A 141,580-nucleotide genomic window follows, 5' to 3' on the forward strand; every position below is an offset into this window, starting at 1 on the left:
AGAAGCCTTTTCTACTCTGGATTTTGGGGCGAGGCCACAGGGACAGAAGTGTCCTGGCTCCGTGGATCTGCCCTGACCTTTCTGCCTTCTCCTGTGGCCAACCCCTGTGTGTCCATGGCTGTCCAGGGAGCACCTGCCTCCTCCCCCAGCTGGGCAGGCAATTTGTGAGAGACATCATTAATAGCAGGACTTTTAAAGGACGTTTTAAATCCCCTCCCAGCGGGTGTTGCTTGGCTGAGGTTCTCTGGCAGAGGCTGAGCCTCCACCTTCCATGGGAACAGCAGGATTTGGGTGTGAGGCTCTTGGCCTGTTGCTGTCACACTTGGGCTCGCACAGAGTTATTCCTGGGACCTCAGACTTCCAAGTTTGTGCACTCTGCCTCACACAGTCTCTGATCTGCAGCTGTGGCAGGCAGGAGAGCCTGGCTCGTTCTCTGTTCTCTGAATTCCCAAGTTTTGGAGATGGGACTTTTCTGCTGGAGCAGACACAAAAGTGATGCACAAATCTCACGCTGTCTGTGACCCAGGTACAGAAAAGTGATGCTGTCCAGCTCACAGTGTAGGTAAAGGCATCAAGCTGAGCTCAGCACTAAATGAAAAATATAAAAATAATCTCTTCAGCTGGTGCAGTCGGGGGGAAGCTGCTGCCCCTGCAGTCTCGCCACTTGGTGCAGCCAGGCACGTGGGTATGCATTGTTTAATAAAACCCCAAAAATTTTTCATTTGACCCTTTGCTGGCAGCACCAAGGCTGGTTTCTGCCTTCCAGCTGTGCATTCCAGGGGAAGCAGGAGCAGCGAGGCCTGGCTGCCATGGAGGGATGCCCAGAGCTCTCCTCTGCTGTCAGATACTCCATGCCAGCTGTACTTGGAAGCTGCTCTTTCCTCACGGATCCTGGCTGGTTCCTGGCTCTTCCCCTTCACGTTTCAGTGGGAGCACAGCTGTGTCTGGGTGGCTGTATGTGCTGGGTCCCCTCAGTGCCTGCTCCGCTCCGGAGCCTGCGGAGCTGCCAGCACCTGGAACTATCCCAGCAGCTCCAACACCCATGGAAGGGTGAGGCCCCTGGAGAGAGATGTGGAGAAACTTTTCTTCCTTTCAGCTGCCAGGATCAGGTCACTGAGGGGTCCCTTTCACCCCTCAGAAAGCAGCTCTGCCACAGCCTGGCTTTTGTTCCAGGTGCACTCGGTTGCTGTGTATCCACAAGTGCCTTTTTTCACAGTGAATATTGCAGAGTATCAGGTGGGTTCTCCCTGCCCTGTGAAGGTGAGCATCACCTGGCAAGGAGCCTCGACTGCCTCCAGCACAGGGGATTGCTGCTGGAATTGGGAAGAGAGTTCGGTGGGGCCACGTTTGGGCACTTCCAGCAGGTTTGGGGTTGGAAGCTGGGCAGGATGGGTGGCTTTGCACCCACTATGGTCTGGGAAATAACTATTTCCCCAGAAGGGATCCATTCTTGATTATCTGGAATTGAGAGAAAAAAAGAAAGTGTCACTTCCAGGATGTCCCATGGAGCTACTTCTGTGCATGCTGGAGAGGTTCAGAGGGCCCATCCCTGTGTGTGCCTAAGCTTGGATGCAGGGCTGGAGGCTCCTTGTCGTGGATCATCAGCTCCTGCTGGCCTGAAGGCTTTTTTTCCCTTGTGCCAAAGGCTTCAGCTCTTCTGAACGTTCCAGCTGTGAGTGCCTCACCCCCTGGGGAATACCTGAAATTTGGAGTGTCTGTGTGGTGAGGCCAGCCCGCTCCCACTGCGTTCCCCGCTCGGTTTCCAGTTGGTGCCGCGGGCTCAGATATTCTGATAATGCTCCTCTGAAACGCTCCTTTTTGTCTGGCTGTAATTAAAGCCAGGATTTGCCCTTTCTGAGTGGCTATTTCGGGAGCTGGAGCTCGGCCTGCGCTGCTGGTGCTTGTGGGCTGCAGATGCCATTGTCCCGGGCAGCCGGGCCCGGCGCGGCGCTGGGGCAGCTCTGGAATCTCTCTCCGCTATTTTTAGTCGGTGGTGAAAAACTGCACTTCCAACACTTCTGAATGGCTGTCAGTGCTTAAATAAATCAAAGGGCAGGTCCTGGCTGCTGCTGAGGAGCGGGGTGAGGAGGTGACCTGGAGCTGCTGCGGGGCTGAGCTGGGAATGGGTGAGGCGGGAGGGGCTGTGAGGGGTCGGACATTGCTGTCCTGCCATAGCCCTGCCATAGCCCCGCCACAGCCACAGCCCCGCCACAGCCCCGCCACAGCCCCGCCACAGCCCCGCCACAGCCACAGCCCTGCCACAGCCCTGCCACAGCCACAGCCCTGCCATAGCCCCGCCACAGCCACAGTCCCGCCACAGCCCTGCCACAGCCACAGCCCTGCCACAGCCACAGCCCCGCCACAGCCACAGCTCCGCCACAGCCCCGCCACAGCCACAGCCCTGCCACAGCCCCGCCACAGCCCTGCCACAGCCACAGCCCTGCCACAGCCACAGCCACAGCCCCGCCACAGCCCTGCCACAGCCCTGCCACAGCCCTGCCACAGCCACAGCCACAGCCCCGCCACAGCCACAGCCACAGCCCTGCCACAGCCCTGCCACAGCCCCGCCACAGCCCCGCCACAGCCCTGCCACAGCCCTGCCACAGCCACAGCCACAGCCACAGCCCCGCCACAGCCCTGCCACAGCCACAGCCACAGCCCCGCCACAGCCACAGCCACAGCCCTGCCACAGCCCTGCCACAGCCCTGCCACAGCCCCGCCACAGCCCTGCCACAGCCCTGCCACAGCCCCGCCACAGCCACAGCCACAGCCCCGCCACAGCCCCGCCACAGCCCTGCCACAGCCCCGCCACAGCCCTGCCACAGCCCTGCCACAGCCCCGCCACAGCCCAGCCACAGCCCTGCCACAGCCCCGCCACAGCCCTGCCACAGCCCTGCCACAGCCACAGCCACAGCCACAGCCACAGCCCTGCCACAGCCCTGCCACAGCCCCGCCACAGCCACAGCCCTGCCACAGCCCTGCCACAGCCACAGCCACAGCCACAGCCCTGCCACAGCCACAGCCACAGCCACAGCCACAGCCACAGCCACAGCCCTGCCACAGCCCTGCCACAGCCCTGCCACAGCCACAGCCACAGCCCTGCCACAGCCCTGCCACAGCCACAGCCACAGCCACAGCCCTGCCACAGCCACAGCCACAGCCCTGCCACAGCCCTGCCACAGCCACAGCCACAGCCCCGCCACAGCCACAGCCACAGCCCCGCCACAGCCCCGCCACAGCCCTGCCACAGCCCTGCCACAGCCCCGCCACAGCCCTGCCACAGCCCTGCCACAGCCACAGCCACAGCCACAGCCCTGCCACAGCCCTGCCACAGCCCCGCCACAGCCACAGCCCTGCCACAGCCCTGCCACAGCCACAGCCACAGCCACAGCCCTGCCACAGCCACAGCCACAGCCCTGCCACAGCCCTGCCACAGCCACAGCCACAGCCACAGCCCTGCCACAGCCACAGCCACAGCCCTGCCACAGCCCTGCCACAGCCACAGCCACAGCCCCGCCACAGCCACAGCCACAGCCACAGCCCCGCCACAGCCCCGCCACAGCCCTGCCACAGCCCTGCCACAGCCCCGCCACAGCCCTGCCACAGCCCTGCCACAGCCACAGCCACAGCCCCGCCACAGCCCTGCCACAGCCCTGCCACAGCCCCGCCACAGCCACCTGCCTGTCCCGTCCGTGCATGTGTCCCACGGTCACTGCTGTGGTGGGGTGGCTCTGGGCTCCTTGCTCATCTCACTGCTCCTTTCGGGGTCAGTTCTCCCCGCTTCCCCCGTGTCCCCAGGTGTCCCCGCCGGCTCTGCCGCAGCTGCAGCCCCGGGGCTGTGCCCTGTGTGCAACTCTGCTCTCCCCAGAGCCACCGCAGGGCCCACCCTGGCCGTGGCAGCTCTTGGGCAGCCGGGACGGGAGGCAGCAGCTGCTGGAGGACACTCTGTAAGTCCAGGTGAGTGAATGTCCCATGTGTCCCATGTCTCCCCTTCCAGCCACCTCCAGAGCTGGGAGACAAAACCAGTTGCTAACTCACAGTTTCTCCTTTTCAGTGCCAGGGCAGGAGTTTCCTGAGGAGCTGCTTCACCTGTTTGGCCACCAGGTTTCCACAGTGGCACAAACCCCTCCTCCCTGGCTAAGGGACCCTCGCAGCTGAGTTTCCCTGCCTGGCTGTTCCCTGCCGTGTGCCTGGAGAGGCCCAGGTGGCTGCTTTGCCACTTTGCTTCCCTGTGCTCGGACTCCAGGACTCACTTGGGATGGGGAACCTTCAAATCAGGCTCCCAGGATCTCCAGTCACCCCCGAGCTGCTCTGCTCCACAGCCTGTGAGGTAAGAGGGGCAGTGGCTCCTGGAAGGACCCTGGTGACCCTGGGCTTGTCTGCGCTGTGCAGCTGCCAGGGAAGCTCGGCCGGCTCCAGGACAGCCCAGCATGGGAGGATGTTGGGAGAAAGGGGACTGGGGACGGTGTCTGTGCCCGTGGACACCGTGGTCACCCGCCCCATTCCCAAACCTGGCAGGCACAGGCCGAGGGGATGTCCTGGCTGTGAGGGTGGTTCCCATCACGTTCACAGGGGCACTGACCTCCTCTCCTCTGGGACTGGCTGCCCCTTTCTGGGACTTCTCTGGGTTTGGGGGCAGAGGGGCTGCTCTGAGCACCCTTGCGTGGGGCCCTGTGCTGTGCTGGGAAGGAGCTGGGCCCCCCGAGCACCAGGGCAGGCTGGCCCTGTGCCCAGGCTGCAGGCAGGAGCTTCACCCGGCCTCACAACCCCCTCTGCTCTTCTCCAGGAGCTGCTTTCAGCCCAGGGTGCTGTAATCCAGTAGAAAGGCTCCTGAAGGCTCCTGTGTGGCTGCCCACGCTGCTCCTGGAAACTCCCAGGAATGCTCAGACGTGGACAGCCATGCGGAACCACTCACCAGCTCAACCCACCAAAGGCTGTTTATCCATTGGATCTGGTAGAACTGTCCTTGTCACATGTGTACCCTCATGGCCAGGCTCTCACATGAGCACTTCCCCCCACGTGCAGCCACATAAAAGCTCCATCACATCTCCTGTCCATCCCTGCTTCTCCAGACTGCACAAACCTGGTCCTGGGCATGAATCCTTTCCAAAGTCTAGGCAGCTGCAGTGTGTGCTAAAAAATAACCTGGCAGTAAACTCCAATGAAAACCAACCAGAGGGCTGGGAGTTTCCCTTTCAGTCCCAACCCAATGGGATGTTTAATCCCTCTCTGCCCACAAAGCCCCTGTGTGAGAATTGCTTTTGTTAATTCTTACAACGGGAGAGCTGAGCTGCTCCACATCCCTCACCGGGTGTTGGGCTGGGTGGAAGTGCTGAAGGGCAAAGCAAGTGTGTCCATGGCTTTATTGTCACCTCCCGATCAATTACTGGCTCCAGGAGGTTGTGTTACCCTTGGCAGGCCACCAGCTGCCCCAATGTCACCTCTCCAGGCTGGGGAGCCCTGCCCTGTGCCACACGTGGGAGCTCCAGTGCTGCTCTCATAGCCAGTGCTGCCCTGGGGGAATCTGCCTCCAACCACTCTGACAACCCTTCTGCCTCATCCCTGGGTCTGTAAATGGAATTAAATGCTGAGGGCTGAGCTCTGCAGTGTATTCGCCAAATAATGCAGTTCCCAGGGCTGTCTGAAGGCGTCTGAAATTTGGGAAATGGATCCCCACCGAGCTGCCAGAGGATTTGAGCAGCTGACTCTCACCGGCCCCACAAGCAAATCCCAGACTGTGTCATTTTGTCACTGTCTGTCTCTTTTGTTTCCATTTTTTTACCTGCCTGCAGCCCTGCTGGATCAGCAGTGGGACCGGGGCTGTGGGTTTGGAGCAGCCTGTCTGGGAGGCACCTGTGGCCAGTCACTCTTATCCTCACCCTGTGGGTGTTCAGCACTCCAAGGCAGCCCTGGAATGAGGGACGAGCTGCTGGGGTGATTTCCATGGGCTATCCAAGGCCTAGAGAAATTGCAGGAAATGGACACAGGTGTAGAAATAGCTCAGTTCATCATCCAGAGAAGATGTAGTGAGACAAATCAAATGGTGTCACCCCTAAGATCCTGCCCCAGATGGGCTGTGGTGGTGCCAGGGCATGCGAGACACAGAGCTGCCTGTATGGGAATGGAGGTGGGGAGGGTCAGGGAGCAGATCCTTGCCTGGGACAAAGAATGGACAGGAAACATGGACTGAACTGATGGCTGAGTTCCAGTGGAGTCAGCCCGGGGGGCATGGGGTGGGTTGGGGCTGCATCCTGGAGCATCCCCAGCTCACTGAAGTGGCCCTGGCCAGGCGGACATGGGGACACAGAGCCCATGGCGACATGGAACTCTCAGCTTCCAGGGCAGTGCCAGTCTTGAGACCACACCACAAGTTTTCCAGGGTTTTTCTAAGCACAGGATGACTTTTGCTTCGATACAGGGAGGCTGAGATGACCCTCAAGGAATCCTTGCCATGTTGCACAACATGGAGATATCTCCAGGTCGGTGGTGCTGGGACTTTCCCTTCCACTTCCCCCTCATCCTCGCAGGAGAACTGGCAGAGCAAGTTCTCTTGGGCTGAAACTGCCCCACCGCCCTGCTGTGCCTCCACCTGAGCGGGCCTCGGGCCTCGTTAGCACTAATTAGCAGCTGTGTCCCTGCTGTGCAGATGTGTGTCACAGATCTGTCACACACCCGGGGAGGAGTGACTGGCACAGCTTTGTCCAAGCAGGGCACACACCCAGAGACTGCTCCTCAAATTCCTGCAGCCAGGTAGGCATGGGAATATTGAATCATGGAATCACTTAGGAAGGAAAAGACTTCCAAGATCAAGTCCAGCCTATCCCCACCTTGTCCCCAGCCCAGAGCACCGAGTGCCACCTCCAGTCCTTCCTTGGACACCTCCGGGGATGGGCACTCCAAACCTCCCTGGGCAGCCCCTGCCAAGGCCTGAGCACCCTTTCCATGGGGAAATTCCTGCTGCTGTCCACCCTGAGCCTGCCCTGGCCCAGCCTGAGGCCGTTCCCTCTCCTCCTGTCCCTGTTCCCTGCGAGCAGAGCCCGACCCCCCCGGCTGCCCCCTCCTGTCAGGGACTTGTGCAGAGCCACAAGGTCCCCCCTGAGCCTCCTTTGCTCCAGCCTGAGCCCCTTTCCCAGCTCCCTCAGCTGCTCCTCCAGGACTGACTCTTTCCCAGTGAGTTTCTATCTCAGAATAAATTTATCAAAACCTGTTTTTTCATTTTATTATGCCTTGGACACATTGCTCAGTCCTCATGAGGCCTTAAGTTGTGAGATGTTCAGAAACAATTTTAATTTACAGATACAGGGATTGATATCCCCTCTCTTGCTTTCCTTGGTGTTCTACACTAAAGCCAAAACATCTTATGTTTATATAATGCTTTCCTTAATTAATTTCTATGTTCTTCTCTTTCTCTCACATCATAGGAATCGCTTTTACCACACCATTAAGAGCAGATTACAGGAACTCCATTTCCATCTGACATCTCTTGCCAGACTGAGACCCATCCTGATGTGCAACATGCATTGGTGTGGTGCAGGAACCCTTGGAGCTGCCAGGATGGCAGCACAGATTTACTCTTTGTACAAATTAATGGAAGAAATTTCCCCCCTTTTTTCTGTTTTTCATTTTCTTCTCATTCCCTCTGCCCTGGGAATTCTTCCCATAGTTAGAACACCAGGCTGTGCTTTGGAAAGCACCAGGAGCATTGTGCTGTCAGCAAATCCCTGCCCTGGGTATATTTAGACTGAGACATGCTGATTTTTTACTTTGGTGTCCTAAACAAATATCTGCTGCCTTGGTTGCTGTCAGGGCCAATGTCTGATCCCAGGGACAGCAGAATGGAGCTGGATTTTGTCCTGCCTTTCTCAGTGGCACCGTTGTGTGGGGGTGTTACGCCGTGGGTATAAGTCCACCCGCGACCCCTTCATTATGGGTTGTGATGGGAAGGTGGGGAGGATCCAGCTCAGCTGCCAGCTGGGGGCCCAGGTTTGACAGGAAAAGGATGCATTTTCCATGGCAATGGAGCGTGTCAGGGTGAGGGGCAGCGCGGGCACAGCCCACGCTGATGTGGGCAATCCCTGTGTGGGTCAGGGCTTTGTGGCCCTGCTTAGAGGGACTTTGGGGCAGTGGCACCTTTGGTGTTGGCTTTGTCCCCACGAATGGAAATGGGGCAGCTTTTGGGGCACATCACATTGTCACCCCCAGGCTGTGAGCAGCAGCAGGTGTTCGATGGGGAAGGAGACTTGCAGCTCTTGCTTTACTTTTTAAATGCTATAAAAAGGGTTTAAACCCCATGACTGGTATTGTTCTAAGCAATTTTGAATGGATGAAGGACATTTCTGCTGACACAAATGTCCTGTGGAACAGGTGAGCTGTCAATAAGAAAGGACTTTGCACCATTTCCATTCCTTCATCCTCCATCTCTTCACCATTTGGCAGAAACTTGAACAGGTAACAGAAAAAGACGCTCAGCAGGAAGCTCCAGGTCCATTTTCATGGCAAGCCCAGTGCTGTGCTGTCACACCACGCTGCTTAGGGCAGTTTTGCTTCCAATTTCCAGTGCCTACGGCTGCATTTGGTCCTTGCTGCGTGGTCAGCAAGCAGCCTGAGTGTCCTTGGTCACCTGCTCTGGATGCTCCCTGTCTCCCTGTGGCAGTGGCACAGGAGGATGGGGCCACACCAGAGTTTGCCAGCAGGATCCAGACCCTAAAGGCTGAAAAAGCTGCTCTTTGCCAAGGGTTGAGGTCAGCTATGTGGAAATGCCACCACCTGGGCCAGGGGTTTCCATGTCTCCTTGCAAACACAGCACATCTCCTTTACAGGCTTTTGTATTCTGCCCTTTCTGTCTTCATCTAACCTGGACAGAAGTTTTCCCTGTCAAGGACCATCAGTTATTTTCTAGATGCTGTGCCTGCTGTCAGTCAGGGAAATTTTGGTAAAAAAATCCCATTTTATCCATGGATGGGGTGGATTTCCATCTCATCTGGGCCGCTGGAGGAGCAGAGCCAGCAGAAACAGGCACAGGCTTCAAAGCACAGATGGGTCAGCCAGACCTAAGGCACAGGTTAGAATTTATTAAATAAAACTGTTTATTAAATAAACAGTACAACACACAGAGCCATCTCGTGAGTCCATGTATCCCAGAATGGTTTGGGCTGGAAGGAACCTTAAAGCCCATCTCATTGCACCGTGCCACGGGCAGGGACACCTCCCACTGTCCCAGGCTATTCCCAGCCCCAATGTCCAACCTGGCCTGGGACACTGCCGGGATCCAGGGGCAGCCGCAGCTGCTCTGGGCACCCTGTGCCAGCCACGGAGGGAGCGGATGGGGGGAGTCTCAAAGGCGCTTCCAGGCTTCCGATCTCCCAGCGTCCATCCAGCACCAAACTCCCGCCTCGGCCTTTCCCAGCCCCCGAGGCCGCCTCGTGCCCGGCACCGCGGGACAGGAGGCTCGGCGGCTCCGGACGCCTCCGCCGTCCCACCGCTTCCCGCTCCCGGCCCCGCTCCCGGCCCCATTCCCGCTCCCGCTCCCGCTCCCGTTCCCCTCACACCGCCCCCCCCGCCCGGCCCGCGCAGCTCCCGGCACGCCCCGCGCGCCGCCCGCGCCCAATGGGCAGCGCGAGGCTCCCCGGGGGCGGGGCCGGGCGCACCGGGGCCCCGCCCTTTCCGCGCGCGCCGTGACGTCGCGGCGGGCGCAGCGCGCGTGCGTTTGCGCGTGCGCGCGGCGGGGGCGGGCGGGCCGCGGCGGGGCCTGGCGGGCGTGGGGCGGCGGCGGCGGCGGCGGCGGGGCCGGGCCGGGCGGGCGGGCGGAGCGGAGCGGCCGCCGCGATGGAGCCCGACTCGGTCATCGAGGACAAGACCATCGAGCTCATGGTGAGTCACCCCCGGCCTGCGCGCACACCCTCCCGCCCCCTCTCGCCCCCCCGGGCTCAGGCCCCGCCGGCGCGCCGGGCCCGCGCCGTCCGGCGCCGCCGCTGCGGGGGCTGTGGCGAGCCCGCGCTCGACCCCGGGCCGGCCGTGCTGCCCCCGCCGTGGGATCCGCTCGCTCCCGCCTCCACCGCGGCCCGCCCGGGGCGCCACGAGCGCCTTCGTTTCATTGAAAATAAATAAATAACAACAATTAACCCCCCGCAGGAGGCAGGGCCGGGCTAGGGGCGCGGAGCGGCGCGGCCGCGCTGCACGAACCGAAAGCGAAATGCCCCAGGCGGGGGGGCTCCGGCTCCAGCCCCGGCCCGGCCAGACCCTCCCGCGGCCCCGGGGGCGGATTAAACCCCGCCGGGGGGCTCGGGGCTCCGGGCCGGGGCAGCACCGGTGCTGCAGCTCCGGTCCAGCACACACGGAATTACCTAATGAGACCTAATTGGTGTATTGGTTATACCCCTTATTAACGCTTACGCCGCTAAATTCGCGTTAGTGGAGAGGCAGCCAGATGGGAGCAGTAGAAAGCGGCTTTTTTTTTTTTTATAATAAGCAAATTAGATCTTTATAGGCAAATATCAGAGGCCCCTCGTTTTTCTGCCTTTAGGCATGAATAAAATTAAGTTAGGAGCTGAGAGAGAATAGTAATCAGTAAATATCTTCTAATTTATTTGTTATAAGCATATTTGCTTTTTCTCCTAAGCTTAATTTGCTCTCACATCCACAATTTAATGCAGTTCTCCAGAACTGAGGGCCAAAATGCAAATAATTTCCCTCTAAGGCACTCTGAAGGTGAGCTGGGTTCAGTGGAGACATTAAATGGGTTTTTTAGCCAGTGGAGTTGTTGCTAAACTACCTGATCCGGAAAATATGAACTTTCTTTAAATGTGCCATCTGGTCTCAAAAAGCAGAAATGAAATGAAAAAGAAAAAGGGGGAACCTACAAAGCCTTTGTGTACCTTTCATTATTTTTACTGATCACTGAGGGCAGGGCCTTAAAAGCCGTTCATGGGGAGCCTCCTCTCCCCGTGCTGTGATCTCGCACTTCCCCTGGGGGACATCAGAGCCATCAGTGCCCTGCAGCAGGGAGGGGAAGGCTGGGGCAGCTCTGCAGGGATCCGGCTGGGGACCAGCCTCCCACAGAGATGCCTCCTAAATTCCTGAGGTGGAAAGTGTGCTCTGGTGGCTTTTTTCCTCCGTGGAACGGAGTCACCAGCACTCAGCTTTGGGTTCTGTGAGGCACTCAAATAGCGTTTGGGGCTGGAAGGTTTGGCTCCCTCAACTTTCCTGCTTGTGTTTTTGCTCTCCCATTTTAGTCTCTCCTCTTTGGGGCCAGGATGTATCAGGAGGAAGCAAGTGGGACTTTTGCTGGTGATTGTTGTCCCTCCACTTGCAGCTGGAGCTGGGAAATGTGCTAATCCATGCAAATATCGGTGCTGTTAGTAGGAGTTTTAGTATGTAGTAGGAGGTTTAAGAAAGAAATTTTTCTCTCTTTCACAAGAAATGGATAAATATAAAAATTTAATAAGATGAACAATTAATTCTGTAGTTTCCAACAGAAAATGGTACTCTGTAAAATGTAGTTAGTAGTTGAATTTATTGTTAACCTTAGTGGAGGCTTGCACAGGATCACTTGTGTTTGAGTGGAAACGTTTCCCTAAAATCATTGAAAATCATTCCTAAATGAAGACGTGGAAGTTTTGCCTTCTGGTGTGGTGCAGAAGGTGAGATTCTCCAGGAGATTTGTTTGACTCCACAGGGCAGAAGCCATTTGGGCCGAGTGCCCCGTCTGGGATTTCTGTGTGATCTGGGAACATGGGAGTGCTTGTGGGAAACATCTCAAACCCAGGGATCATCCCTGCCTGGCAGACTTAGGGGGATGCTGCTCTTTTTTAGGAGTGTTCCAGATTCCTAAAAGCAGGTGTTTGTGCCTCTCCTTGCTAAGAGAGATGGGGTTTGGTGCACTTCTGCTCAATCACTTCCCTCTGCTGCCAGGGATGAATCTGTAGTAAATACAGGAGCAAATGTGTGATGTGAAAGCTCTGAGGAGGAAATCCACCGTAATTCTGACGGCTGATAAACAAGAGATAATGTGTCAACATGTTACTTGCACACAAGTTTCAGAACTGTGTTCTAACCCTCAACTGTGCCTTCCCTGGATAGATCATTTGCATTTATTTAAAGGAAAATCAGTCATGGAAATAATACTGTTCCATTTTTAAGGCCGAAATCTAAGAGAAATATTTTAAGGTTTCAGAGTGACAACTTTGATTTGCTGTGTGAAGTTTTAGCGAGTGTTCCCAAGTCGCTGTGTCTCTCAGGACAGCTGAAGGCTTCCCGTGCCGTGTGCCGGTTCTGTGGATCCTGTTGTTAGTCATTCCCAGGGGGATGAGCAGTGCATTGAGTGATGCCATTCCACGGCTTCCATGTGCGGGTGGTGCCCAGCTGTACAGCTGAGATACTCCGAGCCTGCAGAAGGGTCCCCCCGAGGCCCTGAGGGTAACTGGGACTGACTGGGATGCCCAGGCTGAGGCTCACGGTGTCTGGTGAGATTGTGGCTGGTTCAGTGGTGGGCTCAGGCAGATGCTGGGTGTGAGCAGGCGAGTGAGGAGTGAGGAAGTAATCAGAAGAGATGGAGGGCCAGCCACAGTCACTGAAAGGGCTCTTTCTGCCCCTGGTTTTGGTTTTCTCAGTGAAATTAGATAACTGTGACCTTTTTGCTCTTTTAAAGAACCAACAGCAACACTTTGCCAAGTAAGTTTTGTTACCTACAGATCTGAGATGTGTATAAAATCTGTGTTCAGTTGCATCAACCCTGCGATTTGCATTTCTCTTCAATACCTGCTCAAAGCCTTGTGTTCTTCATTTTCCCAGGAAGCTTCCCTGAACCGTAATTTAGTGTTACCAGCAGCTTTCAAAGTAGGGGGGATTAGCTGCTTAGTTTGTACTGAGGTGGTTGTAACAGAATACATCAGTGTGGCAAATAGTTTGGGGGTCTTTTTTATACATTTATGAGGTGAACTGTGTGCAGCATATGGTGTGGATGGCATAACAAAATAAATCTGCTGCTCCCAGGCTCCTGTACCCACCAGACACATACAGGAGGTGGCTCCTGAGCAGGAATCCAGCTGTGTGTAAATTCTCACACTCACTGAGCTTATGACCCTCATGTTTCACTGTGGCCTTGCTGCCCAAGCTGCTCTCCAAACACAGGTCGCTGTCCTGGCAGTTTAGATTCAGCATTACAGTGCTCTGTGGTTGGAGTGTGAAAAGATTCAGGAAAGGCCATGCCTAGGAATAAAGTGGGCAAGCACTTGTTCACACTGTTATCGTTTGCATCTTGAAATCATGTGTATGGAAATAATCTTCCTAACTCACTGCCTTCAGTGTCTACAATGCCTTTCTCTGGCTCTCATAAAAGTGTCCGGTGTTTAAGTACCTCGGTAAATAATAAATGAAGAACTATAATTGAGTATCTTGCCAAAAATCTTTCTGTTTCTCCTGGCAGGACTTTGATGGGAGGTGGAGGTGTTCAATTCAGAGGTACCAGTGTGAGGAGGAAGTGTTTGACACAGGCCTGCCTGAGTAGCAGCAGCTCCTCCTGTAAATCACTCCAGGGGTACCTGAAGTTCCTTGGGTTACTGCAACTGGAGATGGTTGTGCCCCTAAACTATTTAAAGCTTAAAGTGCAAAATAAATCCCAGTGTTCTGTTTGGAAGCTAAAATACAGCTGCTGTATATGTATCTCAGTAGGGCTATAGTGCTCTGGCTTTTTTCTTCCCTGTCCCAGTCATTGCAAGCCAAGCAGCCAGTTGGATTTGTAGGATATTTTTTCCACATATTCTTAGAGGACTCCTTCAAAGAGTTGACTTTCGTAGTGACAGATACAGGCAATGATCATCTTTGCAGCTGAAACAAAGGAGGTACTGTTCTAGCTGAAATGTGACTGGTTCTTAATTGAAGCCTGGGAGTAGATGGAGTGTTAGTAAGGCATTTGTAAACCTGTGTGTAACCTAGATGTGCTTTCTTCATCAGGATAATGATCTGTTTACTTTGCAGGTATCTTTTTTTTTAATCTTCAGTAGCGAAATGAGCAGAGTTGAGAGCTGCATGTTGGACAGTAAAGCATGCAGGGTTTTATACATGGGGAAGAAGGCAGTGGCTGGAGCAAATAGCTGAAGAGGTGGTGGTTAGATGGATGTGAGGAAGGCACAGCCTTGGGGTGAGCCTTGGGGCAGGGGATATGAGGTCTGTGCTGCTGCCAGGCTCTCAGAGTGACAGTCCTGTTTCAGAGAGTGCCTCGCAGAGGAAGGATGCAAATCTGAAGAGAAAGGATTGCTGTGACTTTGGCAGTGGTGCAGAAAATGGGAAGGAAGAGCTTATGAGCATGAATTAGAGCAAGGCAACTGCACTCAGAACCAGTGGAGTGGTGAAATGAGCAAAGTGGACAAAGGAGTGTGGAAAGCTTTTTCTTTTGGGAAGGCTTAGATGAAACAATGGCCTGATCGGGGAAATGAGATGGCAGAGGGAAGGAGGCTATAAAGATACAGAAGTGTATAAAGGAAAGTTATCTGAGGTTTGTGATGATGGTGGCAGCAGCCATCAGTTTATTCAGGTGACGGAAAGCTGCAGATGTGCCGGTTGTGGGGGAAATTCTGAAATGAAATTGCTTTTGGTTCTTAATAAAAGGAAGTTACCAATTCTTGGGGAGACTAAGCCGCGGTGTTTCACCAGAGGCTCTTTAAATCTCGTTCGAGACTCAGAGATTTCTTTACCTCACGATGCAGTTACATTTTCTAACATGACTAAATTCTCCAACCTCTGCCCAGTGCTGAGCGAGTGAGGTGCAGCAGAGGAAGTTCCCTGCAGCCTGGAATATGTGCAGGGCTCCTCTGTGTGAGCGTGGCCGGGCAGCCTTCAGCTCCACGGGCTGCCCCAGAGCTCTGCCTTGGGGCCGGGAGCTCCTGGAGTAAATCCCTGCCCAGGTGTCCGTGTGGAATGAGATCCCATCTCTGCAGGCAGCTGGTGTGGGTGCAGCTGCCCTCTGAAGTGCTCTGGGGTTGCTGCTTTAAAAGCCCGTCTGCCTTTGCTGCGTGTCAGACGGTGCCGGCTGTGTCCCTCAGGATACAGAGCTTTGAGCACTGCTAAAGATTTGGGTCACTGATGAGTGTTGTGAGCAGCATCGCAGCAAAACAACCTGCCTTGTTACAAGCTGTACCCTCAGAGAGACTTGGGAACGCTCTTTGAAGGATGGATGTACCATTTCATTTCATTTCATTTCATGTTTTCTAAAACACCTCTGCTGCTTGTTAAATCAACTTGCTGTGTGTCTCTTGGTGTGCTGGGTTTATTGCCATGCAGTTTAGAGGTCACTGGTGCTTTGGCATTTCCAGTTGCCCGTCCCTGGGCAGCTCGGAGTGCTCAGGGAGATTGCTGATGGCTTTCAAATGAAATGGATGTTGCAGCAAATGTGCCAATGCGAGAGGAATGATGTGTGGGAGAGAACAAGAGACTGTGCTTATGAGAGGGCTGCTCCGTGACAAGGATTTTTTTTTTTGTTGCAAGGCAGAAAATGAATTGAGGGGAAATGAGAATATTGACTGAGTTGTTTAAATTAATGCTGATGGGTAACAATCCTTTCCTTCCAGCTTTTTTCTTGGGCGACGTCTTCTTTATATGAATGCCACTGTTTATGTTGTTACATAATCTGATTTTGTGGTTTGATTTTTATGGCATCATTATTCACGGAAAATCCACTTTTTCTGGAAAATCCCTTGCTTCCCCAGTTTATTGATGTATTTATGAGCTCAGTGGTGTGACATCTGACAGCCTACTCCGTTTTCCTGTACCACTTCCACTCGTTTCCCAATATGAGTAATGCATGACTGAGAGCAGATAATGCAAAAATAACGCAATGCCATTGGTGTTTTAACAACGAAAAGCACTGGCTCTTTCTGAAAACTTAATTTGCTTCTCATGCAGGCTAAATTAACAACGGGAACGTTTGAAGGCATGTCGTTTCTTTGGTGCTTTGTTAATCCACATCCCTGCAGGACTTGCATCCTTGTACTTCCACCCCAGGAAATTAACAGTTTTGTTTAGGATCAAAGAGTAGTTCAGCTTCCTGGGCCTGTTTGTAGGATGAATACAGATGGAAATTTGTAAGATGTAGGTAGGGACCTACTTGCTAGGAATAGGGAGTGATGTGCTTTCTGGGTAAAATGGTGAAAAAAGCTTTTTGGGTCAACTTTAAGCTGTGGCAACACTACAGAATTTTGGTAGAATTTTCTTATTGACTTAGAGGAAAGAGGATAATCACTCTGTGTGTGTATATAATTATATCTGTATTCAGTGTTGCAAGTTTGTTCTTAGTTTCATTCTATTGAGGAGTTCCTGAGTGTGGAGTTTTGGTACAGAAGTTGTGACAGTGTGCACTGTTTGCCTTTTTGAGAGGTGTGATGTTGTATTTCAGCGCAGTTTGCACGATAGGGCTGTTTTCAAGTCTTCCAACCTTTGCAGTGGAGCCAATTTTTGGTTTTCAGACAAAAATGCCTCAAGCTTTTTGAAAACGTATACTCAGAATTTGCAAAACTTGGTAAGTTCCAGCTTGGACTTGGCAGAGAATCTTGTAGGCAATTCTCTTAGGGCAGGGGAGGACTAGCTAGGGAAACTTGTTATTCAGGCTGTCTGCAGAACACCCGTCCCTCTGGAGACAAAAATCAGACCTGTGCTGTTACACTTGCAAATAATGTTAAGGTTTGGCTTCATGGAGAAGTGCCTCTCCTTCCAGCACCCTGCTGGCTCTGCAGTGACTTAGCAAATCGGTACATTTATATAATTTGATAGCTGGCTTCTTGCTGAGCTATAATGTACTCTGAAAATTCTGAGTCATATGCCTTGACATCTTAGCACTTTCCTTGGCAGCCTTAAAAATCATGCATTGGTCATGGTACTGGGCCTACAGCACTGCTTTGTCCTTGAAATGCTGCCCTAGAATTGACCGGCTTTGCCAGTGGCTGAAAAGCAGGAGATCGCCCCACCATGAAGATGCTGCTTTCTTTGGGGAGCTGTGGGCAGTGAGGGACAGTCCTGTCCTCATGGAGATGGTTTCTTGGCAGAGCTGGGGACAGTGGCAGTTTCTCCACCCTTCTGTGAGTTGCTGGAGCTTGAGACTTGGGGCACAGCAGTGGAGGCTGAGGTTCAGCTCTCTGGAGGGGCTGGAGAGCAGAGGAGAGAGAGGGTGAGAGGTGGTGGTGGCGTGTTCCTCTGGGGATGTTGTAGCATTTTGCTCTCACTGCTGGCAGGGGAAGTTCTGCAGGCCATGGCCAAACTTTTTGAAGATCTTGGTGGAAGTTGGATGTTTTGGTCTCTGTAGGCTGAGCTTTCTGTTGCACGTGTAGCGTGAGTTTTCTGCAGACCCCATCTTCTCTGAGGTGTCACTGTTCCAGCTGCTTTAAATTAGTCACACTCACTGTGCTGCTGACAGGACTGGCTTGGAGGCCTTTTATCTCCCTGCTTAGCAAGAGGTGACTGTTTCTTGTCTCAGGAGTACAATGTCTTACTCTCTTCTGGTTCTAGAGTGTTTTCCAGAGACACAGCAGTACTGAAAATGTACTGAATTCAGTGCTGTTGTTCAGATCAGGAGTGTCTTGACAACTCCATCTTTGTGCTGCAGACATGTAAGGCAAATGAGGTCATTTTGAGCCTGGAAAAAGGGAAATAATCAGTGCAATAAAATGCTTTAGTGGATGTTTATGGCAGACTAGGAGAACTGCATTGAGTTCTGTTGTGCAAACCTGTGTTCCTGGAGCAGGCCTGCGAGGTGTGAGCTGGTGGTTGAAGCTTTAGGACTTGCTTTGTTATTTGCTTTGTAGCTTTTTCTCATCTTCCTTAATCTTGGCAAGGTGAGCTGTACCCCAAAACACTTGTTTGGGTGACCCAGGGTAGGGGAAGGAGCAATTTCTTGTCTGTAAATGCGTTTCTCTGTCTTAGATCCACCAATCCGACGACCCCACTAACGTAGTTGGTCCTGGGCTGGGCAGGTGCCTGGGCTGCCTTGTCTCTAACAGCATTAGCAGTAATTGGGATTTCGTTCAAGAAAGAAGTAGATACACCAAGCTGAAGATGATTGGCTGCTCTCTTTTAACAGACAAGTCTGAGAAGGAAAACCCATTCGAATCCCCTTTCATTCTGGATTGGTGGATCTGAAGCCCAGAAACAAAGTTTCAGGTAAGAAGTCACCCTGTACTATGTCTTGCTGCTTCTGCTTAGATGAGTTTGTCCGCACATTCAGTCTCTTGCTTTAACTGCTTCATGTCCCCCAAGTGTGAGGGCACAGGGAATCAGCTGCTGAGCTTACAGTCAGACAGGGCATGGCCAGGAAATACAGGAGCTGTACTGGAGGGAATTGCCGGTCTGCTGTGAAACACAGGCCTGGGAACACGAGGGGAACTGGTGTGTGCAGGAATGGGCACGGAGCCATTGGCTGCCACATCCTGCTTGTGGAAGCAGAGAGCAGCCTTGCCAGTGACTGCCTTGGGCTCCCCATGGAGTTCAGGGAGGTCACAGCCCTGAGTTCTGTCCCTGTCCTCTGATGGGTCCATCAGAACTGGAGAGAACTTCTCTGGCTGTTCCTAGGACAAATTCCTGTAGCTTTTCCTGCTGAAATGCCGTTTGAAAGTCTGTTGTGGGCAGCACTTGGAGTCAGCATCTTAAATCCTTCCTGAGATGTCAGTGTGAAGGTCTGGCTGCAGCTGTTTTGGGACAGGTGTAGGGCGGGGCTGGCAGGAGGAGCCTCACAGTGATAATAGGTTTATTTCAGAGTAGGGGAGAGTGGTTGTACTTTGAGTCACAATCATCTGAGGTTTGGGAAGCCTGCGAAAGGCTACAACAGGTCATCTTGGAGATGGGTTTGGAAGGTGTTTGTGTGCCTCAGGAAGGCAAGCTGGGTCCCTGGCTGGCAGGAAAATAAAGTTATGTAAGTTCAGTATCGTATCTGGTGTGAATGGGAGAGCTGCACCTCCCAGTGCCCAGCTTTACTGTAAGTTGGTGCCAATGTAGCTGGATTCCTTTGGACAGTAACAGCAGTAATGCTAAGCCTTTGTGTGTTCTCCTTTGTAGGCAGTTACAGCAGTGAATGGTGAGGCCTCAGTATTTACCCTCCTGTAGCAGAAACTCCTGTAGGTGCTGTTGATCTCATGCATTGTTTTAGTTCTGCGTTTGTTTTGCTGGTGTGGTATTTTGTGCCGAAGTTACATTTGAATTCAATTGATAAGTAATTTATAATGAATTACTTGTGCAAAGGGTGCTGTTGTTTCCTGGTTTGATTTTTCAAGTAGTTGAGTTTTATTTGGTTAGGGTGGAGAAATCTGTTTTAGTGTAACTCTCTAAAAGAAACCAGAGGGAGAATCTAAGGGAAATACTTATTAACCTTAGACTGACACATTTCTTGCATTCTCATCTAGTATCAAATTGAATTTGTTCCACACACCCGTCAGACTCACTTTGGAGTTAAAACTGTAAAATAACATCTTTCTGTGGAATATTTGCTGTTCAGGGTGTGCCTTTTTCTAAAATGAGAGAACAGGGAGGCAGAAGTGAACTTGGCCTCTTTAGTGATGAAAACTGAAAAGAGGAAATAATTTAAAATACACTGAGCAGGGAAAAAAAGGGGAAGCATAAATGAGTGCCCCTGCTGATCAAGATCCTCAATGCTATTTAATATTGCTTAACTTTTGGAAACATGCACCAGCCCTACAAAGGCTGCAGTGGAGCTGAGCAGGTTGGAGGCTTTGCTCTTGCCTGTGTTTTGAATGTTACATTTCAGAAAGTACAATGTGAGGCAGCTCTCAGAGCTGTGGCAGTGTTCCTCTGCATCCCCTGCCTGTGCATCCCCTGCCTGGGAATCCACGGTTTGTTCCTGGCAGCCCAGGCTCCACAGGCATCGGAAGTTGTCAAGTGCTTGTACCCTGCCTTGGCCATAGTAGGATTTACTGTTACCTGTGTTAGGCCTCGCCCTTAAAAACTTAATACAGAGGAGTCTGAGACAGCTTTTAACATGTTAGACAAGTTTCAGCCACATTTTTCTACGTGTTTTGACTCCCTGCAAGTTTCTCCTGTGTGATTGGCAATGCTGGGTCTGTGTTTCCCAGTCAGGATGTGCCCTGAGCTGCTGGCTGGAGATGTCTGTAAACCCCTGTCCTGCTGCAGGAGAGCAGAAGAAAGTGTTTGCTTTAGAAATGGCCTTTTCAGTGTAACACAGGGGATGTTAGTGCAGAAAGGTGTATCACACTTAACTGTGGCAGTTGGGGTGAATGTACTTGAAGGAAGCAAGGGCTAATCTAAATGCTGTGTATTTTGGAAAATTTAGGTTATTTCAGTTAATGTTCAGAGTGACTTAGGCAAACATCTGAGGATTTTCTTCCCAGTCCTTTGTATCTTCCTGAAAACGAGGTGCTGCATCTCATGAGTCTTATCCTGATGAATAAATTATAATGGAGTAAGATGGTTATTCTGTTCAAAGAAAGCATTTAATCTTCTCTCCACTGAACCCATATTCCTTTTGTAGCATTGAGTGTGTGTAGCAAACACACACTTTGATCTTCAGGAGCAGAGTGGGACAGCGTTATCCATCAGCCTCCTGTGAATTCAGTGTCCTATCTAGAGCATCGCTGTGGTAATGAGGAGAATTTCTCTGATCAATTCTTTTCCCTTGTCTTGCTTTAAATTTCCCGATTCCTCACTTAGTGTTTTTCCCCAAATGCAAGAACTTAATGCAGGTCTTGAATGGCTGTTGGAGGGTTGTTCCATTGAGCAGTCTTTATTGTGAATGGCCATCATTTGGCTAAATTGATTTTCCTAATGGCACTGTGACTCAGCTATTGGTCCTATATTTTTAGAGTGATCTGATGGCAGTAAAAGAATAATCAAAAAATTTTCACAAGTTAAATGTTTGCCACTCTGTGGATATTTATTTTTGAGAAATTCACTTTTGCATTTGTAGTTCATAGAAGGACAGAAATAAGTGCAAGAGTAAATTACATCTAAAACAACTTTGTTGACCTGGGAGTACAGTTCTGCTAAAGCTGAAGCAGATTGCTGGAATGCACAAGTAAAACTCCACGGAGTGTGGAAATCTGTTGTGTGGATGGTACTCCAACAGCCTTCCAAGTCACCCAGGCCCAGTGAGGTTGCATTTGGCCATGGAAAAGGCGGTGATGTGATGGCACCAATTCCAACAGACTTGTGTGGAGCATGTGAGCACAGGGCACCTCCCAGGGCACAGCCTGGCTGTGGAATGGCAGTAGGAGGAGTCCAGAGTGCTTCTGTTGGTCAGACAGTTGTGTCTGTGCCCCCAGAGCTGTGCAGTGTTGTACCAGAGGTGCAGGGACTGTCCCCTGCCAGCCGGGCTGTCCCTGGGGAACTCGTGTCACTGCTCCCTGCATGTCCCACAGAGTGTTCACACACAGACACTTGGATGTTCTGCTTTCCCACCTATGCACACACTCGGGGCACTCACTCCCAGCCCAGGGATCCACCCCTGCCCTGCTTGGCACTGTTTGAGTAAAGCCCTTACGGGAAAAAGCACCAGGTAAGATCTGGAGGAAATCCCAGTCTGCAAACTGGGAGGGAGTTTGAGTTGGCTGCTGTTCCTGCCGAGTGTAAAATAACACTGAAGGCCTTGAAACAGTGTTACTGCTCATATTTTTTATGTCTTATTGTGGTTAATGCTGATTTTTGAGGAGATCTAAGCTTGACGTTGAGTTGGAGGTGGGAGCATAAGGCTTTCCCAGACTGTCAGACTGCCCTCGAATCCAAGTTGGCTTTTCAGAGCACCCCTTGGGCTGCATTAAACTGAGTCCCCAGCCATGGGAGGAGTTTAAGTAGCACCACTTACCCATAAAATCATCAATATTAAGTGATGATGGAAATAAAGAAATACCAGTTGTGTTGGTCCAGGCCTAAATCGATGTAAACTAACCAGGAAATCACCAATGTTAAGTAGCATGTGAGTTTCTTATAGTTAAAAACCTGAAAAAATTCACAGTGAAGGTTGAAGTTCTTTGGTTGTACCTTTTTTGCCAGTTGAAATATCTGTTTATAGCCTCATGGACATCCAGAGCATGAACTAACCTTACGGAGGAGCTTCCAGCTTTGCTGTCACAAGAAAGCTGGAAAAAGTATTTAGAATTTATAAACTTGAATGATTTTTTAGGTTTTAATGTTCAAGTTAGTTTTGTAATAAACTGCATAAGAAAAAAGGTGTTGCAGGAGGAGTGAATTAATATAATTAGCCATGCTCCTTGGAAAAAAATTGAGTGAATTAGCTCTTTCATTTATTTTACTTTATTTTCCTTTGAAATTCTAAAGAGCCTCTCCTTGCCGGTCTTTTTTGGACTCTGTCTAGAAACTGATTTTCAAAAACAAGGATATTTTTGCCTTATGACCAGAATTTCCCAAGCTGTAAACACACCAATAAATTTGGATTCCTTAAGTTATCTTGTATAAATAAAATGAAAGCGGTGAAAAATTCCGAGGTCATAATTTTAATATTTTATAAAACTTGCAGCATAAATCTGGGTTATGTAAACGTTGTCATTCTTGATTATGACACTGCAATATTGCCATGCCTGGCTTGCAGAGGTGTTCTAATTCCATCAGGAATACAGGCTATAGGCATTTTTTGAGCAGTTTAATGGGCTTTAGAGGATAAACGGGTGATGGTTTTTCTAAGGGATAGAGAAGTGTGAGGATTTCTGTGTGACAGTATCAGATGTGCTGAGAGAAACCATTTCTGGGAATTTTGCACTGCTTTAACCAGACTGTGCTGTAACCTGGGAGAAGTCCAGAGTGAAGGAAAACTTTGGATGGTTCAGGGCCTGAGAGAGTGTTTTTAATACCTCCATCCTAAAAGTTCCCACCTACAAAGTTGGTTTATTGGATGCACACTGCTGTGTGCTTTGCTATTAACATAAGAAGTCCTTTACATCTAAGCCTTAAAGACATTGAAGCATCTTCCCTTGTTACTGGGGATTTACAGGTTTCACTGGGAATGCAGCATTTTGTATAGGCTGCTTAAATTTGAGATTTAAGATTGAAACCTAAAGCTTGAGATGCAATTCCTGGGGTAGACCACCAAAGCAGCTCTTTGTGTATGGAATTAACATCAGTAATCTAATAATAAAATTAGAGTACGACTCTTTCCAAGCACAAAGCATTGAAGAGATCAGAATAAGGGTTTCTGTGTCTGTTCCCTCCTTGCCCTGGAGCTCAGAGCCCCTCTCAGCTCTGCAAACTGGGCCTCCAGGTGATCCACAGCCCTCAGAATGTGAGGCAGTTAAAGCTCTGCATTACTAGTTACCTTATTCCTTAAAATCTGAGTTTCGGTTGGCTTTCCCTTAACCTGTGCAGTTCTGTTCTCTGTGTTCTCATTTAATTCTGTGCCTGTTGGCCACTGGCGTTTTCCCCTTCCCAGACTAGTGCTGCATCTCCCTGGGCTGCTGGCGAAAGCAGGGCCAGTGCGAAGTGAAGGCCTGAGCTGAGGCTCCTGCTATGCCAAGTGGAGTCTTTGGAAACCTGTTAAGCTTTTATTCATGGCAGGGTCAAGCAATAACATGTCAGGGAAGCACACAAATATTTGCACGTTCCTGTTTTGGTGTGAAGTGGGATGCAGTATTGAATTTGTAGTGTTGTGCAATATCAGTGCTGCAGCTGAGTGTCCAGGGAGTTTTATAAACCCTTTCACGCAGGGTTTCGTAATATTGTGAAAAGGTTTTTGTGTGGCTTAACTAACCTTGGCATGGAAATGGCCTCGGTGTCTAATGCATTTTGAATAAAATTTTAAAAAATGTTCTCAAGTTACCCATTTTTCTCTTAAGTGCTTAAAATTCAGTTTATTTAGCTAGAGTAGTTCCTAAAATGCCCACACATAATAACCTCGAAACCAGTGATTTTTAGCTTACAATTTGTGGACACCTGTAGATTCATTATAAACATTGTACTCAGCTTTGTACACCTGAGCTGAACATCTCAGGAGAGGAGTTTGCTGTGCTTTTTGTCAATGACTTTTATTAAGTCATGTGAGCAAAGTGACTTTTTTTTACCAGGCCTAAATATTTAAAAATGTGTTTGGGCTTTAATCAACACCTGAAGCAATACCTTGAATTTTGATGGTTCAGTGTTGCAGACACCCCATGCAGATATTGTCCTAAATAGGAGTAAAGAATGAAACAGATTGGAAAAGAAGTTTCTTGAATCATACACTCTTGTTTTGAAAAACAGACCTATAAAAAGTGTGTATCTTCAGTCAGTGGGTTTTAACAGTACATCCCATCTTTTTTGAAAATATGAAAACCTCTTTTTTTTTTTTTTTTTTTTTTTTTTTTTTTTTTTTTTTTTTTTTTTTTTGGTGCCTTGCTGAAGTTAATGTAGTTCCCCTGTTGTCACTGGTTGACTTGTCTTAGAAGAGTCTTGGGAACTAAATTTCAAGTGTTAGTATGAGGACCTGTCAAATTACTGAAAAGGAATTGCAGATATACTGGATTAATTACTTTATAGCTAAATCCCATTTCTCTAAACTTGAAATAAACTTTAAAAAACTTCTAGTAATTGAAAACTATGGTTTTATTTTGCTATTAAAGAAAGAACAATACAATAAAAAACATAAATATGACTATTTTTACCCCGTCTGTAAGATATATGCTCCCACTCTTCCCATGCCAAGCGCATAGCACAGGACATCCCTATGGAATCAGCACCTTCCTGCTGGGTAAGAGAGGAAATTTCAATGCGTTTTGATGCTGCTAGGGGCATTCTTGTGCTGGTTTTCCTTTAATTTCTCTCCTTAGCGTGGAGAGGAAAAGATGAGTCTGTCTTTTGTTTTATTCGTAAGATATGAAACCAAAAAAAGAGTTTTTATCCCCTTCAGGTGCTCTGGGCTCTCTCCCCCTCCTTGATCCTGGCACAAACTGCTTTCTGTGAGGCTTCACCTCTGGTTATTCCACTTTCAGCTTGGACCTGTGTGGGGCTTTTCTTTTAAAATTTTGATGTTTGTTGTAACTAAATTGGAACCCTGTGTGGAAAATAGTGAAAGCTCAGTCTGTGCCAATTATTGGAGCTGGGTTTATGCACTGCTTCATGCTGAGGAATTGAATCCTTTCCCCTAGCCTTATCTGGTATATGTACTACTCTGTCCTTAAAAGGAACTGGGAGATAGTATTGGGGAGCTACAAAAGTTTTGGAGAGTCTGTCTGCATCAAATTTCTTCAGCTTCAGAAAAGAAACAAAAGGGATCTCCAGACTTTTCCTAGCTTCTTGTGTCAGCAATGGGGAATTTGGTAGTTAAGCTTGGGAGGCAGGTTGAGTAACAAATGTAGCCAGGGGATAATTTGTCTTTAGGATATCTTCAACTATAATTTCAGCATGTCCCCCCAGTTTATTAGGATACCTTGACTAAGCAGAACTTGGTCATGCAGTTTGAACTTAGCTAAGTGTGGTTCCTCTCTAAAACATGCTCGCATTGTCAGGTTGTGTGTCCCAGTGCAGACTGGGACCTCACATTAACACCAGCTTTGCCGTGGGAATGAAGAACCACAATTTGTTTGAGAAAGCTGAGGCAGTGGGGAGTACCAAACCTTAATTCCCAAAGCTCCTCCAGGTGGATCCTAAAGCCTTGCCACCCCAATGGCACCTCCTGGTCTCCTGTGTAGGGGACAGCTGGGCAGGGATTTTGGCCAGGCCTGTTTGCTGGGTGAGGCCTCTGCCTCAGAACGTCTGCCGTGGGCAGCAGTGTGTGGGTGAACTAAAACTCTCCTGCTGCTGGGAGTAAGTTAAAATGTTCAGCTGGCACTAAAGCCACGAGGTTACAGATATGGGGAAAAGGAGCTCAGGCCAGAGGGATGGCTTGTCCTTGTTTGCTGCACAGGCTCTTCAGTGGTTATTTTACCCTTGGCCGCTAACATGTGATGAATGTAGAAGTAACATAGATAAGTACCCACGATAACATACTAATGAGTTGCCTGCCTTGAGTGATTTGTTGTGGCATCTAACTGCTTCTTCTCTTCCTTCCTTTTTGTCACCCTGCAGTGTTCTGTGCCAAGGTCTTTGTGGCTAGGCTGCTCCAACCTGGTAGAGAGCATGTGCGCACTGAGATGCCTGCAGAGCATGCCCAGTGTCAGATGTCTCCAGGTGCCTTTCTTCTTTCTTGTTGTAAATGTTATGCTGTTGAACTTGTGTTAAACTCTCAGGACTCTGTTTAATCAAATTGTTAAGTCTGCTAAATGTTTTTTTGTGCATCCTTTTCTGAAATCTTCTACTTAACTGCATTGTAGGAGTGACTCTTTAAGGGCTTTCTGTGCAGTAGGGCTGGGGGTTGAGCTGTTGTGTTTTATTGCCTGTTTACTGAAGTTGTGATACCAGTAGCATAGTTCTGCATGTTGCCTGCTACGTTTTGCTTTCTCGTTTAACTGAAAAAATAACATAATGAGCTTTGCCATTTCTCTTAAATTTGCAATGAACTGACCAGCCTGTGATATTTGTGTGATTTAATTTAGAAAGGATAAGCTTTTTATTTGCTCCTGAGCGTGGTACTGGGTGTAGCCTTACCGCACGTGTTTTAATGCAGAATAGTGAGCATGGAGTCCTGGGGTCTTTGGGTTGCCCTGTTAACTCAGTTTTTTAACTGTTAAGAAGTGAAGAACAAGGGATGGGGGGGGGGGGGGTGTTGCTCTGCATAGAAAACCACTAAATCCTAAGTTCTCTGTTGTTTTTCTTCTAGTAAGCTGTTGGAGCTGAGCCTGCATAATTTATAGATGGGGAATTGCTGCTTCACTGGTTTGAGAGGGATTGAAAATGATGAAAAGGGAGCTTCTGGGACCAGTTAACAATTTTGAACTCCCAGGGTATTTACCTTGGAGGGAAAATGCTGGACATGTGTAGTAACTGTGTGGCACTTCCTGAAATGTTTCTGAATGTAACATTTTTTAGCAGAACACAAGGATTATTTAACATTAGTCTGTTTTGTAACATAAGAGCATTATTCAGTGATTCAGTCTTTCATGTGTATGAGTACTTAAAAAAAATTGCTTTTTTGTGAATGAAAATGAACAACTGAGTTTTGTGTGTCACTCCATTTGAGGTCAGCCACTGGACAACATCAGTGTCTTACCTTAGAGAGTAACCAGTTATTTCAAAACATCTCTCACCTGCAAAATGTGGCCACTTGAAATCCAGCAAATCTGAATTTCAGAACCAGAAATTCCTTCAAAATTTCTGTTAAAATACAAATCTGTTTTTCCATTTGAATGCTTTGTTTCCAGGTTTGAAATACTATTCAAAGAAAGGACAAAAACTCATGTCCAAGACAAACTCATAGATGGATAATTCAGTTTTATAGAAATGAACAGTCTAATGGCCAAATAATGCTTACAGAACATGCCTACAGTCATGTCAGGGTGGAGTCCCAGAGGTTTGGTGTCTGTCTTGGGAATATTTGCAAGCTCCTTCTAATGTGAGATCTCCCTGCTTCCTTTCCTGGTCCTCAGCATTGACCCTCTCACTGGAAAAAAACCTTTATTTCAGTGGGAATTCTGAATTTCTTTTTCTCCCAGGATCTGTTCTGTCAATGGCCAAAGAGCATCTCAGAAGATGTTAGCGAGTGGTTGTGGTTGGTTTTAAGGTGGCTGGTGATGTTGGGAATGTGGTAGGAAGGGCCAGGGTGGTTTCGAGGCTGCTTCCCCAGCCCTGCTGAGGGTGAGCGGTGGCTGTGGCACAGCTGCTCCTGGGGCTGTTCTGTGCAGAGCCAGGGCTGCCATCCCACCTTGAGAACTATTTCAAGCCAGGAGCAGTTGTGCTGTCACTGGTGTATTTTGTGTGGTTGGGATAGATCTTGCTTTCCTGGAGCGCAGCCTTGGGCAGGGCTGGCTACTGGACCTCCCCAGTGGTTTCCAAAAAGCCTCTTCAGGTCAGGGAGCTCCTTAGCAAGTTCAGGCCCTGCAGGGCAAATTCCTGGTTTGGGAATTGCCCAGACTCCTTAGTGTTAGATCTGAGAACTTGGATTATCCCCGGTTTCTTACAAATCAACTCCACTAGGTGCATAAACTGTGAATTGAATAGGGGAGAGCTCAGCCCAGGCTGGGATTTGGTTAATTGGTGCAGAGTATGTTGTATTACAAACTTCTGTTGGTAATACTGATGACAGGATAAAGTACAAACTAGTTTGTTCATCATTGTGCTGCTTTATAGATGAGATTTGGGGGAACCTGTTGTCACACAGTTATGGTGTCATATAGTTAAAATGCAGGGCCAAGGCAGCTCTCGTGTAAGAATGTGACACTTGGAAAAATTTCTCAGACCTGTTTTGTTTTCAGGAATTGTTACAGCTCCATCAGCTTTCATGAGAGCCCCACTGAAGTACCAGTTAATTTCTGTAAGGCTTTTCTGCTCCGTGTGCTGGTGGGAATTTCACAATCCCAGAACATCTGTAGCCCTATAATAGTAGCACTTAGGTTAACAAATTATGAAGTACATCCCTGCAAAGGCAAGCGCAGTGTTCAGGCAGGTGGAGTTGCTTTGAGGCTGTGGGAGGTCAGGGTGTGGAAGGAAACAGTGCTGAGTGTCCAGCCTGTTGCACTTCAGGAGTGACTGAGGAGGATTCCACCAGGCCTTGGCTCTCTGGTGTTGCTGGGCTTGTGCTTTGCTGCTGGTGCACCCTCCTGATGGATTGTCCAGGGAACAAGAGGGAGGAATGTCCTGAGCAGGAGAGACCTGAGACACCTGTGCTCCAGGGGACAGCACTCTCAGGGACAGGGTGGGATTGTTGGGGTGTTTGCAGGGCCAGGGGTTGGACTTTGATCATCCTTGTGGGTCCCTTCCAGCTCAGGACATTCTATGGTTCTATGAAATATTGTGCCAAAATAAAAGCTTTTTCTTTTTATTAAGGTTTGATTGTTTTTGTAGAGCTGCAACCAGAAGAGGCTTTGAGACTTTTTGAAGTGTCTGTGAAGGATTATTTTTTTTAAAAAAAAGTTCTCCTTTTGGGTGTGTGACTCAGTGATGCCTGAAGGGGAACTTGGAAGCAAAAGTGGCACCAGCTGCTTTCCCCATTTATTATTTCTGGCACCGTGACTTGCCCTTCATTGTTTCCTGAGCTCAAAGCCCACAGAGAAATCAGGTGGGGCAGACACCAGGAGCTCTTGGTTCTGTAGCACACATTTGGTTAGGGTGAAATGGTTAAAAGGAAGTGCAGGGGGGGAAATTCAGAAGCTCTTGGGTGATTCACAGAAGTTACCTGGGAGTTGTATCTGTTGTGTGTGGTGTGTGTAGAGTAACCAGTGAACAGGCCAGAGAGAGGGAAGAGCAGTCTTCAGTGTGGAGCCTTGGACAATCTCTTCAGGAAGCTCTTACTCAGTCCTGGGGCTTTTTCAAACCTTTAGGCTTCAGCAGTCACCTGCCATCCACCTAAAGGAAGAAAGCTCTGCCTTTCTGTGATGTTGTTAACAATCATCAAACCTAACAAGGCTGTTTAAAATCAAGCTGTAGCATTTCAGCTACCATGGATGGGGAGGTGTTCCCGTTCTCAGTGTGGGTGTGTATTCTGTGCTTTTCCTCATGCAGTACAATTCCTTCATAGTGCCTGCAGTTTACTGGAGAAGTATTTGCTTTCTCCTTTCTGTGAGCTGTTGGTGAATGCAGAAGAGAGACAACTAATTTATTAAAAAATACTTATTCCTATTTGTGGTACTTGTGGTTTGCTCTCATCTACTCTGGCTTTTGGTTTAATTGATATTATTAGGAAATAAAGTCCCTGACACTTAACACTTGTTTCTGTTGCATGGATAAACACATACTAAACGCCAGTTCATAATACTTGAAACTGCTACAAGGCCTTAATTTTAACTGCTTAATTATCTTTAATGATGTTTTTGTACATGAACGCACTGGTATCTAATAGCTCCTGTTTTCATTTGCTTTGATACGGATTTCTCTGCAAGATTAAAACCAAAACTCTTGTTTAGGTCTTTAGAGAAACTGGTTCTGTTACCAGTTAAGTGATGCAACCCTGTGGATACAGCACCTTCCATGGCCTCATCCTTGGAGCACTGCAGGGTTTTGAGTGTGTTTTGTGGTGCTGATTTGGGAAGTGGCTCCAGCAGGGCTGCCAGGCAGAGACACGTCCAGGGTTCTGGGCTCTGTGAGTAAACATCTCCAGTGTGGAGTGAACACTGCTCATTAAGCAGCAGAAGATAAGAGCCCAGGCATCACTTTGAATTATTGCATAATGTAGGAGGTGATGAAATAAGTCTTGGGAAATGAATTATTAGAGAGATGTAATGAAATTAACCCAGTAACCAAATACTGCCCCACCAAGTTTCTTCCCTGTCTTCAGTTACACTTTTCTTTCACTTCTTTTTTAAAAGAATCATTTTATCCCTCTTCTAAAACTCTGCTTAGGTTTCCTCATGCTTATTTACGTCCTCCCAAGGTCTTTGGGGTTATTAGAAAAAGTTTTTTCCTACACCTTTCCATCTATTCTTAAAGTTTTCAGCTTAATTGCATATAGTGCCCTGCTCCTCTTTCCCTTTGTGTTCGCACATGGTGTGTGTGGCCTGGAAGCTTTACCAGTGTTCACTGACTGCAGGAACAAGAAATGTCTCACTTCCTGAGCTGCCGGTGGGAGATGTCAGCTCCCTCCTGTGTTCCTCCACAGGCCAGATCTTAAAACTCATGCAGTGGCTTTTTCAGACTTGAGTCTCCCCTGACTCCTCCCAGCCCGTTCTCCCAGTACTCCAGAGGCTGGGGATAGCACCCTTGGCTTTACCTGTCCTTTGTACTTGGCTCCTGCCCAGCAGGATGTCTGGCTCCGTAGGCGCTCCTGGATCTGCATTTTCCTTTTCATGGAGTCCCCATCCCTGGAGGTGGCACTCAGTGCTCTGGGCTGGTGACATGGTGGGCATTGGGCACAGGCTGGACTTGATGGTCTGGGAGGACTTTTTCAGCCTTACTGACCCTGTGATTCTCACAGCACATGTCCTGGAGGTGGACAAGCAGTAGGAATGTGACATTGACTTGGTTCTTGCTGCTGTCATTCCTGCTTATGGTTGACAGGAGTCTATCAATTGATCCTCCATAAGTGGAAGCTGTCTTCACAAAAATGGGGCTCTTAAAATCCATTTCAGTTGGGCAATTTGTAATTTATTACTGTTCTGGAGAACCTATTTGCCAGTGGCAGGTGGAGTTCTGGAGCATCAGGGTGTAGATGTTTATTCCCTGCTCCAGCACTCCCTGCAAAGGCAGTTATTTGTTAGCAGAAGGGAATCTCGGTGCTATCACAGCTGAGCTGGGGCACAAGGAGTCCCCGAAGGGTTTGGGTTGGAAGGACCTTAAAGCCCATCTTGTTCCATACCCCCTGCCATGGGCAGGGACACCTCCCACTGTCCCAGGCTGCTCCAAGCCCCAATGTCCAAGCTGGCCTGGAACACTTGCAGGGATCCAGGGGCAGCCACAGCTGCTCTGGGCACCCTGTGCCAGGGCCTGCCCACCCTAACAGGGAAGAATTTGTTCCGTGTATCTAACATGAATTTCCCTTCTTTCAGTTTAAACACAGAAGTTTCCAGAAGGAAGTGTATCTTTCTATTTATTGATGTTACAATTTAGCATTAACTTGCTTAAGCTTCTGTTTGTTTTTCTTTACTAATTTTGAGCTGCTGTTGATGTTTCTATTCTGATACCAGAAGGAAGCACAACAACAGAAAGTGTAGTTGGAAAAACTTGTAGTTGAAAGCTAAGAACTGAACATGAAAACTTCTTCATCCTCTTTCCCCAGTACAAATTCAGGCACAGACACGATGCAGTTTTCTTGGAACGACAGCGAGTGCCAGAGATGGGCTCTGCTCAAACCTTCTCCTCTAGAGCATGAAATCACAAATGGGAAATGATGAGTGGCCTGTCGCTCTGGAGCCTGCATCCCTTTGGAAATGTTATTCTCTGCAGCTGTTAAAATGAGTTGTCATAACCAGACAACTGCCTTGCTGCTTCTGTTAGGTCTGAAGTCATTTACAAATACCTCTTTGACATGTTTTCTGGGATTTTGCCTCAAAACAGTGGAACTGTTACCATTTCTTTTTGGAAACAGTCCAAGAGATCCATTAAAAAGAAATACAGATTTGATTCCATTTCTTTAAAGGAACAGAATGTTCTCTCCAATATCTGAAATATTTGTGCTTGTCCCTGTGTTTAAACAGACTTTTCAGAGACGGAGCTTTCAGACCGAGGCCAGCAGTGTAGAAGCAGTTAAAGCTACCCGTGGTAGGTCTGGGGGCAGTGTGGGCAGGGGAATGGCCTGGATTCCCCAGTCCCTAAATCCAAGGTAAAAATGGCCAATTTTCCCTCTGGTAATCGGCAGCAGTGCTTTCCAGTGTTGTTCCTTCTGGCTGGAGTCTCCTCTCAGTGAAAAGTAATATCAGTTTGGGGTTTGTTTTCAGCAGTTCCTTGTAATAACTTTTTTTTTTTAGTTCTCAGTGTGGGTGTTACAGCTTTTGAGGCCTGATCCGACAGCTCAGTTTTTGGTAGTTGCACACACTGCAGCTATTTTGCAAAGGGTAGCATTGCATTTTATTCCCCGCGGTGTTCCAGTGCTTGGCCATCCTGGTCATCCCCACCATATCCCAGCCTATTTTCTTTGGAGTGCCCAGACTGGGGTGAGCACTCTGGATGCAGTCTGGGAGGCCCTTACAGTCACAGCAGCTTCTTGTGGTGCTCCCTGATGGTGTGGCTTGGTGCTGGATCCAGGCTCCTGGAGGATGGGGAAATGTGAAATGCAGGGATTGCTTTTGTGAAGCATGATTTATTCTCTGAAGGGAGGGGTTCTGATAAGCACTCCTCTGTTGCCCTTTGTGTATCTGAGTGCTTCTGGCTTTATGACTTTAATTATTAACTGAGCCTGTTCATTCTTAGGGGCAGGAAGAGACTTTCTCTGTATTGGGTCAGTTCCTAGTGTTTGTTTGGAAGTGGAAGTGAGTGGTTACTCACTGGAGCAAATCCCAGGACTGAGCTCTGAGTCGGAGCTCTGCTCTTTACTTTCCTCAGTTGAGGAGTAGAAATGTGTCCCTGGTGTGTGAGAACCAGCAAATGGGGTAAATATCTGTGAGTTTTGGTTCCTCATTTGCCTGGCACATGATGTACATCTGTCACTTGTAGCTGGCTGTGGCTTGTGCTGAGGATTCCAGCTGTATTCCCTGTGGTCAGCAAAAGGGGGGAGCAGCCTGTGAAACCATGTGGCAGGCTGGGGTCTCCTGTGGTGGCCACCCCTGGCTGGCACCATTTGGGCGCTGCCAACCACTGACCTTTCTGCTTGTGGGGAAAGGGTTTTGCTGCTACAAACAACTTGATACACACGAATGCTTATTTTGGACTTTGTTGTTTTCAGTGGTTTTTGGAGAGCACTGAAGGTCATACACTTCATCCTCAGGCTGCCAAGTGTGCTTGAACAGAAGAGTGGCCCTTTTCAGAAGCCTGATCCTCTTGGTGGGCAGTTCTCTCATCTTGGTCTTCTCTTCAGAAGTTGTCAGTATTCAGCAGTTAGTAATTGACTTAATCACTGATCTTTATGAGCGAGATGAGGAGGAAGTGGTGATATGAGTTCCTTCCTCTTGGATATGCCACTAAGCTGCTGCTGCAGGAGGGACTTGAGAACACAGAAAAAGTCATGGGAGCTTAGAGATCCAGTCCTTTCTCCTTTGGGTGCCTTGCTGGCCTGCCTTTTGCTAGTGTTTCTCGCCTGTTCCATGCAGAGATCCCAATCTATGCTCTCCACACTGGGAAGGATATGTCCCTGTGGAGGCAGGTTCTCCATGGTGAATTCATGGATCACCACGAGGTACTGCACCTTGCCTCAGCAAATGCGGTGCCCGTTGCTCAGAGCTGCAACAGTGAGTGTAATGTCAGACATAAATTGTGTCCCTCAGAAAGCTTAACACAGTCCCACTAAGCCTGAGAGATTTCACAAGTGGTGGGCAGGAGCTGTTATTCCTGATGGCTCTTCTGAAGCATCTGCAGAAGGGATGGTGTTAGCCTCAGCCTCGTGTTGATGCTTTCTCAGCCTTCTTTGGAGAGAGAATTTTTTTCTCTGTCTGATCCTGTTACGGTGAAAAGAAATGTGTTAGGAAACGTGCCTTGCTCCCTGCCTGCCTTCTGGCAGTGCCATGCTCATGCTGGCAGGGATGGAGGAGGGAAATCTGACTGAGGAGAGGAGGAGCTGCAAAGGCAGTCTGTTCTGGGTGTATGTGACACAGTCCTCTTCCTTGCAGGTGTTGTCTCTTTCCCATAGAGGAATTTTCTAGGAAGCAGAAATCTATAATCAAGTATTTCCCACCAAGGTTGAAACTCCATTTGTGCAGTGTCTTTGCGCTGCAGGCTCCTCATCAGACCCCCCTGGCAGGAGGGTGGGTCCCTTGTCCGGGGGAATTCAGCTGCTGTTTGGTACCTGTGTTGATGGTTTTGCTGATTCTGATGGTGCCACTCTGAGTCATCATCAAAAGGACACTTATCCTTTCCATGTGACAGACTCCTGGGTGCTTAGCAGGCTGCCCATTCCCAGCTTTCCCTGAGCCTCTGTGATTTGCATCTGATGAGTTGTTTTGTAGGTCTTCAAGACTGACATTTAAGAGTCTTCACAGAGGTGGTTGGTTTCTTGTGGTCCTTTGAAATGGTGGGAGAGTCCAAATGCATCAAGGGAGGCACGAGAGTCAAGGGTAGCACAGCTGGCTACAGCCGCAGCAGGGGATTGAGCAAATTGTACCAGTCCCCATCTGGCAGGGCTGGAGGAAGTGGTACAGCAGAGAAAGAAGGAACTGTAAACTGAGCTTTTTACTCCTCTGTGTAATATTTTTGTGGCAAAATAGTCCTGTTTGGGAAGCCTCCCTGCGGGAAGGCTCAGCTTTCTCTCTGGGACTGTCCCTGTGTTCAGAAGTGAGGGCAGCAGCTTTCCTTCCTCAGTGCCATCCTGCCCAGGCCTGGGGAAAAGGATGCTGCTGGCACTGCCACGGGCGCAGCGCTGGGGCTGGGCTGCACCAGGGGTTGGTGCCAGCTGGCCCTGGCTTTGGTTTGCCGTGCCACAGCTCTGCCACCTTTCTGTCACACAAGAAGCTGTGCTGTGACATCAGGCACTGATGAGTATGGACAGAAAATAATCTTCCAAACGCAGGAACCTGAGACTTGGGGCAACTGTTCCTGTTGTTCTCAAACCCTGTTCTGTAGAGTCTTACAGTGAGGTGCTTTTTGTATTCATCAACTGGATCTTGAAGTTGTGGAGAGAGAAGTGGTGCCGACCTTCCAGGTCAGGAACATTTACCATCCATTATATAAATCATGTGAAATCTAAATTACGCAATTGCACATGCCTTTGAATAGCCAGATAAAATCAGCACTCGAGTGCAGAGTGTCTGCCTAACCCCAGGCAAGGCTGGGTGGATATTTAAAAAAATGATTTGAGTATTTTTTTACATCTTGTATTACTGAAGGCTTTTTGCTTTAGCTGCAGTTAGGCTGCAGCCTTCATGGAGATAAGGTTTTCTCCAGGTTCTGGGTTGCTTGGATATCAGCAGTTCCAAACCCACACTGAACTTGTGCATAAACAAAAGCTTGTGTTCCAGACAATTAGTGAGTGATTAGAATTTCCCGAGCAGTTGTGAAGATTGATACACTTTCATGAGCTCCCAAGTCTGGAGTACAATGCCGTACATCTCTGGAGAAACAGAGGTGAGCTTCGAACAGGACAGGATTCTTCCTTGGGGTAGCTCACTGGTTCTAGGCTTCAGTTCTACTGAATTTTCATTGCAGTGGCTACTTTTTCTGTATTTCTTTTGCGTGCAAATACCTTCTATTTTGCAAAAGATCAATAATTGAGGGTTGCTGCATGTCTAGTATTTCATACTGTTCAGTGGCTTTGAGTAACCTTTGTGTAGCTTTTACTGTAAAAGTTTGTATAAAAGCCTGTTCAAAACCTGCTTAAAGTTTTGCTGATCCTTGGGGAAGAAGAGCAAAACCCAAAGAATGAGAATAAATTCTTGAACAGTCCTGGTGCCAGGGCAAAGCAAGAAGGGATGTAAAAGAAAGTACTGGATGTTTAATTGAAGTAAATAACTGGTTTTGGTTCTCCAGTCCTAATGTCTTAGTATTTAATGGCAATGAATTTGTGGCTGTGGGCTTGTAGTTGTTTGGAGCTCCTTATTTTTTAATTATTCTTCATTTATCTGTGCTTTGCTATGTGCTATTTGTTGTTCAGCCACTTCCTCAGGCTGCAGGTTCATGCCCACTGCTTCTCTTCCTTCAGTTCCATGTTGTTTTCCTTGAGGGTTAGAGGGCTGCAGGGCTTTTCATGGAATGGTTTGGGTGAAAGGGACCTTAGAGCTCATCTTGGTCCGTCCACCCTCTGCCATGGGCAGGGACAACTTCCACAATCCCAGCTTGCTCCAAGCCCTGTCCAGCCTGGCCTTGGACACTGCCAGGGACTTTCTGGACCTCAGGGAAAAACAGAAGCACTGAGCAGTAGTGGATATGAGGAAAAAACAAGATCAATCAGGTTTGGAAAAAATGGCTTTAAGGATTGGGATCTTTCCCTGGCTGCAGTGTCTGAGGCTCTTGAGTGTCCCCTCCCTCTCACAGCTCTTCAAACCCCTCGTGCTGAGGGTTGTGCTTTGGGCTGGCACTTCGAGGTAACTCCCTTTGGTTTGATATGGAAACAGCAGGAGAGATCTGAACCTAAATTCCCTCTGGGAAACCAGGAATAACCTTTGAAGTATTTTAACTTTGCACCAGGCAGCCAAGTTGCAAATGTGTAGTTCATCTTAGCAGAGGCTAATTTATTTTTGATGAATTTGAACTGATCTAATTACTAGCTTAGCCTGAAATTTGCTTCCTAGATGTTACTTATCCTACCTTTAATCTGGAATACTGTTAACACTTATTAATTGTGTGGGGAAGAGTGGTGTTTTCTGCCTTGTTTACCCATGAATGTGGTGCAGAGAAAAATGTCCAACTTTTGGAGCTTTTGGAATTTGATTTTGCCTTGCCCTGGAGTGAGGGTGTCCACACAGCACCTGGGGTTTTTCAAGGATGCTCCATGGGAGATGCAGGGCTGTAGGAGGTGATGGGGCAGGTTCTGGGCTGTGAAACAGCAGTGCTGATGGAGCAGTTGGGTGTTGCAGGGATGCATCAGCTGGCTCTGGAGTGTCTTGGCTGCTCCTGGAGCCCTGGAATTCAGCTGCTGTTCTGTGCTCAACCCTCCGTCAGATGTGCTAATTTGAGCAGTCAGCACTGAAATGCAACTTTAAATAGTTTGTTTTCCTTTTGCAAGTCCTATAAATGATGAGATGAGTGGATCTGAAGAGGTCTCTTTGCATCTGCTCTAAAAGGAAGAAAAGCAATGATAATCTCGAGCCAGTATTTCCCTTCGAGTTTTCTGTTTTGGATGCTTTTTAAATACAGGAAATAAAAGCTAAAGGGGCTCTTTACTAAGCATTGAGACAGTTTCTAAGGTAGTAAATACTACTTAATGTTTTCATTATAACAAAAAAAAAAAACCAAAACAAAAGCTTGACATACATAATCTCCTAACTACCTAACCAAATCCGGTTATTTAGAGTAGCTTCTGATACAGTTGTAGGTGCAGATGTTCTGAACAAGTAACATGGTGTAGTCAAAGCTTTAGAAAGTTAAGCTCTGCTTTTCCTTCAGAACTTTCAGTGAGCTCACGGTGTAAGTAACATAGTTTGAAGTTTCCCATGAGTCTTAGACAGAGGAAAAACTGTTCTACTTTGGGATGGATTAAGATTAAAAGTGCAGATTCCACATAAACGAATTCATGTGGAAAACAGATGAACTGTTAGTGCAAAACCTACTGCTAATGATTGTAGCTGAGAACGTGGGGTAACTTCTCTTAATTTAAAAAATAAATTGAAAAAGCAAACCAACACCTTGCTCCTAATATCTGTACCTTCCTACAGCTAGTTTGTCAGGGCCGTGTTTCTGGTTTAAACATTTTGCTGTTAAAAAAAGTTATTCACAGGCAGAAAGGATTTCTCTTTTGAGGTATTTGGCCTCTAGAGTAGTGAAAGGTAATTGAGAAATGTTTTAGGCAAGTGACTGCAACTGTTAGCAGTGGTATCAGTAATAAGCTCAATGACTGCTTTGATACACAGTTTGAGTACTGAGGTTTTGCTGCTCTGGCAGGAATGTGGGGTGGGATTCCTGCACACATCCGTGTCTGCCAAGGAAGGCTGAGTGACTGGACAGTGAAAGGCATGAACCTGAAAAACAAACACCACTTGTAGGCCGAAGGTGGAATTAAAGCTCCTCTTGGGCTGGGCAGGGGCTGCAGAGTGCAGGGGTGGGAAAAGGAAGCCAGTTTTCATCTGAGTGAGCCTCAGGTGAGGCTTTGCAGGGAGCCTTGCTGGCTCCTCTTGCTGCTGGCTGCTCTCGCACCAGCTGGGGGAGTATTACGATTATTATTAGTAGTAGTGTTTTATTGACTGAAAATTTCCCCCTGGCAGCTCAAGCTCAGCACTGGGCACCTTAACATAGCCCCCAGCCCTGGCCTGGCTGAAGTGCCAAGTGCTTTTGCCATTTCTCCTGCATCCGCGGTGCTCTCTGTTTGAGGGGCAGGTGGACAGAGAGTGGTTTCTGTCTATTTGGGCTCTGGTTTTCCATCCAGCACAGGCGTTTGCACCATGTGCAAGTGTTGCGAGCCGGTGCTGGAGTGGTGCAGGGATGAGTCATCAAATTGCTACAATTACACAATTCGCTACTCATTGTCCTTGTAAATACAACGTGTTTTTATAGGATGGATACAGGCAGGTTTGGGTTACCGACTTTCTTTACTCCAGACACTCAGAACATTAAATGAGAGTTTAGGGTGTCTTTGGGACAGTTGTGCAACGAAGGTGCTATTAGATGTCATCCTGCAGTACCTGTTGAGGTAAGGCTGCCCTTAGGAACTAACCAGTTACTGCATATTTAAAACCCAACAAAACCAAACAAACCCCCACTGGATGTCTCTTGGGATTGCAGTAATTACGTTGTTTTTCTGGTGACATCAGCTTGCTGTGTGGAAATGGAGGCATGCTGGAAAATAGCTCTGAACTTGGACAGAAGGGGAATTGGTTTGTTTCTTACGACGACCTAAATTGAACTAACAGTCAGTGAATATTTTTGATGTAAATCTTTCTAAGAGCGTGTAATACATTATTGCAGAAGTTCTAAAAGCCACAGAGTGATTTTGATATTACAGTTTTCCATCAGCTGTAGTCCTTCACAGGCTGGGGTAAGGATTAAAGTCCTGCCCTGCCAGGCAGGCTCAGGCTGCACTTTGGGCACATTTATATATATATATATATGTACAAGAGATCAGCAGCTAATTTATAATGTGTTTAAGGTGAGGACTGATACTCTAGAAACAAAGTTAAAATAGTGGTACTAATTGCCAATCATCAAGGCATTGGTGATTAAGCAGAATGACCTGGTTAGTAACTGCTTGTAGTCTTTGGAACCTGCAAAAATAACTGTTCTGGAACATTTAGGTGAGGAGTGGCTGGAGATTTTCCTTCTCTTAACAGAGACAAGAGCAAGCAGTTTTAGTTTTGGGGAATTTATTGCTCTGGCCAAAACCTCCTGCAGAACAAACCCTTGAGACGTGTCAAACTGGGTATGGAAGAGCATTTGGTATCTTTTAAAAACTTCCCATCTATAACTTGTGGTCAAACTTTGGAGTTTGTTTGTAGCAGCTTGAAACACAAACTGGGGCACTGTGGTGCTGAATTCAGCATGTCTTCTAAACTTTCTGGTGGTTAGTCAGAGGCCAAATAAAAATTGATGCCCTATTTTCAGTATGAGGGGTTTTTTTCTAATTTTGCCGTCAGCTGTTGGCTCTTGGTAGACTCTTTAAATATTTTGAGTATATTTTTTGTTTGAACTTCCAGCAATAGCTGCACTAAAATAAAACCTGGCAACTGAGAGAGCAGCAAGCTAGGTAAGAATTGAAGCATGTTCAGCTTAATTCGTGCAGATCCCCAGTGCTTACATAAATAGTTCAGTTTAAGCTGAAACAAGCAGTTACTAATATAGACATCAAATATAGACATGGCCATGGTCAGTGGAGTGAACTTTTATGTTTGGTGGACAACCAGCTGTCCCTGGAGGCCAAGGAGCCCGGTGGGATTCTGGAGGCAGCAGGCAGAGCATTCCCAGCAGGTCAGGGAGGGATCCTGCCCCTGTGCCCAGCCCTTGGGGGCACCCCTGGGGTGCCGTGCCCAGCTCTGGCTCCTCAGCCCAGCAGGGCCAGGGAGCTCCTGGAGCGGGGCCGGCGGAGGCTGCGCAGCTGAGGAAGGGCCTGGAGCAGCTCCGTGCCCAGCACAGGCTGAGGGAGCCGGGGCTGCTCAGCCTCGAGAGGAGCCCCAGCTGAGAGGGGCCCTCAGCCCTGGGTGTCCCTGGCTGCAGGGAGGGCTCAGGGCAGGGCCCGGGCTCTGCTCCGGGGCCCGGCAGCGGCCCCAGAGCACCGGGCAGGGCCTGAGCGCAGCAATTCCCCCGCCCAGGAGGCAGAACTGCTGCCCTGGGCAGGGCCCGGCCCCGAGCAGATTGTGCAGAGAGGCTGTGCAGTGTCCCTCGCTGGGGATATTGCAGAGCTGTGTGGGCACACTGCTGTGCCCTGGGCTCTGCCATGGCCCTGCTGGGGCAGGGAGGTGCTGCCGGCTGAGCCCCTGTGGGCCCTTCAGCCTCACCCACTCTGGGGTTCTGGGAGTCATCCTGGGATTCATACGGAATCTCAGACTGGAGGGGATCCATAAAGATTGTCCAGTCCACCTTCTTGCTCCTCACAGGACTGCTGAAAACTAAATCAAGTTTAACTTGATGAACCTCAGAGTTTTGCTTTTCCAAGTGGCTGTGGACAGTGGATTAAGTTTGTCTAATATCAGCTATTTTCAGAAACTCTTTTTGTGGACAATCATGTGACTGTGGGCTCTATTTTCTGCTTTTCTGAATGAAATTAGTATTTATTTTTGTGTAAAGCTATGATGGGATTATCTCACTATATTAAAAATACAAAATTAGTGGGAAAATATTGCAAGGAACCATTTTCTGTAGGCAATGGAGTGAGGTTAAACCTGTAGCTGAAGGTGTGTTGGTGCTCGTGCTGCCTCCTCTGTGTTACTCATCATCTTTTTTGACCAGATTTGAATTACTGTCCATACCTTTTTGATGCTTTCATGTGGGCTTTGATGCCATTGTTCCATCCACAGGCCATGGCTGTGCTCCCAAAGAAATGTTTTGTGGTGATGAATTTGCAGTGGATGGGATGAGCACCCTTTGTCAGTGACTGCCTGTTCCTGACCTGGCGTTTTGAAGCACTGCAGGATTTTTTCATTTCTTCACAGATCTTGAGGAGGGTGAGAAGGAAGGGATTTGGTCCTTGGTGTGAGGGGAGGTTGATTCCCATTTTGTGCAGTCTGGGTTAGGGGTTCTCCAAATTAATTTCACATTTGTGCTACAGGTTATTTTTACTAAGAGCCTCTCCATAGTTAAAAGAGGAAAATGCCCTCTTATCCCTGATTAAGTATGAAGATGTTAATAAACATTGTTTAACAGGTTCCTGGGTTAGCAAATGCTGCCCATTTCTCCCCAAGGAGAGGCTCACATTCATTTGGAAATGCTTTGAAGCATTTGGCAGTTTCTGGCTCTATTGAAAGCAGGAAGCCATGAGGGGCACGTTCTCATCACTTTTAGCTGGTGCAGATGGCTGCCCAGCTTCCTCCCTTTCTGCTGGCTCCAGCTGTCCTGGAGGATGGTGGATTCCTCCCTTTCCCTGGGAAATGTGTGCTGGGACCTCCAGCAGTCCCTGTGTGGCAGAGCTGGGTTCAGGAGGGGATTGAAGCTCCAGCTCTGTGTACTCAACCTGCAGAGTTTGACTCCACAGTATCCACGTATGTACTAGTTGTTTTGTATTGGTCCTTCAACTTCTTCAAAGTCAGATGTCGTTTGTTAAAGGACATCAATCAGAGCCTGTTTAGCTGGATTGTTTTAATTGGTTTTGCTTCTTTTGTTAATTTTCACTGAAATTTCCTGGTGTTTTTTCCAGAGAGTGGGAATCTTGTGAGAAGTTAGACTGTTGAAGAATTAGCTTGGTCTTTAACTGAGATGGGAATTAATGGTGTCGTCTCAAGGGTAGTGGGAAACAGAAGTTCCTGTTTCCTATCCCTTTCCCTTTCACTAAAGCCCAAATATAAGACTCTTCTTTTTTTCAAGGTAACACAGCCGTTGTCTTGTTTTGTCCATACATCCTCTGTATCCTGTGAATCCCTTCTTTGTCAGGGAAGACTTTATCATCAAAGAAACTTGGCAGTGCTGTCTGCCTTGCTTGGTGCTGCTCCTGAAACTTGTGTGTCCTGCCCCAGTTCCCAGGATTTCCTGCTATCACTTCCATAATTGCTGTCCCGATACTGGAGCTCCAAGTGGGTTGAGAACAAAGCTGCACTGGGCTGTTCCCCTGCCCAGGCAATTAAGTGACTCAAGGCACTCCCAGCTCCTGGAGCCGGGTGCAAACCCAGGCTAAGAGCAGCCTGCTGGAAATCTGGAGCAGCCTGTCCAGGTTTGGTGGATTTCTGCTGGAAAAGGTGCAGCTTTTCCTGCACCTGCTGATGGAGGGGAGCCTTGCAGTGCCAGTCACCTGCAGGGAAACACGGGATGCTTTTGCACCTCACTGCCTCGCATCCATGGAACTGCTGTGCTTGAGACATCAGTTACTACCTGGTATCCAAGGATCTTAATTGAAACTGTGATTTATGGAGTTTTATAATACCTACAATTTCTGTGCCTTTGGGGATCATTCACAGTTGGTTCTATTTCAGAAGCTCTCATAATCTCCAAAGGGAATTAGCTTGATGTAATTAGGCTTGTCAGAACCTCTTTCTCTCCAAGTAACTCGTGAACCTGTTTTTGCCATGGTTATCTGCACCCCATAGAAATCCCAGAAACTTGAGGTACTGTGGAGCAGAAAGACTAAAGAAAGCCTAAAGTTTCTGCAGGACTAAGCAAGGAATGTGGGATGCAAATCTCCAGGAAATGAGCTTTTAAACTTGCCCAGCTTGTGGAGCAATGTGTAAATTTTACTGCCGTTTCTGGTTACAGTCAGTGGAAATAGAGACTGGGGCTTTGCTCAGTGTAACTCGATTCAGTCGGGTTTTAACAACTGTAAGGCAGCAACAAAACATCCCAGCTTGGACCCATTGTTATCTCTTGGCTGTCGCTGCCATTCCCAGTAGGGATGGAGAGCACTTTCTCCAGGCTGACTAATTAAGGAATGACAGCTGCTTGGAAATAATCATTCTACTTTGCAAGAGCTGTGAGCAACTTCACAAGAATCTCTGGAAAAAATGAATGTATAAACAAGATGAATTGACAATATTTAGAAGCCCTGCTTCCACTGTGAGGAGCTGCAAGGCTCTCGTGGGGGTCGAAATCACGCCGGGGAATCTCTGCAAGGGCAGCTTGGCCTTGCTGGGATCACTAGGATGGGACACCACTGCTTCCATCAGCCCGTGGAGCTGTTCATCAGCAGAGCTGCAGAGAGTTGGGGTGAATTCCATGGTGATGCCACTTCAAAGCCACTTGGGAAACCGGCTTTATGTGGAGGTGGGTGGGGTGAACAAGAGGTGCTGGCTGAGGGAAGAGTTGAACTTGGAGATGCTGATCTGTGTTCTTGCACAAGCACTGGAGCCCAGGAGCCAGGACTGGTGACACCAGCTGTTAGGAATTTTGAAGTCCTTCTTCTGCCAAGTGCTGGGAATGGGCAGGACAGATCAGAGTTGTCTAATTGCTTCTTCCAGACAACAGGGCAGGATCTACCCATCATCTCTTGGTCTCCAATTAGTAGGCTTAAGTGCTGGAGAGAGAGATTGGAGTCTGAATTGGGATGTGTGCGATGGGGGGAATAACCCCAAAATGAAGTGTTTTAAAAGAGAAGCAGAGCAAGTTTATTAGAAAGAGAAGATGTAATAGCAAAAACATGTATTTGGGAGCAGAAAGGGAAAGGATGAAGGATTTAAAAGCTCTAAAATACAGTAAGAAAGTGTGGAATGAGTCAGGATGGGAAAAGAGAGAACACAAGAAGCTGTAGTAGTAGATACCATTAAATTAATGCAGCTGCCAACTTCCTGGTGAAATATCTGAATACAGTATTCATTTCCAGGCTAAGAATCAAGCTGTGTTACCTGCCCCCACAGTCACGGCTCAGATGGCGACAGGACATGGGAGCATCTCTATCGCGGTATCCCGCAGTGGTAGGGAGGAGAAGAGAGATCCAGCAGGCAGGAATTGTGCAGCAAGATTCCTTTAATTATTTTACAACTCCTTTATAGACTTTTTTCTTCATAGTCTAATTGGTCAAAGGATCAGGATCAGCCACTCCTTGGGGTGATTGGCTAAAATCCTAAAACATCCATTGTCAAAATATTTTTCTACTGTACTATAAACAAAGGTTTTGCAAGGTCGCAGGTGTTCATAGTTTATACAACTCTACAAATATCTTCTGTGAGAGAAAAATATCTCACGGGACTGGAAAGAAGCAAGAAAAATTCTTGCTAGCAGCATATTTGAATCCACACATCTCTGGGCAGCAGTGCTGCCTGTACCAGGGCATCCATTTGTGGATCTAAGACGTTGTCTTAGCCAAGGCTGTGCTCTGCTGCTCTGAAGAAAGAGGGAAAAGCGGAGACAGGCAGGGAAAATGCAAGAGTCCTTCGTCTTCTCCTTTGGATCAGTGGATGTGGGAGTGGATGGTGCTGCACCCCGTTGGCAGCTGGTCACTGCTGGAGTTCCCCTGGGCTCAGCAGTGGCGCTGGTCCTGTTTAGTGTCTCTGTTGGTGACCTGGATGAGGGGATCGAGGGCACCTTCAGTAAATGCACAGACAGCACCAACCACCCTGTGCCACACTGCTGCTGTGTTTAGTTCTGTTGTATGTTCCCAGGATGACATCGTGTTTTGGAGGCAGTTCTTAGTCTCCATCCCTGGGAAAGCTGGCAAAGATTTCTGAGATATTTTCTGATAAAAGGAGAAATGCAGTGGCAGAGTCTCGCCGTGCCCTGCTGAAGGAAAGTTAGGGGGGATAAATGGATAAAAATGTGGGGTTTCTGCTAAATTTGCTGACCCAAGCCACCTGTGTTAGATATTCTCAGTGTTCCTTGCTCGTAGCTCCCAGGATCCATGGGTTTATTTAGCCTTCAGCTGCCAAAGGAGAGGAGATGTTCCTTACTCATTTAAGGACACACTAATTGGATGTACCCTTAACAACATATAATCACTCTAATGAGTATTTTTACATATTCATATAGAAATAAAATAAAATCAAAGGAAGTGCATGGTTCCCTAGTGGCGTGTTTGCTTTCCGGAATGGTGTGGGCTGGCTGGGTCCCAGTCAGTGAGGGGCTGCTGTGTGTTCCCTGCTGGGGGAGAGCACCCCTTGCACTGGTTTGCACCCCAGTGAGTGGGGCTGCGTGGGAGCAGGGTGTGGTTATGTATAACTCCAGAGGCCATGACCATGGAAGGTGTGGTTGTCTGTTCTATGTATGTCCAGAAACACTAAAATCCATGTTTTTTGGAGTCACCCCAAACATCTCCTGCCTTTATCCCTTTCTGGATTCCCCTCCAGCCACCTCCTGGGCTTGTACATGTCATTATCACGTGTGTGATAACCAGGTAGTTGAGTCTTTCCATCACCTGTGGCCACAGTTTTATTCTGCTGTCCAAAGTCCGTGTGCCACATGTTTTTCCACACCTTCAGGGAGGGCTCAGGTAAGCTTGAGCCAAGGCAGCTGGGCGGGGGACGAAGGGTTGCTATAGATGGGATACTGTTCATTTTCCAAGTTTTCTGGGTTTGTGCAGCACGTCCTTATGGAAAAAGAGGAGGAGATGAATGCTTTTGAGATGGAATTGTGTTTTGAGTGGGGGTGGATGTATTTTCTAAGGAGTTATCCATAATCCAAGATGGCAGGAGTACGGGAATTGTGTGGCTTTACTCCATTGTGTGTTTTACTTGAGCCTCTTGTTGCTGTTTCTGCTGAGACAGAAGGGAAGAAGGCTGAAATAAATACAGACAGTGTTTGAGGACACTCAGTTTGTCCTGCTAACCCTCTGCCAGTCTCCTGGGCACAGGGATGGGGAGGGCAGGGCTGGGGGAAGTGGGAACTGCCTGGGAATGAGGGACTTGGGAGCAGGGAGGAGGAGATGGTGGGTGTGCCATGGACAGCAACAGGGAGCAGCTCATCAACAACAGGGGCAGAAAGGAGGGGAAGATTGGGGGAGACAGAGGTGAGCTCAGAGAAACAGTAGCAGCTGAAGGTTTATAGAAATCCTTCCATCTTTTGTTGGTGAAGGAAAGGGAGGGAAGCAGTGATGAGGAGCAGTTCTGATGTGGGGAGAGCACTGCAATAAAGGCAGGGGTGACTGCCAAGCGTTGTAGACACAGCCTGGGCAGTGAATTGCAGAGATGTTCTGCAGAGAATGATCCCTGTTCCTAGAGCTGGGGAAAAAGCATATTCTGTTGTATGTAAGTAGTGTATAGTGATTTTTTTTTTTTTTTTTTTTGCCTAGCTGTATGCAATTTAACTTTGGCAGAAAGTGCTGGTTGAATACATTGACAGGTTTAATTGCTTTGGCTTGAGTAGGATGAAAGTGAATTTATTTCCCAGTGAGAAAAGCGTTGAAAGGCTGCATGAAAACCTGTCAAAGGAAATTGAAGCGGGGTTGGGGAGTTATCTTTACAGTAAATGGAATTGATAAACATGTCAGTTAAAAGTGGAATTTATTTATAATACTCAGGTTTTGTGGCCAGAAGTCTTTGAGAATTCCGTTCACTGGGAAAATGAATTTTATCCGTTCAACTGATTTGCTTTTTTGTAATGCTTGTAGAGCAAGAAATTGTCACAGAGTAAAAAGCTGAAGTAATGTTTGTTCTTTTTTTCCAGAACACGTCAGTAATGGAGGATCAGAATGAAGATGAGTCTCCAAAGAAAAATACCCTGTGGCAGGTAGGACTAACATGGATGTAGAAGGAGAGGTGCCAGGAGTTTGTGTGTTCCCGCTTTTGAGAAATGTCCAAATCTCGGGTCTGCATAATCATCCTTGGATGTTGTTGGCTGTATCCTCCTAAAATTAGCTCAGCCTTCGAGTGAAGGATGATGCCAGTGGATAATCCTTGAGAAATTACCAGTTCTGCTCAGATTCTGTAGTTTGTGCTGACCTTGGAAGGACAATGCTGCGTCAAAGGATCCTTGGGAATAAAGTTCGTTTGTATTTCTGAGCATGTGACTGTTGTTTAAGAAGAGAAGTTCAGCATGGCAAGGAGTCACAACCCGTTTGCTTTGAAGAAGTTTGGGAATATTTCAGAGCTGCCAATTGCTCCCCAGCAGTCCCTTGGCCTCCTGAGGGGCTCAGAGGAGCTGGCATCACTCTGAGCCTGTTCTCACTAATTAGCAGTGACTCCTGCTGGGGCATTCTTGGGGCATCCTGATGTGGAGCTGCAGCTCTCAGGATTTTAATGAGGGGTTTATGTGGATGTCCCAAACATTGACAGGAGCTGTTCCTCAAGAACAAACCAAGCCCTTGATTCTCAGTTTTCGTTTATGGACAACCAGTGCAACACTGACATAAGAGTCTCAAATTCTTGTGTTGATTAGCGTATTCATATCCGACTTTATCTCTTATTTTAACTGCCAGAACCTGAGCAAAACGTTTGTGGAGACAAACTCCAGTGTGCCCAGAAACCACTGTTTTGAGCTGGGAAAGGCAGTTGTAAAAACAGTTAAGTTCCTTGCAGTTTAAATGGTAAGAGGTGTAAGGGAAGAATTCAAGACTTGCAGAGTAATTTAGGAGCAGTCTATGAAAGACTTCGAAAAGTCTTTGAAATTTATCTGATGTAGCTCGTATCTTGAAGAACGTGTTTTAAAATTTAGCTTTGATTATTTCTTTGCATCTTCTTACACTTTCTTCCTTGAGAGAGTTTTTATTAAGCTGTTCCTATTGTTTATGTATAATTACCAATATTTAAATATATACTAACATATCAATAATGTTCCTTTTCCAACCCCAGATAAGTAATGGAACTTCATCTGTGATTGTCTCGAGAAAAAGACCATCGGAAGGAAACTACGAAAAGGAAAAAGACTTGTGTATAAAATATTTTGACCAGTGGTCTGAATCAGATCAAGTGGAATTTGTGGAACACCTCATTTCCCGAATGTGTCACTATCAGCATGGACATATTAACTCTTACCTGAAGCCCATGTTACAGCGGGACTTCATCACTGCGCTGCCAGGTAAATGAAGGGCACGGAGCAAGGGTTTGCTCTGGGCTCTGGGAGCATCCTCCAGATTTCCATTGTCCCTTACAGATACAGTGCTGCTTCTGGTGCAGAGAGGGGCAGCAGGGTGGCTGAATCCCTTCTGTGATTAATTGAATTGGCCACTGGATGCCAGTGTTGTTCCACGTTAAAATAGTTGGACTGGTGTATCCCAAAGAATTTCTGCTGGAATTGGAACTGAGTTGTCACAGAAGTTGTGTATCTGCAGGCTTTGGTCTAAACTCCTTTTTCGTACAAACCCCATAAGTACAGAAAATACTGCCAGAGGTATTGTAGTTTAGGAAGTCTTACATTTTAATGTCGTTCTGAGTTTCTGCTTAGGTGAGTGCATCTAGTTTGTCTACTCTTGTTGCTGACCTAAGAGCAAAAACACTTGGGGATTTTTATTGTGCTGTCCAGCCCTGATTCCTCCTTTCAGTTACTCAAAACAACTTCTGACACCCAGAAGTGTCACCCTGTGTTGGTATGTTCAGATATGAAATCTGTTTTTACGCTTGCTGTGTGCATTTTTTCACAAGTGGATATATGGAATCTCTAGGTTGTAATCTGCTGCTAAGTTGTATTTATTTTTCCATTAATTTTTGGAAGAAATTGTATCTCTGGATTTTTGCTGCTGGGAACAGTGATTCATTGGATTCTTGGAAAGGGAAGTGTGTGGACATTGTTTGCAGAGTGGGAAATAAGCCTGGGATAAGGGGTCAATGTGTTCTGTGTGCCACTGGCAGCACAGGGGCACAGCTTCACCCTGCAGTGTGTGAGCAGCCTGGGGTGTTGTCCCAGGAATGCCAGGACAACGCTGAGCACTGAGGGTGGAAGAGGAGGCGATGCAAATCCTGAAAGGAGTCGGAAACTGATAGTTTTTCGTGCACAGGGAATATTGAAGTAAAGTCTCTGTAAAGGTTGGTGGTACTGATGCTCTTGTAGCCTTGGTGTGTTTGGGTGGGGGCCTTCCTGGTGTGTGGGACAGGATCTGCCTCCATGTCAGGGGGTCCTGGTCTCTGTGCTGCTGCAGTTTCACAAAACCTGGAGAATTCAACTTTTGGAGGTGCTGGGGGGGGATTTTGGCTCCTCTTTCAAACATGGTTAAAAAGGGCAAAGTCCATGGAGGGCAATGAAGAACATAGAGCAGGGCAGAGGAAGTGATAGGGAATTTATATGTGCTCTGTTTTCTTAAAAAAGAAGCTTATAAAATGTGCAAGAGGGCTCTGAAAGGGAGGAGTGTCCTTTCTCGCACATCTCTAGCTCACAGGAGTGGCTTTCGAGAACACTGAGCTTGTCTGGCCACACAGGAAAACGTGCTCCTCGTTTCCTGGGCAGAGCTGTTTCCTGCAGGGACTGTGGCTGTTCCTTCCAGCTTGATCTCAAAATACTGAATGCTGATTTCTCTGGGGAGTACCTGGGATTTACTGAAAATCAAGTCATGGGGATCACATTAGGGTTGTCATTAGGGTTGGAAAAGCCCTCCCAGCCCATCGAATCCAAGCTGTGCCTGGTCCCCACCTTGTCCCCAGCCCAGAGCACCGAGTGCCACCTCCAGCCCTTCCTTGGACACCTCCGGGGATGGGCACTCCAAACCTCCCTGGGCAGCCCCTGCCAAGGCCTGAGCACCCTTTCCATGGGGAAATTCCTGCTGCTGTCCACCCTGAGCCTGCCCTGGCCCAGCCTGAGGCCGTTCCCTCTCCTCCTGTCCCTGTTCCCTGCGAGCAGAGCCCGACCCCCCCGGCTGCCCCCTCCTGTCAGGGACTTGTGCAGAGCCACAAGGTCCCCCCTGAGCCTCCTTTGCTCCAGCCTGAGCCCCTTTCCCAGCTCCCTCAGCTGCTCCTCCTAGGACTGACTCTCCAGACCCTTCATGTACAAGTCTGATCTTCAAGTATAATTTTATTTTATTTGCTTTTATACCTCAGGGCTGATACAGAGTTGTACAGATCTTTCATGTTATGTATTTCTGCCTAAGAAAATTTTGGGAGCTTTTTAAGATGACAGGCGTTTACACCACGTTTGTATATATCGAAATACATCTTTACAACTTCTGGTGCTTTTTTCCAATGTAAATACTGGGAATTGTTCCCATATTCAGCCTTCCTTGAAGGTGCTGTGGCGTGCGAAGAACATCTGTCTAAATTTATCCAGGAACTTAATCTGAGCTGATTGAAATCAATCCCGTGTTGGGCTGCAATCACATTAAAGGCTAGCAGTGAAGTACCACTCTCAGGCACATGGAGGGATTTTTGGGGTCATCCTCTGCAGGGCCAGGAGCTGGAATTGATGATCCTGGTGGGTCCCTTCCAGCTCAGGATGTTCCATGATGCCTTTTTAAAAGATGGGTTCACTTGTCTTAAAGAAATCAAATTCTTTTGTTTTAAACAGAAGTAGTTCTTGCTCGCTGCTGTCCTGACCAATTTTACACCTGTGAGAATGTAGGAAAAATGGAAGAAGAGTTGATGGACTCTGACTTCCCTTGTTTCCAGTGACAGAGTGGTAGCTGTGGTGTGTTTCCTGATCTAAGTGACTGTTTTGTATCTAATGTTGATCACATTTAGAGCTGACATCTCACATTTGGGTTTTATTTTCATACAAAGTGATATTTATACATGGACCTTTGAAATTCCTGTGAATTTTAACTGTTCAAATTTATTATTGAAATTCAACCAAACCTTCAGCTGGTCTCTCTAATCAGCAACAGCTCTTTTCCACCATTTTCTGTAAAACTGCAAAGAGAACCCAAAGAGATGGGTGTCATGTTTTCCTTTGAAAAGTCTACCAGTAGATGTCAAATTCATTTTGCTTCAGAAAATGAATAGATTTTAGTACCTAGTTCAGAAACTTTCTGAAACAAATCACTGTCTTTTAATGTAAAATAGGGATATGCAGCTATTTCAGGCCTTAATGTGTCTTAAACTTAGTCCTGCATTTTGTCTGACATAAATCTAGTGGGCCTGTCCTTTGTATCTGTGCTTTGGACCTGTTCTTGCTATGTTAATTAGGGTAAATATTTCACTTGACATCTCTTTTGAATGTAGCAATTTAAATCTGTGCACTTCTGCTAGCAGTGGAACTCTTAAGAATAGATTCGATGGCAGAACAAAACATTTGTGTGTTCTCAGTGTGGGACTTTGGAGGCGCTCTGTGTGTTCATAGAAGATGAGATTGGCAGATTGTAACATCAGAAAAGAGTTTGTGACTCATTAAAAATCTGGTTTTAACTGTGGTCAGTGTTACACAGCATTGTGACAGTTGGGCATCTTGATAAAGAAAGGGCTTTTGCCTAATAATTCCCAGTCGATGCTTAAGGCTCAGTGAGATCCTGGATCACAGTGGGCAGGCTGTGTGTGCCAGGAGGGCACGGCGGGCACAGCCCCACAGTGACAGCACACGAGTGCTCTGGGGTGTGGGAGCTGAGTGCAGTGAAATGAGTAAGACTTACATGTATTGGTTTCTGCTTTCTGCTGCTGTTCAGTTTTATGAAGGCCATGTGAAATTCAGTGTGCAGTGGAGGACTGTATGAAGAGTTTCTTAATGCTTTAAAAAAATAACAGTAGTTCCTTTGATTTGTCAGGACTATTTGAAGCCTAAAGTGGGCTGTCATGAGATAAAGTGGAAAATTTAAAAGGTCGTCATCTCCTGGTTTGAAAGATTTTTTTCATGCTTGGCCAAGGGGTGTATGTTACTCATGAAAATGAAGTTATTCAGCATCTCAGATTCAGGGGAGTTTTGTGGAAAGCAAAATTGCAGGTCCTTTGAAATCAGGAACAGACTTAGCAGTGACTTTTCATGGGACTGATGATGCAGTGGTTGGAATGTGAATAAGGAAAGTTTGGTTGCTATTTTAAATTCAGTTCAAGTTCATTATCTAAGTGGTTTCTGTGTATGGACCTTTACTCAACAGCAATCCCATTTTTAAGTCAGGCCCCCTGAGCAGGAGACGAGGTCTGGGCAAGGGGCTAACCTTGTGCAGTGTCCCACCTGCTTTGTGTCCTGAGAGGTCTGTGCTGGCAGCTCAGCAGGTTTGTTGTGGTACTTACTCATCCTCCAAGCTCCTGAATGAGTGCCCAGTGCTTTGGAGAAGTATTGACTGAGTTAGGAAATCAGATACTGCAGCACAGAGTCCTGGATCAGTGGGCCACACCCCAATCCTGACATGTTTCAGGGGTGGTGAGTGCATTTCAGACATAAATCCAACCCTACTGTGATCTAAAAGGATCACAGGGGTTGTCAAGCTGCTTCTGGGGTCTTCATAGGGGATGTCTGTGTGTCCCCAGTCCCCTGATAATGGGCTCTGAGCACCTGGTCTGGAGGCGCAGATTATGGAAAGGATTAAATAGGAAAGATGTCCTTGCAGGAAAGTGTCTGCATAATCTCTGCTCACACTTTCCCTGCTCTGTCTGTACTTCTGTGGAGTCCTGTCTGTGCCGAGTTGAATTCTCTATTGTTACATGTGAGGGAAGAGTCAAAGAATCATTATTTTAACCTTTTATTGCTGCTGCTTAGTAAAGCAGTGCTTGAAGACAACCATCTTTTGGGATTGTGTGCTCAGGAGGAAAAGGATTCTGTGCCCACAAGTAGCAAAATACTTTCTCCTGCTTGTACATTCTGTTGAATTTTGGTTTTATAGACCCACACAGAATGGTTTGGGTTGGAAGGGACCTTAAAGCCCATCTTTCTCCCCCCTGCTATGGGCAGGGACACCTTCCACCATCCCAGGCTGCTCCAAGCCCCAATGCCCAGCCTGGCCTTGGGCACTGCCAGGGATCCAGGGGCAGCCCCAGCCTCCCAGGGAACAATTTCTCTCCAATATTCCGTCTAACTGTGCCCTCTGGCAGTGAAGCCATTCCCCCTTGTCCTGGCACTCGAAGTTCCTGATGCAGAGGAACTTTCTTGTAGCCCCTTCAGACGATGGAAGGGGCTCTGAGGTCTCCACACAACCTTCCCCTCTCCGGGCTGAACATGCCCAGCTCTCCCAGCCTGGCTCCGTAGGGGATCTGCTCCAGTCCCTGTAGCAACTCCATGGCCTCCTCTGGACTTGCTCCAACAGTTCCATGTCCTTATGTTGGAGGCACCAGAGCTGTGATCCCTGCTCCAGGTGGGATCTCAGGAGAGCAGAGTGCAGGGGACAATCCCCTCCCTGGGCCTACCCACTCTGCTTTTGCTGCTCTGTTGTGCTGATTGTCCTTCCAAGGCAGAAGGAAGGTCCAACAGCCAGAGCAGAGCAGGAAAGGCCCAAAACCTTGGAGATATTTTGGTGTATCTGTGTGCACTCACCTGTAACCAGTGCCTTTACCAATGACAGTGTTCTCATGTTCCTGCAGTGCCTTGAAACTCTGGATTGTCAGTGTCTCACAGGGCTGGTTTGGTTGTTCTCTGTGCCCCGACTGACTGGTTGCCTTCATTTCTTTGTAGAGCAAGGCTTAGATCACATAGCAGAAAACATCCTTTCGTATCTCGATGCCAGATCCCTGTGTGCAGCAGAGCTGGTGTGCAAGGAATGGCAGAGAGTCATCTCGGAGGGAATGCTATGGAAAAAGCTCATTGAGAGAATGGTACGCACAGACCCGCTCTGGAAGGGGCTCTCAGAGAGGAGGGGTTGGTAAGTACCTGAACTCACCTTGTGCACTGCTCTCCTTACAAATTCCCTCAGAATGAGCTCTGCCCAAAGCAAGTTTATAGTGAGTGGGTATTGCTGAGCTCCTGGTCTCTGCTGGGACTGGGGGCCAGAGCTGTCAGCTCCCCTTTCTGCTCTGGCTTTGTCCCCTTTTGTGCTCCCATGTCCGTCACCGTTTTTTCTTGCTTGAGTGTGTGCAAATTTGGAATTTCAGGTTTGCAGGGAGAACTAACAGTTCCATCAGTCTCAAAAAACATCTGCAGGGCTTTTTCTCAAGTGAAATATTTCCAATTCAACTTTTTTTTCTTTTTTTCCCCCCTTAAAATGTAAAGTAGCAGCTTGGGCTGCAGAAGGCTCTCGAAGAGAAACCGTTGCTTTTTGTGGCAGTGGAGTTTTCCTGTCCTTCCCAAGATTCTGGAGGGCTGTTCTGCTTCAGAAACCTGTTTCCCTGTGCTCTCTAGTGGTGTGCCTGAGCAAAGGCACGTACAGAGCAAGGGGATGGCACCCTGCTGCCTGGAGAAGTTGTGGAGCAGGGAATCAGAACTGGAAAACACGGTTATCTTTTTAACCTTGGACAGCTTAAATATTTGTCAAATCGCAAAGTCACAAGGGTTGTAATAGTGATACTAAAAATTCTTCCAAGTGTTTCTGAGAATATGTGCTCAGGGTTTTTTCTGGGCAGGCTTTGCATTCCTGTGAAGTTTGGATTCTTTGTGGTACTCTGAAAACTGTGTTTTTTCTTCTTTCTAGGGATCAGTACCTGTTTAAAAACAGACCAACAGATGGGCCCCCCAATTCATTTTACAGGTCCTTATACCCAAAGATAATCCAGGATATAGAGGTAGGTGTTCTGATCTGTCCTATCTGCAGGACAGATAATGGTGCTGATTTTGGAGTTCCACAGGTGGTGATTGTTGGAGCAGTGAATCTGTGTCACTGCTGCTCTTGGGATGATGTAAAAAACACCCTCAGCAACTCCCTGCCGCAGGAGGTGCAGTGGTTTAGGTGTTAACACCATCCTTTTTGCATTTGAAGAGTTTTGGAACTCTTCTGAGACTCTGGATTTTAATACAATAGCAGGTTTAGGACACAGTACTCCAAGATAATTCCATGTATTGCTGAATGTTCAATGTATTGGCCACACTCACTTGGAAGGTGATCTGAGGTTGATCCCTTAAACACCAATTATTTAAAATGTGACTTACTACTTCTACAGCAGTGACTGACTGTTGTAAATACAGCTTTGGTCCCCATATGGGGTTTTTCCTCTCTCCAGTGGTTTGATGGGAACAATAATCAGTCCTATGATGATGAACCCACAGGGGCATCACTGGTGAAGAAGCTTCAGATGTAAAATTTTGCTTATCTTGTTTTGAGGTTTACAGAGCTGAGCTTGCTTGGTGGTTTTGAAATATTTCTGATAAATCAGGATCATCCCAGTGTTCTGCCAGCAGGAGAAAATGTGTCTTTATGTGTTTGCTGTACCCACCACAAAGCTCTGAAGTTACACCACGGACTGTCATGGATTTATTTCAGGATGGGAAGTTATTGGTCTGAAATTCATTAGTGGGGAAATGTGTTCTGATGTTGAAGACAGATGTGAACTAATGGAATCACTGCAGAAAATGGCTAATGGCAATTTGTGTTGCATGGCACTCAGGAAACAAAATTATCCCGAACTCTGAACCCAGCTGTAAAATGGTCCTGCTGGCAGCCATAATGTACTTTCCAAATACCTTTTAATAAAGCTTGCTACATCATTTATAGACATTTAAAGATAAAGAACTGAAAATGAAATGCACCCTAGGCAAAATATGACCAAACTTGATATTCACCTGTGAGCTGAATGATCTGCTTTGTTGTTTGAGGGAAGATGTATTTTCCCTGTAGGGAAGGAGAGTGATACTGTGGTGATAAGAAGCCTGTAGGATTAAGAGCTTTTAGGGTGATATTTTCTTGCTTTCTGCACAGTTCTGGTCTAGTTCTGTAAAGAAAATGGGCAAAAAGCAGCATGAAAACCTTTGCATAGAACACTAGAACAGTTTGGTGTTACTGTAACTCACACTTTCACTGTTACTTTTCTGAATCTCATTTGCGTAAGTGGAACATTTGTGTAGACATTGTTGTCACTAAAGATGGAAGGACTCCTTGAAGGTGTTCTGAGGGCTTTCTAAGGCCTTTTGAATTATCCCAATCTGCTCTTTAATGCTTTGATTCTTTACTTGCTGTAGATTTGCTTTCCAGTGCACAGAAACAGCTTCTGAACTGAATACTTCTTGCTAGGATGAAACAAGTAGGAAAAAACCAAAGCCCTTGTGCTTCTCTCATCCCCAATATCAATAATAAATATAAAAAAATTATCAGTCTTTGAATAGCTGAGAGTGGGAAAAGAGTAGGTCATTAAAAATGTAGTAATGAGCATGTTTCTTAAAAAGAAATCCTAAATTTCATTACATTAATAATAAATTTATTAAACCTCAAATTAAGAGACAAATTTGCACTGTGCAGCCTGATAGCAAGAGCTCATCCATTCAAAATGGATACGGAACACATTGGTGCTTGCAAGTCAAGAGACCCAGACTTTCAAGCCTCCTTTGAACCTTAAGTTTCTCTGAGTTTTAGCTCGTGGCTGTTTATTTTCCATTCAGTGAGGCTCAGGTGGCTGCTTATGGGGCTGTAGGGTGTGCAGTCAGGGCTTGTGGGGTGGAGCTGGAGCCCAACCTCAGGCATTAAAAACCACCCTGAGGTATGAGCCTGGGAATGAGCACACGGTAAACTGGGAGCTGTTGCCGTGGTTTCTGCCCATTCCAGGCTGCCTGGTAATCCAGCTGCTGCTGCCTGTGCTTCCTGTGCTTTCTATCTCATGCCTGTGTCCTTAAGGCTGTTAAATATTCCTGGCCATGCCGGGAGCTCCGGGGTGGCTCAGGCTCAGGTGGAGCAGGGAAGCAGAATCAGGGCTGTGAGGGAAAATCCCCTGTAGTTTTCTACCTTCCCTTCCATGCTTGGCTACAGACCATGAACAGCAGCTTGAGCCCTCAGTGGCTGTCAGTCCCTTGGGGTAGAATTGAGGGTGGTGGCATGACCTTCCCACCATCCACGGCCCACGCGCGCTTGGGAAGGGCAGGAAACCCGGGATCAGCCAGCACCTGTTGGCTCTGGGCTCCTGCCTCTGCACTTCCCTGGGGCAGGAGGAAGGGGAGCTTCTCTTTGCCCAAATCCAGGAAAGAAATGCGTCTCTTTCCAGAGTGGAGAAATGTGTGTTTGAAAAGCAGTTGTTAATTCCAGAGTCACCAGTGCTCCGTTGGCGCGGGCAGCGCATTTCCTGCTCCCGGTTCCTCGGAGCTGCTGGGCTGGAGGGAAGGCAGGAGAGCAGGACAGGGGGATTGTGCCACAGCAGGTGTTTCCCTGCTTACATATTCCCTCCAAGTCCTCTGAAATATTGCTGTTTGCAGAGGGGTTGGTGTTTGTGCTAATAGTCAAGGGCCCAATAATTCTTCCACTTCCAAAAGTCTATTAGAATTTTTCAAATAAATCACCCTTTAAAGTACTTTTCACAAATTGGTTCCCTAAAGGGCGGTCAAAAGAAGCTTTTAACACTGTTTAAAATGTAGAGAGTGAGTACCAATAACAACCAAACTTAGCTTTAAGATTAACTTTTTCCTCCTCTTCCTGTTTTGAAGCCTGAAGTTGCTCTCTACAGTTTTGTACTTTCCCCATTCTCCCATGTTTCACAGCAATGTGCAGAAGCTCTTAAGTAAGACTTTCATCTTAGCTGTGATGAAGAATATTTTGTCTCTGAATACCAAAATATTTTTTCTTCAAATATTTGCCTGGATCTTTAATAAGATCTTCCTGTTTCTTTCAGAGGTCAGAGTTCAGGGAGCCATATTAGCATTTATAGAATTATATACCTGTTGTTAAAAACAAATCCAAAGGATTTCATTTTTTTTAATACAGTAAAATATATTTGATGTAGCACAAAAATCTTGTCAGTTGGTATTTTACCACAAAGATTAACCAAATTCTGCTAGATTGTTTCCAAGGGTGAGAGTTAGGAATTTACTGCAGCTGGTGCTAAATTGGGTTGTGGGCAGAGATAAACTCAAAGCAGAATGTGCTCTCCGACTGTCAGAATTTGAAAAATAATCCCAAACCTGAATTAACAATTGGAAGGAAAAATGAGGAATGATAAACAGCAAATTTGAATTCTTTCCCTTGGGCTCTACTTGTGGGTCAAAAGTTCATGCAACCACAGAGTGGTGGTAGCTGAAGGTAACACAGGCAGGGGTTTGGCAGAGGGAGCTTCCCTTGCCTCTCCAGAAATGTTGTGGTGCCAGTGTGTGTTTATTTCATGCCAAACACATTTTAGGAACATAATGTCACTTCTGAAGTCACTGGATTTGAAAATAAGAGGACATTCAGAGATCTGAAACCAAATTCTTGGAAAGAGATGGTTACTCCCCACCTCCACTGTGAAGCCAAATATTTAATTAGATTTAGTTTCACAAGAGGTGGTCCAGTTCCTCCAAACGTCTCCAAGTCACATGTTGAACTGCCAGGGTTCTTTAGGAGCTTTTTTAAAGGGAAAATCTTTTTGGATTTGGATTTGGGGGGGGTTATCCTAGAAAACTGGACTTGGTTTGAGAGCTTGTTTGTGGAGAGCGCCTGGCTGGAGCGGGGTGTCCTGTGTGGGGTCGGCTCTTCCACAGGCACAGTGCCAGGCTGGGAAGTTTAATCCTGCTGATTCCAGAGTCCCAAGTCCCTGGAATTTTTCCGTATTATTTGTGAAGCTCGGCCAACTATTGTGTTGTCCCCTCAGGATTAGCACAGGTATCTATTTCTGGTGATGAGTTGAGAAGACTTTATTTCATAAATGTTCCCCTTATCTTTGAGGCACATGGTGAGTGCCCTCAGCTTGTTTCCATGGAGACTTGGGTCCACCTAATTAAGATGAGAATTAAAATGTGGTTTTTCTGAAGACTTGAGGAAAATGTGGTGCCAGGCCATCAGATAAACACTCTGTGTTCTTCTGATTTCTGAAAAAGTTCAGGTTTTAGGACTGGAACTGAAATTTTAAAGCCTTGGAACAGTTTGAAAAGGGGAAAAAGTCAGTTCTTGCCCTAAGTCCCTGCCTGCATTGGGAGATGATTGTTTATGAAAGTTGCAGGGTATAATTTCTGAGGGAAATGGGTTTGTTTAGTACTGCTCTAATTATGATGCTGGAGAAATTCTATGTGCATGTGTGGGGAGAATCTGGTCAGCATTATATGCCTTGAAATTTTTTCAGCCAGCCTTTGAGATCTCTATTCCACAGGCACTTTCCAAAAAGCATTTCTTAAAAATGAAGCTGGCCAAGGAAAGGGGAGGCTTTGGAGCAGGAGGGACCAAGTTCTTGTGGTGCATGGCACAGATTTCAGCTCTCTCCTCTGAACTCCCCTTTCAGCTGCCCCAACCACGGGGTGGGGCCCTGGCTTGGCTCCTTTGGTTGCCTTTGCCCACATTACTCCTGTTTTTTAACACAAATGGGCTGGAGAGCAGCCCCTGGAAAGGGACTTGGGGGTGCTGGTCCATGGCCAGTTGGATGTGAGTCAGCAGTGCCCTGGAGCCAGGAGGGACATCCCTGTCCTGGGGACATCAGGCTGGGCCAGGGAGGGATTGTCCCGCTCTGCTCTGGGCTGGGGCAGCCTCACCTCCAGTGCTGGGGCACTTTGGGTGCCACAACATCAGAGAGATCCAAAGCTGCTCCAGAGCGTCCAAAGGAGGGAGCCGGGGCTGGGGAAGGGTCTGGAGGGGCCGCCCGAGGAGCGGCTGAGGGCACTGGGCTGGTCCAGCTGCAGCAGAGGAGCTGAGGGCAGAGCTCCCCGGGGCTGCAGCTCCTGCCCAGGGCAGCGCAGGGACAGCTCCGAGCTCTGCTCCTGGGCCAGGGACAGCACCCAGGGAGCGGCTGCAGCTGGGCCAGGGCAGGCTCAGGCTGGAGAGCAGGGAAAGGTTCTTCCCCAGAGGGTGCCGGGCACTGCCCAGGCTCCCCAGGGAATGGGCACGGCCCCGAGGCTGCCAGAGCTGCCAGGGGTGCACAGGGTGGGGTTGCTGGGGGGTCTGTGCAGGCCCAGGAGCTGGATTGATGATCCTTGTGGGTCCCTTCTAACTGAGGATACTCAGTGACTGTGTGAACTTTGTACTTTCCATGGTGTTGTGCATAAACCGAGTTACTGTCTCCAATGAAACTAAAAAGGTACAATAATTTTGGTTTTCAGCAGCATTACTGTGGTCAGGTGAGGTATACATGTGTCACTAAAGTGCCTCAGAGGACCCCCAGCTCTTTTCGTTGTTACTGGCTTGTATTTTTAAGATTCCCTCTCCAGGTCTGGCAGTTACAGCAGTTACTTCTCCATTGCCTTGGTGTAAGCAGGAATGCATTTAAGGTCTGTATGCATTGATGTTGCACCTGTAACATAAAAGCTTGACATTTTAGTCTTAAGTGTGGTGGAAATCAGTGGAAATGAAGATCTTCTGAGAGAAAACCAGGCAGAGCCATCAGGGTGTGTTACTGTGATCATGGCAGCTGCAGGGATGGAAAACATGCTGCCCTGGAATCCCTTTGGGCTCCTCTGCTTTGAGGCTGTGTTTGCAGAGGGGCTTGGTGCCCAGGACAGACCTTTCAGGGAAGAGCAGCTTGGTCCTTCTGCATCCTCCTGTTCCAGGACTCCTCAGTGGGAGTTGAGTGGATTCTTTACTCGTTACCTGGGCAAGCAGAACAGCTCATGTCAGCTCAGGCTGGCCAGCACAGCCTCCAGAGACAGAAGCACAGGGACGAGGTGCAGCTGCGCTTGGGGTCATCCCTGTCTCTCATGCCCTTCCTCAGTGGTGTGTTGTGCCTCCCTCAGCACATCAGGCATTCCCAGCACCCTGGGCAGTGAGACAGTCCCAATGCTGTTGACAGTCCCTGAGTGACTGTTCTTTGGGTGTGAGAGTGCAGTTCATGTTGCCTTTTTTATCTGGTTCGCCTAAGGTGTCTAACAGCATTTTGACACTTGGAGAACCCAACTGCCTTTTCCTCAGGCTTGGTTCCACGGGTCAGTATTACACTGTCAGCTTTCTCCCAGAGTCACTTCTATATCCTTGCTTGTCAGTGAGCTTTGATGCAGTTTCTCCAAGCCTGCTCTTCCTCTGTAAGGCATCAGCATATTCCACTGCCCAGACTGATCTCACTCAGCACAGCAAGGTCGATCTGTGCTTTTAAAATGGGGCTTTAGAAGAGGATCAGCAAAGCTGCAGCGAGGGACAGAGCACAGGGATGGTTGTACCTGGTGGCCTTTGGGCAGCTCCGTACTTAGAGCATCAGTCCCATGCAGAGAGGGGTCACACTCCTCAGTTTGTATTGTCACATCTGGATCTTACCTAAGCAGCTGCAAACATCAGGAACTTTTGGTCTTGAATTCTGCTGAGAAACTTGCTAGGAAAAGCTTCTGTTTCCTTTTGGTCTAGAGTAGTTTGGATTTCTGGACTTCGCTGTTTATGCTTTGCTGAGTCCAGCCAGAAAGCCACTTCTCTGCAGAGTCCTGGGGAGCAGCCGGAGCCCTCGAGGAAATTAACATCTCACAGCCTTTCTTCTTCAGGCTGATGCAGACACTATGAAAACTCTTTGCCCCTCACTGTCTCTCAGCAGTTTGGAGCCCCAGCAGTGAATTCCAGAGTCAAGCCAGGATCTGGGGAATCCTTCTTCAAGAGCTTGATGCTGCTTTTTCATCCGAATAGACTTCAGAGTGTCCAAGAGAGGAAAGACCTCGAGGGTGCAGAGAACCTCGTGCCATGGCCAATCTGTCATTTTGTCTTTGCTTATCAAACCCTCTTAACTTCAACATGAATTAATTATTAAGCCCTCTCTACCCTGGTGACACAAATTCATTTATTTGTGCCTTCCCTCTGCCACAGTCAGGAGGGATTTTCCTTTTTCCCTTTGAAGAAAGCATGAGAAGAACAAAGGGTTGGATTTTCATGGCCTAATGCGTCAGGAGAAATCCCTACATACGTAACAAATGTGGATGTTCCTTTTGCTTTTCCCTGCCCCCCTTGTCCTGTAGGAGAATTGTGTATTCAGAGGGAACAGAAACCCCTTGGTTTATGGGATTAAGATAAACCCACTTACTCTGCAATAACATTCACAAGGATAAAAATGCAATTGTTAGCCAAGGAGCTGAACATAGTGTACATTATCCAATGGGAAAAAAACCCCCTGTTCCTAGTAGATTATCCTTAACACTTCCAATGTATAGTTAGTGTTCCAGCTGTTAATCCAGATGAATTGCATTTTTTTCACTGTGCATCTTTGCACCAGTGAATGTATTCTGGCATGGTCAAGGCTTGGCTATACCTCTACATCTTGGACTATTTTCTATTTGTACTTTTCTCACGAAATGCTTTCTTTTCCTTCAGTCCATTTGTGCACCACTTCAGCTGCCAAATGGCTCTCCTGCTGTGGCAAATGCTTTGGCAAATGCTCGGTATTTATCCCTTATATGTCCAGATTTTGTTGGTTGTGCAGCATTTGTGAGCTCCTCGCTGCTGTTGCTCCGGTGAGCTTTTAGGAGAGTGTGAGAAACTGGGGGTGTGAACTCGGGAGACTGTTCTACTTTTAACTGGGAAACCTGAGTTCAGAGGCAGAGGAGACTTTTGAAGGGATCTGTAGAAAATGCAGTAGTGGGTGTTGGATATATTGGTGTTGGTGTGGAACCACAGATACGCAAATAAACTGTGGGATTCTTCAGCCCTCACCCCCTGGTGCTTTAAGGGTCCATAAGCACAGTGATCTCACCCCTCATACCTGCTGTCCTCCCTGCTCAGTGTATCCAGTTAGGATATCTCCTGGCAGGAGGGTGCAGATGAAGACTTTCTCTCACTGCACCATGGAGCAACAACCAGAAATGCCCTACAGCAGAAGCTTTTGTGTGGTTGCCAGTTCTGCATTAACCATGTTCCTCTCGGAGGGTCCTCCAGTTGCCCACCCACTCAGTCTGTTCAGTCATCTCAAATGTTATTTCCCTGGATGTGCACATCTGGTTTCACTCTGCTGCCCAGGGAAGTGCTGCTGTACATTCTGTGTGTCGTGGCTGCTTTCCCAGCATCCCAGGAATTAAGGCAGCGTGAGGGGATTTTACAAGTTCTCCAAAAACAGGCACTGTTTTCCCACAGTAGCCACAGCACATAATGGCTACATGGAATGACATCTACTCACAGAAGTGAAGTGTGCACCTGTATGTGACTTACTGCCCTCACAGAGATACACACGAGACTTGAGTTGCCTTTATCTGAAGCCAGCATTTTCTTGTGGGGAGCAGCTGAAGTAGCTTCCTATAGTGAACCTGTGAGAATTGAGCCAGCTCGTGTCCCGAGTGCCTGGTGAGCACACTTCCGCTGCGGGCTGCTCTGTGTGGGAAGCTGTGACCAGCAGCATTTGTGATTTGTGGGGTTCCCAAGGTGTTCTGGGGCTGTTGGGAGTGGCTGTCGCAGGAAGCTGAAGTGTGGAAGTGCTCCTGGGGAGTTTGAGCACTCCCGGCTCCTCTGGCACATGCTTGGTGCAACTGCTTAGTGCAGAGCTGTCCAAGAACAGGGCTTTGGGGAAGCTCTCCCTTAAGACTGTTCAGAACATAAATAGTTTCTAAAACTATTGAAATTGGCCAACTGGGATCTCTGATGCTTTATCTCCTCTGTCTCCAGTGTTACTGTTGCACATTTAAATCTGCTGCCTTCAGATCTGTAATTATACTGGCTCCTGCTGTTAATGCCTGCAGTCCTCTCCTGTTTCTGAGGGCCAGAGCAGTTGATGAGCTGCAGTCCTGCTCTCCTAGCCCAGATGAGATAAAGCTTGGGAATTGCCTGTCCTTCCCCCTCCAAGCCTGCATTCCATGCTGAGCAAGGAAGGTGATGAGCTGGGCTGTTCCCTCCAAGGCTGACCCAGAGCAGTGTCAGGTTTGAGCCCAGGTCCCAGTGTGACGATCAGCAGGGCACTGGCTGGCCAGGACAGCTTATCCCAAACCGACGCCCTCACTGTCCTGATTCCATTGGCTTCCCCACCAGATTGGAAGGGAATGAGAGGGGATGAGTGACCTGTCAGCTGCTCCTCTAGAAGGATCTCTTAGCATTTATGATTTAGACGAATTCCTGGGGCACATCAGGTTTGTATTAGGACTGGGTATAATTCTCTCCAAATTTCATAATGGGAGACAATTGAAGGAGCACACACATGGAAAACAAAGTGGAAAGACAGTTTTCCCTTGAAGCAGACATGTTTTCCTAGAATTGGGATGTCACAGTCACACTCCACTTCTGTCTTTACTGAGGGTTCAGTCAATTTTAGTCTTGGAGGAGCTGCAGAGGTGCCTGCTACTGCTTTGGAAGTTAGGATTATGTAATAAATATGCTTTTCCAAGCAAATTGACAGTCTGTCAGCTTCTGCCCAGGTTTCCATGCAGTGTTTGGGAAGAATCTCAGGGAAACAGCTAAACAGATGGCCTGTTCTGGTGCCTGTACTGGAAGGTGAAAGCATCCCAGCATGCCCAGGTGCTGCAGGTGTTGGCCTGGGGTTCTGGGCACAGATTCTCTTATGGTTGAGTTAGGATCTTCCTGTCCAAACCCCTACATTTCTTTGAACCCAGCATCGGTTTTCCAACAAGGAATAAAGCTGATTAAGACCTGAAAATCATGCTGGTTCTGCTGTGAAATAGTTTGCAGCTTTTTAAGGCACGTCAGGTCTCTTTCCTTAAAAATATCTCTCAGAATCAAAATGTTGAGAATTACCCTTCCACAGATTTTAACTAGGGGGAGGAAAGCAGGTTTGGGTTATTTGAAACCTTATAGTTCCTGTATGCTTTATTTTTATCGAGGTTTTAGGTACTTTCAGGAGGGTTTCATCTGTCAAACCCCTTTCCAAGGGGTTCCTACAATTTATGGGTGATATGGCTGGGTAGGGGAAGGGAAGGCCCAGGAAATCCCTTCACCCACGTGTTGGACTCAGCAGTTCTGTAATGTTGGTCACTCAGGTGAGGCTGGATATGTGAGCTCCTGGTTTCATCTTTGCTGCTTTTGTTGGTTGGTCGCATAAATATGGGGGAACCAAAGGGTTCTGGAATGTATCTCTGTAATGGCTCCTTGGGAAATTCTCATTAGGGTTGGTTGACCATGATTTCCTCCATAAGCACAGCCTTTGTCATGACAAATTACACAAGTGCTAATTCTAATTCATTGTGGTTTGTGTGTATTTATTGGGAGCAGGAGAAGATATTTGTTGTATATCCTTCAAATTCAAGGATGGTGTGTGCAAAAGTGGGAAGCTGGTGGGGTGTGGGACAGTCCTGCTCCAGCCTCAGGCCCAACTCCTGTTTTTGCCCTCTGGTCAGACTATAGAATCCAACTGGAGGTGTGGGAGGCACAACTTGCAAAGGATCCAGTGCCGCTCCGAGAACAGCAAAGGGGTCTACTGTTTACAGTATGATGATGAGAAGATCATCAGTGGCCTACGAGATAACTCCATTAAGGTGAGCACTTCTCTTTGTCCTTTCCCTGCAGCTGAGTGGGCTCTGCCCTGGGGAAGCTGCCTGTGCTTCCTTGGTGTCTCTTGATGGGACCCTGTGTGTGTGCGTGTGGTTGGTGAGGGTGGGATGTCTGAGCCTGGCAAAGTCTCACCTGCACTGTGCTCTGGAAGCTTGGGGCACTGCCAGGGATCCCTTCCACTGACTGCAAAGATGTGCCTTGAAATCAGTGTTCCCACAGGAGGGGGGAGGTCTCTGTGCTGCTGTCTCTGGCTGTGGCTGTTTGATTGCCAGGAGTTGGCTTCCATGCTCATCCTCCCTGGCACTCCTTTGGCCAGACAGGATTTGATCTCCTCATGAGGGCTGGTTATTTTACTGTTCTCTCAAAAACTTACATCAAAACTTCCTTAAGCTAAAGGGAAGGACAAGGCCCACTGATGGGACAGACTCACGACTCATGGAAGTCCCTGGTTTTCCTCCCTTCTTTGTAGCCGTGACGATGTTCAAGTCTTGGATCCATGTTCTTGATGTTGCTAAACCATTTACCCTTCTTGTTTCTAACAGATTTGGGACAAAACAAGCTTGGAATGTTTGAAAGTATTAACGGGACATACTGGCTCGGTTCTTTGTCTGCAATATGATGAAAGAGTTATTGTAACTGGATCTTCAGATTCTACAGTGAGGTGAATGTTCTTGCACAGAAATAATTTGAATATCAGGGCTGGGAATATTTTCAATAATCTCTAAATATCAGAAAACATCCCTAAGATAAAGGTGATATTTGTATTCCAGAAGCAAGATATTCATATTTGGCAAAGCATCATATTAAATAAATTTTATTTCCAAATCTATTTTGTTCTTTTAGCATTAGGAATTTTGAAGGAATATGACCTAAGGGATTCAAGGCATATCCTGAAGTTTTGGAGTGGCTGATGGCCAACTATACAATAATTTATTTAGTTAGGGTTTCCCTCTGACATCTTGTAGTTGTGACTGTTACTGAGAGGGTGTTCAGTACCCAGGAGCACTGCCTGACTGCAGTTCTGCTGGCACTGAGGACACTTCCAGCACCATCTTCCTGCCTTCCCCAAGCCCTGCCAGGGCTTAGCCAGCCAGAGCTCTCCCTTAGAGACCAGAGCAGGCTTGTGCATGTTCATACCCTGCAGAGCCATCAGCTTCCCTCGGGATAACGCTGTTCTCTCCCGCAGAGTCTGGGATGTAAATACAGGTGAAGTTCTGAACACGCTGATCCACCACAACGAGGCTGTGCTCCATTTGAGGTTCAGCAATGGGCTGATGGTGACGTGCTCCAAGGACAGGTCCATCGCCGTGTGGGACATGGCCTCCCCCACGGACATCACCCTGCGCCGCGTCCTGGTGGGACACCGGGCTGCGGTCAACGTGGTGGACTTCGATGACAAGTACATCGTGTCAGCCTCGGGGGACAGGACCATCAAGGCAAGTGGCACAGCTCTGCTCCACGGCCGTGTGGCTCCCAAGGAAAGACTTGGAGCAGCTGAGGGGTTCAGGAGCAGTTCTGGTGTCTCTCAGTGAGCAGCGTCCTCTCGCTGGCTGCTGGTGACTTTGGGCACACAGCTGCACTGGAATATTTTCATGGCTTCTGTTGTACAGCTGCAGAAAAGCAAAGCCCATTTGCTGTTTGAACTCTTAGTCTGGAGATCAGTTGCTCTGTTAAATGTGGCACATCCTGTGCCTTTTTGCAGTGGTATTTTTAATTTCACTTGGCAGTTCTGTCCAGACGTGAAATTCCTCAGCAGTGCCTTTCCTCACCACGCCTTCCCAGCAGCTCAGCCAGGCTGTGCCATGTCTGAAGGATTCAGAGGCTGGATTTGAAGGCTGTTACATACCAGAAGATTTGAGTTACCCAGAGTGCACTAATATAACAAAGGCATTTCCACCCTGCCCTCTGGGAACCAGAGCTGCCTTAGCCTGGGCCAAGAGGTTCTTGGCAGTTCCATGTCCAAATCTCTGCCAGAGATCCTGCTGCACTCTGTGTTGGAAAATGAGCCACTTGATATTCTGCATTACGACTTCAATTACAGTTCATTAAAAATGGGCAAAGTTGATTGAATCCTTTAATGTTAAGACCAAGCTTAAAGGCCACGTTCGGACCTTCTCTTACTAAAAGCTTCCTAGTAATTTCTTTGGTAAAAAACGTGAGAGTTTTGCATTTGATAACTCCATTCTTAAAAATGATTCTTAACTTACCAAGTGTAATCAAATTTTTGAAATCGTTTGGAGCAGTCTCTGGCACCTGAAAATATTTTATATACAGCCCCCAGCTCTTCTCGGTGTCACTGCTGGGTCCCCACTGGGGCCCAGGCCCTGCTCTTTGCTTCTAAAGATGCTCTGTGGGTTTTCACTGCTCTGTCCAGCAGAGCTCAGCCTCAGGCCTTTCTGTCTGTGAATTCGTAGTGGCTTCTCCTGCACTGCAGAAGCCTTGTTTGGTGCAGCTCTCAGGGGTTTGTCCCGTGTCCCCAGGTGTGGAGCACCAGCACGTGCGAGTTTGTGCGGACCCTGAACGGGCACAAGCGCGGCATCGCCTGCCTGCAGTACCGGGACCGGCTCGTGGTCAGTGGCTCCTCGGACAACACCATCAGGTGGGTGCCACGAGCTGCTGGCCCTGTGTAACGGGGGCATTCTCACCTGAGAACACGATTTCCCTGCACTTGGATGCTGGCAAAACTTCCTTGGCGTGGCTTGCCGTTGGAGCAGATGGTTTAGGAATGGGACTCACCTCAGTGTGGGAGTACCCCGTGAAAGAGTGGGACACTCAGGTTTCAAAGTGAACAAAGCCTCTTATCTGCTGCTATATCACCGTGTCTTCTGCTGGGAGAGATGGGGAAGACATTGATCTCTGGCTTTCTTATTTTCTGAACTTCTAATCAGTGGTTTACAGAGAACAGAAAAAACTTGTTAGAATTTCCCAGAATAATGCTGAGCTTTACTTGCATGTGCTTTTGAATGTTTGCATTAATTTTGGTACATGTACTGCAGCTGCTCTGAATGACACACCTTTTTAAGCAAATTACATACCTCCCACAGCAAGCCAGGCAGGAGATGCTTAACCCTGGGTTTGGGAATCAGCCTTTCTCCTGTGTTCTCCCCAGGCTCTGGGACATTGAATGTGGTGCCTGTTTAAGAGTATTAGAAGGCCACGAAGAGCTGGTTCGGTGCATCAGGTTCGACAACAAGAGGATTGTTAGTGGAGCCTACGATGGGTAGGTTTGAAAGCAGTTCTGAGAAGTTTTGCTTTTCTCTTGCGGGGCTCTCAGGAGTCTTCAGACCATTTCTGTGGGGCTGAGGGCAGGACCCCCTTCCATGAGCACCTCTGGCTTGCTCAGTGTCTGCAGTGCATTGTGAATTCATGGCAGTTACATCCACATCCAGATTCTCCATTTCTTCCTCTGCCTGGAGAGTTAGTGAAAACAATTGTGGAACTGGGTTTGTCTGTAGCCTTTTATTTGGGGTCAGTGTCTGCCTGGGGTTGGTGGGCCCAGCTTCATTCCCACATTCCAGAGGGGTTTGTGTGTGCTTTGTCAGGTTGTCTGTCGCAGCCATCACAGAGCCATCACTGGAATGGCTGCTGCAAAGAAACACAAAACTACCTGGCTTTTACAAGCTTGAGCATTAGTATTTCTCACAATGTGCTTGATCCTGGGGAACTAGCTATAGGGAAAACCTGGCAAGCTTTCCAGGGCTTTGGATGTTATTTTCTATGCTTTCATAATGATTTTCTTATCTTACTTTCAGCAAAATTAAAGTTTGGGACTTGCAAGCTGCTCTTGACCCTCGTGCTCCAGCAAGTACATTATGCTTGCGTACGTTAGTGGTAAGTAAAAGTTAATTAATTGGGGGTTGTCTGGGGTGTTTAGTGCATTATTGTGGGACAGGTGGGAATGCCAGGATGGTTTATGAAGTCCGTAGTGCTTAAGAATGAAGAAAACTGTATTGTCATATCCTGAATGATTTGCATCTGACCTTAAATGAAAGATCAAATTTTTCTGGTTTGAGATTCTCAAATACTCTTAAAAGAAAAAGAAATCATCATGATACTTTATCAAATCACTCTGGGTATTGGTGTGTTTCCCTAGTATCTCTGTAGGGCTGGTTTTAAATTTCCTCTTATTAAAAAGGGGGCAAGAATATTGTGAGCCTTTCCCAAAGTTTTCTGGTAACCTTCACTTTGGAAGGAAGAGCTGGGAAGGGGGAGGAGGGGAGGCTGAGTCCAGCAGATTGCCACAGGAGCTCTCAGCCCTTCAGAGGACTGTCATTTAAGGCTTAAGTTGCTTAAGTTATATTTTTCTTTGTAATGAGGAGTTTGGCTTGTGACAGTAGACTTAATTAAAAATAGATGGGGGAAAGAATTCCTTGTTCTTTTCACCCAAATGTGTGTGGAATTTTACTTCAGGAGTCAGTTTGACAAGCCTGTAGCAACTCAGTCTCCTTGACTGTAGGTGATGCATGTGCTTGGTCTTTCCAACACCTGGGGAAGTGCTTATGTGGCTGGAAATGCTTCTCCTTTTTCTTTCTCTTCACTTGTCTTGATATAGAGATAAGATTTAACTATTCTTCTGTTTAGTTTCAGTGAAAAAGTTGTTTCTGTATTCTGTGGGTATCCTGTAGCTCAGGTTGGAGTTTGGGATCGCTCTGCCAGCTTGGGTTAGTTCTCCAATACAGGCAGAGTCCTCACTTTAAATTTAATGAGAATGGGTAAGCAGGACTAAGGGGAGAGCCTTTTCTGGGCTTCTTGGTGCCACTTTGAGATCTGTTGGAAGAGCTGCTGGAGCATGTACTCCCCTTCTTACGGCAGCATTTGAACTCCTGGCTGGTGTGTGAGCCCTGAGGATCCTCTCAGCAGGGTGGAGCTGTGATGTGCTCTTTTGGGGCTGCACAAAAGCAGAATCCAGCAGAGAATTCTGCAGGAGAAGGAGCCCTGGCAGAGCATCAGTGCCAGCCAGGGGCAGAAATTGCTGCTCCTTGGTGGACGGGCAGCTTCTGTCTGGAACAATCTCAGCCTGTGGCTGGGCTGGCCCCACCAAGGGAGGCTCAGGGTACAGCACTGGATTTGAGAGCTGTGTGTTTTCTGTGAAGAATTCTCATACAAAAGCAGCTTTCCTTAAATGTGTGTGTAATTATGAAGGTTTTTTAGTCAGCACAGCAGAGTTTGAACACACTTTGTGTGTCCAGATAGATGTGCGATATCAGTGCTCTGCAGTGTTTCCCTCTTGCCTTGCTGACTGCTTGCCTCTTGCCCACAGGAACATTCAGGACGTGTCTTTAGGCTCCAGTTTGATGAATTTCAGATCATTAGTAGTTCCCATGATGATACAATTCTGATTTGGGATTTCTTAAATGTGCCACCGAGTGCCCAGAATGAGACCCGCTCTCCATCTAGAACATACACCTACATCTCCAGATAACAGTCTGCACTTTACTGCCCTCAGAAGGTAAGGCTCCCTCGTTTGTTGGATCTGGGAAATGTCTGAAATGTTCCCTCTGCCTGCAGCTTGGCTTAGTTAAACAAGCTGAGGTTCTCCTTAAGAAAATAAAACCTTTTTATGCCACTCCTTTCCCTATCTAGTCTTTGTGTGGTCATGCTCCAGCATGTCTTGTTGGCTTACCCCCTTCTGTAATCCTCCTGGTTATAACTGGGTGTTCAGGCATGTTAGAGAGCTGTCATGTATTCACAGCATTCCTGGGAATCGAGGAGGCTTGGTGTATGGCACAGGCATTCCAGCTGTGCCATGAAATTGGAGCTGTTTGGAGCTCTCCATGTACGTGCTGGCTGTGGGGAGCTGTGGAAGGAGCAGTGCAGGGCCTCTGCAGGGATCTGAGCCTTGGGCAGCAGCAGCTCCCTGAGAAGCACAAGTGGCAGGGGAAGCTCAGAGCTCACCAGCACAGCTCAGAGCTGAATGAAGCAGAGCCCAGGAACTCGCTGTAGTTGGGTTCCCTGTCCCAGTCACTGCTCAGAGCCCTTTGTTGGGAGTGTGGATTCTTTTCCTCTCTATTGCTGCCAACAATTGCACTTCAAAATACACCTGTGAGTGCTGGGACTCAGAAACACAGGCACTGCCCTTCCAAAGCACAGCAGGCTCTGCCAGTGCTTCCAAGGAACTGGAGACACCACAACAAGAGGAGCTGGGAGTGACATGGCCCCAACAGGAAGGATTTATTTTATTTGAAGTAGATAATGAATACTTTGCTGAAACATGGTGTGGAAAGCCTTCCTGTAAGAAGGGATTCTCATTATCTCTCTGGATACATTTGTCCCTGCTGTGGCAATATGCTCCTCAGGTTTTTGCACTCCTGCAGGATCTCTGCATCTGGCTAGGAAATCCCTTCCCCTGTGCAGACACACTTTGAGGTGCTCCTGCTTAAAGAAGAGTTTTCTTTCACCTCAGGAAGTGCTGGCTGCCTTCCCTGCTACTGAACTCCTTTTAAAAACGCCAGGGCAGTGCCCTCTCTGGATCTGACACTTGAATCTGTTGGCATACAGCTTTGCAGGGAGGCTCTGAGCCAGCAGTTGGCCATTGCCAGGCTGAGCTGCCTCTCAGCATTCCTGTAATCAGGCTCTGGAATAAGGAAGAACTGATGCTGTGAACATGAGCCATGTGCAGAATCCCACTTAAACCTTCCCCTCACAGCAGGTTTTAAGAGCACTGCTGCAGGGGTGGCTTAGTGAAACTCAGGGACTGGCTCGTCCTTCCTGGGGCGGGACAGGGACAGCTGGGAATGCTGAACTGCTGAGGATGCTGGTACAGGGTGGGAGTGGCTAAAAACAACTCCATAGGACATAATTCCTAAACTCCCCAAGGAGCCAGGGCCTCCAGCACTGCCTGCCTTGTGTGTTTGATCCCAGAGGATGTAAATGCATCCGTGTGGAAAGCTGGATGCTGTCACTGACACATTCCCAGGGACTGTGTCCTGCTCCTGGCATTGGCTTTGTGCCACTGGATCCAGACCTAAGTGAGCTGCTGCTGTGGGGCCTCCAAGGCTTGTTGAACCTGAATGATTTTCCCTCTCAATGGAAAACTTGTTTTCCTCCTTTCTGTGAGTAATTCTGTTTTTTATTTTTCTTGCCTTTTCAGGCAGGTAGAACAGGCTGCATTTTGTCAACAGTCTCCATCTACCTTCCAGTCCTGCATCAGTGCTTGGTTCTGTTGACTAAAATGATAATTTGAGATGGACAAATTCTGTTTTTAAATTACAGATTGGGCAGGCTTCTTTTATTAGTTTTGATTCATATAAAAGCCACACAGTGTGTTTTAAGGGCAAAAGAGACACAGAATCATACACTGTCCTGAGCTGGAAGGGACCCAAATGGATCATCAATCCAGCTCCTGGGCCTGCACAGACCCCCCAGCAACCCCACCCTGTGCACCCCTGGCAGCTCTGGCAGCCTCGGGGCCGTGCCCATTCCCTGGGGAGCCTGGGCAGTGCCCGGCACCCTCTGGGGAAGAGCCTTTCCCTGCTCTCCAGCCTGAGCCTGCCCTGGCCCAGCTGCAGCCGCTCCCTCAGGTCAAGAACTCGGCACCTGGCTGGTGCCTCACGTGGCCCTCCCGGCTCTGTCTTTGGGATTTGCCAGGACAGTGTGAGAAGCCTTTGGCAGGGGGTTCTGCTGCTCACATCCTGCACACTTGGCACTTCTGCACAGCTCAGTCTGCCTGGCCTGGGAGGCACAGCTGGGACCACGCAGCCCCTCATCCTGGGAGCTGTTGGTGTTGGTAATGACATTCCCTGAACAGCTATTTCCTCTACTGCAGAGATGCTGTGATGTCACTTTTTGACAGGTTTGTCTGACTTCAGAATCCAAAAACCCTAAATCTATATAAAATTTTGGTCAAACAGCTAATATTTCATCATGACATTTAATGAAACAGTTTTATAAGCTTTCAAACATCACAGTCTTGTGAATTTTGAAGCAGCCCTGCACACGTTTTTACAGGCTTTGCAATGTGAGGCTCCTCAAAGTGGATCATTTTTGACAGTCCTGGCAGTTGGCTGTGAGAGTTTTATTGCTTTCTGTTGAATTCCTGTTGTTTATTGTAACATGATAAAAATTGTTCCCATATGATAGTCTAATATTCTGGTATTAAGCATTAGCCCTTGGGCTGAGGGAAGGGAAGCTGAGGGGAATTGCCTAAGGATGTTTTAACCTTTCATGGGAATTTCATATCAGAAGAGGGAAGTTCTCCCTAGTCCATAAAGATGGTTTTGGGAAGTGGCAGGTAAAACCAAAGCTCAGATTTAATTACAGTCAGACCTTACCCTGCCTCCAAGCTGATAATGGAGCTATCGGGCTGGAAAAGGTCATGGGAGTATCAAAGTATTTGAGGTTTTTGTGTGTTTTCCTAAAAGCTGCTCATGTATTAAAGCAGCTGAACTTGCCTCCTGTGCAGAACTCTTGCTCTGCAGTGTGAGGAATAAAGGACAGTCCCCATGGTCGCTGTTTCAGTGAACAGCACTGGGGTTTGGGGGGCTGAGCTGGAGGGTCCCTGGCTGTGCCCACCAGGGCTGTGCCTCTGCCTCTGTGGAAGGGAACTGCCTGTGGGTCACTGCCAAGGCCCAGGAGAGCCTGGCTCTTGCTGCTGTGGAGCTCGGAGCACACCCCAGAGCCCCTGGGGGCAGCTCCCCTGCAGGAGGGGCTGCAGTGGGGAGTTCTGGCCAGCAGCCCTCCCTGTGCTGCACGAGTGTCACAGTGCTCTGCCCTTCCCTCTCAGCCTGGATGCAAAGGCTGCTGTGGGCCTGAGCACCTCTGGGTGCTGTTTGCTCTGTGCCTCCCCTCAGTTCACTTGTCTTTTGTCTTTTTCAGGGTTCCACAGTCTTGAACTACTGGATTTTTGGCTACTACATGCCTGAAGATGATTGACAGCTAAAGTCAGAATTGGTTCTAGATGCTGTGTAGATGCAAAGCAGCACAATTCTATATCTAAATTTCTTAATCTTTCCTGCTCTCAGTGGTCGTCTTTGAATTTGCTACAAATTCACTGACTTGGAGTAGATGAATTTCAGAAGCCTATCCTTCCCTGCTGTGAGAAATCCAAAGCTTCACATGTAAATTGTCCGTAGAAACTGAACTCTGATGGCTTGTTTTTCAGATATAAATCGGAAGTCAAGAAAGGACTTGGCCTAATTTATATTGCTTTGCACTTTTGTCTGACTTTAAAGAAAAAAAAAAAACATTCTCCAATGAAATTTGGGTGCCAAACACATGCCCAGAATGTACAGAGCTTTGCTTTCCAGTCACCACTGTCCTTTAGGCGTTCCCCATGGCAGGTTCAGAGCCCGTTCTGTTCCATAGGTGTACGTTGGACTCTTAGAAATATTTCTGAATTGCTCAGTAATATTTTTGGATTACAGTTTACTTGTTTCTGCACCAATAATTTCTTTTAAATTAAAGATTCCCTGCAATTCAGGCTAGGTTATCTGAGCTAGTTGTATAGCACTGTCTTTTCCTTTGCCCTGTGCTCTGTACTCGCCGTCCTGCGCTTCCTGATGTTTGCTGTAGTCCCCCCTCCTTCCCTGTGTGCTTCCCTCATCTCGGATACTGTGTAAGCATGTAGATACCTTGTACATACAGCAGAGCCCTCTGGTGCCAGGCTCGGGATGTCCTGACACTTCACACTAACACTCAGCGTGGTGGCACTTGGCAGCAGGACATCCTGACCCCTGGCACTGGTGGTGACATGATTACCTAGACATTGTCTCGCAAAAGGAGGTTTTCAGTATTCATTAGTTGGGCTTGTTTTTGTTTTTTTTTGTTTCGTTTTTGGTTTTTTTTTAATGGGAACTACATATTTTAAAATGTAATTTCTAAACTTTTTAAAAATTAAAAACTGTTTAATTTATGTTCTGTATCTTATATTTTTGTGCCGCGGGATTTGCAGCTGTGTGTCTCTAACACCAGTGGGGCCTCGCAGCCCCCGCTGATGTCCTCGGTAGCATTAGTGTGGCTGCTCAGTGGAGAAGAACCATGGGCCAAAGTTCCATTTATTTATGTTTGGTTTGTGACACTTCCTGACGGTGGAGAGGAGCTCCTTCCAGTCACCGCTCTGCTTCCTGTGCCCGTGCTGGGTTCCCGGGAGGATCGGCTGCCGTGTCCTGGCTCCTCCAGGCTTTTGTTAGGGAGCCTCCATAGCTGCTTCTTCAGTTCTCACAGTGTCCCCTTCCGTTTGTGTGGTCACACAACCCCCCTGCGCTGTCCTTGGGTCAGGAGGAGGCGTGGAGCAATGCAAAGTGAGTTTCCCATCGGCACCGGCCCCGTGGCTTTTCTGTCCCCGCCGCCCTGGGCGGGCGCGGCTGGCGCGGGCCGTGCCGCGCTTCCCCGGCTCTGTGTCCGTCCTGTGCTGTTCTGTGCTGGCAGCAGTGTTGGCTCTCTTGGGTTGTTGCCTTTCCCTGGGCGGTGCCGAGGGACAGCGGGGGAGCTCCAGGTGTCACCAGCCCAGCCCCTCCCCGGGGGCACTGCAGGGCTCCCCTCCCGCCCTTCCCGGGGAGCCCAGCTCCCATCCCCGTGTTACTCCAGCTATTTATTCATCGAGATGAGCGAATGTGGTGAAGTCCAGAAGAGTAAACTCGCTCCTGAGCGTCCATGAGGTCACTTTTTGGTAAGCTTGACAGTAGTTCGTGCAAGTGTCTTACTTTACCCTTCTCATCTAATAGCTTTAATATTAAAACTGTTTAAAAAAGAGACATCTGTTGCAGCCCTGAAGAAAAAGGTTCTTTGTTTCTGAAGAGCGGAGTCCTTTTTTTAAAAATGCATGTGTAAGATTTAAATTCCTGTTTTTCCTTGGGAGATAATGATATTTGAACATGCAGTCTAAACTTCTTTGTGCTTTGTGTAACATAGCAGTGGACTTTTGTGATTGGCACCCAAGGAACTCGACTCCTGGGATTCATGGTAGTGATCCTGGCTGCACTCTGGACTTTGTTTTGCTAACCATAATTGAGCAACTGTACATTACTGCGATATTAATGTTTCAAAGCACTGGGATAGTCTAATTCTAACTTGTAATTATGTTTGCCAATTATCTGTTTGGAAAGTTGGTGTATGAACAGCTTCTTGAAACTGTTAAATTGTACAGATATCGTTCATGATCTAAAGCTTTGTACTGTGGAATGTGCTTAATAAAAAAAAGTTTGAACTTAATTTGTCACATAAACGGATGAGTGATGTCACCTCAGCAGAGCTCGGTGTCGGGGTGGGTTAAGGATGGGCTGGAGCAGCCTGGGCTGATGGGAGGGGTCTCTGCCCTTCCAGCCCAGCCCCTGCTCTGACACGGGTGGTGGCAGCTGCTGTTCCACCCTTCCCTTTCTTGGGGCAGACTCTGGGAGGAGCAGTGAGAGCTGGAGCTGAGCTCACTCACCCATCACAGAGGTCTGAACCCCACTGCCTCTGCAGGAACATCACAAGGATCTTCTCTTCCTTTACCAAGGGCGCAGATAGAATTTTTACAGTATTACCCATCTCCTGGCTTGTTGAAGGAATCTCCATGTCTTGAGCAATGCAGTCTTCCAGAGCTTGCTCTGACTCAGGAAAAGCTTTGCCTTGGGCTTTCTTCAGCTGCTGTGCAGTGACTTGTTCAGTTTTTGGGTTTGGTGGGTGTCTGGGAGGCACTGACCTGAGATGGTTTTGGAGGTGTCATAAACTCTGTGCTAAGCAAATGAGCAGTTCTGGCTCAGCACTGGCAAAGCCAGGCCTCAGAATGTCTCCAGTGCAGATGACCTCTTGCTCTCCTTGCCCCACTCCTGATCCTGGGTAGGAGTGTTGGGAGCAGCGTTGCTGCTGCTCAGGCTGAGGCTGCCCTCGGGCAGAGTGAGTCCAGTGCCCTCTGTTTGGTGCCAGCAGTGCTCTGTGGAAGTGCAGCCTGGCAGAGCTCCTCACAGAGGTTCTGAAGGCCTTGCTGGGTATCATTATCCAAATAAGCCACAAAAGCTCTGGGATGGAGCTGCAGTGTAAACCTTGAGGTCAGGCTTTCCATTCCACCTCACCTGGGTGGCCTTTGGGTTCAGTTGTTCTGTGGGTTTCCCCTTGCAGCCTTTAGCAGCTGCCTGTTACCTCCCACCAGAGGACTTCCCAGGGAAGTTGTGGAGGCCCCACTCCCCTGGGTGCTCCCACCCATCCTGGAGTGATTTGGGGCCCCTTTGGACTCTCCCCTCCCACCAGAGGATGGGAGCCACATGCTGTCCTGAGCATGGAGTGCCCGTGGTGCTGGGCAGTGCCCTGGGAGGGTGGGCAAGGAGGGCAGGGCTGGGTTTCAGGGGCCCCCACAGGCACCAGGGTCTCATTTAGGCCCAGCATCTCCTACCAAGCCCTTCCCAAACTCCCGGGGCTGCCTGTGGATGGGGTTAGAGCAGCAAAATTCCAGAGGAAAACTCCATCCAACCTGGCCTGGGACACTGCCAGGGATCCAGGGGCAGCCCCAGCTGCTCTGGGCACCCTGTGCCAGGGCCTGCCCACCCTCCCAGGGAACAATTCCTTCCCAATCTCCCATCCAGCCCTGCCCTCTGGCACTGGGAAGCCATTCCCTGGGTCCTGTCCCTCCATTCCCTTTCCCACAGTCTCTCTCCGTGTTTCCCGTAGCTCCTTCAGGCCCTGCAAGGCCCCAGTGAGGTCACCCCAAAGCTTCTCCTCTCCAGGCTCGACAATGCCAGCTCTCGCAGCCTTTCCTCCCAGCAGAGCTGCTCCATCCCTCGGATCATCCTGAAGCCTCCTCTGGCCTGGCTGCAGCAGCTCCAGGCCCTTCCTGTGCTGGGCCCCAGGGCTGGGGCAGCTCTGCAGCTGGGCTCTCACCTGAGGGGGCACAGGGGCAGAATCCCCCCTCTCCTGCTGCCCACATGGGGGGGGATGAAGGGGAAAAAAGCATTGGAATAATATAAAAAATAAGTTTAGAAAAGACCCTTTTCTGCTCCCCATCTCAGCAGAGCTTTTGCTAAAAATCCCAGGCCAGGCCCAGTCTCCAGGAGCGCAGCCTCTCCCTGGATGTGCTGCCAGACACAGCTGCCATCCCTGCAGTGGGAAACGCTCCCGTGGGATGCTGCTCTGGCGCCCAGGCTCTCCGTGGTGTCTGGACAGGCTGTCCCTGTGCCACCGTGCTGAGCACAGCCCGTGCTCTGTGACAGTGACAGGATTTGGGGCGGCCCTGCCCCACAGCCCCCGGCTTCTGGGCTCGGCAGGGAGGGGGGATGGAGCCAGCTTTGGCTTCTCCAAGCTCCCGCTTCTCCCTGGATACTTCAAAAACATCTGTGCAATGCTCTGTGGTGCTGACACAGGACTCGAGTCAGTTGTTGATCATCCACACGCCAGGACAAAACCTCGCTCTGGGCGGCGGGGGCTCCACAGCAGAGCTCTGTGCCCTCTGCAGAAAGGCCTTTTGTTCTGCTCTGGAACTGAATTCAGAGCAGGAGATGACAAAGATCAGCGGTGATTACCCAAGCCTGTAGGTAACACCCTCATGGAACATCTCCGGGCACTGCAGCGGGGTGAGGGACTGAAGGGAGTCGAGGCCTCTCTGCTCTCAGCTGCCTGAACTCGCTCGGTCTCCCCGGGTGTTTCCATCATCACTAAACACGTGGCACGTGCCCACTGAAATCTGGGAGCACTGACTGAAATGGTTCATTTTTATCCTTAGAAGATTTTTCGTTTTGTTTTAGGATTGAGATTTTTTTTTAAAAAAATATTGTAAATAGTAATTTAACAGATCAAAATCACAACTGAACCAAAGAGAGATCCTGCAGAATTTTCCTTGTGCTTTGTACATCTCTGCACAGGAGCTGGGTGTATCCAGCCAGGCACTAGAGATGGGCACCCTTTGGGAACGGCCCCGCTGCCTTCCCTGAGCACCATCGGCGCTGGGGGAGCGGTAATTGGGAGCGGTGATTGGGAGCCATAATTGGGAACCGTAATTGGTTACGGCTGCCTCTGGAAGGGTTTGCAGGGACCACCCTCTCTCCTGTCTCGTCTTTCCCACCGTCTGCTCGCGGCTGAGCCCGGAGCAGCCCCTGGCCGGATAATTCCCCTGCGCTCCCCACCCTGCAGCCCCTCGGGCTGGATTGAGTGGGAAAAGGCGCTGGGAGTACTCTGCAGACACCTCGGTGGGGCCGGGGCTGGTTTGGCAGCGGGCAGGGACATCCTGCAGGGACATCCCGCCGGCTCCTTCCCCGTGCCCGGGGGCTCCCCTGGACCCCGGGACGCGCTCCCGGCTGCTCCCAACCCTGTCCCGCGGGACTCGAGCTGCGCAAGGAAAGGTCCGAACCAGCAGCATTTGGTCGGGACACAAACCTTCCCTCTAGAGCGGGGTTGCTCCGAGCGAGGAAGAGAAGAGAGGCGTACAGAAGCGGCCGGGGTGTGTTGCCCCAAACCTTTCCCTTCCCTTGGGGAGGAGAGAAAATCGCTCCGGGTTCCGCATGTGGAGCCTCGGCTTTAGAGAGAGGGAGGCACAGATGGGCAAGTGCCTGCTCTGTCTGACCCTTCGTACTCCCCAGCCCTCATGCCCCTGCTCCTTGGCAGGGCACCCCGCCCCTCTCTGCCCCCTCTCCCTCCGATCCTGGCTGCGGAGCACAGCGATGGGCAGGGGATGGGATGCAGGGATGGGAGGAGCAGCACGGCCGCAGGGTGAGGCTGACGCTGGTGCTGGTGGCAGGGAAGGTCCCCTCTGTCCTTCACAGAGGAGCCTCCCCTGTCCTGACTGCACCAGTTTCTTGCAGAGGTTAACGTGGCTCTTGCTCAGCACCTCCCGGCTGGCGAGGGCAGGGGACAGTGACGGGGACAGCCCGGGCAGGTCCTGCCCTCCCCGAGAGAGCCAGTCCGGGATGCTGAGCCATCCCCACAGCCGGCTGGGATGAGGGGAAGCTGCTGAGCACAACCCCCCCGGGACCGGCTGCTCCCCGAGGCTCCGCAGCCCCTCAGGAGCTCTTTGCTGCCAGGACCCAGCGGGATGGAGCCCCGGAGCGAGGAGGGGACTCCCTTCCCCGGGGGTGGCTCTGCCCCACGGCCGAGCCCCGGGAGCCACCCCCGGCTGCTGCTCCGAGAGCCCCGCCGGGCACGGGCGATGCTCTGCCCCCAGCCACACCTCGGGACACATAATCCTGACTTCACACTTTTTCCCAGACAATATCTTTCCATATAATCTTAATGATTCCTGCTGCAATAACAAATAGGCAGCCCTGAGAATAACTTCACACTTAATTGCTCGTGCCAAGAATCTCACCACTTGGCCCTTCTCTGGGTGTTTTCCCTCCAATCCATCTGCACAAACAGAAGTGGGCCAGTTCTGTGCCTCAGGAATGAGGAGATAAAAAGGCAATAATTTATTTTTCCACCAAAGCTAGAAGTATTTTATAGAATTTGCTAAAGTTTTTGTTTCAGGAAATTTCATCATGTCTCCAGGAAAAAAAAAAAGCGCCTAATTGGCCTCAGATTTTCTAACTCCCTTTTCATTTTTGTAATATGAGGAGGTCTAGGTCATCTCAAGGTCACTGCAGTTAGTGTTGCTTTAGTGCACCTCTGTGGATACCTCGTTTCTGCAGCAGTTTTTCCTTGAAGAGCAGCCCCAGCCTGCTGCTGTAACAGCCACTTTCCTTGGCAACCGGTTGCATTCCTTTAGCATATGGAAATATTTTTTAAAACACATAACATATAGGGCTGCTTGTAGGTGAAATTCTCCAACAGAAATGGAGCAAATGCTTCTAAGCCCTTTGCATGGTGTTGTAAAAAAAAAATAGCTTTTAGCAGAAAGCTGCCGTTTCCCATTATCTGTGCTGGGATCTTGATGTCAAAATGCTGGTGGTTATCAAATTAATAAAAATGTTCTGCTTGGGAAAAATTTAATTTTACCACCCTCCCAAGGCTTCCTGCAGTGTTGCCATGTTGGTTTACATGGCTTCAGGTGGTGAGGTCATTCCAGCCTGGGCCTAGCTTGATTTTTTTGGTCTATCTCGGTAAAGCTGTGGATTCCAAATCTTTTGTTTTAGGAAAACTTGATATGTGGTATCCTGAAAATGTAACAAATGCTGAGTCTGCATCTGCTGGAGAAACAGAGTTTAAAAGAAAGAGGTGTTTGTACCTGAATGGCCAGGTTGTTGTGAAGAGGTAAGGCCAAAGCAGAGAGGAGGCACCATCCCAGAATCCCAGAATGGTTTGGGTTGGAAGGGACACTAAAGCTCATCCAGCTGAGCTGGACCCATGCCCTGAGCTACTGCTCAAGGCTTTCCTCCAGAGGGCCCAGCCCAGGCTGGAATTATTGGGTGTTTCAGCTGCAGATTTAAAGCAAAGCTGATGCTTTCCACAAGTACCCCCACACTGCCTCCATCTGGGTTTGTCTTTTTGTGCTGCTCCTGTCAAAACCTGGCAAAATTTTGCAAAATCACCAAGGAAAGGCCCAAATGCAAATGAAAAGTGGAGGCGAAGCCTGGGTGGATGTGGGGAGGAAAAAGCTCCTGGTCCCTGATCCTTTACACAGCAGAGTATTTAAAATTTGCTGAGGAAGGGCCAACTGCCTGGATCTGGGGGGGGGAGATAAATGGAGTGAGATCCTCAGGGATCTGCCACAGCCTCAGCCCTGGTGCATCTTCCCGAGCCTTGGGAAGGCTCAGGGAAACAGGGACCAGCTCCAGCGCCGGGCAGAGCTCACAGAGCTCACACAGCTTGGTCAGCTCAGCATCTGCCAAGTTCCTGATGGCAGCTCCTGCCTGCGAGGCTGGGAAAGGACCCCAGAACTCAGTGATGTCATGTCCGGGAAATTAATGACTAGCAGGACTTGGAAAGAGCTGGTGAGGAAGTGGTTGTGTTCCCATAGCAGAATTTTTTTTTTCAGGCAAGCACGTGGTGAATCAGAGTGCCAGGCTGGGCCCTGGGGCTGAGGGATCTCTGTGTTTATCTGTTAAAACAAAAGGGAGAGGCTGCACTGCAGCTGGAGGCTCTTGCTGGGGGTGCCTGGCCTTGGCTTCCCTGCTCTGACCTTGCAGTCCCTCTGGCACAGAGTGGGGTGTGCCTGTGTGTGCTCGTTCATCCTGAAAAAAATACTGTCTTTCCACTAGCAGCACCCTTACTGCTGTGGGAGTGTGTGCCCAGTGCCAGGGGTGCACAAGAGAAACCTGTGCTGCTCCAAAGGCAGGGGAGGCCAGACTTTGCTTTGTGCAGATCCCATTTCAGCAAATGGAGAGGCCAGAAATGCCTGCACCAGTTGCCTTGACAAGGGCTGGAAAGAAAACTGGAACGGAGGAAGAAAAATCACATATTCAGGGCAAGGGCAGCAGTGAAAGCAAGACCAAGATCTGCTCAGTGTGACCAGCAGAGAGAGGCTGGAGAATAAATTAACTTTCCCTTCAAAGCCAGGCAGGGCCTGGGTCAGCAGCAGGAGGGGGTTACAGGGGCCTGAGCTCATTCTGACACCGTGAGCAGCACAGTGATGCTGCCCACGCAGGTGTCTGCCCACCTTCGTGCCCCCTCACAGCCCCTGGTGCTTTGGAATCATTTTGGGAAGCCTTAGTGAGCAGCTCGTGGGCCTTCCAGGAGAGAGGGAGCAGGGGAAACACACATCCTGCATCGTTTCTGTAGGAGAAACATTCCTGTTCCTGTTTCTGGGCAAGAAAATGGACAAGGTGTCCCCTGAGTGTTCCCCTGAGGTTGCTGGGATGCACAGCCCCTGACCCTGCGTGTTTGCAGTTCCCAGCCTGCACATCCCAACTGGCTCCTCTGGAAGGGGCCTCAAAGCCCACCCAGTGCCACCCCTGCCATGGGCAGGGACACCTCCCACTGTCCCAGGCTGCTCCCAGCCCCAATGTCCAGCCTGGCCTTGGGCACTGCCAGGGATCCAGGGGCAGCCCCAGCTGCTCTGGGCACCCTGTGCCAGGGCCTGCCCACCCTCCCAGGGGGAATTTCTTCCTCAATAATCTCAACCTACTCTCTTTCAGTTCAAACCCATTTTCCCTTGCCCTGGCACTCCAGTTCCTGATGAATTGTCCCTCTCCAGGTTCCCTGCAGCCCCTTCAGACGCTGGCAGGGGCTGTGAGGTCTCCACACAACCTTCCCTTCTCCAATCCTCACAGCCAGCTGGTTTTTTGGTGAGCACAGCCCGGTTTGTTTGCACCTCCTGCTTCATCCTGAACACGTTTTGCCATATTAGGCAAGTAACAGAACTGGAAAAGGCGCCAGTAACAAACACCGAGTTTTTCTGTGGATGATTTCCTACAAACACTCATTTCTAGGAGTCTGCTGGTCAGAACTGGCTGAACACCCCAGCCCAGTGAGCTTCCCTCTCAGAGTGCTGGTGAATTATTTGCCGTGACTTGCCCTTGGCTATTTTCTGAGGGTGATTAATGATGTACCTTGGGTGCTCTTCTCTTGTTTTGCTTTTTCTCTCCATGACCGGAGAACTGAAACAAGAGCAGTGAAATGAGGAAATTCAAGTTGCCACTTGGACTTCCAGCAGGAATTCCAGAGCCAGCACACATTCATGTGAGAGCTGGCGAGACTCTCACTTCTTCCAGCGCCTCTGTGACATCCTGGCAGTTCCCCAGCCCATTGCTGAGTGTTTAACTTGTCCCATGTGACACAATCCAAACAGGGCCATGCTCCTTCCCAGCTCCTGCAGCCACAACAGGCATCCAGATGATCTTCCTTTTTAAGGAAAATCAACATTTTCAGGAAGCTCATGGACCGGGCATGTGTCCTTTTCCTCAGCCAGAGCCGTGGTGTGGTGTGAGGAGAGCACAGAATTCCTGGGAGCCACAGGGCCACCAGAGGCCGAGGGCAATGGCAACACAAACCTAAGGCAAGCTTTAATTTAGCTTATTCTGAGACAATTCAAGGTCACCTGTGCCACACCAGGGGCTTTATTTCTCCATCCCTGAGAGGAATTCAGCAAAAATCCAGCCCCATTCCCAATAACCCAGTTGCCAGTGGGAGCAGGGCTGGCTGGGAGGTGTCTGGGCTGGCACCAGGAATTGTCCTCAGCTGAGCCCCTTGGCCACACGGGGCTGGTGCTGCTCTGCTCTGGCCCAGCCGTGTCCCAGGGAGGGCTGGGGGCAGGTTTGAGCTGAATGCCAGGTGTGGGACATGAAACACTGATTTTGAGCTGTGGTGCAGTGAGCTGGAGCCCAGAGCTGGGTGCAGCAGCACACGCAGACAGCTGAGGCTGCTCTCTCTGCATTCACAGTCCCTCTGTACTCAGCTTTTACCACCATGAGTAGCCCTGCTCATTACCCAACTCCTCTTAGCAACATCCACCACCTACGGCTTGTAAAAGGTTTGTGAGCACCTTCCAAAGCAACCTCCTCCAAACGTGCCTGGGGATAAACATTCGCTGCCTCCTGGAATAAATGGGGCTTTTTGTCCTCACTTTAAATTCGTGGGCAAAGATTTTGGAAAATGTCACATGATTTTGGAAATCACAGCGGTCAAAGACTAATTTAGAAGCATTGTTGAACTACTTTGCAACCCAGATACTGAATTTCAAGCAGCTCAAGCCAGAATAAAAATGTTAAAAATGGTTAGTTGGTTTTGAAATTTTTACTTATGCCATCTTTTATTACCTTCTTGGGTTTGAAATTCTGGCTTATGCCATCTTTTATTACCCTCTCACACTTTTCTTCACGCAATAATGTGATAAAACTACATTCAGCTGCAGCTGTGATTCTGGGCAGCAGCCAGGGAGCAGGGGGCAGGAGGGGTGACAGAGGGGGCAAAGGGGGCTGTGTTTGCCCTGCAGGGAATGGGGAATGTTGGGCAGGGCAGGCCCATCCACATCCCCCTCTCCCAGAGAAGCCGCTGTCCCCTGTGAGGGACACGTCGGTGTCCCTCAGTGCCCTGCCTTGCCACCAACCTCCTTCCCGGGCAGGGAACGCTGCTCCCAACCTTCCACAGGGAAAGGCAAAGCTCTGTAACATTCCAAAAGAAGCACAAAGTGTTGGATTGTTCTTCAGAATGAAATAAAACCTCACAGCACACTGATATCATTCAGGCTGGTGCTTTATCTCCTCGGCTGGAGCACAGCCCGTGCTGCTGGATGTCGACCTGAGGGGATCATGGATAAAAGCCTTCCTTTTGGGAAATGGGATTTCGTTGTTAATTTGTTGTTTGATTATGTGAGATCACATAATCAAATCACACACACAAAAATAAAATTTCAGTTGTTGCCCCAAATGCAGATTTCATTGGGATTGCTGGTGAAGCCAAAGGGGCAGAGAGATACAAAACCATCCTGTGATGATTTCAAGCAGCTGGTGGAACATGAATGTTTACCAGGATGGGCCATTTGGTAGTGCTTTAACTTCTACACTTTGGGCCCAAAGACAACCAGAAATGAAGCAAAATATGAAATAATAAATGCATCCTTTAGGTAAGCATAAAGGATAAAACTGGCAGGGTGAAACCTGGCACCTCCAAGGAGAATCTCCTCTCTCTTGTCTAATTCCAGTGATTTGTGTGAAGTTCCTCACCTTGGGGATTGCACGACTCTGGAACATGCAGTGTCACATGCAATTACCTTTCACTGCCCAGACAAACCGCCAGGGCATTAACCTGAGCTTTTCCATGGAGAGCTCCAGAGGCATATCCCCCTTGGAAAGGCCCAGAATGCAGCTTATTTCCAGCTGAATGGAAGACAATGCCTCCAAAGAGAAGTCAGAGTGCAGAGGCACGGCCAGTGCAGCAGTTTAGAGCCCAGCTCTCAGCAGGTCGCAGGGCTGGAGAGAGGCTGTGGTGGGATATGGAAATGCTTTCCTTTTTCAGATCTGGCAGTGAATTCCATGATGTCCTGTTGTGATTTTAGGGCTGGTGGAGATGTGGAGTTGCTTTAGCTCCTGTGCCAGCTCCAGGCAGGGAGGAGCTGAGCTGTGTCTGCTCTTCACAGCAGAGGAGCAGGTGGGTTCTGGACCCATCCACCCATGAAAATGGCATTTTGGTGCCACAAAGGGCTGTCACAGCTCCTTGAAAAGCCTGGGCTGAGTCTGGAATGCGAGTGCCAGGTTACACATGGAAATGGAGTGTGGAAGCCAGACCCAAAGGAATGGATGTGGGGGATTTGCTGTCCAGGCTGCATCCTGGTCCCACGTGGAGACTTGGATCTGCAAACAGAGCCCTTGCAAGCTCTCACCTGTGTGAGCTGATTCTGCACCTGTTTGGTCAAAAACCATCAGCAAAGCACCCCCTGAGCCCCCTCTGTACTGCTCCCCTTCCTGCAAAGCAAACAAGGAGCTGGGCTGGGGAGTGTTCTCGTGGCACTCCTACACAGAACAGAAATGCACATATGACCTGGCATCTGCTTCTTTTTCCCAATAAACTGCAAAGTCAACACACACAAATATGTTTATGTGAACAGACCAGAAAAACAGCTGGTTCATCAAAGCAAAAGGGGCACGCTTGGCTCTGCTGGGCCAGGGTTCAGCGGGCTCCCATGTATTTATAAAGTGAGAAAGTGGAGCATGTTTGAACATGCAGGTGGATAAATATTCCTGCCAGACCTGCTGGAGTATTTGAAGTCTCCCTGAAGCCGCTGCTCTGACTCACCCCTTCCCAGGGAATGCTGCCCTGTGGGGAGCAGGGAATGCTGCCCTGGGGGGAGCTGCTCTCCCAGTCTGGAGCTGGCACCTCCTGCAGCCCTGGACAGCCCTGTGCAGAGGGACTGTGCCCAGGACACCCTCAGCTCTGCCCTCCTCGAGGTCCTGGGGCTAAACAAGGCTGGGTGAAGCTGCCCCCGGGCTGGAAATGTTGGGGTGACCCACGGAGGTGCTGCAGGCAGATGTGGAGCTGAGCATTTGTTTCCTTGGCCTGGCATCCGTGGAAGGAGGCTGCAGCTTCCTTGCCAACATGGAAAATCCGGCTCAGTCCTGAGGCCTGGACTTCAAAGCCACTCGTTCCATTTGATGTTACAGCCCCCAGTAATCCCGAGCAGGGAGGGCAGAGCAGCAGCGCTGGCACGGGGACACAAAGTGCAGATGCAGCACAAATATTCTGTCAGACGCTTCCCAGCCCTGCCTCCCTCTGGGTGCTGCCACTGCTGCACACGGAAGAGTAAATCCCTTCGGAATAAAACACACGCACACCCGCAGCCCAGGCACACACCTGCACGGCCAGAACCCAGCACAGCCTTTCCCACAAAGCTCCTGGAAGGTCTCTGTCCACCATGGAGCGATCTGGGGGTTTATCTAAGCTGCAGCCAGCCAGCACAGGCTGATGTGCTTCTACAAAATGAGTTTCCCTGTATTTCAGCTCCCTTTCTGTGTAGCTGGAGTGTCCAAAGCTAAATAAATCAATGGTTTGGGTTGGAAGGGACCTTAAAGATCATCCAGTGCCACCCCTGCCATGGGCAGGGATACTTCCACTGTCCCAGGCTGCTCCCAGCCCCAATGTCCAGCCTGGCCTGGGACACTGCCAGGGATCCAGGGGCAGCCACAGCTGCTCTGGGCACCCTGTGCCAGGGCCTGCCCACCCTCAAGGGAAGAATTCCTTCCCAGTATCCCATCCATCCCTGCCCTCTGGCAGTGGGGGTCCAATTCCTGATACAGAGTCCCTCTCCATGTTCCCTGCAGCCCCTTCAGACACTGGAAGGGGCTCTGAGGTCACCACACAACCTTCCTTGCTCCAGGCTGAACATTCCCAGCTCTCCCAACCTGGCTCCGTCATTTGACCAAGCAATGAAGAACTTCTTGAGCCAAAGGGACAGAATGAGGTGTAAGTCTGTGGCAGAGTTTGGAATCCCAGGAAGGTTTATGAGCCTTCCAAGGCCTTGCCAGACAAGCAGAATCAGCTTTGTCTTCAGACAACAACTGGCAAAAGGTGGCAGCTTCTGTGCCCAGCTGAATTTTGCAGGCAGGCTCAGAGAGGAAGCCAGGGAACACACACGTTGTTGTAACATCAGTGCACAAATAACAAAAAGCTGATATTTTCAGCTACAAGACTGACAATAAACTGGTGCCAGCACCAGGAGTGTTGCCTTTACCAAACCCTGGGGTCAGCTTTCCCTCAGGAGCCCCGTGAGCAGCCCCTGCCTCTGCCAGTGACTGCACTGCCCCAGTCCTGTCACCAGCCCCGAACTCCCTGGCATTCCTGGCTGGAAAATGAAGCCTGTGTGGAAAAGGGTCCTGGTGGAAGGCCTGACGAGGGGCCTCAGGTCTGGAAAAAACAACACTGAAGACCTGATCTTGCTTTATACAAAACTGGGTGACAAGTCCCGCTTTTTCCAAAGGAAGAAGTGGCCATGGTGTTTGGGTGACGTGGGCTGTAAATGGCCTCTGAATCTGAATCTGAATTTTGATGCAGAAAGTTGAGAATAACTGTTTCTGTGGTTCCCGGTGAAGGAGCTCCCTAATGTGAACAATACTTCCACCAGGATAAAGAAAGTCAGGAATTTCACCTTATAATGTGAGCTGAAAAAATCACCCATGGGTGTTACCTGATTAGATTTCCCAATCTTAGAGCGTATTTTCATTATATTATCAGAATTTTCGAATTCTGGTAAACTCTACAGAAGAGCTTGTCCAGCTTCCACTGACTCTCAACAATGGAATAACAACCCCAGACCTGGATCCATTCCCACATCCTGCCAGGCCCACCTTCCCCTCACTCATCATGACACTGATGGAAGCCACTAGATGTCACTGCTATATTGCACTAATAAAGTTAAAATAATATTTTTCTGGCAATAAATGTCCTGACTCATAAGGAAGTTGGTTTATAAAAGCTGTGGATAGTTTGGACTCCTTCCAGTCAAAAAAACCAAAACAAAACTTCTTTTTCTTTTCTTTTTTATTTCACTAAAAATATTGGATCCAAGTTCAAAACACTCATTTAACAAATAACATTGATTTGTGTTTTAAAAGGAGAAATACTTTGAAGTTAATACCAAGTAAAGAAACGTGGTCTGTGGCTCTGTGAACTGAGAGGATGGGAAAAAATTGTATCGGAAGGTCTGCAGTGCTAAAGATGAGGCTTGACTGAAGGCAGGGCTGGAGATGGTCAGGAATACTCCTGTTCCTGTGCTCCACCAGAGAGGGAGGCAAAAGGCCAGTGAAATAATAGTAACAGCAGCAATAATATTGTATTAATGTGCCTTTCACGGCCCAGGCTTCCCTGCTGCAGGGCAGGACAATAATCCCTGCACTCAGCAGCAGCAGGAGCCGCCCTTGGCAGCTGCTGGGAATTGGGAATGGCTGCTCCAATCCCAAACACCACCAGGGCTTTGGGAAGCAGGTGAAGTGGATTTTAATGGGCCAGCTCTGGGCTTGCCTGCAGTGCTGGGGCTCACTCAAATTCTTTCATTTGCTTCTCTCTTCTGCAAGGGGAGGGTGCTTTGGGTTTGGGTTTTGTCTTTTAAGGCTTTGGCGATTGAAAAAACTGGCAGGTGAGCTCAAATTTTGAACCATTTCTGGGAAGAAATTTGATGTATCTCAAGTGGCCACCTGACAATTCCTTCCCTAAATGAATCCTTGGGCTTTTCTCCTGGTGTCACCTAGGCAAGAACTGGCTGCTGCAGGTAAGGAACATCCTGAACTCCTGATAGTGGAAGATGCAGAGAATATCCTAAATTCTAATAAGAAAATGCTCAGAGGAGGTAGCGCCTCCCTCATCTGTCATGGGAAGCTCTTTTTGAAGATGAGGAATGCAAAGCTCAGATGGGATGGAATGGGTATTTTCACTCCATGGGATTTCTTCACCTTCTCTCCCCCAGTTAGTGACCTGGACACGTTCATGCCATTTGGGAACCAGCATTTTGGTGGGTGTGAGAACGCAGATTAGGAGGGCAGCCATTTTTGGGCCTGTCCTCACCCCTTCTCGATTTTTTTACCACAGTAGAAGGAGCTGAAGTTATTGGCAATTTACTGAGAACTGTTTCCTACTGTGAGGAGGAGCCTGAGTGCAGCTGCAGCTGAGCAGAGCCCCATCCCTTTGTCTGGGAGCAGGAAACGTGGCTGCTTTGGGAGTGCCTGCCCACGAGGGTGGAGAAGAACCATGCTGTGGGTACCTGTGTGAGGGAGAACAACTGGGGTCCGTGGCAGGGGGAGGTTTAGTCTGTGCCCTCTGTGGTGTGTGGGTGTCAAATGGGTGTAACCCATGCTCTGGGTTTTGTCCATACAGGAGCAGCTTTTTGGCTGTCCTGGACCAGCACCAAACGTGGGTGAGATGCTCTCTGACGTGGCTGGAGCTGGGCTGGACTCGGTGCCTGGGACAAAGCCCACTGTGCAGGGGAAGTGCCTCCTGTGTGCCTGCTCTTCCCCAGTGATGCCTTTGTTTCAGTGTCAATGAGGACAACTGGAGTGCATGAATTTCTGTTTTGGGAAGTACTTGGGGACTAATGGTGCAGTATCACTGCAGGCTCTGATTAACCACCTGGTATCCAGCAAAAACCTCGTCCAGAGCCATGCACAGACACCCAGGGTAATTGGAACTGGAGGGAAATCCAACCAGCCTCTCTCCTGAGGCAGTGCTACAGAGTCTGTGTGTTCCACGTCCAGGTAAACTCCCAGCCGGAGCAGGACTGAGACAGAGAAACACAGAAAGGCAAGAATAACTCACTTCCCTGGCTCAAGTTACTGACAAAGGCATGAAAGCCTCAGCCTGGAGGATAAATTATGAGCTATCAACCCAACCAGAGCCATAATAAGAAGGGAGGAATCAGATGAGTAAGGCAATAGGGGAAAAGCAAACACTGTGAGTAATGGCAACACGAGGTTGGTTCCCTAGAAGTTGTCTGACCACATTAGATAGCACAGCTCAGTGACTGGGGCTGGGCCCAGTGTCTAGAGAATAAATCAAACGGGTTTTTTGTTGTTGATAAAACATTCTCTCCACAGCAGATGGATTTAATATTTCCTGGATCCATACTGTTGAAGCCCAGGAGTGGGGATGCTTTTCCAGGTCTGCACTATTGATGGCCTCGTTTCCAAGGGGCGCAGACTCCTAGAGTTCTCCCAGGACTTGTAGCTATTAACTGTGAAGGGAGGATTTTTGTCTCTCTCTCCTTTGCTTCCCTCCTCAGTCTGTTGATTTTGTTTGCTCCTGATCCACTTCACTTCCCTGGGCCCAGTTAATTCCTCCCACCCTTCCTCCCACTTCCTTCTCTCCTCTTTACAGCTCCTTCTTTACTGGCACTTCCATGCTCTCCCTGCTCAGGCTGTGGGACCATGGATTGGGAAGGAATCCTTTACTGTGGGGGTGGTGAGGCACCGGCACAGGGTGCCCAGAGAAGCTGAGGGTGCCCACTCGACTCTCTGCATAAACACATCCAGCTGCCACGAGCTGCTGTACATCCATAGGAACTGAGAGGTACAAACACTGCCAGCTTCCTCAGTGCAGCTGTGATCTGACCCAGGCTCTTGAATGAGGGAGGTGTAATGGATCTGGGAATTTGCATTCTGCCCTCTCTCCCCTTTCAGCTCTGTCAGAGGGGCTGGATTTGCAATGAGCTCGGGCCACCCAACCTTCCATTCTCTGGAATGTGGGTGCTGTCCCTTCTGCTTTGCCAGGCTGCCAGCGTGGTCTGAGGGGACCAGATTGGTTGATTTGGTCTGGGATTGTCTTCAGATAGAGAGTTTTAATTCCAGAGAATTGTGGGACCTGGGACAGCCCAGGAGTGTGAGAGCTGCCCCCTGCCCCAGCCAAGGGCAGCATTCCCACCACAAGGGCTCTAATTAGACAAGCAGTTAATTGAAATGGCAGGATGACTGAGTGCCTGGGAGGGAAGGCCAGCTTTGGATGTGGAGGAAATGCAAAATGTTCCATAGCTGGCTGTAAATCTTTCAAAGCCCATCTTTACACACCAAATATATTGACCACAAATAAGTCAAGGGAAGAGCAACCTCTTTATAGGGCAAGTGCCCAGCAGGTCTGTAGGACCAGTACTGCCCCCATCCTGAGCCAAAGGTTGGATTCTATTTTTCAGCAAAAACTTAATACATACAATTAAGAATCAAGTTTATCCTCCCACGCTTTTTGCTGTCCTTCAACTGTAGGAAAGGGAATCACTGCAAAATGTTTTGAGTAATAGAAAAAAATTTAGCTGTTAGTGATTAGTGGTTTATTTATTTTCTCAAGTAATTCATTAAGAGAAGCTGAATTTAATGTCTTACTCAGCCTGTAAAGCCTTCCTCCTCGTCTCCACCAGCCCACTTCCTCTGAGTTCAGCACTTCCTGCAGATAGATGTGGTGCTCACTGTTATTCCACAATGACTAAGTTCTCCTGAATTGTGTTATGGTTTAATAACAACAGGAATTAGGTTTGCTGCTACCAAAACCATTCTATTATGACACATCCAAAGACATGAAACCCTCTTGTGCAATAATAAGGGGAAAAAAAAAATCTTTCCATCCACTTGTACAAAAGAAGCCTCAAGAGATCAGTGCTATAATAAGAAGAAAACAAACATGATTCAGTTTAGAAAAATGCAGCTAATATGTCTAAAGGAAACTGCAAGTACTTAATCAAACAGAGGGATTTGGGAAGCAGTGTTGTTGGACATGACCTGGGAGCTACAGGGAGAGAGCAAATGAGATATTAAACAGATAATTAAGCTTTTTGCTGAAATGGCACTGTCAGCATGGGATTTGGGATATTGTGTTCAGTTGTGTGCATCCCAAATGGATGGGAGGTACAAAGGAGCTGTGGGGATTGAGTAGCCTTGACATAAGCAGGTGAGGGAGACAAAAGAATTGGAAAAGAATCGGGACATGACCCACATGAGTCTCTCTTGGTGGCTCCTGGGCCTGACAGTGGAGCAGAGGGAAGGCAGAGCTCCCTGAGAATCAACACATCCCCACACATCCCTGGGAAGGCAGAGCTCCCTGAGAATCAACACCTCCCTGCCGGGTCAGGGTGCCAGCCTGAATTCCTGACATAGCAGCCTTTGAGCCACAGGCAGCTGCCAGTGGAGCTCTGGCCCAGCCAGGCCAAACAAAAAGTTCCTCTTGAATATTAAAATTAGAAATCAGATCTTGCTCAGTTGGACATCACAATGAGAGCAGTGGCTCGCACTTGTGTGGGATGGTTCTTGACAGGTTTAGGGCTCTCTCCCCTCCTTCCTAGGGCTGCAGGAACCCGGCCCTGTTCTGCTTGTCACAGCTCTGCTGATTCAGGACTGTGCAGCACGGGGTCTGTCACTGGGGAACAGCAATGCTGGCTCTGCTTGGGCTTGAAAGAAGCAAGAGGGAGTTTCATTTTTACTTAAAATCTTTTATGACAGTGCTTTGATGAACCTCTAATGTATGTGTTACTTATATTTCTTTGGGGACAGGGATGTAAAGAAAGGGGACGAGGAGCCTGGGGGAAGCCAAGCAGCAGAGCTTGGTGCCCTGTGGAGTTGTTCAGCACAACAAACAAATAACTGACTTAGAGAAGAGTAAGTCCTGAAGTTTAAATACTGTTTGTAGCACAAAAAGGGTCTTTGCTCCATAACTCCCATCAGCAAAATGAAAAAGTTCTCTGCCTGGATGGAAATCCCCTGTGTGCTCACTCTTTGGGAAGAAGCAGAGGGTGGCAGGCACACCCTGGCAGAGGCCCTTGGTCTGTGCTTTATCCCAGCTTGGTTCCAGAGTTCTCTGCAGCATTGATCACCACCTACCTAAAAGAACAGGGCTTGGGTGTAGACAATGGGAGTCTGCAGCTGGAAATGAAAAGCCAGCCCTGAAGCTGAGCCTTTAATGACTTTGGCTGTTAATGGACTTGTCCCCGGGGCAGAGGAACTGTGACATACACCAAAAGCAAAATTTGTTCTTTCACAGTTCAAGTATTTTAGCTTCGATTAATAAAAATGCAGCAGATTTTTGCATCCCAGCAGAGCCTGATTTCTCTGTCATTGTGGAACAGTGAGCAGTTAAAGCTCCATCATCATCTGAGCCTGGCTTGGCCGGGGAGCTCTGCAGCTGCAGCTCTGAGAGCAGCGTCAGGCCTGGCTCTCGGATACGACTGCAGTGGGACTTGGTGGGGTGGGGAGGGGTGGTTGTTAACTTGTATTGCAGACTCCTGGGCTATTTTCTCTTTGATTCTTGGTAATGAAATGTTCTTTCCTCGCTAAACCTTAGGACTGCTCCAGCCCAGCCACACGGGTGTGCAGGGGGACTGTGCTGCCCTGCCCAGCGTGATGACAGCTCTCTCCTGTCACGGCTGGGATGCTCCTGTGCATGCAGAAGCAGCAGGGTTGTGCCATTGGGTGAGACTTCTACATCAAAGAGGTTCATAAGCAGAGCCTCCAATGTGTTTGAGGTTTGCCCATCACTGCAGGATACTTCCCAAGAGCATATTTGCTCATTAAAAAGCAGCCAGACTTGTTCCTGACTGCGTTATGGTTTGTTTGGATCCAAGGCTGCCTCCAGGATCAATGGGAGTGTGCTCTTGGAAAGGGCTGCGCAGAGATGGGGAAACCTCAAACATTTTGGAGGTTCAGTTTGGAAACCTCTCTGGTTTGGAAGTCCACCAAAAGCATGTCATGAGATGGTTGGAAGACTGGGTGGGGTTTACATCTGAGGATAGAGTGCAAAAGTGAGAATTGTTTAGTTTGGAAGAAAAAAGGGTCGGAGGGTATGTGAGTGAGGTGTTTAAGAAAGGTACTGTGAAAACTAATCCACTCCTCAAGTTAACTTTCCGCCCTAATATGAGAGCAAGGGGTCAGTTAGCAAAAATGAAACGGAAATTATTTTATCACGGACCATTTAACTGGGCTGCTTAGAAGTCCTGATCCCCTGAGACAGAGACAAGAACTGGTACAAACAGCTTGATTTAACAGAAATGCCACTGATTTTGAGACTCTGCTGTGTGCCCCTAAGCAGTTTTTACTCTGCGTGACTTGCCTGAGAAGGTTATAAATGAATTGGGCTCCTCAGCCCAGCAGGGCCAGGGAGCTCCTGGAGCGGGGCCGGCGGAGGCTGCGCAGCTGAGGAAGGGCCTGGAGCAGCTCCGTGCCCAGCACAGGCTGAGGGAGCCGGGGCTGCTCAGCCTCGAGAGGAGCCCCAGCTGAGAGGGGCCCTCAGCCCTGGCTGTCCCTGGCTGCAGGGAGGGCTCAGGGCAGGGCCCGGGCTCTGCTCCGGGGCCCAGCAGCGGCCCCAGAGCACCGGGCAGGGCCTGAGCGCAGCAATTCCCCCGCCCAGGAGGCAGAACTGCTGCCCTGGGCAGGGCCCGGCCCCGAGCAGATTGTGCAGAGAGGCTGTGCAGTGTCCCTCGCTGGGGATATTGCAGAGCTGTGTGGGCACACTGCTGTGCCCTGGGCTCTGCCATGGCCCTGCTGGGGCAGGGAGGTGCCGCCGGCTGAGCCCCTGTGGGCCCTTCAGCCTCACCCACTCTGGGGTTCTGGGAATTACAGAGGAGAACCAGCCTCATTTGAGGGCTTTTACAGCAGTTCACTCAACAGGCTTCAATCCAAACATCAGGCTTTTCCTCAGGACCTGACCTAGCACAGATTTTTGTGTGGCTTTGACAGAAACAGCTGGGGCAGTCTTGGGACTGTTCAGACATTTCACAATGACTTTATGTATCTGATGAGGCTTTTGAAAGTACCTACATGAGAAAATCCAGTCAGGAACCCATCATCCAGCTTCTTTTGAAAAGTCTACCAAGTGGGTATTTTTATCCTGAGAGCTTACACACCAAAAAGCCCCGTTGTCTTCTAACGTGCCTCCTGCTAATCCAACAGGTAATGGGGAACCTTGTGGTGGCAGATAGGTTCATTTTTAAGATTATCAGCCAGCAAGGACAATTTTGAAGTCTGCCAGAGCTGGAATAGCACGTGGGTAATGGATACAGCAATGGAACCCCTCCCTGGGACAGGTATGGGCTGGGATTTCTCGAGCTCGGGCTCATGTAAATCCCTGTGATGAATGAACTCACCACTGGATGTCATTGTTTCTCTATAGGAAAACGTCGGGGACGCTTTTATTTGGCAGTAAAACTGCTTTTATTGTCTGGGTTTTTTTCCTCCCCCAAATAGCAAGCCCCACACACGGGATATTCAGGTGTTTGGCACCTCTTCCCCTTGGCTGCAGCAAGCCCAGGAACCAGATGACGCCTCTTGTTTTGCTAGGGCAGGGCAGCTTTGCAGCCCTGTGATGGATACGGTCTCTCCTCAGCCTCGCAGCCTTCGGCCAGATCGTCAGCTGGTGTAAATTGTGCTGCTCGGAGGAGGCGAGCGGCAGTGCCAACGCAAACAGCCCGCGGATCCAGCCCGTCCTGCTGCTTTCAAGTCCCCTCAAGCCCAGCCAATCCTTCCTGGTTCCTCCGACACCTCCCTCATGCCCCGGCTCCCACCTTTCCATTAATGATCTTGACAACAGACCTAATCCTTTTTTCTCCTTTCTGTCTCAGTTCACTGTTTGAAAATTTCACCCAAATTATGACGTCAGTCAATTTCCCGTGTTCTTTCTGCTCCGGTTTGTGTTATCTTCAAGATGCCCCTTCCAGGTGCAAATCAGCCTTAGGGAGAAGTGGTCAGCTGGAAAGGGAAACAGGTCATACAAACACAGCCCATAATCGTGTCCAATTTAACATCTACCTTGGCTTTTTGGTCGTTCTGGATTTGCCTCTGATCCCGTCTCACTGTCAGTTTTCCACAATAACTCCCTCATTGTTAAAAATCTCAAAGTACATAACAGAATCGTGGAATACCCTTAGTTGGAAGGGACCCACAAGGATCATCAATCCAGCTCCTGGGCCTGCACAGACACCCCAGCAACCCCACCCTGTGCACCCCTGGCAGCTCTGGCAGCCTCGGGGCCGTGCCCATTCCCTGGGGAGCCTGGGCAGTGCCCGGCACCCTCTGGGGAAGGACCTTTCCCTGCTCTCCAGCCTGAGCCTGCCCTGGCCCAGCTGCAGCCGCTCCCTGGGTGCTGTCCCTGGCCCAGGAGCAGAGCTCGGAGCTGTCCCTGCGCTGCCCTGGGCAGGAGCTGCAGCCCCGGGGAGCTCTGCCCTCAGCTCCTCTGCTGCAGCTGGACCAGCCCAGTGCCTTCAGCCGCTCCTCGGGCGGCCCCTCCAGACCCTTCCCCAGCCCCGGCTCCCTCCTTTGGACGCTCTGGAGCAGCTTTGGATCTCTCTGATGTTGTGGCACCCAAAGTGCCCCAGCACTGGAGGTGAGGCTGCCCCAGCCCAGAGCAGAGCGGGACAATCCCTCCCTGGCCCAGCCTGATGTCCCCAGGACAGGGATGTCCCTCCTGGCTCCAGGGCACTGCTGACTCATATATTTGGGCAGGTATGACTAACACAGAACATTAAAACTGTTCAGTATTTAAGTACTTATATTTTGTATTTATATATATATTTATAATATAATTTATGTATTTATAGTATGTTTATATTCAGTATTTAAGGAACATGGGATTTTACCTTGTTAGTTCCTGACCTGGGCACAGAGAAGGGCTGGGAGAGGTTAATTTTAATGCAGTCACAGCCACCGAGGTGATAAGGCTGCCGTGCTTCCTGTGATGCTGCTGTTCCCATGCCCTGTGCCATTCTCCAGGACAGAGGGGATGTTTGGTACATCTGCTTCCTGAAGGGTGAGGAATTGAACAGCACCACGGGCAGAGCATTCCAGAGCAGCATCAGCTTTCTTCCTGTGTGCCATTCCCCAATTCCTCTGCCAAGGTTCAGTGCCAGCAGGAGCCTTACAGAGAGAGCTCTCTTGTCTCAACTTCCTTACCTAGAATGAAAAGTGAATTAAGCCAGTTAATTACTCACAGAGCGACAGACAAGGAAAACACCTTTGAGCATCACTTTGCTGAAGCAGCCCAGCTCTTTGTACTTCCTTTGTATCTCTCATGTGTCCAGCAGCTCAGGTAGAACAGTGAGGGATTTTGAAGACTGCTTCTCTGATCTCAGATGTGGTGGCCTGCAGGAGAGTGAGATCCTGCTTGGTCAGATGAGCTGTCCATTGATCAGGTTTTTAATAAATCCTGCCACTTCACACTCTGCATTGTCTTCCTCAGAGAGGTGCACCCCAGGCCCAGGGCTTTCTGCACTGGAGTCAGTGATGGACTCTTCTTTCTACACCAAATCAGGAGCTGGTCTGTGAGCAAAAGCGTGGAAGAGAAAGGAGTTCGAGCATCTTGTTTCACTCAGGACTCTGGAAGAGATGGAGAGCCTCGAAAAGAGGGCACAGAAAATAACCAAACAGTTCTGCCAGACAGTCTGCATCCAATTCATGAGAGATTTTTGGTGCAAGTGAAGGTAATTTGTAATTAACAGAGGGATGATGGAGCTGTTTGTGGATTACAGGAATTTTGGAGATCTGTGAGGTAATGAAACCATGCAGCTTCAGAGTGTAAGGATAAATTAATTATAATTACATTCTTAATTTCCCTGCCAAAGAAAAACAGAAGAAAAAGACTTGGCATCTCCCATAGAGTCTTTTGGGATTGGACAAACTGGAATTTTACGGAGTTTTAAAGTCAAAGTGTGTTATAATCCCAAATGAGGCTGCAATGACACCACCTTCTTACCAATTAAACTTGTGATCTGTGTGGGTTTGGGATCTTTGGGTTAGAACCAAATGAAGAAATATTGGTAACTTGTGCTTCTGTGACCTTTGTCATGAGGGCTGCAGCAGAGAGGGATGTATTCTGCTGAGCCTTCACAGTGGTAACTCATTTTATATCCTTTTCAGAATTTTTATCTTTTATATGGATGAATGGTGTCTCTGGCAATGGGATGAATAACGAACAAGGGTCTGCTTGGGGTGTCTGGTGCATCAGTAAGTCCTGAATCCTTGGTGGGTAAGTCTGTACCTCAGAGTGACTCTCAGAGGTCACCTTGTGTAACAGAGGAGCACCATGAGCAGGTGGTGCTCTTGTCAAAGCCATCTGTGTCAGGCATCCAAAAAACTTCATGGTCAGAAGCTCAGGATGTCGGACTTTGGGTTGTTTGGGGTCTATTCTGCTCCTCCACAGTGCCAGGGAGGAGTTCACTACTAAATACTTTAGTTTTTCTGTAGGAGTGTGACACCCAGCTCCGTTTGGGTGCCTTGGAAAATGCCCCTCCGTGTCCTGCTGGGGCTTAATTAAAAGCAATTTGTTGATTTAAAGCAATTTGTCTCCTTCCACGTCCTGAATTCCCAAGCAGCAGAACTCCCCTTGCCCCCAGAGCCAGCTCCAGGAGCCACTGTCCTTGCTGGATGCTCTGAGGGAATGTCTGATGCAGGAATATGCTGCCAAAGGGAACAACAGCTCAGAGTCTCAGCTTGTTTGGTGACAAATTAAACTCCTGCCTCTTTCCCCAAACTGCAGCTGTGACCTGGACATTTTGCAGCTGCCACACCGTTAACTACAAGTTCATGGTATTGCCAATGAAAGATATGAAAGAAATAATTTTCAAGTGGTAGATTTGACTTATCTTCTTGTTCTAGGGGCTCTAAAGTGGATTTCAGCCCTGTTCACTCACAACCATGTCAGACTCAATTACCCAAATTAAGCCTGTTCCCAACTGCCTAAAACTGTTTCAGTGTCAGGAGGTCTCTGTAACACTTCTCAGAGCTCTGACCTAGCAAATGTACCCTCTGGAGCTGCTCTTTTGATTTTTTCCCAACACCTAAAATCCAATTGCTTGAAGCAAGTGCTTGGTAAAAGACTCAGTGACCAGCACAGTGTGGGGGGAGAGGCCAGAACAGAGCAACCACTGCAAGGTATCAACTTAGGGAAAGCTGAGAGTAGCCCCAAATATGCTAAACAGTAATAATGACTGTGCCACTCTTGAGGCTTAAATCCAGATTTTGATAGCAACTGTAAAGGGGAGTGATAAATTTCTCTTGGATGTAAAAGGATCAGACACACAATGTTCTCTCTGGCTTCTTTGAAGAGCATTTAGGAGCTCTCATGTTATGAGGAGCAGCAGGAGGAGCAATTAGTGCTGGAGCCAAGCTGCACCTCTCAGGCTGAGTGCTCCCTCACCAGCACAGACCCCTGAGCCCACAGATTTCATTTGAATCACACAGTGTTGCTCAGAGTAATTCAGAATTGCCAGCGCTGGACCCTGAGAGCACAATAACACCCTTCTTCAAGGAGGCTCTGACAGCACGATGCAGGCTCCCAGTCAGGCTCCCTGCCTTTCCTTTTCCAAAGGAATCAGACACATTTTCTGCTCTTTGAGGCCCAGTCTCCCATTTAGAAAATGTTCTTTTTCATTTACAAAATGCACTTTTTCACTGAGCCAAGGAGCGACTGCCTTGCTGGCAGCAGTTGATATCAGAGCACCAGGAGGGCACTTGGCCAGTGAGCATCATCCTCTGAGCCTCCTCACAGCTTCAGTGCCGGGTGGCAGGGAGCCCCTCTGGCAGCCTGGAACGTGAAGCACTGAAGTGCTTTTTCATGGATGGGGTTTGGTTTCCTTTCTGATGTGATTCCATGCTTGACACTCCCCTAATTTGTCAAGTTGGACCTCCCAGGTTATCTCTGTGACAAATAACCTGCAGGTGCTTTGAAGGGCCACCTGCTGTGTCAGGCAGGGTTGATAGAAATGTCTGAAGCACTTGCAAGTTGTATCCTTTTGTTAAATCTGCTGCTCCTTCCGTGGCTGGATGTGCTGCTGTGTGTGTTGAGAAGCAGCAGACCTGGATAGCACGTATAAGAAATGATGCACAAAGCCTGTGAGTTTATAAACTCCTTTTTGGGCCAAAGACTTCTCTGAGGGGGATTACTGTGAGTTGTAACTTCTGCAGCTGTTTCTCTGTGTTCATAAAAATTCAAAGCTCCGTCTCACGTTACACCAGGGTGACCCAGCTGCGTTCATGTTTCAGGTACTGCCCACTGCAAATTGCTCCTGGTTCACAGCAGCAAAAGTATTTCACAAATGGGATGAATTTGTCTTTTAGTGAAGCTCCGCGTCCTTATCTCTCTGAGTAACCAGTCCAAAACTCCTCCAACTACTGGATCTCCTGTGATACTCATTCCTCCCACTATTGCCAGTTCTCACAGTTTCATCATGAGTCTCTTGGAGCTGGATTTGCATTCTGATGAAACACATCAGTCATCACACCCTGCTCTTGCCTGGCGGAAAACCCTGCCTGGGTTGGATCGCTTTCCTGCCTCCTTCTCCCAGGTGGGTGGTGGGGAGAGCAGGGAGTGCTCTGACCTTCCCCTGGGGAACTAAAAGGAAACGTGAGATAGGAGAGGGGGCAGGAGGAGAGGAACCTGGTCTTGTATCTGATAAATACCTTTGCCTCTCTATGGACATCAGGCCATTCTGCTGTGTGCTTTGAAGGAAAACCAATGGTCTCTTGGAGGGACAGTGGCTTCAGGAAAACAGAAGCTCAAAGACAAAATATTGGCAAATGATAGAAGATAATTAAGCAACTGTGAGTTTTGGGGACAGTAGAAGTCTTGTCTCATCAGACAGCACCTCATGCCAAACCACAATCCTTCCTCTGTTCAGTGGGGCTTTCTGTGAGTCTGGGAGAGCTGCCTCAAACTGGAGAGGAAACAAAGAGAAGAGTCTGAATGTCGAGGTGTAGGGCACCAGTTATTTTGAAAATGCCTGGTTTTTTTCCAAGCAGAGCAGTACCAGGTGGGAGCAGCGTGGGGACATCCCCAGGAGGTGTGTGGGGACCTGCCCCAGCCCTGTCCCAGCCCCAGCCTGTCCTGTGAGTGGAGCAGGTGCAGCCCAGGTCTTCCACTGTCACCTCACGCTGCCAGGGCAGCCCCCAGGAGAGCCGCAGCATCTTCAGGCCCTGGTGCTTTGTGTGCAGGGGCATTGCAGAATTTTTGTTATTTCCAGTCCAGTGCAAAACTGATGGTGGGCAGCCCCTGCCCCGTCTGTCCTGAGGGACCCTTCCCTTCACTTGGTGCCTGCAGGGGACAGGAGGCTGCACAGGGCTGGTGCAGCCAGGATTCTGGGTGCATCTGTTGGAGGATTATGTTGGAGTTGTGTAACCCCAGAACTTTCCTTTCTCTGTGTGCAGTGGGGCCTGTAAGGCTGTTATCTTGCATTTAGCGATAGCAAATTAGTATTTTATGCAGATTTAACACAATTACCCAAGTTGTGTGTAAGAGCATCTGCCTGGGTAGACCCCATGCAGATTCTGTTTTACAGAAATGCACACACCTTCCTTTTCTCCTCCATTCCCTTCTCAGACAGTGCTTCCCTGTCTTGGTTTTTTTATTACCTTGTCCTAGTGCCAAGGTGGCATCACAGCCATTCCCTGTGCTTACCCTGTGGGATGTTCACCAAAGTCTTCATTGCTGTTTGGGTTGTCTCCAAGAAGGAAGCCCAGAACACTCTCTGGGCTTCTACTCATGGAATAAGCAGATCCAAGGCCTGCCTCAGTTTTCTCTTTGCTGTCATGTTTTACATCTAATGCAGTGCCCTGTCTGCACTTCAGGTGTTTCAGCCACTCTCAGCTTCCACCTCAAAACCTGCTGTTTTTAAAAATCTGTCCTACCCACTCTTTTAAAAAATATTTTCTTATGTAATGTTTCTTTTCTCCGTCGTGCCAACAGTTTCTGCCGTGTTGCCTTCATCCCTTCCACGAATTTGACACATTTGTAATTTAATCTCACAGTCAATGTCTTGCTTTGCTCACGTCTGGAACATGCCAATGACGTTACACTGCTCCCTCAGCACATGTGCTTCTAATTCCCTGTATTGTCACACACCAGCTTTCAGGATCATGTTTAGGGTTCAGTCCTGCCCTGTCTGCTGCAAGGAGGGGAGAGCAGTGACGTGTAATTCCTTCACTCTCCCTCTGGTACCAGTGCAGGGTGATTCCTGCTAGACTGAGAGGGTTCTGTGATAAAGAATCCTTTGATAATGAGCTTCTGTGGGGAAACCAGTCTTCCAGCTAGGAGTATGTAATAATCATGGACTCACAGAGGCATAGGAGCATAGAATGATGGAATGGTCGGGGTTGGAAGGGACCTTAAAGCTCACTCCATCCCACCCCTGCCATGGGCAGGGACACCTTCCACTGTCCCAGGCTGCTCCAAGCCCCAATGTCCAACCTGTCTTGGGCACTGCCAGGGATCCAGGGGCAGCCCCAGCTGCTCTGGGCACCCTGTGCCAGGGCCTGCCCACCCTCCCAGGGAGGAACTTCTTCCAATATCCCATCCAACCCTGCCCTCTGGCAGTTTGAGTCTGTTCCCCCTTGTCCTGTCCTTCCATCCCTTGTCCAGTCTCTCTCCATGTTTCCTGCAGCTCCTTCAGGCCCTGCAAGGCCCCAGTGAGGTCACCCCAAAGCTCCTCTCCAGGCTCAACAATGCCAGCTCTCGCAGCCTTTCCTCCCAGCAGAGCTGCTCCATCCCTCGGATCATCCTGGAGCCTCCTCTGGCCTGGCTGCAGCAGCTCCAGGCCCTTCCTGTGCTGGGCCCCAGGGCTGGGGCAGCTCTGCAGGTGGGCTCTCACCTGAGGGGGCACAGGGGCAGAATCCCCCCTCCCCTGCTGCCCACGCTGGGGCTCAGCCCAGGGCAGGGGGGTTCTGGGCTGGGGCAGGTCCAGCTCTCACCCCCAGCACCCCGAGGTCCTTCTCCCAGGGCTGCTCCAGCTGCTCATCCCCAGCCTGGACTGACCCCGGGGCTTGTCCCGACCCAGGGGCAGCACCAGCACTTGGCCTCGTTAAACCTCATGAGATTCCCTTGGGCCACTCCTGGAGCTTGTCCAGCTCCCTCTGGGTGTCACCCCATCCTTCAGGGGTGTATGAACGGGGCCATAGGTGCTGCCTTGTCTGGGTGCAGAAGTGCCTCCCTCAGTTGCAGGCTGTATTCTTTAAACACTGACTTCTGCTAGTGTTTGGGGGGTTCTGTTCTGCTGCTTGCACCTTTTGGCTGCCAGAAACCCTGGCTGTGCTGGGAGCTGCTTTCCCAAAAGGGGGAGGAGAGGGCAAACATGAGCCTGTCTGTCCTCCCATGCACGTTGCTCCACATGTAGCAGAGATAGCCAATCCAGGCCCTTAAGGATTTGCTTCCAAGAGCCGGAATCTCTGCTTTGTCAGAATGAACTGAGAGTGGGATGTAATAAAGGCTGGACTGTGGGTTCATCCCTGTGTCACAAAAATAATCTCTCCTTTCTATCTGGCCTTGTGCTTTCCTGACTTTTGCAGGACAACCAGTTCGAAACGTGTGATAGAGATGTAGCAATGAATGACACAGGTTGTTGGGTGGAGCAAGCAGACTTTGTGGTTGCTGAAACCTTGTTTCCCTAAGAAAACAAACTGAAAATCAAATGCCTCCCAGTATGGGAGGACATATGAAAAATACTTGAATAAGGAATATACAGTTTCCTAATTGTGGCATTTTCCATGTCTCTCAAAACCATTTAAAAGCTCCTTCCTAACCACCACCTCTGTGGCTGTGGCACACTGGCTGGGATTTTTGGCCAGCACTGCTGCTCTGCCTGAGGAGGTCAGGTTTCATTCCCACAGCACAATTACCCATCCTGAGAGCCTCCAGAATGATCCTGACTCTGGAAGCCTCTCTTGGCGTCTGAGCTTTACAGAATCCCAGAGTGGGTCATCAGGTGGCACCTCCCTGCCCCAGCAGGGCCATGGCAGAGCCCAGGGCACAGCAGTGTGCCCACACAGCTCTGCAATATCCCCAGCGAGGGACACTGCACAGCCTCTCTGCACAATCTGCTCGGGGCCGGGCCCTGCCCAGGGCAGCAGTTCTGCCTCCTGGGCGGGGGAATTGCTGCGCTCAGGCCCTGCCCGGTGCTCTGGGGCCGCTGCCGGGCCCCGGAGCAGAGCCCGGGCCCTGCCCTGAGCCCTCCCTGCAGCCAGGGACAGCCAGGGCTGAGGGCCCCTCTCAGCTGGGGCTCCTCTCGAGGCTGAGCAGCCCCGGCTCCCTCAGCCTGTGCTGGGCACGGAGCTGCTCCAGGCCCTTCCTCAGCTGCGCAGCCTCCGCCGGCCCCGCTCCAGGAGCTCCCTGGCCCTGCTGTGCTGAGGAGCCAGAGCTGGGCACGGCACCCCAGAGGTGCCCCAGGGCTGGGCACAGGGGGTGGGTGTACCCCACCTTTAGGCAGAATCTCCAGAGAGCAGAGCCCAAACACGAATCACAGTTCAGCAAGTGTCACCTGTAATGTCTTCAACAACATTTCTTTGGGTTACTCCATTCTCCATGAACTAAAATCTGAGCGGGATAATTCAGGAAGTCCAGGACCTGCCCACAAAGGCCACAAAACATCCTGGGTAAGCACTGGAGTGCTGGTCAGTGTGTCCTTTGTGAGCAATAGCACATTAATAATACATATTGTACATTAATAGCACACATTTCTGTAGCTTACAATATACATGGATGTGGCAGCCACCTCAGCTTTCCGCAGTGTTACTAGATGTTGAGAGTCTTCCATGAAATGCTGTCCAATTAAAGCTGATGGCAGAGTTGGATGTATTTATTTTCCTACATAATGAGCTCTCTCTCTTTGTCTTTGTCCTTCACCAGTTGATTGCTTTCAACCTGAGAACTCTGCCTGTTAAGCTTGGGAGAATTCTCAGGTGTCAGGAGTGTAAGATTGTGGTTATTAGAAGGAACATGAGATTCTAGAGTGGATCTTTTAATTGCAGTAATAAATCTTAAGAGATAGCAAACAATGCTCATCCCGATTAAAGTTTGGAAATAGGAATATTGTCATGCTTGTCTTTTTTGCTCATGTGCAGTGCTCAGCTCAGGCAGTGACAGGCTTATCTCTGGACTGGAAAGCCAATGCCATGTTGCATTTACAGCTTAATGCAAATAAGCAGAATTCTTTTGTGCTTCAGTGAGCAAATGTAATTGCTGGCAGATGTGAGTTTCAGGTTAGCACTCCCAAATTGCTCCACGTTTACAGAATTCCCCCCAAACCAGGCTGCAGCTCCAGACACTGGTTCAGCAATGGGAGAGTAAGGGCTGCACCACTGCCATGCAAACGGGCAGGGGAGGCAAAAGGGACCAACAAGAATCATCAATCCAGCTCCTGGCTCTGCACAGACACCCCAGCAACCCCACCCTGTGCACCCCTGGCAGCTCTGGCAGCCTCGGGGCCGTGCCCATTCCCTGGGGAGCCTGGGCAGTGCCCGGCACCCTCTGGGGAAGAGCCTTTCCCTGCTCTCCAGCCTGAGCCTGCCCTGGCCCAGCTGCAGCCGCTCCCTGGGTGCTGTCCCTGGCCCAGGAGCAGAGCTCGGAGCTGTCCCTGCGCTGCCCTGGGCAGGAGCTGCAGCCCCGGGGAGCTCTGCCCTCAGCTCCTCTGCTGCAGCTGGACCAGCCCAGTGCCTTCAGCCGCTCCTCGGGCGGCCCCTCCAGACCCTTCCCCAGCCCCGGCTCCCTCCTTTGGACGCTCTGGAGCAGCTTTGGATCTCTCTGATGTTGTGGCACCCAAAGTGCCCCAGCACTGGAGGTGAGGCTGCCCCAGCCCAGAGCAGAGCGGGACAATCCCTCCCTGGCCCAGCCTGATGTCCCCAGGACAGGGATGTCCCTCCTGGCTCCAGGGCACTGCTGACTCACATCCAACTGGCCATGGACCAGCACCCCCAGGACCCTCCCTGTTTATTACATTATCACTGTTCTGTTGCAGCCCCCGCTGCACTATCCCCGATGTCTCCCAATGCTGACAGGCAGCTTTGGTGTTCCTTAGGAAAAAATGCAGCTTTGACACTTTCTTCTATGACTTGATCATCCAATTATTTGTCTGGCTTACTCTCGATGCCGTGCTGGTATTTTTGGTAGTTCAGGATCTCAGTAAAGTTTACAGCCTGTCATTCTGTTGTTCTGCAAAGCCTTTCCTGCTCTGAGATGTTGAATCCGTGACTGTAAGAAAATCCTGTCGATTTCACAGAAGTACTCCACAGGAGGAGATCTGATTTAAGATATTGTTACCCCACCATGTACAAGAAAATTCTGAAGAAATCTGTGCATGTTTATACACCAGATACCAAGGATAATTCTGTAAAAATGCTTCATTTCAGTTAAACGTTGTAAGATCCCTCTGAACATTTTGACAAAATTGAGTGCTACAGTCCTTGCTTGTCTAAAACTGTTCAAACATCTTTTCTTCATCCTTCGTTCCTTCTGAGCCTCCCAGCTTTTGATGTGAGCAGGACTGGGGGTTCCAGAGTACTGACACTGAAAGAAGGACTCTATCTGTGGGAGTAAGGCAGCTTAACCACCCTCTGAACTGTCCACAGTGCTGCAGAGTACCCCTGGAGAAAAACATCTCCAATTCTTTAATACTCAAGACCTCAGATTGCACCTGAGCTTGCAGGGAGCAAAACTGCAGCACAAGTCTGGGTGTGAGGGTGAAGGCATTTTCACTGGGCTGGGTTCATGGGAAGTCGATGTTTAACTACTGCTACTTCGTTTGTGAGCCAGTGGTGAAAGTGCTCTGAAACAGGAAGATTTCACAAGTGAAATGGAGTCTGTGCCCAGGCTGGGGAAGCTCTCTGCCTCCCTTAGATGTAGTCATGTCAAAGCTGGGTCGAGTCTCATTCCTGTAGAAACCTTCCTGGGAATACAAGTAGGGAGAAATGGCCACTGTTTGAATTTGCAGAGCAAGGCTTTGAGCAAAAAATACACTGGGGTTCTGCAGTAAAAATAGGATTAGCACAGATTTTTAGGAGGGAGGATAATGGATATATCCATCAACCAAGGAAAGATCCATATGTGTCTATCTTATATATAAAAACACAAGCTGGAAGAGTAGTAAGAACGTGCCTAATATCTTGGTGTTAGACATGAAATGAAATGAAATAATGAACTGAACTGAACTGAAATATGATATGAAATGAAATGAAATGAAATGAAATACTCTGATTTAGAGACACCTTGGCTGGAGCTCTTGCCAGGGTATCAGAGTGGTTCTGCCAGCCCAGCTTTCCTGGGAGGAATTGCATTTCTGTAATATCAGCCCATGGTGGTGCAAATAACCCAAAGAAATGTGGATGTTTTCTGTAATTTTTCATACAGCTGAAGGATTTTCTCTCCTCTGAAGCAGCACACCTGCTGAAGCTGAGCCCCCCACTGCCAACCACAACTCTGGAGCAATTTTTATGTCTGCAATGAACTGCAGGAGATGCTCACAGTGGCTCACTCTGGCTTGGGCAGACACCAGGTGGAATTTGCTGCTACAAATAAAGCTCTTCCACATGGATGAAAACAAGGACGCTGCTGCAAAGCACAAAGCTCAACCTCAGCCTCAGTTTTGAACAAAACCCCCGAGGTGTTTCTCTGCTGAGGGCACCCCCAGCTGTCCCACAATCAGTGGTTGTTAGCAGCTTTATGACATCCCCCCAGCGGAGCTGCAAGATGGATGCAGGAACTTCTGTGCAAATATCACGAAGACGATATGTCACCGTGGGTTCCTCACTGCAATGCAGCCTCATTGGCAAGGCCCCCGTGGAACAAACCTCCCTGGGCTATAAGTCACAAATATGAAGTCTTTAGGAAAGTTGGAGGAGTGCTTTACAAGAACCTCTATTTTTCCTACTGCGGATGCCTTTCCTCACAGGATTCCTTTATGTCACTGTGCTCTGCTGAGGGGAATAAAGAACTCACTGTGCCTTCAGCTGGGTAGGATATTTCACAGAAATTTGGGGGGGTTGCTTCAAAAGAGGCAAGCTGAAGAAGCACCAAATAAAGTCTAAATGCTTAATTAAAATGAATGGGGTTTAAATTTTGCTGAAAAGAAAGCATTTAGTCAACTGAGAGCATAGAGAGCTGGGATTTATTTCTGCAGCAGAAGTGCCTTGAAATCCCCCTGGGATTCGCTGCCATTGTACAGGTGGCAGAAGACAATGTCCAGAATGGGACAGTGCCTGCCTGGAAGAGCCTCCTGAGCAGGAGATGGTATTTACACCTGAAACATGGGGAGCAGAGGCCTGGAGGAGGCAAATGAATAAGCCAAAGTTTGTAATCAGTGAAGAACTGGGAGCAGAGCTCCTGCATCTCAGGATGCTTCAACGAGCTTTGGCCAAAGGCTCATTCTGCCACTTGGTAAAGGCATTTACCATCACTGGGAGAGCAAAACATCACTTGGCAGTCATTTATATATTTTCGTGCTTTTTAGGAAGTTAATAAACCAGACTTCCCTGTCCAACCCTGGCCTTGGACACTTCCAGGGATCCAGGGGCAGCCGCAGCTTCTTTGGGCACCCTGTGCCAGGGCCTCACCCCCTCCCAGGGAGGAATTCCTTCCCAATATCCCATTTACCCCACTCTCTCTCGGTTTGAAGCCATTCCCCCTTGTCCTGTCACTTCAGGCCCTTGTAAAAAGTCTCTCTCCATGTGATGCCAAATCCTGAGACATCAGGATGTCCATCTGTCTGTTTTGAAATTAGTTCCTTTCCTTTTGAAATTCCGAATATTAATTATTGAGCAGATCAATGGAGAATTTTTTATTAATAATTTGCTTTCATCTGAAAACCAACTCCTCAAAAAAAAAGCATCACCTTTGGACCAGCTCTGGAGTTGATTGAAATATGCAAACTAAAAAATGCCCACAGAAGTTTGAAGCTTGTGTGGGTACGGGGATTCTTTGAAAACCTGTGGCTTCTCCTACTTCACATCAGACACGTGAGACCTCTTTTTCTGAGCAATGCCTCCTATTTCTGAGGGCTGATGCAAAGAACTGCCTTGGGGTTTTGGCCAAGTTTGTCGCAGACCCCAGACTTACAAACAGTCTGAAATTTAAAGGTATATAAGAAGGTTCAAATACTTATGCACAATATTCCTAGAAAAACAGACCTAGCAAAGCCAGTATGAAATTTTAGTCTTAAATACTTTATAAATGTTGCTGGTAGTGCTGCCTGTAATTAGGCTTGCCTCACATTTCCCATTATAAGCCCCAGTTTTCAGTGGCATAAATCTGTGCCAGATTTTAACTGTTTGGGCTGAAACTTTCCATGCTGAATGTCTGCCTCAGATGAATTGTTTGGAAAGCTTCAACAAAAAATGGTTTCACCATTTCTGGGAATGAAATTAAGAGAAAAATATTTTCTTTTGCCCATGCAAACTTAATTCTGGCATTTCCTAAGCTTTGAGTGCTGGGGCTGTAACCTTGATGTTTTTATATATGTGTGTTTATGTTTCCTTCAGAAAGGGAAAGTTTATAAAATAATGCCTACCTGAATATATTTGGATAGCCAGGCAACTTTGAACTCGACGTGAAAACTGTAAATAATTCAATTAGCTTGTAAACAATCTAATTACATTGATTTATTGTTTATCCTTGTGCTAATTGCTTGAGGCCTGACTTCAACAGGCCCCTCTTTCCTTAAGGACTATGGATCAGTTTTAAGATTGGTCTCCTAGTTTAACTTTTAGTTCAGTTCTTAGGTACAAAGTGTGGTGAATACTCTCTTCCTCCATGGCTGTCAGGCTGATTTAAAGTTTACAGGACATTTTTGATTTGATTTTTTGGGATGCACCCTCCTGTCACCCAATTCTAGTTCAGCAGCAGGCTCAGTCTTTAGCTGTTTGAAGGGACATTGTCTCCTGCATTGCCCTGAGTGTCTGCAGATACAGAAACCAATCAGAAGCCTGAGTTTAGCTGGGTCTCTGACAATTTCTATCAGCCAAAATTTGCCTTGCTACTCCCTAGGAGGAAGAAGACCACCCCCAGTAGCTTGGACTATGAAAGAGGAGTTTTGCAGTTTAGGGAAGGACTGAAAGGTGAGGAGGGTGAGCCTTAGAAGGGCAAAGCTTGGCTCAGTGCTGGCTTAGCAGCATCCCAGGGATGGGGCCCTCCCAGTGCCCTGCCTGTGCTCGGGCTGAGGAGACCCGGAGGTCACACAGGGGTGGAGGAAGGGCTTGTGCAGGTGTGTGGGTCCATCCTGCTGAGCAGAGATGTTCTGGGCTCCTCGTGGTGTTGGGAAAGTGCTCAGAAGCTCTCAGAGTGGCCTGCACCTCTGGGCCACTGACAGCCAGGTGATTTAGCTGAGGACATTTATTTTAGTGCTGCCCTCAAGGTCACCTTTATTTTTCTTGCATCTTTGACTTCACTTACTGGATAGGATTTTTTTATGGAAAAAAGGAACTTTCATGTTGAAGTGTTCAAGAAGTAATTAAGATGGATTGTGTTTTTTGAAGAGGAATCAGACAGGTGTGGAAATTATATCACTTGTTGTGTTAATGTTGTTATTGCCAGGGATTTTTAGTCGAACTGCCCAGGAAATTCTTTTGAAAAAAAAAATGGTGCCAGTTTGATCCATTTTTCTGTACTATTGGCAAGAGCTGTGACAACGATGAAATAATTTTCTGTCTCTGTGCTGCAGGCCCAAGGCAAAACTCTCTTCCATTCATGGCTTCTTGTGTAATTGCCTTTAAGTAAAATTAACTGTAAATCGCAGTAGTTTGAGCAAAAGAACATTCGTCTCTATAAACAACCTTATATTCCCCCTGAGGCTGATAGTGACTGCCCTCAGCCACAGCTGGTACACTCCTCCCTCTGCTAATGGGGGCCACTGTGCATTAAAAAAAGAGATAAAAACACTTTGCTGCAGCCTATCGAGGCAGGAATGACCAGGACAATAAATGGCATTCCCAGTTCAAAGGCTTTGGAGCTGACTGGGATTGGAGTCCCGTCCTGACTGCTCTCCTGGGGAAGGGCTCTTTCCAGCAAGCCTGGCCCTGATGTCTCTGAACTCGGAGCTGGGAGTGGTGGGATATTCCCAGGGGAAGTTGTTCACACGGAGTTTCTCTGGGAATGTCTCCATCTCGCCCTGCTCCTAAACCGCGGTGCATTCCTTCTCCTCGCACTCGGTGGATGTGATATTTCCCTGAGCTCCTTGTGCTCCTGGGCTTTGTTCTGCTCCAGAGCTGTGGGTCCCTTCCTCCTAAGTCGCCATGGAGCTCTGGGATTGTTTGGGTCCAGGAGACCTGGAAAGGTTCTTTGGTGGGTCCCTACTGGGTCCTTGTTGGGTCCCTGTTAGGCACTGTGTTCAGCCTGTGTCTGTCACAGGTGAGGGATCCCTCCTGCAGCTCCTGTTCTCTATTCAGCAAAATATTGAACCAATTCTATGCCTTTACTTACTGAACCCAAACACTGAACTGAAAACCTGTTGTACCGAATAAGAGCCTCAAGAATGGAGGTTTTCTTTAATAATGTCTCTGTAATGACAGCAAGATCAGGTCCCTGTGAAGGCTGTGTGCCAGGGCTCTGGGGACTCTGTGTTTTACACTCTCCCAGCTCTCAGAGGGCTTTTTCTCTCCACTTTATCAGTTCTGCACAGGAATTATCCTTCACTGTAATTCCTACATCCTTCTAAGTCTGGAAAAATGACATGATAAAAATGGGATCTATAATCTTGGTGGGCTTCCAGTTCCTCCTGCTCCTTCCTAGGAGTATCCCTGGATCACACAACATCCTTTTGGGAAACTGCTAAGAGTTTATTAATAGAGGAGTTCACAATATCCTATTAAGGCAATGATTTAACACGAAAGAAAAACTAAACTAAAATTTAAAGTAGTGTTACATTTTGAGTTTTATACTGTGCTCAGGTGTTGCTGGGATCTCTTTTATGAACACCACACAAAAAATAACAAAAGGAGGGCAGTGTCAACCCTCCTGTGCAGATCAGCCTTTGCATGTACATCAAGATGAAGAAATACCCTGAAAGGCAGCATCAAAACATGGTAGGAGGATAAAGCTCCAAGGCTGCTGGAGTTCAAGGGGTACTTGGACAATGCTCTCAGGGATGCACAGGGTAGGATTGCTGGGGTGGCTGTGCAGGACCAGGAGCTGGGCTTGATAATCCTTGTGGGTCCTTTCCAATTCAGGATATTCCATGATTCTCTAATCAGTGAGTACCTCCCATGCCTGCCCTTGTGGGGTGTCCACTGCCTGTGATAATTCAGGGCACGGACTCCATGTGCTGCTCTTGCCCAGTGTCCGTGCCCTGCCTGTCTGCTGGTGAGGGAACTGCACTCCTTGACATGATTTGCTCTTGAGAAATGCCTGTTGGCCATCAGTCATCTCTGCTCTGCCTTCAAATGTTTGTGTAATGATTTGTTCCAGCTTTTTTCCAAGAACTGAAGCAAAGTGAAAAGGCAATTGCAGCAGTCTCTGGAATTTTCAGATGCCAAGTACCCTGTGACACGATGCATCTGGGGCGGGTCAGCTCCAACAGTGGATCCATTTATGTACCCTCAGCTCTTCTCTCCATTGCTAAACTGGACCTCTTGGTCTTTCTCCTTACTCAATCTTGTCACTTGAGTGTGTGGTAAGATATTTAATTAACTGAAATGTGTTCCAGGCAACAAAACACTGGGACTGATAGGAGCAATTCAGTGTTTAACACGGTGTACAAACCTTGCTGTAATTTCAGCTGGTGCAGATTTGGCCTCTTGTCACTGCTTATTATTGTTGGTTTGTGTTTAAAAACAAAAGTACAAATTGCAAACAGAATGGGCTTATTAATTAAGGATTGTTTTGTGGAATTGAACATCAAATAGCCTCCCTCTCCAGGCTGTAGCTGTTCGTGAAACCCGTCCGTGTCATATTTCTCTGCAGAGGTTGAAATATGTCAGGCAGGTGTTTCAAAAGTCCTTCTGCTGCAGGGAAATACACTCTGATGTAATCTGCCTAATTTGACTCTTTGAATTACTTTCAAGCACACTTGCTGTTTGTAATGGAAATAGCTCCCCAACCACTTCAGAGAACACTTTGTAATGTGAGCTGGTAAAACTCTGCAGGTGTAGTGGGTTTTTTATTTTATTTAACATCTTAGGTTTGTTTACTTTAATGTGTTACTGAAAAAGTGACATAAAAGTGGTTAACAAGTCATTTTTCATTTGAAAAATGTTTTCTTATTAACAAAGTTAACATCCAGTATTCTGCAATAGAACTACTGACTCCAGGAAATCACATTTTGCCCAGGAGAGTTTGTTTCCTGAGGCTGAAATTCCCCCAAGACTTTTGTTTGGGGTAGTACATACCTGAGGCCTTTTGGCACAAGCATCAATTAAAAAATGGGAAATGGTGTTTTCCTTGCTATTTCTTGGCTACTGAATGGAGGCTACTGAAAGCCCTGGGCTTAATTTAATTTATTTTTTACTTTGGTTTACTCCTCTCCCCACACCCGTCCTCCACCCACTCATGTGAGTTTATGAATTAACTGGGTTGTCTCAGGGAAAAGATTCTGAGATGTCAGAGTTCATCATCTGAACTGTGGAGTTCACAGTATCCCAGGATCCCTGAGGCTGGAAAAGCCCTCCCAGCCCATCGAGTCTCAGCTGTGCCTGGTCCCCACCTTGTCCCCAGCCCAGAGCACCGAGTGCCACCTCCAGCCCTTCCTTGGACACCTCCAGGGATGGGCACTCCAAACCTCCCTGGGCAGCCCCTGCCAAGGCCTGAGCACCCTTTCCATGGGGAAATTCCTGCTGCTGTCCACCCTGAGCCTGCCCTGGCCCAGCCTGAGGCCGTTCCCTCTCCTCCTGTCCCTGTTCCCTGCGAGCAGAGCCCGACCCCCCCGGCTGCCCCCTCCTGTCAGGGACTTGTGCAGAGCCACAAGGTCCCCCCTGAGCCTCCTTTGCTCCAGCCTGAGCCCCTTTCCCAGCTCCCTCCATTTAAGCTGGAAAAAAATCAAATGAAAACTGATAATGAGCAGCCAGTACAGCCACTGGTGTCCAGGAATTGCTTCATCCTGCCACTAGAAACGTATTCCCAGCATGGTCAGTTTACTAACTTTGATTTCATTTACACCTAAGGCTGTTTTTCAGTGGAAGTAAAAAGATGAACAAAATAAAGTGTGGTGTTTCAAGGAGATGCTGTTTTCCCTGATATTTTGTTGTGGGCCTTACCATGGCACCAATTTCAGTACATTATTTTTTAAATGGTCTCTTGCTGTATTTCATAGCTGGGATTGCTTCAAACACTCCAAGTTCACACATCCAAATTCTAATACAGCCCTTCCAACGCTGCCTTTGCACCTGCCCAGGTTCAGAGCATTCTCCTTGGTGTCCTGTCAGGCTCAGGAGTCAGCTCTAAACATCCATAAGTTGGTTATTTCAGAACTACAAGCACTGCTCTTGTTTTTCAGTCAAGGCTACCATTTGTCCTTGCCAAGTCTGGAGTTTTAAATCAAAGCCATTTTTGAATTATCCAAGCACCAAAAAAAAAAAAAAAAAAAAAAAAAAAAAAAAATCTGAAAAATAAAGTTGACAGCTGTGAGAGTTTTTTTTCCACATTCATCTACCTCAAACAGCTGAATGGATTTTATAAGACTTTCCAAAAATATCCCCCTCTACGCTAAGGGCAGAGTTAGTTAAACAGCAGAAAAACTTAGTAAATCTACTACAACTCACTCTCTGTTTTGACAACTCTTGTCTCTTCCTCGTTTGCCCACTGAGGTAATTTACGTCGGTGTGTTTGGTTAGTGCTCGTGTTTCAGGGGTGGCTGCTCTCCCTCTGAGGATCTGTGTTTAGAAAAAGGTTCCCTGCAATTCATTATTTTCCAGAGCAAGGAGCAGGGTGTTAGTCAGAGGTCAAAGCAGTGACTGCAGCAGTCACGACTTGTGAACATTTTCTAGCTGAGGTTAAGCCTTGAGGAGTGAGCCACAGACTGAAAAAATACTCACCAAAATAGGAATTGCACCATGGCAGCTGGAGAAAAGCATTTGTAAAAAGGGTTCCCTTCATTTTGTGAACAATGAATACAATAATTTTCAAACATGACATGATGCATAGGGAATGAAGAATAACTCCTATTTCCCCAAGAATGGATTTGCCAGCTCTGAGTGTGCCCAAATGAAGGACAATTCTGTCCCATCAGTTAATTTAATGGAGAGTTTACACATGGGTCCCAACGAAAGCTCACACTTTCTTTGTATTCAGTGACATTGTGGGGTGTGTGAGAACTTTTCATCCCTGGGAGCTGAGTGTGCAGAGCGCAGGATTGCCTTGGGAAGTGGAATGAGGAGTTCACAGCAGGCAGTTCCCCCATCACCCTTGGGATGAGCCATGCTGTGCCCCACAATGTGAACACAGAGCTGGGAAGCTCCAAGGAATCAGCTGGTGCTTGCTCCTGCAAGGGGGCATTTCATTACACCAGGCACATCTGGGGAGCACCTCATGCTCTGCAGCGTCCACAGAGGAGGATCTGCATTCCAAGCCAGGGCTTATTTTGACCTGTAAATCTGTTTTTATGAGGTGTATGTGTGTGCCTGCCCCAGGAGAGGGAATGCTGTTTCCAAACGGGCATTTGGATACCATATGCCTGGAAAATGCTGGCCGTGGCTCAGTAAAAGTGAAGTTCTTCCTCTGTGCACCTTCCTAGTGACAGATTAATCCCTAAACACACTTCTGAGGCATGATGAGCAATAGATGAAAAGCTTGAGCTGCTATCTGTGAGCTGGTCTGAAATTAAGCTATTCAATAGGTCTGGAAACTGAGGTTCATGGCTGAGGTATTGTCTTTCCATGTGTTCCATCAAACCCACACTAAAGTCAGCAAAAATACTCCTGCGTGGTCAGGTGATGTGGATTTGGGCTCATATGGGCTTGGTGACTGCACGGCAGCCTTAGTGTGTCCTTTATTAACTGAATGGAAGAGTTTCATTTGTAAAACAGAGCTCCAGCAGGTCTTCAGTTCAGATTCAGCTTGATTAGGGACTGTGGGATCTCAAAGGAAAGTCAAAGTATGGCTGCTGGGTCCGTTGGGCAGCAGGAACTTCTGGACAATAATCTTTGCAAAGTCTATAATAGATTATTTCACAGCTCCTGACAGCCCCCTCAAGAAATAGCCAATAGCTTTAAAAAGCATAAAAATGATATAACAAAATTTATGGCATGAAAGAACCAGACTGTGGATGTTAAATTGGCATCCTTAGGACTGCAGAGTAAGATTTGAGTGGGTTTTTTTCTCCATGGCTGAGTAAAGGTGTAAAACGGAGCAGGAGGAGGTGTGGGGTGGAACAGGGGGACACCTGCCCTAAAGCTCAGAGAAGGAAGTGTTTCCATGGGAGTTAATGCTGGTGGTTTGGGGGTGGAAAGATCTGCACAGCTCTCCAGCCTAACTCCTCCCTCCTTCCTCTGTGCCCACATCCCACCCCTTGAACACTTTTGTGCAGGTGGCTCCAAACCAGGCTTTTGAGAGGAGGTGGCCCAGCAGATGGCACCTTTTGTGACCTTTTGTGACAGGTCCCCACCCCTGCTGGAGGCTCCTGGCTCAGCCAAGTCCCTCGGGCTGGGGAGGAGAAGGCAGCAGGGTGGGAACGCTCAGCAGGATGAGCCTCAGGTTCAGGAGGGATGAATTCCTGAGATACTCCCAGTCCACGCCTGCACTGGAGTGCAGAGTGCTGGGGAGTCTTCTGGGTGTTGCCATGTGCACTGAGAATTCCCTTACAGGCAAGGAGAGGGAAAATAGAGTTTATCCTTAAAAAAAAAAAAAAATCCGAACTTTGAACATTATTAATTATTTTTCTGGGTGATCATCAAAAGCCCAATGGGTTTGTGTCTTCCAGGCATTTCTGGGCTTTTCAGAGCAACTTGGACTCAAAACCATTCTTACCAAATTGCTCTATGAATTTGATTTTATTTTTATTGACTTCTCCCTGGTTTGTGCCTTGACAGCGCATTTGCCATGTTGAATAATTCCTCATTCTGATTATGAAAATACCGTTTTCTGTGCAGGGAGGCGATTTCTGGTGACTCCAGGGGATCTGTTGCTGTTGGTATAAGGCTGAAGGTTTGTTTGTTCAAGTATTTCCGATAATTTTGTAAGATTCCATCAGAGGCATCTTTCTGCTCCAAGAGCAAACCTTCCTGGGCATCTCTGGCTCCCTGGATTTCTCCAGCTGCAGCTGCTCAGGTTGGGATCCCCCCCCCACACACGGCATTCCGCATCTGGATTGTCTGCCCAGCTCAGGCTTTTCCACGTATTTCTCCTGCAGCAAACGGCTCCGCACTGCAGGACCTCACGTGCCCTGCCCAGCTCCGGGTTTTTGGCTCTCGATGCCCCGAGTGCAGCCAGGGCTGGGTCGTGCCCGTTCCCAGCTGCGGGCTCCTGCCCACAGCCCAGGTGCTGGCACTGCAGCTGCATCCAGAATCCTGTTTTCCAAGCGTTTTTCCTTCTCCCAGCCTGTTTGCTCTGGAAGGGACACTGTGGGGCAGGGGTTTGTGTAGCTGTTTTATGAAACTGAAATAAATGTAAAGATTGAGCAGCTTCTCCCACTGGGATGGGTTGCCTGAGGCTCGGCTGTGGATGGAGTTTTTCTGTCCCGGGAACGAGGGGCTGGGATAAACCCTGGTGTTTCACTGGAATTTCCCCTGCAGAATGGGAAGAGTCAGGCACGCTGTGCCACCACTCAGCATTGCCAGAGGTGAGGTCTGATCTCACTGTTCTCCAAGTGGGAGCTGTTGCTAAGCCCAAAGCAACTCCAGTTTTATTCTTGGGCAGGAATCAGCCTGGTTTTCCAAGGTCTGGTGTAAAGAAGACAGGTCCAGGGCAAATGTTGTTGACTTCCATGAATTTCCCAGTTTTCTCCCACTCTTTGAAGGCCCTGCATGGAGAAGTCACATCTCTGTGTGCCCCTGTTGTGCTTAAAATAAATTGCTGTCCCTCCAAAATATTTGAGAAGAAAAGCCAAGAAGCATCTTTGGGTTCAGCAAAAAAAGGACAAGTACAGAAAGTACAGTTATTGTTTTTCTGAAACTCATGACTAAAAAGACAGTTTTTTGCTGTTTTGAAACCTGATGTTAATTAAATACTTCTGGTTGCCATTGCTGGGTGAGTTGCTCTTTCTTTTAGCTCCCCAGCTGCATAAAGGGGATAAATATTTTCCTACCACATAGAAAAATCAGGTAAAAAATGTACAAAGTCCAGAGACCAAGGTAGTGGTGACCACATAAATATCTTGGGTTAACCCAACTTATACTAGGATTTGAAATTGCATTTTATTTCCAGCAATACCTTTTCTGTATCTTTTAACAGACCTGGTAACTCACAAGGCTTCAGCATTCAGAGTCATCAGAGCGGATTAATAATTCTGTAGATGTTTTCTTTTTATATGTGGGCAAGATAATATCATTAATATCTGTCTGCCTTTGGCTGGCTCAGTGTGGATTTTGCACAGAGGACTATATTAAAAAGAGATTATCCTGCTATGACCCACAGAGTTTCCCTTTCCACCCAAAAAAACACGGGAGAGAGCCAGTGTTCTTCAGTTCGGATAGAAACAGATGTGCTTCACCAGTGCCCTGGAATGCTTTGTAGTTTTCAAAATAAAATCAGAATTCAATGTAAAATGTCAGCTTTGCTGCAACCTCAGGGCTGTGACTGCCCTGCTGGAGGGGAGTGCTGGGCTCATCTCCCTCTGCTGAGCCAAGGTTCTTCCAGGTGGGCTCCCAGCCCTGTCTGAGCCAGGTTTAGCTCCTGCACCATTCTTAGAAAGAGCAGTCTGCTCCAAAGCAGGGCAGAGACAGCAGCGTTCCCGTGGATTTCCAGGGGCTTTTGATCCAGTTCTTTCTGAGAATGGTCAGGGTGGCACTTGTGAAGGTTTCTATGCCAAGCTGAAAAACACAGCCACACGAAGTTTGCTGTATTTGCCCTCAAGCCCAGGGAGGGATTCAGCCCTGGCAGGTGAACAGCTGAATTCCAGGCCATGGGACACAGAGGGATTTGCTTTGGGCTGAGCTTCACTCCTAAATATTCCCATGCAGAGGTCTCCCCTTTGGATGCAGGTCAGAACAATATCCTGTGTTCCAACAGCCTGGACAGAAATGGCAGAAGGCTGAGGGTCTGCTCTGAAGTGTTTGAGAGCCATAATAAATCAGGGAGGATGAGAATTTAAGGGTGGATTAAAATCTGCTTTGGAAATCATTCCCCAAAACTTGTATTTTGTGTCTGATGAAGATTTTTTTACACATGACATTGTGCTGCATTTCTGCCTTGGCTTCATAGAGAACAATCACTCCCTGCACCTTTCTGGGAAGCTGGATTAGACTTCAGACATGCAGCATGAATTCCAGTTTGGAGAGAATCCACTCCATAGTTCTCAAGATCCAGTATGCAGAAACCCCCTGGAGATTCAGTGAATTTCCCATTTAGGAAGAACACCCCAGATCTCTGCTGCACGGCTCAGGTCCCGGGGATGTTCACTGATTTGTCTTGGCAAGGGAAAGGGGGGAATTTGAGAAGGTAGCAAATTGCAAGATTATGTGAAAAGCCTATGATTTCAGTGCACCAGAGAGGTTCTCCTCGTTTCCTTTTCTGCTCTCCTCCAATGCCTGGTCCATGGTCTAAGTGCTGTGTTTGGGGATTAGTGTCACACACAATCCATCACAAACCCAACATGTGTTCATGGGATGTACCACATTTCCTTGCTTATAATCACACTTTCATTGTGCTCTCGAGGCAGAGGAAAAGCTCTTCTTCATCGATATTTGGTTGAACAGACTTGTACCAGATGTAGATTAGTGTGGGTTTTTTTCCATCTGGGATCAATCAATAAGATACCAGTTTAGTTTTAAAGACAATGGACAGATTGTGTGAGGGTATTTTGTACCTGTGGAGGTTGTGAATACCTCTGGTGCTGTTAATGCATCTCATCTCACTGGTTTTCTCCCTGCAAACTGCTTTTCTGTCAGTTTGAATAATTTTAAGTGGATGTGGAAGAGCAGTTGTTCAACACTTCACAGGGCAAGGGAAAGGCACAAACCCTAAAATTGCGCGTGGAAATAACAGTTCTGATCTGAAAGTACAACCCTGGAGAGCTGCAAAAAACAAGCTGAAAGCCTTTGCTCTGTATTCAGCAGTTCTTGGAGCCTACCACTCTTACTCCAAGTATTTGCCAGTGTGTTCTGAAAAGGCCTCAGTATCCAGAGACCTGAAATTATTTCATTACCTGTCCCCTACCTCTGAGCCCATGGTACTCAATTTGGGCTCTTAATTCTTCACAGTACCCCACAGCCTGATGCTGAGCTCTGTTCTGGGATTTTTAAATTTCAAAGCAGTTTGTGTGGGCATTATTTCCACACTGCTGGTGTAGCTGCTTGTCATGGTTTAGGAATGGTCTCCCCCAGTTCACAGTTCCCACTGAAAGTGCAAACAACAGTGCCGGGATGGAGAGGAGAATGGAGGCACAAAGGGCAATGATCATGGGTTGAGATAAGAACAATTTACTGGAGACAGCAATGAGATAAGAAAATGAAAAGTCACAGCAGCGATGCTAATGACAGAGGGTGCAAGGAAATGTTATTACCCACCACAGAGCCCTCTGACAACAGACACTGCCCACGGCAGCCACGTCACCTCAAGCGCTCCCTCTCGCTCAGGACCGGTGTTACCACCTCCCCTGGGCAGCCCCTGCCAAGGCCTGAGCACCCTTTCCATGGGGAAATTCCTGCTGCTGTCCACCCTGAGCCTGCCCTGGCCCAGCCTGAGGCCGTTCCCTCTCCTCCTGTCCCTGTTCCCTGGCAGCAGAGCCCGACCCCCCCGGCTGCCCCCTCCTGTCAGGGACTTGTGCAGAGCCACAAGGTCCCCCCTGAGCCTCCTTTGCTCCAGCCTGAGCCCCTTTCCCAGCTCCCTCAGCCGCTCCTGGGGCTCAAATGACCCCAGTGCCCCTGGCAGAGCCACCCCTGGGCTGGGAGCAGCAGGCACATGGAAGAATCCTGCAAGGTGGGGCTGGAGAGGAGTCACATCCCACAAAAAAAAACCCCCAACCATCCAAGAAAGGATGTTTTTTTCCCTGTTTTTATAGCATTTGGACTCGTGCTTTCACTGCTCAAGTAGGAGAGGGCTCATCCCAGGGCAGGGGAAGCTGTTTCCTCCCTAGGCAGGGGCTGTGTGTGTTTTCAGCCTGAAGATTTGGGAACTGGTGATCCCTGCCTTCCTCCATGGGGAGCAGTGTCTCCGTTCATGGCAGGAACCCTCTCACTGATATTTCCACACAGTGAGCTGGGACAGGGATCCCTGGAGTGTGGCTCAGAGTGGCTGGACAGGCAGGACAGGCAGCTCTGCAGGGGCTGCTGCCTGATGTGCTCCAAGATATACGCAGACATCCAAATTGCCTCTTCCTGACAAGGCCAAGTGCTCTTCCAGTTGCTGTTCTGGGAAGCCATGCCCTGGGTGTGTAATTCAGCTTGGAATTTCAGGATCAGACATAATGCCGTTATCCACTTCAGAGGAAAAGCCTTAGAAAAAGGAGGGGGGAAGCTGAGATGATATTTGGAAAAATGAAAAATGTTTAAAATACCTTTTTTGGGGAAAAAAAAAACCAACCAAACCCTCAGTGAATTCCACTGGGCTTCTGGCCAGTCTTGGAGGCTTCTCTTCCAGAATGTCTGAGTATGAATGAATCCCCACACAATCCTGGGAACTCTGCAGCCACGCTTGGGGTTCTGTGCATGGCACTGCCTGCATATGGAACGACTGGAAAACTTTGCAGTTCCTAAAGCTCACCTCATTACAGCACAGAGCACACTTAGAGCTGGACAGACAGTTCATGGTTGGTTCCCAGGAGAGGAAGTGAACCAGCAGTGTATTCACACCTGGCACCACTGGAGCTGTCCTGGAAAACTGATGTATAGACTGGGTTTTGGAAGAGGTCATGGCCAGAAATAAGGGCTTGTAAGAGACAGGGGAGAAAAAAAGCTAAGATGAACAGTAGTGAGCTCTGTGGGTTTGTTTGTTTTTTTAATAATCAGAACACAATTGAAGTAAATTTTGCCATTTCCAGCATCTCATTATCTCCCTGTGGACAAACATCTGAATCTGTCTGAGGATCTCCTTTTTTAACACTGAATATCAAATTATTTGGGTAAAACTGCCTAAATACAACCAAAAACCTTTTAGAGGTCGAGTTCTTTTCCAAGGAAAGCTTGAGCAAATCCCTTTGATAAAGGGAATTTGGCCAGGAGCGAGGAGGAAATGTGCTTTCCGGGTGACAGCGTGAGCAGAAGGGTTGGGATTCCAGCCCTCTGCTCTTCTAAGTCATAGAGTTTTTTCTGAATTAAAAAAGAATTTCATGTGTTTGTCTTACCAGTCCCTTTGCTCTGAATTTGAGTGGATGGAAATGAATTCAGGAGTAGTCTTATTTATCTTCTGTTTAAGCAGTTGAGATGTTTGGCTATTGGATAATCCAACAGATGGCATTTTTCTGGATTATTGGAGCAAGACTCAGAGATTTTTGTCTTACTGCTCTCACAGGTCTGGCAGCTGGCTGGTGGGCATTGTTAATAAATGAACACTGAGGAGGAGGTGAAAGCCTCAAGAAAAGCACATTCTCGTTTCAGCCCCTCTTCTTCCCCAGTCTAACTGAAACTTCTAACCAAAGCCTTTGGGACAACCTTTGAATCCAGGTGGTAAAAGGTCCTTGTGCTTTAATGCATAACCAGAAATGTTGCCAAAGCTCATAGAACTCCAGCCCCATTTCAGAATCCAGCCACGGGATGTCTGCTGGATGCAATTCTGGTGATTAATTGTAGGTTATTTGGGGTATAATGGGCCCTAATTTTAAAGGCTCATCAGCTGTGGACCTCACTGAGGTGTTTTAATACATTCAGCACTATGAGCTCAGGGAGTTTTGAAGTAAATGTTGCCTAGGACAGAATATTTAAGTAACACCTCATAATCATTGTGGAATTTGAGCTATGAGCTGTGTCACCTTGTCTGTGCCTGTTCCAGGTGAGTCCTTCCTCATCCTCACCCTTCTGCCTGGCTTCCCCACCAGGTGAAGGCCTCACTGTAAAATTTCTCCTACAAACGGCACTTCCAGCCTGAGCAGAGATTCTGTTCCCTCCTGGTTTCTCTGTGGTGCTTCCCAGCTGTGATGGGATGAGAGGAAACAGCCTCGGGCTGTGCCTTCCTCTGGGCTTGCTGGGTTGGATCCTGTGCATGTAAAGGTGTGTTCAGGCTGGAAATGTCTCCCTCAAAGCACAGTGAAGGTCAGAGCCAGGGCTGCTGCTGAACCCCCGGGGGTCAGTCCAGGCTGGGGATGAGCAGCTGGAGCAGCCCTGGGAGAAGGACCTGGGGGTGCTGGGGGTGAGAGCTGGACCTGCCCCAGCCCAGAACCCCCCTGCCCTGGGCAGATCCCACAGCGTGGGCAGCAGGGGAGGGGGGATTCTGCCCCTGTGCCCCCTCAGGTGAGAGCCCAGCTGCAGAGCTGCCCCAGCCCTGGGGCCCAGCACAGGAAGGGCCTGGAGCTGCTGCAGCCAGGCCAGAGGAGGCTCCAGGATGATCCGAGGGATGGAGCAGCTCTGCTGGGAGGAAAGGCTGCGAGAGCTGGCACTGTTGAGCCTGGAGAGGAGAAGCTTTGGGGTGACCTCACTGGGGCCTTGCAGGGCCTGAAGGAGCTACGGGAAAGATGGAGAGAGACTGGACAAGGCATGGAGGGACAGGACCCAGGGAATGGCTTCCCAGTGCCAGAGGGCAGGGCTGGATGGGATATTGGGAAGGAATTGTTCCCCGGGAGGGTGGGCAGGCCCTGGCACAGGGTGCCCAGAGCAGCTGGGGCTGCCCCTGGATCCCTGGCAGTGCCCAAGGCCAGGCTGGACATTGGGGCTTGGAGTAGCCTGGGGCAGTGGGAGGTGTCCCTGCCCATGGCAGGGAACAAGATGAGCTTTATGGTCCCTTCCAAGCCAAACCATTCTGTGTTTCTGTGATTCAGATGAAGGGTGATGATAAATTTTAATCACACTGTGGAGCTTAAATCTGCCAAAGCATTTCTGGTAAGCAAATGCCTCAGGCAGATGTTTTAAGCCATTTCCAGTGGAACCAAACATGTGTTTGTTGTTTTGTGGAACAGTGTCCCAAGAGCCTGGGTTTTGCCTGTAGAAAAGGGTGTGTTTGCACACCTTGTGTGCTCTTCAGCAAGGAATTGTTCAAAGTTGCTCCTGGATGCTCGGGGAGGGAGCAGCCAGTGAGAGGCAAGCCCAGCCCATGGTGGGTCCTGAGCCAGCGGGTTCCTATAGCTCTGTCTAGACCAAAGAGGTTTGGAAATTTTCAGATTAGCTTTGGATAAACCTCTGAACTTCTGGATGCTTCTCCCAGCCAGATCAGACCTCTAAAGAGCTTGAGGTTTGTCCATTGCTAATTTTCATGTGCATTACATTAGAAATGATGAAGTGGAAAGATTTCTTGTTTTAAAAATAGAAAAATAAAACAATAAATCAGAAGGAAAAGCATGCTGAAAAAAATTGTAGAAAATAGATGAAAAGCAAAAGGGGAAAGAGAACTTCGTAAAAATACTGTAAATGCCAGGCCCTTCAAATATGATTTCCTGCATATTCCACTTTAAAAGGCACGATATTGCAGCATGCTTTCACATGCAGGGCCAAAAATATGAAAGAATAAAGCCTTGTTTGATCTCAAGAGTTGAATGGATGTCATTTGACCCATCCCCGATCTGCTCCTAGAGCTGGGCCATGTCAGCTGATTTTCCACTCCCGGTGTCTGCACCACTCCCTGCTCCTCCCCACCCTGTTTTTGGGCAGATAGTGCTGACACGCTTCCTGCTCTGGGCTGCTCGCAGCATCCTGGCACCCGAGCGCCTGTGGCTTGGGCACAGCACTTCAAAAGCAGCTTCTGGCATAGCAAGGGATATATTTTGAAGTGAGTTTGGAGGCTTCCCAAAGCGACCTGCTCCAAGCAGGCCGAAAGCTTACATTATCTCCTGTAAAGGACCCAGCTCCTTCCAGGAGCCTGCCAGGGCTTTATGCAATAACGTGTGGCTGCTGAGAAACCCTGACAAATGCAGTGGCTGCTGACGAAAACACAAAGCACAAACATGATGCAGAGGTAACAGCTCGGAGCTGTGTGTCTGCTCCCAGTTGCTCAGGATCTGGAATACACTCTCTGTGTGTTTTGCAAATGGCAAAACGAACTCGTCTGGTGATCAGTCAAAGCCAGTTGAGTCTGTGGTGGGAGCTGCAGAAGACAAAAGGGAGGGAAACTTTAAAAACAACATCTGCTTAATAGGAAGAAGTTGCAGCCACTACTAATACATCTTCTGGAATTAATGTGTCATGCAATTTCTCTCTGCTCAGTGAAAGTTTGTCTAATTAGAAGGACATTGGGAGCTTAAAAAAAAGGCAGAGGGTAAAAAGCAGAAACACATTGTGTTTCAGTGCAGAAGCAGCACTTGCCAGAGTCCTTGAACACATAATCATGAAATGGAGTAGTAACTACCTAATTTTCCTCCCAGTGACTCTCCAGATGCCTAATTTGCAGTTAGAAGCTGATTGGTTTTCTGCTCAGTGGCTCTTTTCCCACAGTAAATCAATTGAGAGGTGGCTGCTCGTGACTCTGCAGTTCAGCGGAGTCAGAAAATACCCTGCACTGGAAACCATTGGTGCAGGAGCCCAGAAACAAACTGAGCTGCTTTCCTCCTCAGGAGCCTGTTCGGCTGAAGTGCACCCCTGGGGCTGTGTTCCAGGGCTCACCATCATTCCTGCTTGTGGGAGCTGGGAGATGGGGACAGGACACCCTCCACTCACCTCAACGTGTGGCAGCCGCAGGAGAACTTGGCCCTGCAGGGCTGCTGCCTCAGGAGGTTAGGTTGGTTTCTTTTAAAGTCCCTAAATACAATTGTTAGTTTGGCTGCTGTGAATTAGTCTGGATAAATAATTTGGGAAAAGTTGCCAATTAAGTAAAATGGTACAAAAAGCAAAGTACTTTCCTCAGTTTTCCTATTTTCACTCTGTGAGTGGGAGAGCAGATGGTGAATGGGGCAGGGGAGAGCCAAAGTAACAGGTTAATGAGGTTCTCTAATGAAGTCCAGTGAGCAGTGGGTCAGCAGCAGCTCCAGCCCTTCAGAGCAACAAAGAGCTTTGTGAGGTGAGGGACCATGTGCCACCAGGTGCACCCACGAGTTTATCTGGTTCTGCCCCTGTGTTTTTTGTCCAGAGGGAGCAGACAAGGGGAAAACAGCTCATGGTTCTTCATATGCTGAGGAAAAGCACAAAAGGAGCTCAGCAGCCAGGTGTGAGTCCCTGTTCTACCAGGAGAGGTGAGAGTGGAAAGCTCAGTGGATTCCCAGGGCTGTGCTTTGTCCCTTGGTGTGCAGGTCGTGACTGGTTTTATTGCCAGTGTGGGGCTGGATGGACATAACCAGGTTATCGAGCTCATCTCTCCACTTCAGAATTTCCCCCAGCCTGCCCTCTATGATCTCTGTGTATCTGTAAGACAAACTCAGTAGACATTAATGTATGGTGAGGTCTCAGCTTGAGATATTCAGCTTTACCATGGTTTAAATAATAACTGCTTGATCACATTGCTGGTCAGGTGATCACTTGGCAAAAAAATAGTGTTTGTGGGAAAACTCACACTTCCCTTTGTAACCAATATCACCAAAATGTTCTAAAAATTACCTCTGCCTACAGAGCCTGTACTGATTTTGGTTTTGCCAGGGAATTCAGCATGGGAATGACTCCAAGTGTGTGTGCATAGTGGTATCTGCTGGTTGTTCCTGGGCTGAGTGACAGCTCCAGTGAACACTGCTGTGTTTCCTTACAGAGACAACCAAACCCTCCCAGAGCACAGAGTCACCAAAATAACCCTTCCTGACTATGCTTCACACTCTCAGGGCTCGTTTGTGAACTTGCTTTCTCAATATTCATGAAAAATTGTCATTGTCCCAGCACTAATAGGAGCAAACCACAGTGGGGAGTTTGTTTTTCAGCCTCGGGCAGTTTCCTGCACAGCACTTACCCCTTGCTGACCTTCTTGTCAACACTCGTAATTTATTTGTGTCTCTGCCAGGAGTCCTCTCCCGATCTCTGCTGCACTAAATGCGCCTTCCCAGCCTTGTGGCACTTTTAAATAGCCCAGCTTTGGCTCCCCTCCTTTAAATGGCATTTTCCCTTTGTTACTTATGCAAATCTGTCATATCCTGCTGCTCCATTCATTGACTGAAGTGCCTTTAATATACACCAGACCCTCTGACACTTTGTTTTTCTTTCTATCTTTCTGTTTTGACATGGGGTGACCAAAACTGGCAGAAACAGGCAGAAATCTGAGCAGAGATGTGGCCAGAGGAGATCTGTCATTTTTATTCCTTATATATAGACAAACACCCCGAAATCTCTCCTCTTTTTTGACGGTAACTGAGATGTGAAATTTTTTGCCCTATTTCATTGTTCCATGAAAACCATGGGCAATCACTTATCTGAGATCTTGGACTAGGAATGAAATAGGTGTTGAGCAGTGCCAGGTTATCCCAGTCCAGCTGGGATATCCAGCCCCAGCTGGATCCTGTCCTGCTGTAACCGGGGAAGGAGCAGCCCAGGCTGTGGCTGACACCTGTGGGGCTGCTCACATCGGGGGGAGACAAAAATGAGCCCAGGTTGTGTTGCTTTGCCTTTAGTCACCAGTTTTGTACAGGGAAAAACCTCTTGATACAGTTTAGTTGGTGTTTTCTTCTGACTTTTCGAAGAGGCTTTAGGGCAGATTAAATAATAACTTTGAAATGACTTAAGAATCAAAGTGTTACTTTTCAGTTGACAAAGATGAGGGAAGTATAATTTTACTTCAAAAATCAGTTTTGATTCTAAGGTCACGAGAGCACTTCAGAAAATTTTGCTGTTATTCTTTTCAGTGCACTATTTGTTCCTGCAGTGAAAACCACATTTTACTCTCTGCTGTATACATTAGAATTAACTTAGGTTTAATTGCTTCAGATAAGTACAAATTTAAATTCTCTCACTGATTTGTATAATAATATTTGGTCTCTCAGTTCTTTAGAGTGCTTTCTTTGGGTTATTAAAAATGCATAACTGATTGAACATGCTTTTGTTTACTCACAAGAACATAATTCTCAATCAAATTTGTGACACAAACACTGTTGGAAACGTAAAATCCCCTTTCTATGGACACCCAGCAGTGTCCTTGTTTTTTAATTCCCTTAAGTATTTCTGCCAATAGAATACTGCGAAGAAACTGGAGGCAGATTTATTAATTGCTGTTTGATAGAGTCAGATGAGGCTTTGTGTAAATGTTTTATTCCAAACTTGTCCCTCACTTCAGGAAAGACCTTGAGGGGCTGGAGCGTGTCCAGGGCAGGGAACAGAGCTGGGGAAGGGGCTGGCCTGTTTGCCTCATGCAGCAGGGAGGGAACTGGGACAGGAAATTCCCTGAACGTTTCCTACGAGGAGAGCTGGCTGTCCTGAGGGTGACACCAGGAGGCGAAGGAGTTGTGGGGTTCTGCCCTCTGCACCCAGCTTTGGTTACAGGTCATCTTTTACTCCCTGAGTGCCTGAGAAGAACAGGTCTGCTCCTGCATCTTTTGTGTTATCCTGCATTGCTTTCTGGTGAAAAAGCCCCACAAACGACCCCAAACCGACAGACGGTATCCCTCTGCCATGGCATGCCCAGCGTTCTCGCAGAAGCTCAGCCTGACTTCTAAAGTGCCTTGTTAAATTTTTCCCCCCAACTCTCAGGAGTCTAAAATGAATGTTCAAAGGACATGGCAATGGCTGGGAAAAGTGAGCTTATTTAGATAGTGGGAATGTCTTTCCTGTGCTAACAGCAGTGAAAAGCCACAGATAAGGCTGAAAGCCTTAATGTTAATTAGACAGGAATTTCATTAATTTGTCAGTCTGTTTTAAAAGTTGTAAACCCAAGAAGCAACAGATGGCTGGGGGAAAATGAGAACAGATTAAGACCTACATCCTCTCTGTAATGCCAGGTATTATGGAAAATATTTCTGAACACAGAACTTAAGCACTTTGATTGTTTGAGCTATCGGGCTCTTTATCTGCTGTCTGTGCTGGAAGGCACTGGAACACACACATCAGCTCTAAATGGATGTGTAATCCCATAACTATTCCCTGCTCTGCAAAGCTCTTAAGCGTGTCCTTCAGTCCCACAGAGACCAGAGGCTTTGAACACATGTTCAAAGTTAAAGCACATGTTGAAGTGCTTGTTAAATTGCTGTGCATCCCTAACAGTGTGAGTTTATTCCTGCTTAACCTCTGAGCTTTGTGTTCTAAGCCAGCCAGAAAGAAGAAATAAAATGTTTGTAAATGTGATGTCAAATATTCAGTCTCTACTCTGAGATAAACAGGACCATCAGCTCTGCTCATTTGCTTATGCTGCTTTAGTGATTCCTCAATTTATATAATTTTTCTTATCACTCCATGAATTACGTTCCTTTGCAGAAACTTAAAGGCCAATTCACAAAGATATAAAACAACTGTTGGGGTCAGTGAGGAGATCTGTGAATTTTTGAGAACAGTTTCTGGGGCTTGCCAAATTTCCCACATTTGAGAAATATGGAGAAGGAATTTGAAGAACTTCTTATCACTTCTGCAATCAGAGTCCCTAATGCTGGCAAGTTTTTTTAACAAGTTCTCATACGCTACTGAGAGAGGGAAACACATGGTGTGTTTTTTAGTTGGTGGGAAGAATGCCTTTTCTGGCACTCAAAAATAAATGCAAATAGGATGAGAACGTATTGCAGATTGCCAGCATTGGTGAGGAGCTGATAATGATCTCCACTGCCTGAAATAATAAAAATAAAACACATAAAAAAAGGACAAACCCTGTACTTTCTTGTATGAACAGAAGTCTTCTGACATATTTGTGTGCCATGGTGAGAAGCTTTTGAATCAAAATTTTGAAAAAGCAAAAAACTGCTATGGGGAACACAGGCATATTTGAGTGGAGAAATATTTGGGGAATTTTTGTACACCCTCCTTGCAGTGAAGTGAGTGCTTCACTCAGCGAGCAGCTCCAGCAGGTCTCACCTGAGAGGGGCAGAATCCCCCCTCTCCATGCCCTGGGAATGCAGAAGTGCTGCCCCGGGTCTCCTTGGTGCTCTGGTCCCATGGGCTCTGTTAATATCAGTGATTATTGAAATAGCTGAGCTTTAGTCTATACCCTGTAGAGAAGCCCTCGAGGAGGGTGTGCACTGCAATAACTGACACCGTAATTCCTGTGACATAAATAAAACAATGGAAAAGTATAACATGTACCTTCTCCAGGTAAATGTGACACATCTGGTAGCTGCAGAGGGATTATTGCCATTCACCCAGTGACTGCAGCACTCAGGGCCTTACTGAGGCCGCGGTTCCTGACACCATCCAGCCCTGGCAGAGCTGTTCTCACAGCACCAACAGGAGCTCAGCTGCACTTCCCAGCTCTTCGTGCTGGCCCTGGGCTTTTAATGACTGAGGTTTTTAATGACTGAGGGACATTCTGCAGGTTCTATCCACAGGTGCAGTGCACCCCTGTAAATACCACTGCAGGAGGTATCCTTAGGCTGTAGTGGGACTTTCACTGAAGGGAGGAGAGAGAGAAAATCAGAACCTTTAAGTCTAAAACCCCCAATCAAACAGGAGGGTCATTTTAAGACAACCCAGTTTGGCTGTAAGGATCTCAGACGCCTTAATGATGGAAATATTATAAATGTATGGCTGTGTATTAACGCTTGAATGGATGGTTCCAGCAAGGATTGTTGTGAGAGGCTGCTCTCTATAGGGACCGAGCGTCCAGCCAGGGACAGCAGGGACAACATCCAGACTCCTGTGGGATCAAGCAGTGCCTCATATTTTTTCTTTTCTGCCTGCTCCGCCACACCCCAGCCTGAGGTGGGACTGGAAGCGAAACTTCTGGAATACATGAGGAAGACCATTCTTGTGGGATTGCCATCCCAGCCAAAACCGGGAAGCTTTGGAAAACTTGCCAAGAAGGGAAAAAATATCAGACTGCTCGGGAGAGTTTGCAGCCTGGTTTCCAAGCCAAGGGGATTTGGAGCAGCATCTGAATGTTTCAGAGGTTATCCAAACCAGGGCAGGAGACTCTCACTCCCTGCTCACGTAGGAGTTCAGCCCTCTGAGCTGGGCTGTCAGCGAGGATGTTCCTGGGTTTGGATGCTCATCAGCAGCTCCAGCCTTCCAAGAGCACTGACTTATTTCCTGTGACCAGAGGAGCTGCTGTCCTGCTGTCCAGCTGACCACAAACTGCAAGTTAAAAAAGCTTCTGCCTGAAAATAGAGGAGAACAACCAAAAAGCCATTCTTGGCATTTTTCTAGAAATGTTTCTGTCTCTCATCCTTTCCAAAGGCCATTTAAAGGCAAGCAGGAGAGTAGACAGGGCAGCTGATCTTGGTGGGCTCCCAGGAGAGTTTAGACTTCCTGCCTTGGAGAGGTGACACTCTTAGAACCTAAGACAAGGCCAGTACTTAAGGCTCCTAAGGGTGTACTTGGTCTCCTCTTTATTAATAGAAGGTGTATTTTGAAAGCCACTGGGATATTGTTGTTGGTTTTTAGGAACTGGCTTTGGAGTTCCAGGAAGCTCGGTAGAGGTTTGGTTGATTTTAGCACGAGAAATGGAGCAGCCTGCAGACTTGACCTGCAAGTTTTCTCTGTGTTTGTGACTCGGAGATGGAAATGAAATGTTTATGTTTTATTTCCATTTAATATTCTGTTGTGGTCCGTGCATGCTCCATGGGCCTTGGGTTTGGAGTGGAGCACCTATGGGTTCTTCAGAAGACTCCAGATAAAAATGTGCATTTCGGGAGCAAAGCCCATCTGTGCTGCAGCACGGCGAGTTCAAAGCTGGGGGAGGAGTTTATGGGGAGCAGCTGCTCTGGTAATTGGGAGCAGAACAGACTCGAGCACTTGACACAACAGGTTCACACAGAGTGATTGGGTAAAGAAACTTAATGTCTGCCTTTAATAACCAGAGCAAGTAGCAGAGGTGGCAAAGTATTTCTAATGACATCATTTGCCCAGCTGTTTTACACATCTGTAACGTGCAACGTCGCTCCCATTCTGTAACACTTCATCCTTGCTCTTCCACACCTTTGGGATGAGGGATAGGGTTACCTGTCTGCAAGGGAGCAGCCTGGGAAACGTTTGTGTTTGTGGGGAGTTATCAGCACTGCCCGTGTAAAAGCCTTGGCTGCAGAGCACTGCATTAGGTGTATTTTTTTAACGTGCTAATTACTTCACTGTGAGGGAGGCACGGGGCCCCGTGCTCTGGGCCAAGCTTACAGCTAGGAATGAAACGTCTGCAGCAGCTGCAAAAATGTTTTCATTTATTTAGAACATGATAATGTTTTATAGCCATGAATAATGACAAGCCAATAAATCATTCATTAATTTGTAATGCTGGAGCTTCCCCTCGCGATGTCTGAGCCATGATGGCACGGGGAGGATGAGTTTGGTGGCTGCTCTGTGTTTATAGGGAGGGACAAGAATTGGCTGCAGATAGAGGATCTGTTTCAGCTCTGGTTAAATCCAATGGGATTCGCTTTTGAGCTCCTTTCTCTCCTTTGTAAAGATGGAGACACTATTTACAAGAGCTTGCAGTGACAGGACAAGGGCAGCGGCTTCAGACTGAGAGTGGGTTTAGATCACGGATAAGAAAAAACAATTCTCCCCAGTGGGGTGGGCAGGCCCTGGCACAGGATGCCCAGAGCAGCTGGGGCTGCCCCTGGATCCCTGGCAGTGTCCCAGGCCAGGCTGGACACTGGGGCTGGGAGCAGCCTGGGATGGTGGAAGGTGTCCCTGGCATGGCAGGGGTGGAACTAGAGGATCTTTCAGGTCCTTTCCAACCCAAGCCACCCTCTGATTAATTCTATGATTCTATGAATAGTTAGGTTTCTAATTCAGTATTTCTCTTTTATAAACCTGAGCTGTTTACTTGCTCAATGGAAGAGTCTGGGAAATTTTCTTTCAAAATAATTTTGGGAATTGTCACCTCTGGGGATCAATGTCTCTTGTGCTCCTCAGCCCAGGAAGGGTTTCAGAAAGGCTCTGTCATTTGGGTCCACTCACAAATAGCTGTGAAGGGTTTGAAAATGTTGGTGTTCTTCTCTAGTGATCCTTACGACAAACAGACCTTCTTGGAGTGTCAGTGTTGGATGGAATGAGGATGTTTGGGCAGAGAAGGACCTGGAGCTCCTGGAGCGGGGCCGGCGGAGGCTGCGCAGCTGAGGAAGGGCCTGGAGCATCCCCGTGCCCAGGACAGGCTGAGGGAGCCGGGGCTGCTCAGCCTCGAGAGGAGCCCCAGCTGAGAGGGGCCCAAAAAACAAAGCAAGCAGTGACAATTTGCATCAGTGGGGAGCTGCCCCAGGATGGAGACTGCAGGAGACTGCAGGAGACTGCACGTGCTGTACTCATTTTAGAAGTGGGAAAATCTGGCCAGGTGATCACTGAGAGTCAAGGTTGCATAGTTTGATTCCCAAGGTAAACTCTACCCTCCGCTCTTGGAAGAGACGAGGATTTCCCATTTAATTTATCTGTGTTTTATTAGGGATACTGATACCTTGATGAAAAATTGCCAAGCCATTTCTTCATAACTTGGGTGATTATAATGAAGACTTAACCTTTTTCTGAAAACACATCTTATCTGAACCAAGAAGATTTGGCCTGAAATGTGAATCATGCATGAAATCCTGAAGGCTGTGCTGTGCAGACAGTTAGATCATAGAATCACAGGGTGGTTTGAGTTGGAAGCGACCTTAACGATCATTTAATTCCAACTCTCTGCCATGGATGATCATAAGTTTTCCTTTTTGGCTTTATTAATGCTTCCTATAGCTTGGAAATATTGCAACCCCTAATGAATCTGAGTCAGAAAAAGCAGGTGAAAAATGCAGCGCTGTGAAGCTCAGGGGTGTTTGTGTCGGTGCAGCCCAGCGGAGGAGGGGTTAATGCCCTGGAGCGTTCCTGCAGCGGTGCCTGGATGCATCCCAGGATGCAGAGGGCTCAGGGATCCATCCCGGAGTGCAGAGGGCTCAGGAATTCTCCTGCCTGGAATGCAGCATGCTGCAGTTTGCAGAGTGGGGCTGGCTGCCAGGCCATTTAGCAGGCGGCTGTTTTTGTTGAAAAGGCAGCTTGAAAAGTTAAAACCTTCTGATTTTTGAAAATCAGCTGGAGAACATTACAGTCACGCAGAACTGAAGGCAAACAACTCGTTAAAATTAGCATTGGCTGTAATTAAAAACATGCTGGGGGAAAAAGGCCCTGAGAAGAACCAGACTCTTGGAAAGCTCCTGACATCGCTAGATGTTGAAATGGAAACGAAGCTTGCTAATTGATTTCAATAACTGCCGGGTAACTACGCCCTGCAGGAGGTACCAGAGCCCGTGGTCAGGTCCCACAGCCTGGGAACAAAGGGAGGACCCGGCCAGGGGGACCAGGAACACAACTGGGGCCAGAGCTGCTCCTCCTTCCCAAAATCTTACTGGGCTTTTGCTTTTCTGTGTGGCAGCTTTGCTCCTTGTGCCAGGCAGTGCTTGCCATGGCACAGGAATTTGCTTGGCTGTTGGCATTCCCTCTCCAGAGGTCCTGTGCCACCTTGGGGTGCCGGCTTGGCCCGTGCCATCTGCAGGGTCGCACCTGGGCCACATTCAAACTCTGGGTTGCACCCAGGGAAGGGATGTTCAGGGGGAGGAACCCTCAGTTCAGCCCTGCTGTGGGTTCATGTGCTCACCACAGGTGATGCTGACTGGCTTGGGGGAAAAAAGCTGGGGAAAAGTGGGTATTCTGGGTCTGTGCCTGCTGATATTGTGATGGGATAGGTCTGGGATGACCCATCCAGCCTGTATTGCATCACTGAATTGCTCTCTGCAACACTGGAATTACGGTTTCTCAACAAAATGTCATAAATTCCCTCTCAGCCTGCTGCTCTCACCCCGTTCCTGAGGGTCAGTACAACGAGGTGTGAGGTCAGGAGTAGCCTCTGAGTCTTCAGCAATGCCAGGGCTGGCTGGGGCCGTGGGATCTCCAGGCAAGGAAGTTGTGAATGCTGCTCGTGGCTGGTGCAGGTGACAATGCAGATGCAGGATGGAGAGCCAAGGAGCTCACCTGGGAGCACATCTGTGCTCCTTCTGCAGCCTCCTGAGGCTGATGGACCTCCAGGTACAGGGAGCACAGTCAAATTAGCTCTGTCAGCAGGTGCATACGGAGTGTCACTGCTCAAATAATGCAGCATTTGTACCTGCATGAGGAGTTTCTCTGCTGGGTAAAGTAGCATTTTTCCATTTGTTCTGGAAAATACACTTAACTTTTAGAAAAAATGCCCCCAGAAGCGCCAGCAGTAACCTTTCCTGAAAATAAACACCATTATGGCTCGAACAGTCCCTCAGACCCTCCTGCATTCTGGCTTCAGGTGAACAAACAACATGAGTGAACCCCCTCCTGACTGCGCTCTTGGGCCTGATTTTGGGTTGGACTGCTTGGACTCGATGCTCCTGGAGGTCTTTTCCAGCCTCAGTGACTCTGGGATTCTCTGACTTCTCCCCACAGCACAGGAGGGAGCAAAGGGTGTCCCAGGGGTCCTGTGGTCTGGGGCAGGACTGGTGCTCAGCAAACTTTGCCCAGACCTTGTAGAAAATAAAGGGATGGAAATGAAAAATAAGAATTAACTGTTGGGTGCTGCACTCCTGTGTGGGTAATTCATTGTTTAATCAGAGAATTCTGGGGCAATGATTTTTTTAATGGAAAATTACTTGCCTAGAGCTGGCAGATTGCAGGAATCTGGAATGGTGACTCGATGAGGTTGTCATCTTTACGTGGTTTGCACTGCATTTACACAAAACTTCTTAGTATGTTATAAATAAATTCCTTTTATTTAGTGCATCAGGACTGTGATATTGCAAACAATGGGTAAAAACATTGAAGAGAATGCTCAGATTTTCTACGTTGGAAAGACATTGTGTGAGCCATTCAAGGTAGGGAGGGGTTGCTGTTTCAGCCGTGGTAGGAGGTTTGATGTAAAAACAGGTGAATTAAGCTTCAAAAGCCTCCAATCAGATAAACTGCGGAACAGATTAAGTGCAGTAGACTGGCACTGTTTATTAGAAAATGGCCTATGAAGGAAAATTGGCTGAACTTTAAAGAGGTGCTGGAGTTGGCTCGGGGGGGAGTGAATATAACTTTACATAAAACTAAACATAAAACTTTAAGCCCAATGTGGATGAGTGATAAGTTGTTAAAGTTAATTGTGAGTGAAAATAGAGCTCCAAAGTGTGCAGGGAGCAGGGGAGACTGGGGCTGGGGGGGTTTGCAGGGACAAAGCTGCTACACAAATGGAGGACCTGAGGGGCTAAGTGGAGAGGGAGCAGTTCAGGCCATTAAACTCAAGAATATTCTGGTGAATAAAGATGTGAAGTGAGGCAGGGGGACTGCTCTGGGGACACTTTGTGTTCTAGGGAGAGAACCCCAACAGCTCCCTAGGGACCCAGTTCCATTTAATGCTGTGCACTACAGGGTGCAACTCTTCCAAGGAATTGTAAAGGGAATAAATTCAGTTATTCAGTGTATGTACAAATTGCCAGTAATTAATAGTAATTATTGCATCAAATATTTCTATAGCTGTTCAGGGGTCCCTGTGTGGTTATACATTGTGTGCTGTGAGTGTACAGTGATGGGGCCACACCGTGTGTGTGGTTCTGCGTCTATAGGACGTGGATTTGAGTTATGAAAAGGCCTCTGTATAAAATGTGTCCTGTAGGAGATGGTCACAGACATGGTTGGTACATCCCATAAGGCACTGGGATGGAGCACCTGTAGAGAATACACAGATACAACACCTATAGAATGCGCACAGATCCAAACCCAGAGGGAGCTGGACAAGCTCCAGGAGTGGCCCAAGGGAATCTCATGAGGTTTAACAAGGCCAAGTGCTGGTGCTGCCCCTGGGTCGGGACAAGCCCCGGGGTCAGTCCAGGCTGGGGATGAGCAGCTGGAGCAGCCCTGGGAGAAGGCCCTGGGGGTGCTGGGGGTGAGAGCTGGACCTGCCCCAGCCCAGAACCCCCCTGCCCTGGGCTGAGCCCCAGCGTGGGCAGCAGGGGAGGGGGGATTCTGCCCCTGTGCCCCCTCAGGTGAGAGCCCACCTGCAGAGCTGCCCCAGCCCTGGGGCCCAGCACAGGAAGGGCCTGGAGCTGCTGCAGCCAGGCCAGAGGAGGCTCCAGGATGATCCGAGGGATGGAGCAGCTCTGCTGGGAGGAAAGGCTGCGAGAGCTGGCATTGTCGAGCCTGGAGAGGAGAAGCTTTGGGGTGACCTCACTGGGGCCTTGCAGGGCCTGAAGGAGCTGCAGGAAACATGGAGAGAGACTGTGGAAAAGGGAATGGAGGGACAGGACACAGGGAATGGCTTCCCAGTGCCAGAGGGCAGGGCTGGATGGGATATTGGAAGAAGTTCCTCCCTGGGAGGGTGGGCAGGCCCTGGCACAGGGTGCCCAGAGCAGCTGGGGCTGCCCCTGGATCCCTGGCAGTGCCCAAGACAGGTTGGACATTGGGGCTTGGAGCAGCCTGGGACAGTGGAAGGTGTCCCTGCCCATGGCAAGGAGTAGAACAAGATGATTTTTAAGGTCCCTTCCAACCCAAACCATTCTGTGATTATACAATTCTATCCTTTATTTTACAATGAGTTTTTTCTTTTCTCAATCTTTTCCCATCTTATGCTAGAAATATATGATTGATAAAAGGATCCCAGGTCACTAATCAATAGCTGTTTTTCCTTGAATTTAAGACTCAATTTGCTGGACTCCTGTATTATACTTAGAGCAATAGGGTTTTTGATGTTAGGAGAGGGTACAGCCAGTGCCCAGAGCTCCCAGTGAGCCACAGAGCTCTTTCCCATACCAGCATTGCACTGAAACATCCAGCGACATTGATTCCCTTGATCTCATTTCTTTGATAAGCCTTTCCTGCTATCACCTCCTGTGCCCTGGAGAAATCTATTCCTTGGAGGGTTGCCCTGATCCCCATGCAGAACCTTGCACTTGTTTAACCTCATGAAATTCCGATTCTGAGCTTTCCCAGGTTCCTCTGGATGGCCCCAACCTTCAGGTGTGGCAACCTCCCCACCCAGCTGTGTAATTCCAGAGAGGATCACTGTCTGCTTTCACCTTGGCAATCATTCGCTCTGATTTTCTTCATAAAATCCAGAAATTGATTGTCATTTTCTGAGCTCTGAGCTTTGGGCAGTGTGAGTGGGTTTGGGTTGGCTGGGTGGGAGGTGCCGGAGCGAAGTCTCCGTCGAGGGCAGTGCTGGGGTCAGGTGGAACTGGAGGCACATCCAAGCAAAGTGAGTTTATAGCCTCCAGAAGTGGCAGGATAATTTTATGGAACACTTGAAGGACAGAGGTCATAAAATGAACCATCTTCACCTCCCAACTCACAGTTTCTTTCTTCTTAATTAGACACGGAATCACCAACTTTGCAGAGCAGTTAATAACTCTGAGCAGTTGCCATGGGATACCAGACATCCTCTAAATGCTGCAGCTTCACAGAGCTGCCAAACACAGACCTGGCTGACATTAAAAGGTGCTTTGGCCAAGTTTTTGCAGCATTACCAAAATGAGGAAAATCAAACAGACATCTTGAGTGAGGTTCCAGAAGGAGGAAGATGCTAAAACAACTGAAAGAAAATATGTCTTTAATAGCAGCTTTCTCAAGAAACGTAGATAGAAAATAGCTAGAATATAATCATATTCAGTCATTGCATTTTTCCTACCATTACATGGTACTTTGTCAGCCTTTGCTGCTTCTGCTGTGTATTTCATAATTATTCTAGAATCAGGAATCCTTTTTGATGTGACTCAGTTACAGTAAATATTGTATGAGTAAACAATGGAGATGCTCAGCAGTGCAGAGTTTCAGGGATAGAATTTTTGTACTGTGAAAACAGGGGAGTTCTTTAAAAATCCCTCCATTTGTGAGACACAAAGGATAGAACGGAGGTGCCAGTATTTATTCAGCTTCATCCACAAACTTCGTCCTTTAGCTGGAGCTCGTGCTCTGCACAGTAACTGCTCAGAGAAGTGCCTGGTTGGTATCCTGGGATGGAAAAAAAAAAAGATGTTGATAAATGACAGAGAAAATACCCTTTAGAATCAGGTTTAAAGCAGGGAGTGGTGGCCATCAGCCGCCTGCTCAGAGGCTGAAGGCTGTGGGGGGTTAAGGTGCATTTGGCGCTTGGTCCTGCTCCTTGCAGTTAGACAGTAGTGAGAGCTGACAATCTTCATTTCACTCAGAATCATATTCTTGGGCTTGCAGGCCTCTAAAAGCACCATTAAATACTGTCACGATGGCTTCTGGTCTAGAAGGGAGCAGGAGAATGGTTCTGATAGCTCAAACCTGCTTTAAATGCCAGCAGCAGCAATGCCCAGGCACATCTCATTACAGCCAGCTCAGAGAGGATGAAAACAGATCCTGGCTGCTTTAGCACCTTTAGGAACACGGTGACAAATCTGGAATAAATTCTCCATCGGTGACCCTGACTTACACCAGTTCAGCAGAGCAGAATCTGACGTGTTCCGTGGATCCCTGGGTGTAAAGGGCAGGAGCAGTCCCACCCTGGTTTCTGTAGGAATGAAGCCTGAGCCTGTTGATGTCAATGCTCCAGTCCCAGGAAGATACAGGGGAATCCTGTGCATTTTCCTGTGCAATAACTGCGCTGTGGGTTCTGATAATTGCCTGCCAAGGAGCCCCGGGCAGGTGGAGTTTGCGAGCAGAGCCCAGTGCAGCACACCCTGCCTGTTCTCCTGGGGGAATCAGCGCTGGGCCGTGCATGCTCCTTGTGCAGACTGCTGGGCAGAGGGCTGGGGGCTCAGGACAGCAGCGGGGCGAGGGATGACCCAGCTGTGTGTGAACCCTCTGTAAAGTTCAGCTTTTAAACCGTGGGTTTGGCCGGGTCTCCCTCCGTGTGTCAGTCGGTTCCTTTGTTTGGACCGGGGTTGATTTAAACATTGTTTTTGTGTGTGGATCCATTGATCTTTTTTTTCCCCCCCCTAATCCTTTGGTTAGAAATAATTTGGAGGGAGATGATTTAAATAAGGCCTGATGTGTCCTGGCTGGGCTTGCTGTGGCTGAGGAACGCATTCTTGGGCATGGAGCTGCGTCTGCTCGTGGCTGGCCGGGACATCCAAGAGCTTGGAACACACAAAGTCTTCCCTGCTCTCCCTAGGGACGCCTAGCAGGTTTTATGGCAAAGCCTTATCCCAGCTTTTAGTTTTCGGTCCCTGTATCTTCAAAGTATTCCAGGTATTTGACTGCGATAAGAAAGACAACTCCAGTGTCTCCTCAAGAGTCAGCAAATGAATGAATTTAATATTGAGAATACACAGGCTTGTTCATTTTCAGCCCTGTGCAATTTGTTGGTGCAGATTTTCCAGGCTTTTTATGAACGGTGGAGAAACTCTGTGAGCTGGGGTGGGGAGAAGGAACCTTGGAAAAATGCTGTACTTTATTAGAAAACACCATATTAAGATAAGCAAATGCCTCCAGTATAGAGACTGGCTGGAGATGCAGCCTCAGAACGAGGACCCCGGGGTTGCATTGTTCTTGCCACCTCTGCTTGCACGTGTTGCTCTGG

The 141,580-nt window shown here is 48.5% G+C and overlaps 1 protein-coding gene across 5 annotated transcripts; it reads left to right on the forward strand.

Moving 5' to 3' along the window:
• Positions 1–9,766: 9,766 nt before the first annotated feature.
• On the forward strand, positions 9,767–76,609 carry FBXW11 (F-box and WD repeat domain containing 11). 5 transcript variants are annotated; one of them, XM_032124721.1, is made up of 16 exons: positions 9,767–9,870; positions 18,065–18,144; positions 20,483–20,590; positions 25,999–26,100; positions 46,921–46,983; positions 48,045–48,270; positions 53,713–53,899; positions 54,665–54,755; positions 65,308–65,445; positions 66,004–66,122; positions 66,648–66,897; positions 67,942–68,060; positions 68,571–68,681; positions 69,214–69,292; positions 70,722–70,910; positions 74,276–76,609. In XM_032124721.1, the coding sequence occupies exons 4-15, from the start codon at positions 26,050–26,052 to the stop codon at positions 70,881–70,883; spliced, it is 1,596 nt and encodes a 531-aa protein (XP_031980612.1). In that variant the 5' UTR covers positions 9,767–9,870; positions 18,065–18,144; positions 20,483–20,590; positions 25,999–26,049; the 3' UTR covers positions 70,884–70,910; positions 74,276–76,609. The 5 variants fall into 5 exon arrangements, with proteins under 5 accessions (XP_031980612.1, XP_031980613.1, XP_031980615.1 ...); XM_032124722.1 differs by lacking the exon at positions 20,483–20,590; XM_032124724.1 differs by lacking the exons at positions 20,483–20,590; positions 25,999–26,100.
• The last annotated feature ends 64,971 nt before the right edge of the window (positions 76,610–141,580 follow it).

Source organism: Corvus moneduloides, chromosome 15 (assembly GCF_009650955.1).
Source record: "Corvus moneduloides isolate bCorMon1 chromosome 15, bCorMon1.pri, whole genome shotgun sequence".
Classification (NCBI taxonomy): Eukaryota; Metazoa; Chordata; class Aves; order Passeriformes; family Corvidae; genus Corvus; species Corvus moneduloides.

What these genes read in the sequence shown, in the direction of transcription:
- FBXW11 (XM_032124720.1), top strand. Translation starts at nt 9,826, where the DNA reads ATGGAGCCCGACTCGGTCATCGAGGACAAGACCATCGAGCTCATG. An exon ending in CCAGTGTCAGATGTCTCCAG is followed by an intron (nt 26,101 to 46,920) that starts GTGCCTTTCTTC and finishes CTTTTTTTCCAG; the next exon opens with AACACGTCAGTAATGGAGGA. An exon ending in TACGAGATAACTCCATTAAG is followed by an intron (nt 65,446 to 66,003) that starts GTGAGCACTTCT and finishes TGTTTCTAACAG; the next exon opens with ATTTGGGACAAAACAAGCTT.